At 45.8% G+C, this 144,179-nt stretch overlaps 1 protein-coding gene and 1 pseudogene across 1 annotated transcript; one reads left to right on the forward strand and one right to left on the reverse strand.

Annotated features, from left to right (window-relative positions):
- Window positions 1–17,142: 17,142 nt before the first annotated feature.
- Window positions 17,143–84,208, reverse strand: Siah3 (siah E3 ubiquitin protein ligase family member 3). Its single transcript, XM_052190938.1, has 2 exons — window positions 83,951–84,208; window positions 17,143–18,543 (listed from the first exon to the last, which is right to left on the reverse strand). Exons 1-2 carry the CDS (start codon window positions 84,083–84,085, stop codon window positions 17,866–17,868), a joined length of 813 nt encoding a protein of 270 aa, XP_052046898.1. The 5' UTR covers window positions 84,086–84,208; the 3' UTR covers window positions 17,143–17,865.
- A 59,036-nt stretch (window positions 84,209–143,244) lies between these two features.
- Window positions 143,245–144,179, forward strand: part of LOC127691295 (glyceraldehyde-3-phosphate dehydrogenase-like) — a 1,117-nt pseudogene continuing 182 nt past the window's right edge.

Consider the following 144,179-nt stretch of genomic DNA (forward strand, 5'->3'; position numbering starts at 1 on the left):
CTCCCTGAAGCGGCGTACTGTGGTTTCTCCTGGACTCTCTGGGCATTTACAATTCTATGATCCCAAATAAAAAGCTTTATAAAAAAAATCATATCATCTCAATTTCTTTTAACGACACTATAAAAAAAAATCTATTTGTTTCTCAAGAAATGTAAAAGGCACTTAGCCCAGAGTCCCTGGTGCTTTATCACTGTCTCTTGAATCAAGGCATTAGTTGGCCTTCCAGGAAGCTGGAGAGTTGTAACTGAGCCAGAGGGCGGCCTACAGTGGCGAAGCTCCTCTCGGGCAGAATCTTTAGGAAGGCTGTGGACAAATCCCAGCGTGTCCTTTTCTCCCCTGGCTCCAGATGAAAGACAATGTGGGTTTCACTTTTCAAGTCACCTGTGTGGCATCTGGATGTAAACCTACAGGCTGGAGCTGGGAGGCCAGGGTGTGGCTGGCGCTTCCCTCGCAGAGCCCCTAGGCAGCCTGCTCTCTCAGCCTGCCAGGGAAAATTCCAGCAGATGCCATTTGACTCCCCTGACCTGCTGTGCTTATTGGGTTTCCTCTCTCTCACTCACCCAATTGTTTAGGACAACCGAATCAAGCTGACATTTTGATAATAAACTCCAGACGGAGTCGAGTTTTCAAATTTGGTCTCTCTTTTCTGTAATGTAGTTTTCATTGATTCCGAGAGTCTCTGGAACACCGGTGTTTCTTTTACAAGCCCTGGGCAAGACGCAGACCTCCATGGGGGAGCATGCACAAGAATGGGCTGCCTTTGTACAGAGAAGGCTGGCTGTCTCCTGTTTTTGTTTTGTTTTTTTTTTCTCCATCCACTCAGGAAGCAGAAAGTGGGCTGGTGAATGGAGCTGTGTCAAATGGAAATGTTTGGTAATTTCAAAGCTACTAAACCAAAACCTATTTTCTGTAGCAACATAGTCCCGGGCATAATATTTTCTCTTTTTCCTTACTTTGTGTCTGTAGCTGTTTGCATTACTTGGACACTAGCAGAAAATAGGATTTCTCACCTACAGATGGAGAAGAGAAAAGAGGCCCGCCTAAACATTAGGTAGAAATTGCTTGTCAAGTTTGATCAATTCTGAGAAAATCCAAATCCCCTTTGAAGAGACACAGTTGATGCTGGAAGATTAGCTGGGGTCGTCCTTATGCAGTCATTGTGTGGCTAAATTGCCTGCATATGCAGCCTGTTTGCTAAATGCACCATACATTTGCATCTAAATGGCCCATAAATAATTTGATTCTGCTCCACAAAGTGCCACACAGAAATCCCTCCCCGCGTTGGGCGTGGGAGATGTGTCAGTTGGACTCTCCTCTGTCATCGCTTCCATGGTGCTATTATCTGACAAGGCACCGGGGAAAGAGTACAGGAATCTATTAGTGAGAGCCTGTCTCCATTATGAGCTGAGATTTGAGTGAGCTGGCAGAGAAATCTTTCATTACGTACAGCATTTGGCCTTCAGGTCTCAGGGCCAGACTGATAAAAGTAATAAGAAAAAAAAGCCGAGGCTAGTTCGGGGGGGGGGGGGGGGAGCCCATCCCCCACCCCACACAGCCATCGCGATCTCAGCAATATTGCTTTGCGTGTTGCCGAGCAGTGCGAGGTGTCAGTTATCAATGTCCTCGCTGCCTCCTGTGAGGACAGTGACCACCTGTTTCATCCATCCAACACTGGGGTGTATAGCCTGGGCTGACTGGGTACCCCTAAGAGTTTTTAGCTGCACACTGGGCTTGGCCCAGCGTTAAGATCAAACTGCAGTGAGAGGTGCTGGAGAAATGGCTTCGTGGTTAAGAGAACTTGCTGCTTTTCCAGAGGACCTGATTTTGGTTCCCAGCACTCAAGTCAGATGGTCCGTAACTCTAGTGGCAGGAGCCCGTGCGTGCGCATGCGCACACACGCATACAAATCAATTTTAAAAAGAAAAACAATTTCAATGACGGCAGGAAGCTAGTGTGTTACAGGTGGCAAGCCAAATCATCTTGGGTTATCTGTAGCCCTCAAAGTAGCCATTCACAACACAGCTCTATGGGACGGGACATCCTTGTGACTATTAGGTGAATCTTGCTGGGTGTCTAAACAGGTCGCTAGCCTCCTCTGACCCAAGGTAAGAAGGCAGGGATGACAGCCAGCACCTCTCTCTGGCTGCTCTTGCGTTACTGCAAAGCTGTGAGATTTTATGGCCTCCCTTTCATGAAATTTGCGGTCTTCCGTTCTTTTAAAGGTTCCAAGGGGATGGCACGGCTTGATTTAAGAAAGTTCAATATATTAAATCTAGTTTCACACAGAAGAAATATGGGAGGGCGGTTATTCACTTTGTGAAAGGGTTCGCAGCGGGATGCTTAGGGTGATAAATATTATATGTGGTACTTAGTGGGTGATTTAGTTCGTTGTTTCAGGAATATGTCTGTGGGCAAAATGCTCTGTACTTACTTAAAGGGTCTTGGTGCTTTTGTCTCCTGATTACCCAGCCTTTGCTGCCCAGCTCACAGGGACACAGAGACAGTGGAGCACCTGACAGGTGCTGCTAATCTCTTGCTTGGTTTCCGGAACACTGGAGTCTGTTCTTACTGTAGTTCCCTATTGGTTGCTTCTCTTCTCTTCTCTTCTCTTCTCTTCTCTTCTCTTCTCTTCTCTTCTCTCCTCTCCTCTCCTCTCCTCTCCTCTCCTCTCCTCTCCTCTCCTCTCCTCTCCTCTCCTCTCCCCTCCCCTCCCCTCCCCTCCCCTCGCCCCCCCCCTCCCCCTCCCCTCCCCTCCCCTCCCCTCCCCCTCCCCTCCCCTCCCCTCCCCTCCCTCCTCTCCCTTCCCCTTCCCTTCTTTCCTTCCCTCCCCTCCCCTTCCCTCCCCTCCCCTTCCCTCCCCTCCCCTCTCCTCCCCTCCCCTCTCCCTCTTCCCCTCCCCTTCCCTCCCCTCCCCCTCTCCTCCCCTCTCCTCCCCTCCCCTCTCCTCCCCTCCCCTCTCCTCCCCTCCCCCTCTCCTCCCCTTCCCTGTCCCCTCCTCTGTCCCCCTCCCCTGTCCCCTCCCCTCCCCTCTCGTCCACTCCCCTCTCCTCCCCTCTCCTCCCCTCTCTCCTCTTCTCCCCTCCCCTCTCCCTTCCCCTCCCCTTTCCTCTCCTCCTCCCCTCCTCCTCTCCTCTCTTCTCTCCTCTTTCTTTTTTATTAGTCATTTTATTCATTTACATCTCAAGTGATATCCCCTTTCCCAGTTACCCCTCCACAAACCGCCCATCCCATCTACCCTCTCCCCCTCCCTTTTGCCTCTGAGGGTGGTGCTCCTCCACCCACTCACCCACCCCTGCCTCACTGCTCTAGCATCCCTAAGCTGGGGCATCCACAGGACCAAGGGGCTCCCCTCCCACTGATGCCCGACAAGGCCATCCTCTGCTACATATGCGTCTGGAGCCATGGGTCCCTCCATGTGTACTCTTTGGTTGTTGGTTTAGTCTCTGGGAGCTCTGGGTGGTCTGGTTAGTTGATAAACAACTTCAGCAAAGTGGCTGGATACAAAATTAACTCTGATGAATCAGCAGCCTTCCACTACTCAAAGGATAAATGAGCTGATAAAGAAATTAGGGAAAAGTCACCCTTCACAATAGTCACAAATAATATAGAATAACTTGGCTAATATAAAATACCATGGTGTGACTCTAACCAAACAAGTGAAAGAGCTGTATGACAAGAACTTCAAGTCTCTGAAGGAAGAAATTGAAGAAGACCTCAGAAGATGGAAAGATCTCCCACGCTCATGGATTGGTAGGATTAACATGGTAGAAATGGCCATCTTACCTAAAGCAATCTACAGAGTCAATGCAGTCCACATCAAAATTCCAACTCAATGCTTCACAGAGATAGAAAGAACAATTCTCAAAATTCATGTGGAATAACAAAAAACCCAGGATAGTGAAAACTATTCTCAACAATAAAAACTTCTGCTTGTTTTTCTTATCACTGTAAACAACAACACACTTAACAGAAGGACTTGAGGGTAGGAGGGGGCGCTCCTCACTTCTGGCACACTAGGATGCAGAGGGCTCAGGCAGCAGATGTGGAAATAACCTTCAGGATGACTTCCTCTTCTGCCAAATACCACACACATACTAAAGGTTCTGTCACCTTCCATCTCAGCCTACTGGTTAGAACCTGAGTGTTCAAACAGGTTCACCAGTGGGGCCAAATTTCTTAGTCAGTTCAACACAGTGTGAACTGGCCCAAGCTGGCCAATTCAAACTCAGTTCCATCATGGTTTAACTTCCTGAGGTAAAGTTGGAAAGTGAAGCCTTACTTTTCCTAGTTTCCTTAGAAAGCTACTTGGAGAAAGAATAGAGGAGAGCAGAGAAGGCAGCAGCCAGAGTATTTCTGTTGGAAAGAATTGTACGGTGTAGCTGGGTGCTGTTTTGATTTGTTTTGTTTTGTTTTTAACTGTTTAGTCTCTGGGAGTGTATCTCTCTAGCCATGTAATATCCTGTAAATATTTTTTCTGCCTCCTCTTCCTCATATTCCTTCTGTTTCTAGACAGAGCCTGCTTATATAGACCAGGCTGGCCTTGAACTTGAAATCTTCCCCTCTAAGCCTCTTTTGTGCTACAATTACAGGCATGCGCCAATGTGCGTAGCCTTAATATTTTGTATGTGTTGATTCAGTCGGCTGAAGTGGATTTTGTTATTTGCAACCAGAAACCTTAACAGACCGATATGTCTTCCTTTTCTTGCCTGTCCTGGGGCACATCACAGAATAACTTGTCATTTATGAATCTTTATGCTCCTTCTGACAGGCCGCAGACTTTCTCTAAGCTCTGCTGATCCCACGCTCTCTGTGTGGGTTTCACCCCACTTGGCTAGCCAACTGTGAAGAGAGAATTTTCCATTGAGATTACAATTCCTTCCACTCACAGGACCTTCTCACAAAAGATGAAAGCTGTTAGATTATGGTTTCATTTGTCCAGAAAATTGGGATTTTACAGGGAAGGGTAGCATTAGTCATGTTTATCCTTTTCTGTACTTTTCGATGTGTTGATACCTGGGTATTACAGGCCTGGAGGATGCACTGTCCTCCCAGGATTAGAATAGCAGACAGATTACCTTTAGTATGCAACACAATTAATCCACAGCCCATATCCTGACCTCTTATTTATCTGGGACACTGTTTCCTCCCCTACATCACTCCAGGCTAGATCCCAACTCTAATGCCCAAGATCCACTTCTCTTCTACCTTACTCAAACTAGCCAACAGCAGACTTGATCAGACTCTTTCTCTGCCTCCACTGACCCTCCAGCGAAAGCAGCCCAGACTTCCCTCCATCCTTCTGCCTCCCGATTGACCCTGGTCTTTTCTGTATACTTTTTCTTTGTGTGGGTGGGGTGAGGGGTGAGGTGGGGGGGGAGAGTCCTTTCCCAGACTAAAAATGGAATAAGGTTTTCTTATAAATGCAATTGTGTCTATGTCTGAGATCTTATCACTACTGAGGAAAAGAAATCCTGTGCACATCTTAAAACACAAAGAATGAAGTTGCTAGGGCTTGCATGTGGTGTCGTTTTTCTGAAGATTTTGTCTCTTGCTGTAAACTGGATTTCCCATCACAGAGCCTTGGTGGCAGGGCTGTCTTCGGCCTCCGGGAATTCACTCCCAGGGCTGTCCATCACTGGATGCTCCTCCCTTTTGGGCAAAGTCTTTCAGGGTTAGGGACACCAACAGATTCAAGATTCCCATTGCCAACTCTGTGCATGCTGCCACACTGGCTGTTACGTGAGTACTGGTGACCCAGATCTTCCCATCCCCACTAGGAATATGTTTTTAGTGATGTGTATCTAAATACAACGACAGTGACTCATGCCCTCTGGACCAGATGAGTTTATAGTAGCAAAGAGAGCTGCTGGCTGCTCCCGAGGTACGCTCCCATTCTAGGAGATTCACATTTCCCGCCCTCTTTTCCTTCAAAAGGGAGGATGGGCATGTTTACTTGTGTCCGATGTAAAAGTAGAGTTGTCCTAATCTCTGGGTACTTTTCTTCATGCATATGTATTGTGTGTGCAAAGCAACACCCAGCTCCTGATGCATTATCCTATTAAATTGGACGCTCAGGGATCCTGCACCCGAATGTTCCCATTGCTGTAAATAACAGACCATTACATCTGGGTCCGTTTTCTGCTTATTTGCCGGTCTTTAGAGGCAGGCAAACAAGCCCAGCTGTGGCAATTGCTAATTGGGAACTGTTGATGGCATGCTCGTGCGTGCGTGCGTGTGTGTGTGTGTGTGTGTGTGTGTGCGCGCGCGCGCGCGCGCGTGTGCGTGTGCGTGTGCGTGCGTGTGTGTGTGTGTGTGTGTGTGTGTGTGTGTGTGTGTGTGTGCTGTATACCAGGATCAACCTTGATGAATGCTTGAATTTGTTTGCCTCAAGTACACTGAGAAATTCCTGAGGGTAGAACCCACACCTTCTCTTCTCTTCTGATCCTCCTGTTTGCTACAATAGACCATCTTTTCCTGCTCAAACATTCTTCCTGTTCCCCAGACATTCCCCTTATTGGATCAAGAAGACTGGGGAACACTTTCTACAGATAGCTTTCGTCTGCTTGAATGCTTCTGTTATCTGAAAATCTGGGATTTAAAGGCACAATGGGAGCTGGGGAGAAAAGTTGGTGTGTAAAAGTGCTTGTCTGTCGGGCAAGCCTGACTACCTTCACTGGGATCCCAGAACCCACATAAATACAGTAGTTCAAGCATTTGTAATCTCAGGGCACCTACAAGAAAGACGAGGGGACAGGAAAATCTCCAGAAGCTCACAGGTCAGCTAGCTTGGCTTATACACCAGAATAGACGCTGTAGTCTTTCAAGGTGGACAATGAGGACTGAGTTGAGCCCGTTGTCCTCTGACCTCCGCATGCACAGCATGTCATGAGTATGTCCACATCCACACCCACAAACAGGCACGGTCACACATCATATACATGTGTACATACATAAAACAAACAAACAAACAAAGGCGCATTGATCTTACTAAGGTGCAGAGACAAGCACAACCCAACCGTTTCAACCAGAAAACAGGCCCAGGACCTTAGATAAGAAATGAAATTAGCAAGGAGGACACAGATAGCAGTCTACTCTCATAACAAGGTGACTTGTCCTTTCAGCATTGAGAGTGAAATCCTGGGCCTTGTGCATGTTGGGTAAATAAATGTTCTACCACTGAACCACACCTCTAACGTTGAAAAAAATAGGTTTTTACTGGGCTACTTTTTGTGGACTCGTCTCTCCTACATTTGCCAGACCCCACAAATAGAAAACCCAAGAGACCCGGTCAAACTGCCATTTTAGGCAAATACTGAAATATAAACATGTTCTAAATGTTGCACGAGACACATTAAATCTGTTGTTTTACTTTTCTGAAATAGAAATTTAACAGTGCTTCCTCTATATTGTCGAGCAATGCTGTTCTCTACCTTTCTCTCCTAAAGCCCTTTCCCTAACTCAGCAGCACCTGCAGCCTGTCTTACACCTCCAGTGGGTGATGGTTCACATACTCTTCTTTTCTGAGAAGAAGCTACAGGGTCTAGAGTCAGCCTACTGGCCACCTCCACTGTATTTTCACTAAGATGTCACTGTCTGAGGGAATCCAGGTGATGAAGTAGGAAGTGACTGGGAAGTGTTATGAGGTCTTCGGTTTCTGACTTAACTATGCGTTATTTACTTTTTAAATCTGTCATTCCTAGAATTGTGTGGTACCTGAGGCAGAGTCTAAAAATGGACTTGAGGGAGACAATGGGAGTGCGACACCTGTGGCTGCGTCCCCAGACTGTGGCCGAATAGAAAGTCAATGAAAACTATGGTGGCTTGAGAAGAATAAGGGTCCTGGAGTGTGCTTGAAGCCTCTAGCAGCTGAGAGTCAGAAACTCTAGGAAAATTAACAACATTTGCTGTATGGTTACCTAGACAGAGGCAATATTTCTTTTATATAAAGATACTTTTTAAAATGTTTAAATAGCAGTGGGGTGGGCTCAAGGCTTCAGAGAATATGACCTTCAAGTATGGCCTTGCTCCTCGTGAGATCAGGACAAAGAAAGCAGACAGTTTTCATGCAGCTATGCTTGAAAAGCTGCACATCTGCTTCTTGTCCATGACATCCAGTTCCAGCCTGTCTAGAAGCCGGAACTGTCCTTGGTTCTTTTGTCGATACTATCTTGATCAGAGCCCAGAAACACCAAAATGCTGAAGGGTGCTGGTTCAAGCTCCGGTCTCTTGGTTTTGTCTTCCTTCTCCTTATAAATGGCACCTTGAATGAGCATTCACCTAGAAGCCGTGGGAGACCAGATGCCCTGGAACCTGTGTCCAAAACTCTAGTCCAGCCTTGTGGGCGGGACAGCTGGGCTGACCAACTCATAAACCCATACCTCAACCCGATGGGGCCTTGTTAGCCTACAGCAGGACCCCCCGCCCCCGCCCCCGCAGCCCTTTCTAGGGAACCTTCTGTTTTAAAGGCGTCCTGTCTGCTTCCTTTCTCTTGAGTACTCACCTGTAATAAAATTCCTTTCTGAAATTCACTCTTACTTTGTCCACAAAATTTATTCTGAGTCTGCAGGACAAAGGACCCAAAGTCAGTGGCCTGGGTGGCTTTGGTAGCCTTTGTACTCAATCCCACCCCCATCCAACTCCCATCACTTCTCTCCCAGACATAAACCTGATGATACTTCTGGGAACCTCACTTTTATTACCCTGAGACCACCCTAGCTTCCCTTACAACTCTGGTTGGTCTGTGATTGTACCTCATCTTCTGTGAGCCTCTCCTGTACCTGGCAGCCCCTCTATGATCTCATTTAACTTAACAACCCTTTAAAGATAATAGCTTCAGAGCCCACCAGCTTTCTTTATATGGCTAGTATAAAGACATTAGACCGACCCCACACCCGAGTATGTCTTGGTCTCTCACAGAGTAACTCTCCACCCATTAATTCTTATGCTTGAATCTATGTTAAATTTTTCTTTTAATAAAATCCAACTCTGGCTGCTGGGGAGATGGCTCAGTAAAATCCTTGTTATGCAAGGCTGACAGCAGAAGTGTGGGTCCCCAGCTGATGTTAAAATATGAGCACACTGGTAAGTATCTATAATCCCAGCACTGGCCATGTAGGGAGGCACAGTTGAGGGTAGAGACAGTAGGGTCCCAGGAGTTCACCAGTCAGCCAGCCTGAAATTCTTTCTGCAGTGAAGGGTCTACTTTTACCTGGGTGAGAATTTCAGATAAGAACTCCTCCCGTTATGGCAGGTGAGGCATGATCTGTGTCTGGTATCTACTATGGCTAATAAAAACCACAGGGAGAGAGTTAGGTGAGGTAGTGAAATCTGTACCCACGGATGGGCCTTCTATACCTTTAATCAAATGTACTTGGTTACTAACCAGTCAAAAATGGGTTTATGATTTAGGACGACTATCCAATCAGTGAGTTGCCTCCCCAAACAATCTTTTTAGACATCTATTAAAATGAGAATTCTTCCTCTGAGCTTATTTTCTGGAACATTCTTTGTGGTACCTGGTACCTGATGTGAGAATTAGAACCCCTAGTTTGCAGGGGTTGCATAAATCCAACTGAATGCTATTTCCTTTGACCTCAGTGTTAAAAATTGGAAATGTCCACCTCCTGAGTATTAATGGAAGTTGAATCGGTACCCAGGAAGAGGCACAGAGAATGGAAGAGTCAGTCACCTTCTAACTGGGTGGTAGCGGAAGCCTCTGACTTTGATGCTTAATGGATGCTTTTTCCCTCTGGCCCCTTTGTAGAGCAAATGGAGAACAGCTCATCTACCTCTAGGCTAACAGGATTTCCTTCTCTGCTGCCTCTAGGCCAAGCTCATGTGGGGTTTAGTTTTGAGCTATTGGGGAAGGAGATGGATAATTCACATCACCCAAGGAAAGCCTGGAACAGCAGCGAGTTCAGCCAGCCTGGGATTTGCAGGGTAAATGACTGTCTTCCTTAGGGATTGGCCAGGAAACTCCTGGTCAGAAATGGGACAGAGATTTATGTATAAATTCCCAACCCCAGCAGGCAGGGATTTAAAGGATAAACACCTTCAGCTCAGATGAAGATTTACACTGTTGTAGTCACTTCACAGGAAAGTGTTTCTGTGTGACGCTTGACACTGGGGACCCGTGTACACTCGCTGGTGTATCCACCCATCCTGGCGGCTCAGCCGCCACATCCCCATCAGCCCGCACAGCCTTTCCTGCTCCTCTGGGCCCCTCAACTTTCACTTGCCATCCCCAATGGCAAGAACAGAGACCTCTGTTTACACTGGATGACAGAGAACAGCTCCGGACTGTTTGGGGCTCCAATTATGTCTTGTTTCTCCATCTAAATGCTGCCTGGCCCACCTCCTGCCACCTCCTCCATGCCTGCCTCCTCTTACAGTCACAGCTCTCCTCTTCTGGGGACTTTAGCTGCTTTGGTTTCTTGTGCCTCATTTTTCTCACTGGACCCTGGCTTTGGATTTCAGAACTCACAGGGGAGAACATTAACAGTGTCCTGAGCGCCACTCTGGCCCCCTTGAATCAGAACTGTAGGTTCTGGGCCTTAGAAATCGAGTTCTCTGGGAAATCAATCCTTCAACAACCCCTAGATTCCAGGGTGCAGTTGGACATAGGCCTTCCTCCAATGGCTGAGTTTTGGAAAGGCTCCTCCCTTTCCCCCTTCAGTAGGGCACACACTCTCCCTGGTAATGAGCAACATTATTGTATGCCTTTGAGGATTTGGAGAGAGACAAAGCAAGTGCCTGGGCTACTGTGAGGTGTAAGATAGTCAGTGGTGTGGCTTGAAAGGTGCCCCAGCTCATGAATATTCATGTTAACCTCTGGTCACTTTTGATCTTTCATATCAATTCAATTCAAGGGTGTCTCTCCCCTCCCCCCCACCCCAAGCCTTTGTGAAAGCGGGAAACAGGTTCTGGAAATAAGGTGGCAAGAAGATTGAGGTTAAAATGAATTGACAGGCAATAGGATTAGAACCATGCTGAATTCTGATCTTGGGAGTGACTAACAGTGGCCTGGAATTAAAGAATTAAACCATGAAGACTTCTTTGACAAGCGATCTGATAGACCCAGAAGTAAATTTCAGAGACAGTGTTGTCAGGCAGAGGCAGGGGACAGCAGAGATAAGGGGCTCTGGGAAGCCAGGGCAGGGGTGAAAACCCATTTCTTTCTTTAGAATGCAGGGAGAGAGGCAGAGGTCCCGCTTCTCAGGGCAGTCAATGTAAGGTGCTGAAATAACTCCGGGGACACAGAGTTATCACAGTTGCTATTCACTGCTGGTAGCATTTTCTTCCTTCTATCCAATTATGACCTTAAATGGAGGCAAACACGAAGAGGGGAAGAAGATAACAAGACATAAGGCAACGGTGACCGCTAGTGAATCTCTGAGTGCTGAGGGGAACCAACCAACAGAAAGAACAAGCACCTTCCAAGGGGCTCAAAGAAGTGGTACCAAAGGGAGCTTAATGGCTCTTCCATAGCTCTGGGGAGGGGTGGGGAGAAGGTAGCACCCTGGTTTGCTACTGCTTCTTGTCTGTGACTTCCTAAGAAAACCTAGAAAAGTCTATGTGCATCGGTTAGAAGGTAGTGAAATTGCGCGTCGGTTAGAAGGGAGTGAAGTGTCTCTGGACAGCCATGCTCATCTTCATCGACTTCCCCCGACAAGGTTTTAAAAGGACAGGGGATGTTTCTGGAATCCTCGAAGTGAGATATTTTCACCTGACATTGGAAAGACAAACTCTAGCCCTCGTAGGTAACTGCTCTGCTCTGCACTTGCAGAATGTGGGTGCACAATGGATCTCCCCGGGGGTGTGGAGTTTCTTCAGCGGAGCATTGAAGGAAATCTTGAGAAAAGATCAGAAATTTGACAATCTGACTAGGAGACATCACTCTTGATGCTATTTAGATTTTAATCCAAGCCAGAGTTTAGGTTCCATCCGTGTCATTCCCTCCCCTTCTAGAAGCCAGGTCCAGGCTGCAGACACAGAGAGCCTTACTCAGAGGTACTGGTTTCTCTCTCTCTCTCTCTCTCTCTCTGTGTGTGTGTGTGTGTATGTGTGTGTGTGTGACGTGTGTGATGGAAGTACAGGTGTGCATGTGCACAAAAATGTATGTGGACAACAAAGGTTGGTGACAGGTATGTTTCTCTTCATTTTTTGATTCAGGGATCTCACTGTTTCAGAAAGACCATCTGACCTGCAAGCCCTGGGAATCCTCCTTTTTCTGCTCTCATTGCTGGAATTACAGGCACATACTGTATCACCTGCCTTTTATGTGAGTGCTGGGGACCCAAATTCTAGTACACACACACATACACCCCCCCACACCCCATACACACACACCACACACACATCTCACACACACACATACCACACATCACACACACACACCACACACACACATATATCTCACACACACACCACATACCACACATCACATATACACACACCACACACACACCACACACACACATCTCACACACACACACCACATACCACACATCACATATACACACACCACACACCACACATCTCACACACACACACACACACACATCTCACACACATCACACACACATACATCTCACACACATCACACACACACAGACCCCACATCACACACACACATACACTCACACACACACCACACACACATCTCTCTCACACACACATCACACATACACATCACACACACACATACACTCACACACACCACACACACACACACATCTTACACACACACCACACACACATCACATACACATACACACATCTTACACACACATCACATGTATATCTCACACACAAACCACACACACACCACATACACACACAGCACACACACACATCTCACATACACATCACACACACATACACACTCACACACACACACACACACCACACACACATCTCACACACATACATCTCACACACACACATCTCACACACACATACACTCACACACACATATACTCACACACACACACCACATACACACATCTCACACACACACACCTCACACCACACACACACACACACACACACACACACACACACACCCCAAGCACTTTCTTGACTGAGCCCTTCCCAGCTCCTTGATTCACTGCTCATCTCTGAGTACCTGCCTGCTTCCAGGCACAGGACTTACAGTTGACTTGTGACAGTAGGAACAATGGGCTATAGCTAACTCCCGTTGGTTGCATGCAGTAGATTAGGAGAGCAGGCAGGAAGTGCTGGCCTCCCGTCTTTCCTGTGACATCCCTCACCTATGGCTGTCTCTGCCCCTTGGCTTTATAACACATCAGGGTCTCACTTTCCTTCCTTGGCAACACGTTTTATGTGATATTCGAAACTACTACTTAATGTTCTTCTCATATGTCAGATGTTTCTAATCTCTGGTTTTGAAGTAAAACATTTTCTTCAGAGAACATTTTGACTTACAGGTAAAGAAGACAGAAGGTGGGAAGCCTGTGAGGGAAAAATGGATCAGGGATTCCAGTTTTATAGTGGGTTTATAGGTTTGGCTTTTAGGTTGGGGTTGTCAACAGGCTGGTTTTGTGGGTCATGGTTCTTTATGAAAGCCATCAGATAGGATTTTGCACAGCAGCATAAGTCAGGGTGGGGTGGAGGGCAGTTTTGAAGGGTGCTCTAGGCAAGAGACAGTCTTGGAAGCATCAAGGTCTCTTCCCCATGCTTTTCCTGAACAATTGACTGTGATGTGTGTGGTCCTTCCAAGTCCCCTCCCCACCCCAAGTGCATCAGCAGTGTTTCGACTGTGCTATGAATTCTAGTCACCATGCATGGCTTGAATTAACTTTCTGGAACTATTTTGGCTTATAGTATTTGCCAGTGGCTGTGGGGTGAATCCTTGCACCTTGTCACTGTAGAGTCACCCTGTGCTGAGTCACAGGTCGGCATCAGTGTAAGCCCATTCCTTGTAGATAGGAGACAAATGTCACCAAGAGCACAGGAAAGAAAGAATCAGGAAGTGATGACGCTTGAGTATTCTCCTTGTCTTAAATAGAATTTATTTAACTGTAAGATTATATATAAGTTAATTTTCAATAATGGTTGTAATAACTGACCTACAAAATTCTAAAAATGTAACAATCTGAATACAAGTCAGCTATTGGGCTAGAAGAACAGAAGTTAAAAGATACATTTAGTACTGAACTACTAAAGCAGGGTTTCCATGCTGTCCAGACTGAGTCCTTCGGAGACTCTGCACATGAGCTCATAGAAATGACATGTGTGGAGTTGGTTCAAAGCTTAGCGTGTGGAGCCAGTTTTACTGCTTGCTATCTGTTACATAGCTACAACACATACACAGAGCAGAAGCTTCATGTGATTCTTTTGAGGATTACATGGGATAATATGTTCCAAGTATGTATCCCCCTGGGTCATATGGAAAACTTCCAGTCAGTGGCAGCCATAGACCTACTGTGACAGCTATTCTGATCCATTTCTCAATGTTCCCAGTAGCTGCAGGAATATTAGATCTATCCCAGGGACAGGTTCTCGTGCATATTGACTGAACAATCTTCACTGTATTGCTAAACCTCCAGTAGTCATTCAGACTCAAGGGGAGGCATGTTTCCCTTTAAACACCTTCTGAACAAATGCCTCACAATTGTCGAATCAAAGTCAGACAACTCATTTTCTCTTAAGTGCTACTGTCTGTCTTGACTCTCTATTAAAACACAAATATTCTTCAGAGTACCATTGAGTGTCTTGGCAACCTGGGTCCAGAATCTAGGCTCAAGAGGACAGTGGGTGAAGGAGACAGAGGGACACCAGGCTACTGAGACCTCCATGCGCCTCTTCCCTCCCACCACCCTGGGACCAGCTTACTTCACAGTGCCAAGAAGCCACTAAACATGGATTCCACTCCAGCCTTCCCCTCCAGATTTCCCCCTATCATCTAGGGTGAAGACCCGGTTGATTCTCAAGTCTCCAATCCACTGCTGAAGCAAGACCCTGCTGAACATTGGGGGTTCATCTTCCTATGTTGAGAACACTAAGTCTGAGTTGGTGGAGCTGAGCTTTAGTTGTGGTATGATGTTTGACTGTGAGAAGGTCATGATGTGTCTCTGAACCTGTGTGTTGAGGAATCTGATGAGGATTTACTGAAGACTAAAGAAAAGAGTGGTTTGGTAGCAATGATACTTAAAAGCACACTTTTTTATTTCCAATTCACTAGTCTTAACTTCATTGTCTTTTGTTCTTCACTTATTAGCTTGAGAAAAGCCATCTTGGGAGCACCATAGTTGGAGGAAACGGACACATTTTCTAGCCTTTATTTTGGAGATGTCTAAGAACCACCTTTCACACATGTGCCTGGCATGACTTACCCATAATACAGTGTGCACTAACAACAGTCTGCAGTTGTTTCTAGTTTGGCTCAGTAGAGAGGCAACATTGCAGGGGTTCCGAGATCTGTAAGCACTGAGTGTCTTCTTGAGGTGTTGTGTGTTTGCTTAGTTGGGGCACCTATATATAATACTCCAAATGACCATCAGAAGCCAGCAGAGGAACTGTGGTTTCTGATGCCTTTAGATAGCTATGGAGGCTCAGGGTTGCAGGCCAGGAGCCACACAAACTGGTCTCTCCCAGGGCTGACCCACCAGACTTGCATCTGGGCCATCCATGGTTGGATGCTCAAGGCCTGGAGCTGCATGTGTAATAGCTCCCATAGCCCATCGCACACAAACCTTTCCTTGGTAACTCACGGCTTCATCTTTGTGCTCAGCTGTGAGCAGAGTTAGTTGTGCTTCTCCAGCCCTACATAGATGAAGCCCGGCCTCAGAGTCCCAGCAATGACTAGGAGACTGGCAAGAACTGTGTTTCTATGAATTAATGCTTTGGGTGTGGGTTGACAGCAATAATGGCTGGAAAATCACCCAGTGTGGGGGAAGGGTAGTATGTTTTTAGATGAATTAATTCTGGTAGAGAAAAGATTGCTGATGGCCAGCCAGGACAATCTGCTTGAAACTAAGCGTTCACTTGGAGGCTGGCCAGGCCCAGCTGGTGTGCCTGAGGTAAGGGAATGAGCTGGAGAAAGGCCCACACAGTCCCACGGAGAGCTGGGCTGGATTTGAAAGCCATGTTTTCCCTTAGCACCTGGCCAGTGACAGAGAGGAAGTTGCGGACACGTGGCCCCATGGCCCCGTTGGGAAGGCTTTAAGGTGTCCTAGTCAGAACAGAAAGATGGCAGAGTGAGGACTCCTACTTTCTTCCACTGTAGGAAGGCCTTCCCCCCAGACGCTGACAACAGACCAAGAGAAAGCAGCCTCTGGAGGGGTGGTGTGGGAGGGGGTGGGGTGAGGGTGGAGGGGAGTAGTGGGTGAGGTTGGGGGTTGGTGGGTGGTGGAGGTGTGGGGCTGGGTGGGGAGTGAAGGGTGAGGTGAGGTGAGTTCCTGCCGCTTTCGTCTGCAAATGCCAAGCATATTCCTAAGTAGCCATATTTACGTACTGAGCAGTGTGCTAGAGAGGAAAGGTGTCTGGAGGCCCCGAGTCTAAGTGCCAGGGCCAGGTCTCAGGTGGGAGGTCCTCCTTGCTTTTCTCTGGAGACCTTATATTTGATAATGGATCTTATTTATAAACTATCAAGAACAGAGTAGCTAGCTATCTGACTGGTACAAAAAAAAAGTGTTACTCTAATGAGGTGGGGGAGCTGATAGATTTATAATTTATACATTTAAAAGGTCTCACTGAGGCAGGAGCACCCTCTTGGAGGTTAGAAATTAATCTGATGCCTTCTTTCTGGCTGCTTTTCTCCCATGTGTCTTACTTATCCTGCCTCGGCAGAGGCAAAGCGCTTTTTAGAAAAGCACTGAGAACATTCAGGCTTTAATTTTAATTGCAAAGCTAAAGGGAAGGGCAGGATTCAGTAAGGAGGTCAGGAGAAGCTGAAAAAGAGAGAGAGAGAGAGAGAGAGAGAGAGAGAGAGAGAGAGAGAGAGAGAGAGAGAGAGAGAGAGAGAGAGAGAGAAGGAAGGAAGGAAGGAAGGAAGGAAGGAAGGAAGGAAGGAAGGAAGGAAGGAAGGAAGGAAAGAAAGAAAGAAAGAAAGAAAGAAAGAAAGAAAGAAAGAAAGAAAGAAAGAAAGAAAGAAAGAAAGAAAGAAAAAAGAGGGTTTTTAATCTGATCACTGTCTCCAGCCCAGGGTCAAGTGAGTGCTTCTGATACACAGGCTGCCCCTCCAGGTGGGCTCCATGGTCTGTGGAGACACTGTCTCAGGCTCCTGCAGATCACAGCGGTCTGGGTTTTCTCTCCAGATGTGCTGCCTCACCCATGACAAGTTAGGCTCTATCTGAAACAGCCCCGAGATGGACAGAAGGGTGAGTTTGGACGCCTAACTCTTTTGCTCCAGTGCTCACTCTGCTTCCTGGTACCAGTGGTACTTGCCCCCTTTGGAGGCAGTGAAGAAAGGGACTAGCACTGGGGAAAAATAACTCTTCTGGTAGACTCTTCTGAATGTCCTACAAAACCTTACCAACAACACAGGACAGATTTCACACCAAGATCTTGAATCACAGTTGTTTACATAATATAATGCCCATGGTAGACGAATACTAATACCTCAAATCACCTGAGACGAAAAAGAAAGAAAAGAAAAAAGATGGGTAATAAAAAAGTCCGGCTGTCTAGGGGTCCAAGGTGCACAGGATATCCGGGGTCCAAGGTGCACAGGATATCCGGAGTCCAAGGTGCACAGGATATCCGGGGTCCAAGGTGTACAGGATATCCGGAGTCCAAGGTGCACAGGATATCCGGGATCCAAGGTGTACAGGATATCCGGGGTCCAAGGTGTACAGGATATCCGGAGTCCAAGGTGCACAGGATATCTGGAGACTCGAGGTCTCACATCTCAGCAGCATCCCTGGCACTGACCTCCGACTCGGTCTCGGTGATGGCGATTCCAATGGCGAGGCTGCCGTTGTCAGAGAAGAGCTGGGCCAGTGAGGTGTTGAGAACCAGGCAGTCCCCATCAGTGATGATTGAGTCCACACACTCCAGGACAGATCTCGGGGTGGCCTCCCATTTGAGACGCCTGTGGTTTCTGTTGAGCTCCAGGCGATAGGTGAAGCAGTCGGCCTGGGTGGGGGTCCCAATCAGCATCATGGTAGCAAAGAACTGAGGGTGGCCTTCATGTCGTTCCTGTTTCCTGAGCACCAGCAGGAAGTGATGGCCGAGGCAGGAGTGCATGATGATCCAGTCGGCTGGCGCTGGGAGGTGCATGTCAGTGGCCAGGAAGACTATCTCCGCCCCCTGCAGGATGTCAATCCTGTGGATTTGCCGCAGGTGAGGAACCACCACCTCCAGGTGGCCTTCCCACTGGCAGGAGAACAGTGGGCAAATGCAGGATGTCACCTGAGCACTGTGCAGCCCCGGCTCCTGGTGGTGGAGGTGGCGGGGACGGGCATGCTGATACAGGTGGTTGTGGTGACAGTGGTGCCGATGGTGGTGGGGAAGGTGGTGCGGGTGGAAGCTACCTTGCTCTGCCGAGTTCTGAGTGATGGCCCGTCTACTAGACACATACTGGAAGGAAAGAGAAAAGTGTTAGCGGGGTGCGAGGCTTGTCTCTGGTGCGGAGTGTGGTCTCCTGTTAGAGTCATTAAAGGCAAGCAAGGATTGTTTGTTAGTTTTCTTCTTTTTCCTCTGTTTCTCTGTCTTTGTCTTTGTCTTTGTCTCTCTGTCTCTCTGTCTCTCTGTGTCTCTCTGTTTCTTTTTTCTCTCTCTGTCTGTCTCTGTCTCTCTCTCTGTCTCTCTCACTCTTTTTCTTGGGATTAAACCCCCCACTGCTATCTTCACACCCCTAAGCCAGCTCTCAAACAGGCTTTGACTGGTAACTCCAATACACAAAGCCACAACTGGTCATGAGGTACCCAGCCACAACCGAAACACCTACAACACAACTCTTGCACTTTGTGGAAGAGGGTGAAAGATCTTAAGAGCCAGAGGATCAGAATGTCTGCTGTGAAATTGTGTCTCCTAGAAGTGACAGAGAAATGACATGATACTGCAACAATGTGGCTGCCTAAACAAGACCCGAAGAACGACCCCCAATATGCTAATACGGAATGGGAAATCTCATGGGGCCCATCCCTAGACAAAGAAATGCAGGCAAGTAAGGAGTGCTGGAGCCGGAGAGATGACCTGCTACCCCGGCATTCCTTCCCTAGGGATGGACCCACTAATTGGTGATATGATACCAAGTGATCAGCTCTGAAATTGTGTATATAACACAACACTAAACAGATTCAGCAAGTAGTTATATATGCATAGATATATAATAGATATGATAGATGATAGATAGACAGATGTGATACTAACAAAGGAAGAGAAGCCATGTACTTGAGAGAGACAGACAGAGAGAGAAGAGAGGAGGTGGGAGAGTTGGGAAGGGGGAATGATGTACTTATACTTTAATTAAATATGTTAGAGTAGTACTGTAAGTGAGGAATGAGGAGAGATGGCTCAGTGGAGAAGCACTTGCTGTCAATCCTGATAACCTGACTTCCAGCCATAGGACCCCCATGGTAGAAGGAGGGAGCAAATTTTCTTAAGTTGTCCTCTGACCTTCCCACTTATACTGTGATGTAGCACACACACACACACAAGTTTGTGTGCAGTAGCTCAATAGGTAAAGTGCTGAACTTGGGTTTGATCTCCAGAACCCACATTCAAACAAGACAAAACAGTCCCTTGTGTTACAGGCACACACTCGTAGTCCCAGTACTGAGAAGAGGAAGACAGGCAGATGCCAGGGACTCCCCGGCCGGCGACTCCCAGATCACACGGTGTGTTCCAGGCCAATGCGAAGACCTATCTCAAGAAAAGGGGAAAAGACAACTGGGGGATGTGTCTGAGAAATAACATCGAGGCTGTCTTTTTGGCATTCACAAATGCACATATAGAGTATACATCTACGCACATATAAACACGTACCCACACATACACACATACTAAGAGACACAGGATATCGTGGGTGTCTTGGGAGGTAAGGGAATGGGATTCCGAATACTTAACTAGGAAAATTCAATATGTCTTTCTGACTCTTTAAAAAGATACCCAGGTAATAGGTACTGTGCCTCTCGAACAGCTCGCACTGGGACGGCCGTCCACCATAAGCAGCAGTACGCCCCCGACTCTCCCGTGTATTACTTTCTTGATGTTTGCTGCTGACAGTGGTAGACAGTGTAGACAGTGGTGATCCAGAGACGGTGTTCTTTTTGGATCATGGTCACTGTGTAGAAAAGGAAACCCTCTATGACAGCTGTTTGTCTTTCCACTGTTCCTGATCATGGTTACCATATAGAAAAGGAAGCCCTGTGTAAAAGCCGTTTGTCTTTCCATTGTTCCCAATCATGGTCACTATATAAAAAAGGAAGCCCTCTATAACAGCTGTTTTCTTTCCAAGTTCCCAGGGCTCATGCTACCTCAGTCAGTCTTCTAAGTCGTAAGTTAACATGTGGGACACAGGGGTGATTGTGTGTAGTCACAGCCTCTAGAGAGGAGACGCCACCTGGGACCCCCAACACTGTCCTGACAGACACATTTCTACCCTGTTCCTGCCTCTCCACTCTCTCTAGCCTCCTCCTCTCCAAGCTGCTTCCATCACGGGAACCCTCACTTTCTCTTCTTCATGTCAGTGTGTCCATAAATACTCTCAACATCAGACCATGGCAACTGTTCTGTCAGGCATTCTTAAACACGTATTGAGCACTTGCTGTGGGCAGACTACGAGCAATCAGACAGTGTCCCTCAGTATGTGTGTGGTACAGACATCAATTCAATTCTAACTAATTGCAGCTTTGACAAGATCTTCCTTGTGACCTAGGGACTGTGATTTGTACTTTTTATCAGAAGAAGTGGGCCTTACTAGCAACATGCCTGAGGGTACAGAACTGGTAAATGATGGCAGAGGATTCGTTTTTTACATCTCCTGACGCTGGACACAAGCGCACCCCTGCCCAGTTATGCACACCTTCTGTTCCCTCTCTCCTGCATCTCAAGTTCTTGTCCTTAAGCAGTTCGTAGGATCTGACTCACAGTGGTAGTGGGTCAGGCATAGGCCTTCATCAGAAGCAGTTTCCTGGGCTACTTTCTTGAGACAAAAGTCCCTTCGACTACTTTTGAGCAACTGTTCCCTTAGCTTGCTCCAGTTCACTCAGTTCAGAGGGCAGGGGGAAGTCTGTCTTTCACACTTGCTATGTTGACTCTCAGAGGAACTCTCTCCCAGCTCTCTGTGGCTAACTACAAAGCCTGGCTTCCCCTTCTATAGAGTATACATGAATACATATATACATATGAGTACACAGGGCATATACATACATAAGTCTAGACAAGCACTGATGTGCAATGCACACACTGCACATATGAACACATATACACACTACATGGCATGGCCTCTTAGCGGTGACTGTCACCAATGGGCAGGTGGGTATTGGAGGAGCTCTGCTTTCAAGTTATAAATTTCAGAAGCTGGTGTAGGACTTGAGCTCTAAGGAGTACTTCTCATAGCCCTTGCATGGTAAGCTACAGATAGCCTACTGATGTCTTCAGCAGAGAGGCCACAGGCTGAGTTCCAGAGTCCTACTACCAATGGGTCTGATTTACCCTTCAGAATTTATGTGGTGAAAGGAATAATCTACTAACATGTAGCCTCTACTAAGTATTAGGCACTATGGAAAGTAGATATTTTTAAAGTGATATTTTTCATTTTTTTCCACAGTAGAAAACAATTTCCTTCATGGATGTATAGTCTGCAGTCCTGCCAGGCAACCCAGATCTTCTGTCCTCCAGGCCCTTGGGCTCTCATGGAGAACCCTACAGTAGTACCTCCTGGAGAAGTCTCTGAGAAGTCTATTTTCCCACCTATTTTTTTTTAAAGGTTTTATTTATTTTATGTATGCAAGTATATTGTCTCTGTCCTCAGACACACCAGAAGAAGGTGTTATACCACCATTTAGATAGGGATGGAAACTTCAGCGACCTTTGGTGACCTTGAGTCTTGGTCTTCACTTGCTGCTCTGTCTTGAGGGATTAACAGCCACCGTGAAATCCCAGAGGCCTCACTCAGTCTTGCTGTTTGTTGGGTCTAGGCTGCCCCAGTGCTGGCCCAGGACAGCAGAGTGACACAAGAGTTCCATCTCTGAGCGTATTATCTTCCATGTACCTCACCCCAGTCCATGTTCTCTCGTCTCCATTCTGGGTAGTACGTGTGTGTTCCACTAGCTATTCTAATGTATGATGTAGAGGTGTTTGAAGCAGCGCTTCTCAGACTTCCTGATGCTGAGACCCTTTAATACAGTTCCTCAAGTTGTGGTGACCCCCAACTATAAAATTATTTTTGTTGCTACTTCTTAACTGTAACTTTGTTACTGTTATGAATTCTTATGTAAATATCTATGTTCTATGATGGCCTTAGGCAACCTCTGTGAAAGGATATTTGACCCCAAAAGGGGTTGAAAAACACTGCTTTAAAGTATTTGGGAGGAGGTAGATGAAAATATGAAAATACTAGGCTATTTATATAACAGATGCTCAAACCCATCATATAAAATAAAACTAAAATTCAAGGACTTTAGTATCCACAGGGGTGTTCTGGAAATAAGTCCCATGGGTACCAAAAGAGGACCACATGCAATGGAGCTCTAGAAGTTCACACTGGAGGGGTAGTTACTGTCATTAGTGTGAGGTGACATTACACTGAGTGAAGATAGAAAGTGGTTTCTTTAGCAAGAACAAAAGCTTTGTCAGCAAGAATAGAAGTATCAGAGGAGCCAGAGAGAGAGAGAGAGAGAGAGAGAGCGCACCGGGGGCTTTGTAAGAAGTGTTGAGCGCTTTCCCAGAAGCAGACCGATCTGTTGTAGAGAGTGTGTGCTGAGGTCACATCACCAAAGTCTTGTAAGGCAAGCTATGGCTGAAATGACCTCCATGCCGATCGGGAGTAGCAGGAGACTCAAGAGACTCAGTTGCTAGCTTTAAGGAACTCCTGTGGGTAGCAGGCATTTTTATGGCAAAGGGGCTAGCCTTCTCCAAACTGGCATTCAGAATGGGACCAGCAGAGTGTCCCTGCCCTGTCCCGCTATCAGACCCAACTGACCACCCTTCCCCCTCATTTCTCTGGTTCCTTGCTTTTGGTTTTATCTTCCACCATCACTAGCCATTTTCTTTGTAATTGCTTCACTCAGTGTCACGCGGTAGGCAGGGGCACCAGCAGAGGAGACTGAAGTGAACGACTATGCAAATAGAGAAGGGTGTTATGAACTCATGGAGACCTATACACACTGCACTCTGCGAAAGAACTAGAAATAAATGCAGCCTTAATTCCTCATTTCTCCCTGTTCCGTCTTTTGATGCAAAATATGTTTCATTTAAATGATCCCGGGTGAGGGAGGTCACAGGGCTGCTGGCACGGAAAAGGGATTCGTTTAATTGGCAAAATGCTAATCGTTTTTTGGAAAATGAATTCTAATCTTCCCATCTAATACAGTGGATGTGTGAGTAATTACTTTCCTTCACTAAACTGTTAATGCAACATTAGTGATTACGCTAATTAAAGCTAATGAACTCTTACCACTGATAAACCCTCAGTCAGTCAGCGGATGCCCTCCTTCCATTGGCTCTGTTCAACTTCCCCATTTGGAAGAGAGGTTTTGAATTAACCTTTAGAATAATGCACAAAATTGGGTTTAGAAATGTTAGGCGTTATAGACTGGGTATAATTCTATCCCTAACCATTAGTGAGGCTATTTCCACCGAGGGTGTAATTGAATTTTAAAACACATTTCTTAATTTGATCAGCCACACTCCTATGGTTGGTGGTAATGGCTGCCCTTCTGAATCCTGGCTTCAGAAGAGAAAACCTGTCCTTGGATTTATTGTCCACGACCCTTTCTGTAGCTCCTGCTCCCTGTGGTCAGAAGGATCACCCAACGGATTGCATTTCCTTTCCACTCGCCTCCAGGAAGTGGGCCATGCTACTTGAGGAGAAAGAGGATTCTGTGCCTGGCTTTAAATGATGCTCTGACGTTTCTTTGTTCATCCTGGCGACCCGAGGACTGAACCCTGGTGCAGGGGACAGATTCGATGCTGCCAACGCCTTTTATTCGAGAGTGGGAGAGCAAACAGGTTGAGTGGCATGACATTTGGGACACAGACTAGAGAATGGGGTGAATGTCAAGGCCTGACTCTGCGTCCACAGTCAGGTCGGCCAGGAAGTGAGAATGAATGTGCTTGTCGCTCTAGTGCTTCCACACTTTCTGTTTTTGGGAAGGGCAGTGAGGGGGAAAGCTGAATGCTGCTCATTTGGCTTTTCTGCTTCTCTTTTCCTCAAAACCTGCAGTAGCTGTGGGCATCACAAGCCTGGGAGTGGGATGGGGGGGGGCACTGGAGCTCTCCACAGACAGCAGAAGAGCTAAGCGAGATGAGGAGGCACACTGAGGCTTCGTCACTGAGACAGGCACCACAGTGTAGCACACCACTTTCCTCACTTCCTCAGATTCAGCCCTCAGCTGAATTTCAGACCATAGGTGGGTGACATGTTTCTGTGGGTGGGCGATGGACCATGCCTGCATTCTTCTTTAAAATATGTTCTCCTGGAGAACAGGATCTAAATGCATATACTAAGATCCGTGCTCAGGGGCTGTCAATGCCTGGTTCTGGAATTCACACCTCAGCATGATCAACTAACGTTTTATTGGGAAAGACCATACACCAGAGATAATGAGTACAATTGCCTCAATTGGTATCTGTATTTCTGATTCACACCAGATGCTGCTAATTAACACTTACCCACGGGTTCTCATTGGGGAAATTAGTGACTTGTCAATCAGTGTAACAGACGCTAAGAATGGACTCTGTGTGATGTGTGAGAATCAGATGAGGGAAGCCAGACAAATTCCTCATTTTGTGAATAGGTCCTGAAAGTTCCTTCTCTAAATATTTGGTACCCAGCCTCCGAGACGGGACTTTTGGTAGCTGGATACCTTTAAGAGTTCAGATTTTACTTCATTCTGTATTGTACTTCCAGCACTTTGGAGACTGAGGCAAAAAGATAAGCATGTGTTTGAAGTCAGCCTGGGCTGTAGTGGGAGTCCCTGCCTCAAAGGCTCAAGCTGCCTTTTCAATACTCATATTTATAGCCATAAACTAGTGCTGACCGAGGCTGACCAGCTTAGCGCTCTTGCTGTCTGTGGAGAGCTCCAGTGCCCCCCACCCCTGACCAGGGGGTCAGCCTCGGCCAGAGAAGCTTCTTAGAGCAGAGAGGAGTAGTTACTGCAGAGACTCGAGACTGGTCAAAGAGCCAACAGTAAGTGACCGTGGAGTGCTTTCCCCTAACCACGACATCTGCATTTCCCCCTCAGAAATACAGGGAACGCCTTATAGGGAGGAGGGAAAGTAAGCCAGAGGGTGGGGGTGGGCGGAAGTGACATGGGAACTGCTCTCACAAACTCACTGAACCTGTAGTTATATGTACAAGATTGGTCCAGCTCACATTTCGTCATGGGTGGGAGGAAGCCCTCCAGTTCACGGGCAGGAACTATTGTCAGTTAATTGTTGCTGGGGGAGAAGAAGTCACTTTCTTCAGTTGTGTAGCCACTGATGAGTGGCTCTTGTGCCAGGAAAAAAAAGAAAGAAAAGAAAAAAAGAATCAAAACCAAACGGCTGCCCATTTCATGGAAGCACCTCTAACTAAATGAGTGGGTCCCATGTAAAACAAAGCCATGGAGTGGGAGGGACCTTGTTGTAGAGAAGGTTGCAGAGCGACAGGGATGGGAGGGCAATGCAAAGAACTGAAATTCACTATAGACACGGGTGATGCTGAGAGAGAGAGAGAGAGAGAGAGAGAGAGAGAGAATCCCACTGCACCCCACTCCAGCCTCCCAACAAACATCAAGAACCCTTCCTGTATGCAGGTCCTCTCTATTGACTAAAATCCCAGAAGTTGGGTTTGGAGACAGTTGAGTCAGGATCTATCGACACTGTCTGTGGTAAGAGGGAAACAGGATGCCACTGTGGACAGAAGAAAACAACTGTGGCAGACAAATCTATTTCAAACCGAGACCCAAGAGTGACAGGTACCTTAAGAGGTGCACAGGGATGACCACGTGGACACTGTCTGTGCTCTCAGAGCCTCCCAGGCTGGCTCTCCTGCAAGGGAGAGCCCCGGTTATGTGAAGGAAGGGAAGAAAATGGGGTCGACACCATGAAAACCACAGCAAAAAAGCATCCTTGAGTCCCTAGCCCCGAGATCACAGGGCTCTCCTTGAGCTTCTAGGTCCTCCCTGTCCCTTGCCTGAGCAGAATTAGTTGGTTTACCTTTTTTTTTCCTCACTAGAACCCTTGTGGATGTGAGTACAGTGTGCAGCACACAGATGCTTGGTGCACCTTTGCAGCACAGATGCATTAGCAATAACCTCCTCTGGGCTATCACTGGCTCAGTCTTTTCCTTACACAGCTGTGCCAGCCACCGTCCCAGCCTGATGCCTGTCTGAGACAATCATCTACTCTGGGTAGGGATATTGTCTTGCCCTCTGCCCTGTGATTCGGTCATAAAGAAACTGAGCATCAGATAACTCTCTTCTTTATTCAGCGTGCACTGAAAGTCACTAGGTGATGGCCTTCTCTCCTCAGTTGGGCTGGAGTCGTTGATGACAGGGATTTTATTTAGTTTGCCTAGTGCTGTGTCTTGTGGTGGGTAAGACTCGCACTGTGCAGCTCCAGGTGGCTAACAGAGGATCAGTGAGCACACACGATTGCAATCAGAGAATGAAAGCATCAACTGAACCCTCCTCTTACACACATGCTCTGGTAGCTCTATCCTCCATCTTAGCTCCTCAGTTCCTGGGGAAACACGCGCGTGCGTGTGTGAGTGTGCGCGCGTGCATGTGCATGTGTGTAGTGTATGTGCATGTGTATATAAATGTGTGCATGTGTAAGTATGTGTATATGTGTATACATGCGTGTAAGTATACATGTGAATGCATGTGTGTGCCTTGAGTGTATGTGAATGTGTGTGTGCATGTGAATACATTTGTGTCTGTGTATATATGTGTGTATGCATGTATGTGCATGTGTGTATATGTATGTGTATACATGTATGCATGTACATGTGTGTGTCTGTGTGTGTGTGTGTGTGTGTCTTTCCATGAATTTACAGCTGTGAGTTCATCAGGATGGAGTCCTGGAAGCATCTCATCTTGAACCTCACAGGGATGGGACATAGATTCAAGATGAGAAGGGGGCAAACTCAGACCCATTTCTAGCTGCTAGGGTGGGAAGTAGAAGGGAAGCCTTGAAGAAGAAACTTCACAAGCCAGAGAGGCGTGTAGTTTGCTTTTATGTTTGAGAGTTGACTGGAAAGCATCAATCATTTGCTTTTCAATTGTAAGGGGCAAATAGATTGGCAAGTGCAGTCTGCTGGATTAATACAGGAAATCTGTCCATTCCCTGGATAGATTGAGACTGATTTTCTCTCATGCACCTTGACAGGATCATTGATGGTTGAAGAACCCCACACTCCTTACCTATTATCCATCACAGAGATAACTTCAGCACGAGCCAAGATTATTGTTGATCTCTATGTCTATCTCCCAGAAGAGGAGTAGCTGTGATTTGAATAAGAATGAGTCCCACAGGCTCATAGGTTTGAAAGCTTAGTCACAAGGGAGTGGCACTATTCAGAAGGATTTGAAGGATTAAGAAGTGTGGCCTTGTTTGAGGAGTGTGTCACTAGAAGTTAGCTTTGAGGCTTCAATATCCCATGCCAAGTCCAGAGTCTGTGTGTCTGTCTCTGTTTCTCTATCTCTGTCTCTCTCTGCCTGCAGATCAGCATGTAGCTTTCAACTACTGCATGCTGTCATGCTCCCCACTGTGATGGACTAAATTTCTGAAACTGTAATCAAGCCCCCAACTAAATGCTTTCTCTTATTAGAGCTGCCTCAGTCATGGCGTCTCTTCACAGCAATAGCACAGTGGCTAAGACAGAAGCTAAAGGGTTGTGTCTGCTCAGAGCCCTACAGTATATCCCATCCCATTCATATTTTTGTGCTCCATCCAGATAACTGGGATGCTGGAATCCCCTCCTTATGGCTGAGACAGATCCCTGCAGTCTATGCTATTCAGGGATCCAACAGCCAGAAGACAAATCCTTAGGCACAAGGTGTGGCCACTGGGTGGATATAAAGGGAAGGTGAGAAGACTTTGGATGTTGGACCTGGAATGTCCAATGGACTTTCTGTGAAGCTCCTCACAGTGTGGGATGGGCCAGATGTGGAAGAAAGGGGGCTGTTGTCTGGAACTGTGCTCAGAGTTTATTATGTAAAATATTATATAAACTATATTTGTAGAGTCTCATAGCTGGAGTTTTACTTTGAAATATTTTAGGTAGGAGTGTGTGTGTGTGTGTGTGTGTGTGTGTGTGCTTTCACTTGTAATTTTGCCCTGAGCCCTGCAGGTGTTCAGGACAGACCTGCAGTCAAAGCACATAGCTGGAAGAGAGCTTCTTTCTCTCCATTTATCTCTGGCTCTGATTTTTCATCTGTGAGACTTGGAGCATGCTAATGAGTCTTGTAGATGAAAGGATTTTTTTAGAAGCAACTTTTTTTTCTTTTATTTTTTTTTGCCGAGTTAAACTTTTACATTGCAGCTGGTAAGTGGAAGCTAGGCCTACGTGAGCAGTTTAAAGGTTAAAATTTAATTAACTAGAAGCATCCCCGTAGGGGATGGCGGAGGGAGATGTGTTGAGCCTCACCGGGAGAGCAAGCTCAGCAGATCTGGACAAACTCCAAACTATGGGCAGTAGTGTTGATCCATTAGCAACAGAGGAGGCTGCAGCTGACTGAGTGCCCTCACCATAGGGAGAAGGCAGGCTTCTAGAAACTGTTACATATGCAACTCTACATGGAAGGCAGGTGTGCTTACAGATTTTAAGTAGGCAGAGTGTGTCCTGGGTGGCAAACTGTCCCAAGGCTAGGAAGGCTTGTTTCTCAGTTCTTCAAAGAACTCATGACCCAGTGGGCATGAGCAGTGTACACCTTTAATCCCAGCATTCAGAAGGCAGAGGCAGGTGGATCTCTAAGTTTGAGGCCAGCCTGGTCTACAGTGAGTTCCAGGACACTTAGGGCTACATACACAGAGAAACCCTGTCTCAGAGAGAGGGAGGGAGGGAGGGAGGGAGGGAGGGAGGGAGGGAGGGAGGAGAGAGATCATGGCCCAGAACCCTGCAAATTCAACTTGTCCCAAGTCACCACCCAGCCTTCCCATCCTCTGCAGAGCACCCTTGGATCAGGCCCAGTATATTCATCCCTTGCTCTAGCAAGGTTAGGTCTGTCTGTCTGTTCCATGTTCATTGAAATATACAACGTACTTATTTATCCAACATCTTTCTTGACAGAGTCTAGAAAGGTGAGCCACATGTCTGTCTACAAGTGTATCTTAAACAGCATTACTTGGAAGTGGTAGCTGCCAGATAAATATGTGTGACATAGAAAATGAGCCTCCCTGTGACCCCCCCCCCCCCCCCCCCCGCCACACACACATGATTCCAATCACTCTTTACTCTCATAGACCACTGCCCAGATACAGATTATCTGCATTAACTCTCGGGACTACTACGATAGCTTCCTCACTAGATAAATGTGGTGGAAGGGGACCCTTAAAACATATGCCTACATGCTAATCCCCTGGAACGTGTGACACTATATCTCCATTTAGGAAAAGGAGCCTTTGTAGGTATGATTTAATTAAGTCTTGAGATGAGATTCTTCTGCTTATACAAATGATCCCCAAATCCAATGACAATTCCACTTCAAGGAGATGAAAGCAGGAGAAGTGGGTGATGGGAGATTCTCTTCAGGAATCATGAAACTTGATACAGCCATACTTGGTCAGTCAGACTGGATCAAAATGTCTAGAGGGTCTGATCCTGTGATTTAATTTTTTTCTTACACATTTAAACAGTCAAACTTTTCAGGGAAAGTCTCCATGGGATACTTCTCATCACAAAGCTTCAGGAACCGCTACATAGAAATTCCCCTGCTAAGCAGCAAAACACCCATAACCTTTACATTAAGAATGAGTTCTATAGGCTGATAAGCAGTGCTCAGGGATAAGGCCTAGGAGGAAGAATTTGTAATAAACCTGAGGATGGATTCTATTGATGGAAGATGCAGAGCACATGGGGAAATTTTTCTTGAAGATGTGTTCTATTCACTGAGAGACAGAGCCCAGAATTAGGACTTACACAGTCCTCAGAATTTTGGGGGAGATTTGGATGGAGACTGGCTCCTACTAGGACAGCAAAGGATCACCAGGTTCTTGGACTGCTTCGCTCCAGCTACTCAGGTGACCAGGTGCCATTCATTTTCTTCAGCTGAAGAAAATTAAAGCTGAATCTTCCATGGCACAGGGAAGAAAGCCATTGAAGATCCAGGTAGAGGTGGAGGGAGGCAGCCACAGCCCCTAGAAGGCTTAGGGTCATCAGAACTGAAAGAAGCAGATGGATTTTCCTCAGAGCATTCAGAGGGAGTATGGACTCAAGGAGACTTTAAGGCCAGACTTTTGTTCTCTGGACTGTGTGAGCATATACTTTAATGATGTATGCTCAAGATGCCACAATCTTTATGGTATCCTTATACAACTACTACCAGAGTCTTCCTGTGTCTGTTCTTGTCCTCAGACAGGCTGGAGCATTTCTTACTAAACAGTTTAATGATTTACCCTCAAACCTACAATGAAATTGCAACTTCCTCTCACGGTCATCAGCAATCCAACACACCATGCCCCAACTCAGCTATCTAGTTTCCTTTTCTCTCACATTTTACACATTCTGCTCAGATGCAGTGCCCTGTGCGGTCTACTGACCTTGCCAACCAGATACCAGCACAGGGCCTCTGCACTGCCCATGGCCTCTGACTGATAGACTGTCAGAAAGAGCCAGAGCTCACTCTTTCACTTCATCCACACTTCTGCTCCAGTGTAACTTTTGTTCTGGATAAGGTTGTCATCTCTTCAGCAAATGTGAATGTCTCACCCTACATTGCTACAATTTGTAGTATTGCTTAACAAAACTATAAAATCAAGATGCATATCAAAGGAATATGTAAAAAGTATAAGTCATAGAATTGTATCTGTGTACACTCTGTCTTCCTAATGTCAGTATACATTTCTTGGGGTTGGGAATTTCATTGTGGACTGTTGTATCTCCCTATCACATTATTTGGTACCTAAAACAGCTCAATAATTTTTGTGATTCTGCTAAACAAATGCCACTGCACCCTTTGAGACAGGTCAGGGGGCCCAGTCTTTCCTATGGGTATTTGGCTGAGGTTAAGCAGTGTTGAGCACTGTTCACGATGTTAATTTCATGTTAGATCTTCCTTATGACACATTCTGCTGCTTTAAATGAGCAAAATAAATAAATACATAAATAAATAAGGAATGGACTAGTTAACTGCTCATTCAGCTCTGAGAGATACCCCATGCCTGCCTGACTTGAGCAGGGAGTTGTCAACGAGCCTTTCTTGGCCTGGCAGCTTTGGATTCTCGATGGTCACTTTGGAGAAAGTGACCTGCTGGAAGAACCACAACCATGCTTTCAGATTTCAGCTGCTGAAATCATGATACCATAGGCTTCAGGAAGCCTTGCTCCCATAACAACCACTTCAGGCAACTTGCACACCTATGGGTGACTCCAATCCAAGCAAAGCAACTCTTGACAAACTCTAGAAGACCCTATCCTCACTCTAGCTGAGAGACGGAGCCTCCAGAGGTATTCAGCAAGAAGCCTGGTGATTGGTGTGATGAAAGGCTTTTGATTGGTCCATAAGTTCAATACATGAAAGGCTGTGATTGGTAGAATTGTGCACACCATGCCCCTTCACTAGCTGTACAAGCAGGCTATTTCTCAGTCTTGTTGAGTTAGCCTGAGAAGATTCTTTCCTGTACCCTTGTACCTAGACTGTCACAGTGGGCCATAATAAAAGCTTCATGAATCATCATTGGTCTGCTTGTGGTTTTTATCATTGACAAAATAGGATCATCTAGTTGCCTACTGTCTTAGGGTTTCACTGCTCTGAACAGACACTATGACCAAGGCAACTCTTATAAGGACAACATGTTATTGGGGCTGGCTTACAGGTTCAGAGGTTCAGTTCATTATCATCAAGGCAGGAGCATGGCAGCATCCAAGCAGGCATGGTACAGGTGGAGCTGAGAGTTCTACATCTTCATTTGAAGGATGCTAGTAGACTACAGGTTTCCAGGCAGCTAGGATGAGGGTCTTAAAGCCCACACTCCCAGTGACACGCCAACTCTAACAGGCCCACGCCTTCTAATCCACTCCCTGGACCAAGCATATACAAACCATCACACTCACAAAACAAAACAAAACCCTAGGGTTTCTATCCTTGGCAGTGACATCCATAGTAAAGGAATGGTTAACCAAATTCCAGAAAAAGTTCATTAAGAAATGCTAAGAGATAGCAATCCATTCCAGAGAGCTACCAAGTGCTGACCAAAGCTCAGAGTCTTAACATTGGAAAGAGACTGAAGATTTTAAAAAGTATCAGAGGACGGAATTTACAGGACACACAACTGTGAAGGGCAGCAGAAGTCTTGGGGAAGCAAGAGACGGCAGAGCCATGGAAAGTACTGAAGATTAAAGGGTGTGAGAAATCCCAGGCTATGAGAGGAGCTAAGGAGAGAGCTACCAAGGTTTAAGAAACCACAGGTCCCTATGCGTAAATCTTGGAAACTGTAGTGCTAGTCCCTGGCTGCTGGTGTTCTAAGGCCAGAGCAAGAAACCTCTACCTGAGCACATAGAACAAGAAGCCTCAGAAGACTGGGAGCCACAGCGTCTAATACTAAGGCTCAGTGGGCGATGATCTTCAGCTTGCGAATCTCTGGAGCTCAGGGCTGTCAGCACTAGGGCAGCTTCCCCTTTGACCATCTCTGCATTCTTTCTGTCTGAACAAATAAAGCTACAGCGACTGTTTATAATAGCTTGAACCTGCTGTCTTCAACCCTCTCCTCCAAAGACAAAATCAAACCTCAGCCCATCTCTGACCTGGTGGGTTTCTCCCAGGGGATGGCCGTAGGGATCCTGGAGCTTTGCATCTGTAGGGCTATTATCCAGTCACTTGTATCCTTGTTCCTGGGCATGTCTACACACTGCTGCTTTGTAGGATCGGATTAAAGGGAAGCGGAAGCAGTCCTAGCTGAAGGACACAGGACTTCAAAGCTCAAGCAGCACTTCAAGCGACAGACAGATCACTAAGATATTACATTAGACCTGACTGCGCCTACCTCCTCGTTTGTCTCCAGATCTCCTGCCCTGGATAAACCCATGCTTACAAGCATACATCCTTAAAGCCTTCTGGGCCCCAACAGCAAGACTGAGGGAAAATTGGGGGCTCCTCCTCCAGTCTTCCTGGGATCTCTGCTCAGAATTCTGTCTTACCTAAGGATTTGACTCTTGCCTGGATACATGAAACTGAAGATGATGCAACTATCAGAAGACATGGTGTCTACACTGGAGCATGGATGAAGCTCAGAGGCTCTTCCCAGGACACTGGTCAACCCACAGCCCATGCTACCAACCAGAATCACACAAAGCTTGAACAAAGGGCCATGCTATTTCGTGCACACACACACACACACACACATTCTGTCCCCAAATGCAGGCTTAAGTTCAAATAACCACTTTAGGCTTTCATAAGAATTTATCCTTAAAATGGGATATGCGCCATGCTATCAAGAGTAGATGTGAAATCAGGGATGTAGAATAGAAAGAAAATTGATTTTTGAAGTCACACTAATATGGGTATGAATCCTGGACTCTTTAATTAACCTCTTCATGCTTCTGATTCCTGATTTACAAAGTAGGAATTATAAGCTCTCGCAGAGTGTGGGAAAGGACTGAATGAGCTTCAGAGAATGGTTGTGTTATACTAGAGACCAAAGTAAGAAAAGTGCAGCCTGGTTGACCGTGGTACAGCTAATGACATGCCCTTTCCATACTTTCTAGAATTAAACCTAAAGTAGATGAGATGATTAATCATGAACGCTCTTCCTAAATATCCTTTAAAGACCCTTGATAATTTCAGCTGGGATTAATATTATCATCAGCTGAAGTCTTTCACTGAGTATGTCTACCTGGCCATTAGACAGTGACTACTGGCTACAATGCACAGAGCAAGCCTAGCAGAGTACCTGTAATGTAATTTATAATTCACAAACGAATGTGGCCTCCACCACCACCTCACCCCACCTCACCACCACCCCCTTACCACCGCTACCATCACCACCACCACCACTATCACCCTCACCACCACCCGCTTACCACCGCTACCATCACCACCACCACCACCACCATCACCCTCACTACCACCATTGCCATGGTCATTATTATCATTGTCAAGCATTTGTTTAAGGTAAGGCTGTTTTGTGAGTTCAGACAATCCTATGTATACATCTATTTCCTCCCATGAGCCTCCTCAGCTATCTCTTTCTTCCTTGAGTGTCTCTCCTTCAGGATTCTTGAACAGAAGAAATGGGGAAGGGGTGTGGGTGGCTATTGTCTCCAGGTCACTTTTAAATGGCACTGTCTAACCTTTCACCTTTCCTGTTTGTTTGGCTCCTCTGTTGGAGGTTCTGTTTGCCTGTGATGCGAATACCTAGCTAGGGGGTGGGAAGAAGGGCCTGAGAGTCACACTTGGATCAGAACAATGGAGACCAAGAGCCTGTAGGTCAGTTCTAGAGAGCCACAGATTCAAAGCCCTTCCTGCAGGAATACAGAACTTGTCTTGTGGTCCTAGAGCCAGAAAGTTCCTTCTCAAGACTAGCCTAAAGGGCTCTGCTCAGGAAATAAATATCTCACTGCACAAGTGGCCCCCTCACCCTCAACACAAGGAACAGTGCATCCTCAAAGAGCTGCTGAGAGCATCGAGTATCCTCAGAAGTGAGGTGGGGCAGGTGTTTTATTAAGTCTAGATCTTTGCCAGATGCTAGGTGCATATTTAATAAAAACTAGACTTCGGGGAGGTATGAAGGGAGAAGGGGAAATTGCTGCCCTCTGGGCTTGGGAGCTTAGCCATCCATCCAGTCCCAAATAACTCATTCATCTGCTGTTCATCTTTGAGTTATTACAGTTGCGGTGTGTCTCTAAGGGACAAGTTTATTAGTGTTTAAGATAATTAGTTGGTGCGACTTCAAGGCAATTCAAATTGTCCCCGTGTAGGTATTTCTTCCCAGAATCCACCATGGTTCCATTTCTGCCTTGGTCTATTTTGCTCTTCCCATTGGAGAGTGTTTATTTTCTATGCAGTTTCTAGACTCCAAAAAGGCCTGGTCTCTTAGAGATTAAGCCCTCAGCCTCTAGTTCAGCTTTCTCAGGGCTCAAGTTCTTTGTCTTATATAACATCCTGCACCTGAGTTCCTAGGATCACCCAGGACAGCTGGCTTACCTCCTGTCTTAGTCAGGGTTTCTATTCCTACACAAACATCATGACCAAGAAACAAGTTGGTGAGGAAAGGGTTTATTCAGCTTATACTTCCACACTGCTGTTCATCACCAAAGGAGTCAGGACTGGAACTCAAGCAGGTCAGGAAGCAGGAGCTGATGCAGAGGCCATGGAGGGATGTTTCTTACTGGCTTGTTTACCTTGGCTTGCTCAGCCTGCTTTCTTATATAGAATCCAGGACTACCAGCCCAGAGATGGTACCGCCCACAAGGGGCCCTCCCCCCTTAATCACTAATTGAGAAAATGCCCCACAGCTGGATCTCATGGAGGCACTTCCCCAACTGAAGCTCCTTTCTCTGTGAGAACTCCAACCTGTGTCAAGTTGACACAGTACACCTCCTTTCTCTCCGCTCCATGCCTGGGGGCTAAGTGGAGGACACACCTACAGCTCACCCCATCCCAAAGCTCACATATGTGTAAATCATTTATAACATTGCTAGCACTTTCACAAGCACCAGAAAGCCCCATTCACTAACTACTCTGTTGGCTAGACCTACGGTTCTCAACCCTGTGCAGTGAGCCCACAGATCACTTATACAACTTGTTAAAATGCAAACTTGGCCTCTGAGGAAAAGCTGGAGCTAGAAGGGCAGTTGAAAGGGTCACTCATTCCCTTGGTCACACTTGGGAGTCTCTTCCCACCTCACAAAAGCACCCAAAATCCTTGTAGGGACCAAGGAGAAGGTTCTAAATGACTTTAGCTGGTTGCCCTCTCCTCTTGAATTCTTTAACAACCTCTAAGTCCCACTAGGATCCATTGTCCTTTTACAGTAGAGGTAATGGAGCTGTGCTCCTGGTTAGATAGTTGCCTGATTAGAAGTCAACCAGAGCCCTGCAGCCAGCTGGTGAAGCGGGAATTCACAGGGGGACTGGGAAAGCAGGGCTTTTTTTTTTTTTTCCTGGAGGGAATTCTTATCTACAGAATGGGAAGTTCCTTAATCTTATTTCTTCTCACAGTATTTAAATTCCTATGTTAGTAAAGAACTTAGCTTTAATTAATAAATTATCCATTTTTATAGCTGCTCATAATTTTCTACTGTTTAGCTTAATGAGATTTTCATGTGTGGAGTTCCAGAGTAGCTTCTCTCACCATTCTGTGTCTCTCTGTGTGTCTCTGTCTTTCTCTGTCTCTTTGTCTCTCTTTCTGTCTCTCTGTCTCTGTCTCTCTGTCTCTCTCTGTCTCTCTCTGTCTCTGTCTGTTTTTAAGTAAAAAGACACAAATACATGTGTTTTTCTCCGGGGCCTACTGTTTTTCATACCCCTCTGTATAATAAATCCCTTCCTCCCTTCCTCCCTTCCTTCTTCTCTCCCTCTATCCTTCCATCCATCATCCATCCCTTCCTCTCTCTGTCCATCCATCCCTCTGTCCATCCATCCCTCCATCCCATTCATCCATCCCTGTGCATTTGTGTTGAGGTTTGTGAAGTGCTGGGATACAACAGTGAACAAAGCAGGAGTGTGTGTCCCCTCTTCTCTAAAGGTTACTTTTCTCAAAGGGAAGGAAAATATTTTCACTTGAAAGAGAAAGGTCAGAGGTTATCTTGGTCAGGTTCAGGCAGAGGTTGCTCTAATAATTTAGTAGAAGGCTGTTGTCTTAATTAGAGTTTCTGTTGCTGTGAAGAGGCACCATGAGCACACCAACTCCTATAAAGAAAAACATTTAATTGGTGCTGTTGAGAAGTTTAGTTCATTATTAGCACGGCAGGCAGACCTTGAGCTGGAGAGGTGGCTGAGAGAGAGAGAGAGAGAGAGAGAGAGAGAGAGAGAGTCTAAGTCTGGCTTCAGCTCACTTCAACTTCCACCCGCAGTGACCCACGTCCTCCAACAAAGCCACACCTAGTCCAACAAGGCTACACCTCCTAACAGTGCCATTGCCTATGAGCCTTTGAGGGGCATTTTCATTCAAATCACCACAGATGTGATGACTGGTTTTAAGGTCTACTTGTCACAAATTAGATGACCTGAGAAGGGACCCTTAGTAGAGAACTGCTCTGCCTGCCTTAACTGATGTGGGGAAGACCCACCCCAAATGTGGTTGGCACCTTCTGCTAGCAGCCCAATGATGAAAGCACCTGACTGAAGGAAGATTGTCTTTTTTGGCTTGGCCTTCCTTCTTGCTGTTAAGTTGATGTAGCCCGTTGCTGCTGCTTTCTTCTCTGGAGTTAGAGACAGTGTTTTCAGGCTTCTCTGTTGACTGAGACTGGCCGCTCTCCCAGGAATCTTCTAGGGTCTTGGCACACGATTGGGACTGCTGAGGTGGGCCCAGCCTTGTGCTCTGAGCCACCACGGATTGTTGGCGTCTCGGTGTGAGACAGGTGTTGTCAGACTACTCACTCTGCCGAGGCACCAGCCTCAAGGACAGCACATGCTGGGTTCACAGCCTCTCAGGTACAGCGCAGCTGTTGCTGCTGTTTCTGCGTACGCTGACTTAATACATTTTAAAAATATATATTTATCCCATCAGTTCTGTTCTAGAGAACCCTGAGTAATCCAAAAGACTCTTACAACATGGTTCTAACATGCTAGATTCCTGTATTAGCCAGATAAAACTTAATCTCAGGTAAGAGTCCCAAGGTTAGATGTGAGAAGAAACAGAAAGCACATAGTTGTAGGATGCAAATCTTTTATTATTTCAGATTTAGCCGCTGCTGCCGTCATTTTCCTGGTCTTTGCTCCCTGCCGTTTAAAGCCTGTGCATAGGGCTGCACAAGGATGCAGGGTAAGAGAGACCTGCACCCAGGAGAGCATGCGGGGTATTTTTAATTGCTCTTTTCGCCTGCTGTTTAAGGATCTGATTCCTTTTGATTTGTTCCATGTGAGTTAGCACCGCTTTTCATAGACTCCCTTCGTGGGCCAAGAATACTTTCTCTTGAGGCTTCACGTGCTCGTAAGGGCTGCCAGGCTCGTTGTTTTTAAAGAACAGACATACGTGTTAAGGAAGGATGTACGAACTATTACAATCTACCACCTCAAAAACATTGTCTATGGAGTTCAGAGCTTAGAGATTCAAGAATTGACTGCAGTTTTATTCTGAAAAGAATACAACTTAACACGGTTTTTCTTTCTCATGTTTATATTAAAAGCTAATAAATTCTATTTTAGTTAAAAATAAAACAAAAAGCAACTTAATCTCAGCTACTCTCAGGCAGCCAACTGGATGTTGATTCTAGTCTTGGACTCTTTACTTCAAATGTCTAAAAGAGGCAGCTGCTCATACTTCAGCCAATCAAATAATTTATGTGCTTCCTTTTACATTATCTTACAACAATTTCCCAGAAGCCATTTCACCCACTTTGATCAGAGGTTTCCTGTTAGCATTCTGTCTAAGCTCCGCCCCACAGTTACCTGGCAACAGTCAGGTGTGCCTGACTCACTATAAAAGGGGCTGCCTGCCCCCTCCTACTCTTGCTTTCTCTCCCACTCTTCCCATTCCCTTCCCCGCTTCCTCTCCACATGCTCATGACCGGCCTCTCCTCCTCCTCTTCCTCCTCTTCTTCTCTTCTCTTCTCTTCTCTTCTCTTCTCTTCTCTTCTCTTCCTTCCCTTCCCTTCCCTTCTTCCCTTCCTTTCTTTTCTCTTCTCTCTCCCTCCCTCCCCCCTCTCTCTCTGCTTTTTTCTGCCTCTACTACCCTCTTTAATCCCCTCCCCAGTATGGGCCCGCCAAGGCACCCCCTTTACCCCATACTTGACTACACCTCCATAGAACATATCCCCCCTTTATCTTTTTATAAACATATAATTTACTATCTATTCAAATAAACCTTTTTCAAACCTTCCATGCATCAAAAGAATATGTTTTAACCTGTCTCAAGTGTAAACAGCCCCAACTTTTCTGCCTTCTCAACCCAGTGGTAGAGGGAGTTGAGAAAGGGAGAAGGAAGAACCCTGCTCAGTGGGTGAAAGGGGGGTGGGATTTCTTTAAGGCATCTTGAAAACAGTTTATCTACACATAAATTGTGTTCCAAAGAAGGTTTGCAAGAACCTTGTCTTTCTCCCTATCTTTGCCCCAATTCCATGGCTACTTCTAAAATTCCCCCATGATACTAGAGACGGTTTCTTACAAAAGTCAAGCTGATAATGGAACCCAAGCTGTCCCCAGGAAACAAAGAAATGGCAGGTCTCTGAGGCCAGCCTGTGGCAAGCAGCCAGAATGAACCCAAGCCTCTCTAGTGTCTCACCGAAGCTAGAACTCTTCATGCTTGGCACTTGATCGTCACCACTCACTGCACACTAACCCCCGACTAAGCTTTGTCACCAAGTCCTTATGGGAGGGTCCCGGAATGAAGCTTAGACTTTCCTGTGTGCTGTAAGAAAGGGAGCTAAGGTACAGTGAGCAGACTCAGTGGTGACTGATGACGTAGTGGACAGGGACTCTGTGAGGAGGACAGTAGACATGTGGACCTAGCTCCTCCTCCTCAGCTTTGAGGGTGAAGGGGAAACCCCTTTCTCCTTTAAACTTCAGTTTCTATACTGTCCTAAAGTGCTGTGCCAACCTCTCAGCCTCTCTCCCATCACACCTGGGAGGCGGGGGCTGTTCCTACCGGTAGCCTACAGACAGGGACACTCTGACAGAGTGGAGAAGGTGGGGTCTGCCTGCACTAGGGCAGCCCTGTCCTCCTTACCCAGCTCCCACTCTGCCATCCCTACACAGGTGATGTGCAGCTCACGCTTCATTTCCCTCCAAGCTGAGTTCCCTTCTTATCCTGCTTAGCTCAGTAGCTGGCGGAGGAGCCAGGGACCTCGCTCTGATCCTAACGTTAAGTGCAGAGCAAGACTGATGAGGAAGACAAATCTTCTGCAGGGGAAGGAAGTGTGCGCCATTCCAAAGTCCAGCTGGGGTGATTCCCATCTCCTCTAGATGGGTCGTGTCACCAAAGTCCAGCTGGGGTGATTCCCATCTCCTCTAGATGGGTCGTGTCACCAAAGTCCAGCTGGGGTGATTCCCATCTCCTCTAGATGGGTCGTGTCACCAAAGTCCAGCTGGGGTGATTCCCATCTCCTCTAGATGTGTCGTGTCAAAGGTCTTCTTACCTACCTCGGATCACAGTGGGCTGGGGGGGGGGGGAGATCGTTTTTTTTGTTTGTTTGTTTGTTTGTTTGTTTTACTGTTTACTGATTTGGAGATAATGAGTTCCCATCAACATTTTTTTTTAACAACTTCTGCATTTGCACAAAGACAAGAATAGCATCCTCTCACAATGCCACCATGTTAACTGGAGTATTATTAACATTCTGCTAGGCACACCTCTGGCTGTTAAAAGGTGTCCTTTACCATAAATGCCCAGATAGTTCATGTATATTCTTGGAAACCACTTTTTCAATTTGATGATCATGAAATAATGTATCAAAATGTAAATAAAACGCTCCATTTTAAGGGCTTCCTTGGCTTTGGAGAACCCAAGGATAATTCACATGGGTGGGATATAATTGGCTTATTTGTATGTTGTTGAGAGATATGGGATTGCTCTATGTAACCTATCATCTATTTGTTCGTTCATTAAAACAGGAAGTAGGATTTTTCATTCGGACCCTCAAAGAAGACAAGATCTTCTCCCAGAGTGGCTGTGTGAACTTCCATTTGTCTCAATCTCGTTGACCTCTCCTGCTCCGTTCTCTCTTCTCCACATGGTCCCCAATGTTGCTGCCTTTGTTGTTAGAAGAAGTCAGGCTTTATAAGTCGACCCTCCCCCACTTTCAATCCTGTCTTGTTTTGCCTCTGGGTTTAACAGTGGCATAAAACTAATTTATAGCTCTTGCCAGTAAGAACACAAATTTTCATCTTAGCCTGTCAGGAGGAAGGAATCTCTAGTTCAAATGAGTAATCGTTGACCCATGCTACTTATTAGAGATTGCAGTGGGGTCACCCCGTTTATTGTTTTAACACAAGAAATTAAGGGTCCTGGCAAGGGCTTCCATGGGAACTGAATTTGGTAATGAGATAGGGCATCTTTGTCTCTGTGGGTGACCTCTCCTGAGGCTGTGTTCATAGCAGACAGTGGGATAAAGATTTCCTTCCACAATTATTCCATGGGAAGGGCAGACTGCCAGCATCCACTTCTAACCTTTAGGTTCCCTCAGGACACTGGGGAAGTGACTCTGAACCTACAGATAGGCATAACTCCTTTATGCCTGTGGAGTGCCTAGAATGTACTAGAAGTGTTGAGTGGGACATGGTCATAGATGTTCAGGGAAGGCTTGTGTAAGAGGTAACAATAAAATGAGCCTCAGATAATAGGTAAGTCTGGGCTGTGGATGGGGAGCAACTGTCAAAGGATGGTGTCTTAGGGTTTCATTGCTGTGAAGAGACACCATGACCACAACAACTCTTATAAAGGCAAACATTTAATTGGGGCTGGCTTACAGGTTCAGTGGTTTAGTCTATTATCATCATGGCTGGAAGCATAGCAGTATGGGCCTGGCTTGCACATTTGAAACCTCAACAAGGCCATACCTACTCCAACAAGGCTGTATGTCCTAGTACTTTCCAATAGTGTCATTCCCTGACGGGTCGGGGTGCATTTTCATTCAAATAGCACAGATGGGGAACATCTTGAGAATAGGGAGAACTTGGCTCTTTTCCGTAATTGATTCCAACAAAACACAGACAAACAGGCAGATTAAGGTCATTCCCCAGTTTGCCATGTCATTATGTTTTAAGAGTTCCATCATGAGGCAGAAGAAACTTTCTGAGTCCGGAGTACATCTGATATATCCAACCTAGTATAGGCCTTCTTCTGATGTGGAGTATCGTATGGTTTCCTCTTATGATCAGGGTTGACTAGGAGTTATAGTTTGTTGCTGCCCCCAAAGAATATCATGTAGCCAACCCAGAAAGACCACAATTACAACTCATAGCACATGTTCTACCCAAGGCGCATTACTCTCGACACACTAGTGAAGTTGAAAGACCATAAATTTAGGACCATCTGCACAGAGTACTTTGAAAGCCAGAGGAGAGCAGGGAGGGTGGGAAGAGGTCTCTTTACACTTTTAGTTGATCCATATATGAGTGGACATATGTCCTTTAAAAACAGATTTACTTATTTTATTTCATGCATATGTATATCTTACCTGCACACATATTATATATGTGCATCACTTGCATGCCTGGTGCTATGGATCCCCTGGAACTGATGTTACAGACAGTTGTGAGCTGCCATGTAGGTGCTGGGAATCGAGCCCAGGTCCTCTGAAGAAACAGCCAGTGCTCTTAACCACTGAACCATCTCTCTAGCCTCAACATATGCTTTTCTAATGTTGGTGACTAAAAATAATGGGAATGTATGTGTTCAGCTTTTTTATGGAGCTGTGTACATCCTTTTGATCTCACGATAAAGAACTATTACCTTGGGATATCATCTCAGAATCATAAAGTGTTTTCACACTTGGTGTCTCTGTAATCTCTTAGGTGAGGTCAAGGGCATTGGTTCCTGTGATGTTTAAGCTTCAGGTCAACTTGACTGGCTTTACAACCACCATGGAAACATGGTGTATGTGTCTGTGGTTGTCTGTCCAAAAAGGTTGAACCAAAGAAGGAAAACCTACTCTGAACATGAGTGGCCCCACCCCATGGACTTGCATCTCTGAATAAAAAGGAGAAGAGTAGAATGTCCAGCATCCATCTCTTCCTGACCCCTGAATGTGGATAAGCTGTGGCCAGGTGCTTCATTCCCGTTGCCGTGACTTCCTCACCATGTTGGCCTGAACTCTCAAACTGAACCGAAATAAACCCTTTCTTGCTCTTTTGTGTTATTCTTGTCAAGTGTTGTGTGACAGAGACAAGAAAAGTTACTAGTACAGTTGCTCAGGTGATGGCCATTGCTACCTGATAGTCTCTTTGTCCCAGGTGTTGGTCTAGGACAGTTGACAAAGACACAAAAAGGCAGTGAGGTAAGTTTTTGTGGAGATGCTGTCTGTTCACATGCCTTATCCATGACACAAGTAGCTGGAGAAGAAAACTTCTTTTCTAGAAACTATGATGTTTCTCAAGAGAATTATTGCAATGTACATATTCAATTAAGTGGTGATTTTTTTTCTCAGTCATTGAGTGCACATGATAAAGGTTGAGGTACTATGGAGCAAGGCAGGGAATGAACACTGCTGGATTAGTCTTTTTTTCTGGACAAAAACGTTCCATTGGCTGTCACCAAGAGCCACAAGAGCGCATTCCTTGGGTCAAGCAGCTGGCAATGCTGTATTTTGAACCATAGAAGCCTTGGTGTGATCTACGAGAGTCCCCAGTTGGTTCCAGATCTGCCTTGTGTGTGTTGCTATCTCAGCATGCAGGAGGAAGTTCAAGACAGGAAATAGGCAGTGGTAGTGCATGCCTTTAATCTGAGCACTCAGGTGGCAGAGGCAGGCAGATCTCTGTGAGTTCAAGGCCAGCCTGGTCTACAGAGTCATTACGAAGACAGCCAGGGCTACACAGAGGAACCCTGTCTCAAAAACTAAAACCAAACCAAACTAAACCAAACCAACCCAAAAAAGACAGCAGAACATGGGTCAATACTGAAGCATCCATGGACAAAAGGGCTATGGGTTGCCCTCCGCAAATTGATGGTAAGACCCTGTTGCTGAAGAGAACACATACGCGACTCACAGGACACAGAGAAATTAAGCTGGTGCCCACTTAAAACCTTCACTTCTATGGACTAGTATCCATGGTACCGAAAGGTACTCACACTCTACCAAGGGGGAAAGGAAAACACTAGCCCAGCTACAAACTCTTTACCCTAGCATGATGACCTGCCTGCAAGATGTGCTAGCACAGTGTGGCACAAAGCCTGCTGGAGTAAGGGAGATGGAACCCATCCCTGTCACTCTTGGTGCCATTGAGAACCTGACACCACACAGCCCAGTGACCTAGGGGAAAAACCAAATACTGCAGTTCTGCTAAAGGATCATAGCCATCAAATGACTTCTAATGACCTTCTGCTGTACTCAATAGTCCGCGTCTTCCTCAGCCATTGTCAGAGAAGTTTCCTCCTGCAGCAGACGGGAACTAATACAGATCCATGACTGGATGAGGAGCATAGACTAAGAGACCTTGGAATACTCGGCCCTAAATGGGATGTCTCTATCCAATCCCTCCCTCAGGGCTCAGGAAACTCTATAGAAAGACGGTGGGAAGATAATAAGAGCCAGAGGGAATGGAGAACGTGAAGAAACAAGGCCTTCTAAGCACAAGAAAACCAATCAAACACATGAGAGCTCACAGAGACCAGCAGCATGAGCAGGGCGTGCACGGGTCTGCGTCCCATGGGGTCCCAGTCCCCCATCCCTAACCCAGAGACTAGCTCCAACTGATGACCACTCACAAATGAAAAGCTGGTTCTCTCCAACAGAGGCTGCAAACCACTCATGAGGCAGGCTCAATGCCCAGCAGGAGATGGCTAACACAAAAACAAACCCATTGGTGTCTTTGGAGCATCGTTGATGGATATTTTGTAGGATCATTTCTTTTTTAACTTTACATCCCCTTTGCATGTATAGCATGGCTTCTCAGTTTGTGTTTTTGTGGTATTTCTGTGTGTGTAAATCTGTATGTATCTGTGTCTATGTGTGTTTTTCATGCCATTTCTTTGACTCTTCTTGTTCTGTTTGTTTGTTTTGTCCTATTCTGGTTTCTTTGTTTTGGTTTTACCTGACCATTATTCTTTAGAAACATATTTGTTTTCTAACTACAGAAAGGAGTATGGATTTGGACAGGAGGGGGAGATGAGGAAACTCTGGGAGGAGCTGAGGATGGAGAAGCCATAATCAGAATATAGTGTATGAAAATAATCTATTTTCAATAAAAAGAAGAATAGATAAATACATTTCCTAAGAAGTAAGCTGCTGGGAACTCTGACAAATAGAATGCTTTTGCATATTATATTTTAAAAATAGAACCACTTTATATTTTATATGAGTTCATCATAATTTGTAAGCAAATGTTTATATATCAATATTATCACCATTATTATTACTTGCTACAATGTGACTATACTTTAGAACCGTCATGATAGGTGAAAGAACTCGGTTACAAAAGTCTACACCGGGCATGATTTGCATTTGGATAAATGAGAGGAACAAGAAAGGATGTCTACCAAACCCATCCACATTTGTCTACAATGGATCCGTCCATGTGCATAGCCATTGCTAAAATGAAATTACATAAACTCAAAGTTACCCAAATTATATTTAAAACGCAGGGACAAAGTACATTAAACTTATTTGTAATTGTCTTACAAGTCTGTCTCATATCTCTATCTGATGGCAGTCCTGCTACGTAATGTCCAGCATTGCTTCCTAACTTCATGCCCCACAATGTGTCATTGGCTATTTGAAATTAGTCATCGTAGGAAGCACTCTGTGTGTTCAGATGAAGCGGCGTTGAATAGCACAAATGATGGAGGACAGGAGGAGATGTTTCCGTATCTAAAGCCGTCATCTGATTTAGCACAGAAGTTGTTCTTGTCATTCAGGAGTGGGTGAGAGGCTGGTGTGTATCTTTGCTGCTTCATTTTTATTTTGTTAACATACAGGAAAATGTCAGCCAACGGTGACATAGAAGCTACACACAGGACATGGTACACTTCCTTCCTACACTAGACAGTCATTAGTCTGAGACTGTTACGTGATGGTTAGATCACAGCCAAAATTGGGTATGAAAACAAGAATTTGATAAAACCAGTGACAGCTCTTGTGTGATTTTATGGAAGTTGAAATGAAGAGAATCAGGAGAGATGCTTCAGGCAGTGAGATGCTTGCTGCACAAGCGTGAGGATCTGAGTTCAAATACTCAGCACCCACATATGAGGCCAGGAGCAGTGGCATATGCCTGTAATCCCAGCTGTGGGGAGGTGGATATGGGGGGATCCTTGGGGCTCACTAGATAGCAGTCTAGCCAAACTGTTGAGCTCTAGTCAGTAAGAGGCCCTGTCTCAAAAATAAGGTGGAAAGCAGTTAAGAAGACAGAATAGCAACCTATGGCCTCCGCATGCATGCACACACAAAAACATATACACGTATCACACACAGACATAAAGTAAAATAAAGATTATCAGGCATTTCATTATTATTTGTACATTGTGTTATAATTGCTATGTTCTCAAATTGTATAATAAGTGTGCACATGGACATAGAGATGCATGCACACACACACATGCACACACACAGATTTGCATGCTAATGTAAATACAGGCATAGACATATGTGTGTGTGTGATGTTTTGTGCAGGAATGGGAACCCTGACTACGACATTACCTTTACGGCACATCTCCAACTCTGAGTGTGCTCAGAATTTATTCCCATTTAGCATCCGGAGGCTGAGTTCAGCAAATAGGCTGTGAAGCTGAGGCCTCCAGCGGTGTGTGCCCCACTTGGGGAGGCAATTGTTACAGTCCTGTTGTAACAATATTGATGATCCCTGCCTGGTCTCCACTCATAAAAGGAGCTGATGTGGGTCAATGCATCCTGAAGTGGATATAAATCCTGAGGCTGCTAACCTGACCTCTGACCTTTCAGCAACTGCTGCCTTCAGGTAACTGGCTGAGCTGCTGAGGGGAAGTGGGGGTGTTGGGGGGCCCCACTGAACCAAGACCTTTTAATAGACTTCATAATTATTGTCCCACGCTTCAGGTTACACTGGGAATTTGTAGATTGTGAGTTGGAAACCATTACAAGGATGCTTTGCAGTGTTGACAGACTCTCAGACTCAGAATCTCTGGATATCTTAACAGAGGCCCCAGATAAATCATGTGTGCCCACTAGAGATTGTACTTGGTGGAAAATTGTCAGGCACGGCCCCTGTTCTTGCCCCGAGTCTTTTGTTTTGCTACTTTGGATGAGGGGATCAATGGTTTAGGTCATCTACCTCTAGATTGGACAGGACTCAAGTGAGGGAACGCTGAGCTGACAAGTTCCCAGGCTACTTTCCAAAGAAGGCTCTGTCTCCATCATATAAAGACATCTACAACAAATTTCCTTTTAAAAAGCAAGCCAAGAGGTTTGGGAGCTAGCTCAGACAGCTAGCTAGTGCTTGCGTGCTCACGTAGACTTGAGTTTACATCCCCAGGTTCCATCTGAGACAGCCAGGCATGACAGAGAGCACCAAAAGTTCAGTGAGGCAGAGACAGGTAGATCCTGGGGGCCTGGGCCAGCCAGCCTAGCCTACTTATTGAGCCCCAAGCCAGGGAGAGACTTGTCTCAAAAAATAAGGTGAAAGGGAGACTGAGGAAAGTCTCCTGATGTTAACCTCTGCCCTCTACCTGCACCTGAACATGTGGTTGAATGGTTTGAATAGTTTGTGGGGTATGAATAGACCCCCAAACACACACACACACACACACACACACACACACACACACACACACACACAGCAATGCATTACTCTGGATGGGAATTATAGGCAGTGTGGTTCTCAAATATTTTTACATGTGTTTACAAAGCATGCACACTACTTTTATGGTTGGAAAAAAAATAAGCATTATTTCAAATATAATGCCATTGAAGGGGGACACCTGAAACAAACACACCACAACCCAAAGATGGTAAGGCCTGTCACTCAGCCTTGACATGTGGGCCCGCATCCTGTGCTGCGCCACCCAGCAGAAGGTGCAGGCCACTGAGCAAAGTGGAGCTCAGATAACAGCCACCACTGCTAACATTCTAGATCTAGGGCCTTGTACCCCCAAGTCCCCCCCAAAAGAGACACCGGGATCCTCAGATGCTCAATCCAACTCCGGCTGCCAAAGGAAATGTGAGAGGCTAGATCAGCACTGTCCCTCATTCGCTGACTCTGGTCATTGGGTGAAGGGATGAATGAACCGCTCCTTAGCGCAGGTGCCCGAGTGAGGAATTGCCCACACCAGGCGCTCGCATATATCTCGGCTCTCACATGTGTTGTGTGCTGATATAGCACCGCTGCAGTCCACTTTTCATGCTTAAAACCTGAGAGGTATTTTTCATGCTCTGCCACCAGCAGCTGGTGCTGAGTGGCTCAGACCAGGTGGGGGGGGAGGGGAGGGGTGCAGGGAGGGGGCAGTGATGTGGCCTGGGATAAATGCTTATTGTCCTCTGGAAATAGGAAAATTCTGTGACAGGGTCCAGCAAGAACCAGAAATTTAGGCCAGTGCATTTGTGGAGAGCTAGTCAGTTTCTCCACACTGGGCACAGCGTACTGCTGTATGGGTATGTCTGTCAATAATCTAACAAACGATTAACTTGAGTAAATTTGACTGCCAGAGGTTGGCTTTATTGTCACTGCTAGTTAGTTACACACACTTCTGGGGCTGAGAAGATGCAGTTCATTTGCTTGGTTGGTTGCCACCATGGACCTGTTAGTTAAATCAGTACGCATACTGCCTACGGAGGCCTAGGCTGGACATTCTGGAAAGCAAGCCCAGAGTCGAAGCAAAATCAAGCACACAAGGTGAGGTTTGCACACCCCTACCCAATGGTTGGCTTCTCAGGGCATGCCTGAGAGATGTTCTGATGTGCCCGAGAGAGGCAGAACAATGCGGAAGCTGTGAGAATGGGCCTCGAGTCCCAGCGCCGTCGTTCCTGTGCTGTGTGGGCCAGGAATACTTACTTAACCTCTCTGACTTTTATCTGTGAAGTGTGAACAAAAACAACAACAAAAAAAAAAACAGATTTGTCTGTTTCTGTCACAGTATCTCAGTAACTGAAAGATTCCTATTTAAAAATAAGCATACGCCCTGGGGCATAGTAAAGTGAAGGGTGGTGCTGGTGCTGGTGCCAGTGCTGGCTATTGTCATGGTTCATCTGTGAATTCCGAAATGCAGAAGTGTGAGGAGATAAAATGCAGAGCGCTCTGGCTGTGGTGGCAGCAATGGATGTTTCTTGAGGGAAATGAACGCCTTCAGTGTGACTAGATTCTAACAGCTCTAGAGTTAGGTGTTGTTGTTAGGGAATGTGTTAGTCAGCACCTTCAATGACCTCGGAGTGAAACTCTTTGGGTGACACTCCCGCTGTCAGGGAAGCGCTCTGAGGGCAGAGTAGGCAGGTGTGACCACTCGCCTAGCCACTCAGCTAGCTCTTTTCCTCAGTGTCCTGGCTAGGTTGCTGGAGTCTATCCTATCGCTCTGGGCTCTTTTCTCCTTGTGAGCACTTTCCTCTGCTGATCTAGGGGCGGAGAACATTTGGAGCTGGGTTCTTGAATGCAAGGCAGCCCCATCTTCAGGGATCCAGAGGACTGCACTCGCCCAAGTCTGAGTATATGAATTAGACACGAGGACTAACTGAAGATGAACAACCCATGAGCCCCAGGCTGTGTGACCAAGAGACTTGGCCTGAGGGTTGACAGTGCAGGGCCAGGCTTTGTAGTGCTCTGGGGACTCCCTCTCACAGCTCCTCATTTCATCCTCGCCCAGATCCCAGGAGCAAGAACAGACAAGACCCCGAGCTGATTTTGCAAATTACACAAACTGACTTAAGGTCCCACAGCCCAGGACACGGCAGGCAGTGGACAGAGGGGACCCACTGTGGTTTTACAGATTTTCAAAAGAAATTAAAAACAATGCTTGCTTAAGAACTTTCTCCAAATGACTCCTGGAGCAGTAGGAAAGGCTTCGCGCTAACCTTCACATGTGTGTAGGCGCAGCATATGACTAATATCACAAAGATTATGATGATCGGTATCATCACCCAGTTAGTAAGCCCAGGATAGAGCTTTCTTAATGCCACATTCTCCTGGGATATATGTGGGTGCCTGTATACCCCTGAGGAATTGAGTGTATGCATATATGCATGTGTAATAGAGACACTCTTTTTTAAAAAGACTTATTATTATACTTAAGTACACTGTAGCTGTCTTCAGACACACCAGAAGAGGGCATCAGATCTCATCACAGATGGTTGTGAGCCACCATGTGGTTGCTGGGATTTGAACTCAGGACCTTCAGAAGAGCAGTCAGTGCTCTTAATTGCTGAGCCATCTCTCCAGTCCCGATAGAGACACTCTTATTTCAAAATATCTTTAACAACTACGAGGACACGGTCTGTGGTCCGAGCACAGGAGTTCTCAGTGAAACCGAAGTCTTGAAGATGATCTACGCAGGATTGGGTGTGGCAAGGCAGGTTTAGGCACATACGAGGAAGGTTTAGGTGTCTTCTCAAGCTCATGTGCAAGCATCAGATGTAGCTTCTGAACACAGGCTGGGCTAGAAACCGGAGGCTACGTCTCTTCCCAGAAATGGGAAGGGAGTCAGTGGTATCAGAGCCTACTAGACCTTCTAGGTTCCTACCTGGATATAAGGCAGTGAGGAGGCACCTTCACTAGGTACCCTAACCCTAACCCTAACCCTAACCCTAACCCTAACCCTAACCCTAACCCTAGCCCTAACCCTAACCCTAACCCTATCAACACAGGAAGGAGACTGTGGCAAGCCCAGGGGAACATGTGCACCCACCTCAGGACTAAATCCCAGCAGTGGCTGTCCATATTTCTCTCATAGTGACACTCACAGAGTAGAAATGGGGGAAAGGCTGACATCAGAGCAGGCAGCCTGCTGGCTTCAGTGGTGCAGAAAGCAAGAGGAAAAGCCCAAGGCTTGGTGCCAGAGGGACCCACAGAATGTTGTCTCTAGGGTCCTGAGTGGTGTCCCTGGTCCAGTTGCCCAGGGCACCTTGTGACCACAGTCTTCCTGCCTAGCCTCTGTGTCAGTCAGTCTAGACTGCCCCAACACAACACTGCAGAGACCCACAGAGGCCAAGCTGAACAAAGAAGGCATAAAAACAGACAGTGATTCCACTCAGATCTGGTGGCTAAAGTGCAAGATCAAGCCTGGGGCCAGTGGGTGGCCTGGGTAACCCCCCTGGTTTGCAGACAGCACATTTGAACTCTTCTCCTGTTCATAAGGGAGGAGGGAGGAGAAGGAAGGCAGTGATGGGGACACAGACAGAAGCCAAGTGGGGAGAGTGGGGGTGGGGTTAGAAGAGAGATATAGGAGGCACGAAGCTCTCTGCACCCTTTCTCTTCTTACAGGGAAATATGATCAAGAGAGATCCCTCTTCATAGCCTTACCAAAGCCTAATTATCTCTGCAAAGTCCCATATCAGCAGGGGCTAGGGTTTCAGTAAATGACTTTGAAGGCATGCGGGTACTTGGTCCACAGCACTGATGCGGCTGTTCAAGGATGTTTTAGGCACATACTCCACAACCAAGCTACAGTGCAGGTGTACTGACCAGTAAACAGGTAATTATGGAGAAGTGCAGGGGATAGGTGCTGGGGGCCGGGCGGGGATGACAGCCCTATCCCAGGGTATCAGAGCAGTGACGGAGAGGACCAGTAAGACCCACAGAGGCCAAGGCAACCAGAGAGGGCAGCGTGCAGACACCGCTGCAGCACGTGCAGCTCGGTCACCTTGGTTCTCACTATCTCTGGTTTTCATCCTTTTCTCACAATACTACACTGCTCAGATCTTTCTAGAATACCTTCAGAGATCCAGCATAAATGAAAAAAAAATAGTATGGTGTATTCTGGCTGGTGAGGCCTGTTGTATACGCCTAGGAAAAATAATGAGTAACTTTATGCATCAACTTGATGAGGTCACAGTAGCAGATATTTGGCAAAGTATTAGCCTAATTGGTTCTGTGAAAGTAGTGCTTGGCTGAAGTGTGTATTTAAGCCAGCGGATTTACAACAAAGCCAGCATAGGTGGGCCTCCTCCAGCCAGTTGAGGCCTTCAAAAGAAAGCAGACTGATGAGATCCTGCAAAGAGGAAATTCTGCCTCCAGTTTATCTCCCGACTCAAACTTTAGCATCATCTCTAGCTGCCTACCCTGAATACTTACTTGCCAGATGTCTTAGCTGCACGGGCTAATGCCTTAGGCCAACCTCTCTCTAACTGCGTGTGTCTGTGGTGTGTGCACATCTGCACTTATGTGACTTAGTCCATTCCAGCTGCTACAATTGAGTACCTTAAACTGAGGAATTCATAAACAGCGGTGATTCTCCCGCACAGTTCTGCAGGCTAGCTAGTCCAAGATCAAGTCTTGTCAAGCTAACACCCTTCAGTGTTTTATTTATTCTTAGACATTTTTATATATTTGTGAGAGGCATTTTGGTCAAATCCATCGACCACACCTCTGTCCGTCACTCCTAGAGCTCTGCCACATCCTTCTCGAGTTCATGTTCTAACTTTCTGGCTAACAGCCCCTTGATCTGGTTGGTGCTTGTCATATATGTATAGCTGTGGAGCCGTCTACTGGGGATCCCACTTCATAATTCTACTACCATTGTGTAGAATAGGCTTCGATCTATGAATCAGGAGGGGACAGCAACACCAATATATCCATGTTACATACACGTAACACCACACATCTATACAGTTATACAGTAGTTCTGCATCTTCAAAATTAACTGCCTACAGGTGGAGCTTGTATGTAGGCCTATGATGGTCTTTCATGAACCCGAGTGTGAGTTTTCCCACCATTATTCAATACAATAGTAACAACCATTTAAAAGGCTTTAACATTATCTTTTACAAATGATTCAGAGGCCACAAATATTGTTAAGAATGTATATAGGATATGTGTTGTATAGTTGTAGGACAGAAGAGCACCTATGGATTTGGGTACACACAGGGTTTATAGTCAATGCCCTATACTGAGGGATGACTGTCTGTCTGTCTGTCTGTACCTGCTCACTGTCTGTTCCCTGGAGAACCCTAGCTATTCCTGCAACAGCCCAAGGACCTTAGGTTGTTTAAATTTGAAATTGTTACATCTTGATCCTGGGGGGAAACCAGTTTCCTTGGCATTTCCTGAAGATTCCAGGTATTCACAGCATGATCTGAGAATTTGTGGTAGGACACCCCTGAATTCTTGCCTCTGTCTAGACTACAGTCTAGACAAGTTGATGAACTTCCCGGGGTTGTTTTCTTTGTATGTGACACAGCTAACAAAAGCTAGGTTGACATCACACTAGGAAGGCTCATACAGTATGATGATAACATGTATGACCTGTGTCATGTTTTCCAGGAGCCAAGCCCCACAAGAAACATATTACACATATCTTCTCATTTGTTCTCACAACAGAGGCAAGAGTTAGGAGTTGACATCAGCCCCATTTTAGAGACGAGGAAACTGAGGCTCAGAGACCCTCAATTGCCTGGCCTGGGTTCTCTCCCATAGGCAACTGGGTGCATGATGGGAACCTCATAGTCTAGGTTGGGCCCTTCTGCTTCACACATCTGCTGGACTTAGATGGACACCAGGAAGAGCTCATACCACTGTCTAACTGACATTTCTGCTTTGTGCCACTGTGTCACCCAGCCTCAGAGGACTTTCCTACCCAGAGGCCTTGCTTTTGCTAGGATTTCCACCTTAGATGCCAATGGCTGGACCACAGTGGAGACACTGATGAGAGCCCTACCCAGTAATATGTGGTAATAGCTCAGCTCAAGAGAAACAGGCATGACAGCCACTTATTTCCACGAACATCTGCACTGGGAAGGAATGTGCATCTATTTTAAGGTCTTGCTATAAATTAAGGCAGCTGTGTTATAAAAGGCAAAGGAAGGGCATTCACAGGAATGTGAGTGTCAACATGACCCTCGCAACAGCAGCCTGTCCAGGACTCTGTAATTACACATCCCCCAGTAGAGTGTATCTGCCTCGCTCTGCTTACCTGGATCTGCGTCCCCCACCGAGGCTGCTCAGGCCTCTCTACACTTGGGTAGCTTGTAACTGCTTCTAAGCTACTCTGGGACAGTCAGGCCAGCGCGACGGCTCAGATCGTGTCAACCGCCTGAGAAGAATGCTGTAACGAACATTGCTTACAAGGAATGCCAATTAGTGGTCACAATGACAACTCGCAGAGATCTACTGAGTGTCTCAGAGACGGAACTCTGCACTGAATAGGAATTTGTACTAAGTTGCCAGACTCGCCAAGTCCTTGGCTTCCAGGACCCTAAGATAGTGAAGCTTTACTGTCCACGGGACCTAAGGTTTGGTCACCTGAAGAATAACACAACACGCCAGTCAGCAGAGGTCCAGCAATACTGTGATAGATCTGAGAAGTCGCTATACAGTGCCTAGGGCCATAGTAGCTATGCCAGGACCATAGTGCAACCTATTACTTACATGTTAGTGTCGATGCTGCTGTAAACACATCTACTATGCCATCGGTTGTATGAAAATACAGCACATGAAAACTGTGGGCAGCATGTAATTCTTGGCAATAATAACAAATGATGATAGAACAGTTTATCCCTTTATTATGTTTTATCACTATTTAGAGTGTTTCCTTTCCACGTAGAAACAGTTTATTGTAAATAGTGTTGGGTTCCATTGAAAGAGCCCCATATACATCACTTGCAGGGTCTCATGAATGCACCAAGAGGCTACTTTGCATGCATGTCCTACTTTGTCTAGGTCTGAATAAGTGCATGCTATGACGGGTCAGAGATGGAACATATCTCTGTTGCTAAGCATACTTAGCTGTCCTAATAGCTTAGTAGCAACATGTGGATGATACCTTGTATAGTGGTTTGAATGGGATTAGCCCCCAAAGGCTCATGCATTGGAATGTTTAGTTTCCAGTTAGTGGAACTGTTTGGGGGAGGATTAGGAGATGTGGTCTTTTTGGAGGGGGTGTATCCCCGAGGGGGTGGGCTTTGAGGTTCCAAAAGCCCATACCAGTATAAGGCCCAGTGTCTCTCTCTGCTTGCAACCTGCTGATCAGGTGTGAGCTTTCAGTTACTGTTCTAGCACCACGCTTTTCTGTTTGCTGCCACTCTCCCTGCCTTGAAGATTATGGACTAACCCTCTGAAACTGTAAACAAGCCTCCAATTAAATGCTTTCTTCTATAAGTTGCCTTGATCACAGTCTCTCTTCATAGCAATAGAACGATAATTAGGACACCTTGTTTCTCCAATTACACCATCAACCTCTGAAGGGTTTGGGACATATTGCCTTCAGACAAATGCAGTGCCTGACACACAGTATGCAATCAGTAAATGTTGGTGTTGTGGGAATAGCCATTTTCACAGTGGACAACCTGGGCTAGGAACATCCTCAGTCAGTAAAGTGCTTGTCTTGCAAATACAGGGAACTGAGTTAGATTCATAGAATCTGTGTAAAAACCTGGACTAGTGTGGTGGTACATGCTTATAATCCCAGAACTGGGGAGGCAGAGACAAGCAAATCTCTGGGTCTCATTGGACAGCAAGTCTAGCCAACTTGGCCAATTACAGGCTACTGAGAAACCCTTTACCAAACAAACAAACAAAAAGTGTATAGAGTGTGACTGAAGAAAAGCACCAGACCTCTGCACGCGAACGAGCTCACACACACACACACACACATACACACACACACACACACAGCCCTACCATAGAGAATCATAACCATTGTCCTAATTAACTTCAACAAAGATTCTAATTATGAGAGAGTGCTATGCAAATAACTCTGTGACCCTCTTAATTATAACATCGCGGAGATATGTCCTACCCCCAGGAAATAGCTGTTCTCAATCACTGGGTTGCTAATCAATGAGGCTGGGACAGAACAGCACTCATGAACTTCCAAGCTCCACAGTAGGGGGGAGAGAATTGGGATCATTGGAGAGTCTTCTCCCTGGGCTAAACTGATGCCTGAGACCTCAGCACCACCCCTCATAGACCAGGGATGAGGGCCTGGGTGCCAGCCAGGGGTGACTTGTCAGGACGTTCACACCTCTGTGTTTTTAGTCCACACTACCTGGCTATGCTCTCGTGGCTTGTGTCCCTGCTGTAAGTGACAAATGGATTCCTGGTGTCTCAGAGGAAGGTGGTCTATGCTCTCCAGGACCCGCTCAGAAAGGATGCTTTCTTGAGACATGGAGTCTTGACTCTGACCCGTACAGTATTCCACTGCCTTAACTCTGAAGACAGGCAGGCTTTCTGAGGGTGATCTGGGGCTGTTCCTCTGTTCTGATACAGTCTTCCTGGAGGTGACAGGTTTCGGCCCAGAGTGCAGGCAGCTTCTTCCCATTTGAGGAGAGACTAAGATGAGAGCTGATTCAGGGCGAAACAAGCTGCATTTGAAGATGGGTTTCCTAACAGAAGCTGAGTTCTGAATGACCAAGGGCAATCAACTTTAACAAATACAATAAGGAAAGATTGGGGAAAAAATAGTATCAATAATGGTTGCCCATGGGAAATAGGATTATGGGTGATTTTAATTTCTGATATTTTTAATTTCCTAATTTTTAAAATGAATGCATACAAATATATAAACATTATATAGCCATAAATACAGAAAAAAAAAGTCATTCCTTCAAGAATATGTTCCTAGAGCATGGATGGCAGGTGCTTGAAGCTGCTATCTTCCACTCCCATGAGCTCCAGCCCCAGCTTTAAATGCCACTTTGTAGGAGTCTCTTGATTTCCTTTATTAAGGAGTAAGTGAGGTTCAGAGGCTACGAGGGTTCCTCTAGAGCAGTGCTTCGTAACCTCCTAATGCTGCAACCCTTTAACACGGTTCCTCATGCTGTCGTGACTCCCAGTCATTATTTTCCTGCTACTTCATAGTTGTAATTTTGCTCCTGTTATGAATTGTAAGGTAAAATATCTGATATGCAGAATATCTGTCAAGCAACCCTTTGGGGGTTGTAACTCACAGGTTGAGAACCAATGCCCTAGAGAAAGTCAGACACTTAGAGATTCCCTAACCTTACGTCAACACAATTCTCCTCCTTCAACTGAGCCCATTCCTGCTCAAGAGAGTAAGATTAAAGCTCTAAGGTGTTATGTGAGCCTCGGTAGAAGGTAGTATCCTGTGCTACAGCAGCCTGGGCTTGCTCAAACCAAATAATTACAATTCACATTCACAGGATGCTTGAGAGTGGTAGAATCTCAGCTCTCCAGCTGTACAAAGGTCCAGGGCTTGAACCAAAGCCCTTGCCTGGTCCATGTTACCATGCTGACTTAATTAGCCAGTGGCTGGTCTCCTGCATCAGCAGCTTCAGGATGCAGCCGGTAACGAGAGCTGTCTAGTCCACTGTCTCACTAATCCCCAGGCTCAGTACAGGTCTGCCCTATTTTCCTAGGCAGGTCTTTTTATAGCAGCTACTTTAAAACCTTAAACCTCATTCTGCCTCTGGAGTTTCTCCAATTTTTCTTTTCTTTCACGAAACCTACAATTGATAGACCCTTCAGCTTTAAAACTCTGAATAGAAACTCTTAGCCCCTGAGAGCCCAATGCACTCTCATTCCCGGAGCGTTTGGAACATTTTTGGTCTCAGCGTTCTTTTTCAAAGACACCGAAGGAGCCTTCTTGCCTCTTCGGTACTGGGAATATCTTGCCTTCTTTTTTCATGCAGTCAGGGTTGGGCAGGGATCGGGAAAACGTTTTTCTGGTACTTTAGTCTAGTAGACTCTGTATGGGGATTGAAGCCTCGCCTGGAAGTTGTGGTCTTGGGTAGCTCCTGCCTCTTCAGTAGCATTGGGAATGTATCTTTAATAGTCTCCATAGTGGTCCCAACAAAACTCAAATCTATGCCTTCCTCTGGTTCACGTTCATAAGACTGTACCCTAGGGACAGTTTTTACATCACATTATACATGCCAGGCACATCTGACTTACAGAGCTTTCGATGAGTGTCAGTGTGGGCTTTAAACTCGCAGAGCAGAAATTGGCACAACTGGCTTTTGAAGTCAGTTCCTCTAGCTTCCCGTAGTTCTGTAATCCCTTTGCTTGTCCACAGTGCCATATCCAGGTCTCAAAAGGTGTTGGTTGTGTTCCCTGTGTCAAAGAGTTGATGGAAGGGTGTCGTGGGCTGAGGCGGGGCACTCAGCTGCCTGCTGCTGCTGTCAATAAAGCGTTGCTACTGGTAACAGGGAGACCAGAGAGTGGCGGAAGTGCTGTGGGGCACGCTCTCCTCCCTGTCACCAGTCTCCCCTTGCTCTCCTATTCTTTAGACACTCGCTGGCTCTGGAGTCGAACTCAGCTGATGAAAGCAGAATTCCTATAGGATGGGGTCCCAGTTTCAGTATTTTTGCCTCTGTTTGCAGCTTCCTACATGAGGGTAATCATGTTCTGGCAGATTGAATAACCACTGTTTGAAAGGAGACCATGTGCTAAATGTCTTTGAAGTCCCCAGCCGCACACCACCCGGTACACAAAGCCCTGGAGTATACTTAGAAAACTGTGTGCCAGAATTGGAAAACCAAGGCAAAACTCTGATTCCACATTTAGTAGAGAAAGGACCCTATTCTCTTGGAGCCTCCGATTCCCCATTTGTGGCCAAATAAAATAAATAACAAACCAGTCCGTACTCTACTGTCTTCGGGCCTGTGCTGAGATGCGGGAGAGCAAGGTGGTATGCTAATGCGCTCACACTAGAGGATGCTGACACCAAGTCAGGGAGGGCGGCATGACAGCATTATAGGGCTTAATACATATTTATTGATCCTCGGGAGCTCTTACCTACCCATCTTTTCCTCACCCTTAAATATGAGACCAGGGGAAATAAATAAGAAATATAATTGTGCCTCACACCTCAGGGCTCCCCAGGCACCTCACATTAATAGGTCTCTTCAGCTTTCCTCTAAGTGCTAATAATTCCTGGGTGTTGTGATGGTAGCACTTTCTCCCCGAGATGAATTGGCCCAGGCTAAGAGCCAGGCTCCTTCCCAAATCTCATTACAATCAGCCTTGATGGCAGCCAGGCTTCGGAATGTAACACAATTAGAGCTTTTAAATCATTATCTCAACTCTGGGAGCATGATGCTAATAAAAGAGATGTGAATGATGGAGGCAGGGATGGATGTGTGGTCCTGACGCCCGCCCGTGCCGTGCCTCACAGCCCTCACAGGAAGCGGAGAAGGACGGACTGATCCCGTGGCACCATGAGCAGAGCTCCTGCCCAGCCTGGCAGAGAACTCAGTGTCACAGTGCAAGGTGCAACATCAAGCTGGTCCTCGTAACACTTCAGACGTGTTCATCCTCTGGAAGCGGCCCTCTCCCAGCCCCCTCTCTGCTGAAGAAACAGAACAGTGGTGCCTTTACACAGCATCTTTGTTAGCAAGGAGCTAACCAGGACACAGCGTGTCCTATCCTGCCGTTCTTTCTCCTCTTGCTGCCCCTTCAGCTCCAGAGGGTTCCTTCACCCATCCATTCATTCCACAGCATCTGGATGCATTTGTAATAGGTAAGGTACCGGGAGGACAGCACTCAAAGAAGGCTTGGCAATTTCCTCCCTCCCTCCTTAGCTACTGCACTAACAGTGTTTGCCACCCGTTTTGTGACGCGGGTCCTTGCCGTATTCCCTCTGGGTATTGTGGCAGTCTACAGTTGCTTCACCTCTGGGCCCCCTTCGCTGCCAACACAATCCTCTCTCATGGAGTTCCCACAGTGTAGGCGTGGATGGCTGTCTCTCTCCTGCTCCCTGGCCTGCTGGACTATCCTGCTTTTCTTCAAACACAGGTCCTACAGCAGTGGAGAACACTCTTCTTCCTTCAGGTCTCCAGCATGAGGCCCCTGCTTTTGATCCCTGGTTGCTTCTTGGCCTCTGCCTCAAGGTGTTTCCCTCTAGGCCTTCCATGGCAACTTCCAATAGTCTCGCTCACATCACGTTTGCTTTCTCTTCTTTTCCATGCGTCCACATACATGCATGTGTGTTCTTCACAGGGGAGGCCCATCCTTTCTTGGTGACTCGCCCACCATTTTTTCTTTGAGGCAGGATTTCTCAGTCAACCCCCAACCCAGACTTGTGATTCATCTACTCTCATTTCCTTTCTAGGGATACCTGGATGATCCAGCCTAGAGAAGTGCGTCTTAATACTTCGTAAAACATTTACCCAATTCCCTTGTCTATTATCTTACATTTTAAATTTTCCTTTCTGAATGAGATTATAAACTGTGAGAGTTGCTTATCGCACACACTACCATACTCCTAAAGCTTAGAAGGCTGGGCCCACATATTGTTATTATTTGGATGGGTGAACGGGTGAGTAAATGTATGGACAGAAGGTGGGTAGACGGATGGGTGGGTGGGTAGACGGATGGGTGGGTGGGTAGATGGATGAGTGAGGAATGAATGGACGAGTGAATAGATGAATAACCGGATGGATGGATATGTAGGTCAGTGGATATAGGACTGCTGGGTATTCGAACTCATGCTTCCAGAGCAAGCGCTCCTACCCTCTAATCCGTCTCCTCAGTGCAACCCCCAGCCCCAGATTCACCTTTGCAAGAAAATAATTCTTTTGTTTGGTTAAGATGCCATTGCTTGTCCTGTTAGTTACCAATGATCTTATAACTAGGTGGTATGGAGCTACAAAGTCATTTCCAGTCAAGACCTAGAGATGGCCCAGCAGTTCACAGTTCTCTGAGGGATTTGGAGATTTCTAGATAACCTAGCCACCCTCAGTCCAGGTGTCTTGCTACAGGGTAGACTCCTGAATCTCGTAGGCTTTCAGAGACCCTTAAACTCCTGCCTACATTGTGTTCTGATTAACTCAGAAAGAAAGACTCAGCCTCCTCTGACTCTCTGCTGCCCCTATCAGCCAGCATTCCTGACCAGCATTGGTCTTCCCACCTTTAAGCTTCTGCATTATTTGTAGTTCCTGCGCAGTGGGCAGGCTCTGTGGACATCCAACTGGTGCATCCCAGGCCTGGGTCTACAACTGTCCTCCCTTGACTTGATGTGAGAGTCCTCTTTGTCACCAAGAAGCCCCTGCCTCCCACCAATGGCATGACCAGGTCAGCTTCCACTTGGAGGCTCTAGCTCTGGGCCATGTCTTAGCCTTGCTGAACTGCATGCTCTCTCGTATAAAGTGAGAATGATTTCTTTGCTGAGTTGTTCTGAGAACCAAATGAGATACCATAAGTATGGCCTGCCACAGACTCGGAACGTCTTCCTCCTCTTCCTCCTCTCTTGCTCCCTGCCAAACTCACACAGTGGATACGTTGCGTACATGCCCAGCTCTGTGGCAGAAGTTCCTGATTCAAAACCTCTTTTAGAAAAATGCCAATCAAGCTCTTTGAGAGCCGAGGCTATCTCCTTTTCTTCCCATGATACCTGAATTGGTCAGAGAGAAGATAGCAGCAATGATGTAACAGAACAGCGGAGACTCTGGGGACAGAAAGAGCGATCTTTCTCTTTTCATTTAGAAAGACTGCTCCTTAAACAAAAACCTGCCTTTTTCTACTTGAAAGAGTTTCAGTATGTGAGGGCCTACAGAGTGAACTTAATAGCAGTGGACAGGGACCCGCCACCACCACCCAAACACCAACAACTCCTGTCATCTCTGAAGTGCCACGAGGGAGACACGTTGGTCTAACCTACTTTGCAATCAAGTAAATGGACGTTTTCAAAGATCGGTCACCAACTCGAGGGCTGCTTGCTGGTAAGCAAGCCTGAGCTAAGAGACTCCAAAAGTCACCTGCACGTGAAGTGCACAACGGCAGCACCCACCTGCTCCAGAAACTGGTACTCAGGCCCAGAGGTTGAACACTGATTACCTTCTAGAAGGGTCTGTCATACTGCATCTTAGCCCAGACCTCTCCCCCTACCACACACACACTGACATCTCTCCTCAGCAATTACTTTCAGTTAAATTTGGCTTCCTTCTTTCTCTGTCTGCACTGCTGCCCCTCACAGAAGACCCAGTAGCTGACCTGTGCTGTGGCTCTATTCCTTTGTCTACTGCTAACATCTGCAGGACCCATAGAGCATTTATCTAAATATTTTGGTGTTAATAAACTAGGCCAACAGACTGTTAAATTAAACCAATAAATAAATAATCATTTTCCCCCTCAAGCTTTGTGGATAGGGCACTGTAACATGGTAGAGGACCATGGATTGAGACCGTGTACATTCCATATGTTGTCATTTGGTCTAGGCTCCGCCCCACAGTTACCTGGCAACAGCCAGGGGTGCCTGGCTCACTATAAAAGGGGCTGTTTGCCCCCTCCTCTCTCTCTCTTGCTCTGTTCCCTTGCTCTTGCTCCTCCTTTCTCCCCAGTCCCTTCCCCCCTCAGTCCACGTGCTCATGGCCGGCCTCTCCTCCTCCTCCTCCTCCCCTTCTCTCTCTCTCTCTTTCTCTCCTCCCATCTCCCTCTCCCTCCCTCCATCCCTCTCTCTCTCTCTCCCTTTCTCTCCTCCCATTTCCCTCTCCCTCTTTCTCTCTCTCTGCCTTTCTCTGTCTCTACTCCCCCAACTCCTTTCCCAATGCCTAGAATAAACTCTATTCTATATTGTTCCACCATATGACTTCTCCCTTGGGGGAAGGGATGCCTCAGCCTTACTGTACCTCCACCAAACATAGTCCTTCTCTCTTTATCTTTTATAAACCACAGCACCATACATAATGTTCTAGAATGTAGCAAGGGAAAAATAGGACAAGACTGACAACTGCCCCAATTCCTGGCTCTTTTCTACATGTGATGTGCACGCCACCTCAGGCCTGTCCATCTGAGTTCTGTCCCATCTCTGTGAAAGCAAGTCTTGCCCACCAGGCAGAGGGCCATGCTGGCGGCTGCCATACTTTGTGCGTGGAGTGGGAGGATCACACAGATGATGAGTTCTAGACACTCAGAAAGAGGATGAGGTAAAAGAGCCAGGCAGGACCAGTCACTTATGGCTATAGATTCCCCACACCCAAAGTGCAGCAAAGCCCTCTAGAGCTTGGGGCTCAGAGAATCATCCTAGACCTCATGCAAGAGTGGCTCTACACACATGAGGCCATCCATCTCAGTCAGGAGGGAGTTCTCTCAACAACGACAACAACAACAATAGCAACAACAATTTACTTCAGTGAGTGCTGGCCATACATCCACCACGCAATGGGCCATGTATGGAGACGAACTCATTGAGCAGCAGCTACTCAGAGCCTCCACTTCGGAGAGAGCAGAAGCTTAGCTGTCCTGTACCATGGTAGACATAGAGCCAAGATTCTCAGGGAGAGAGTCTGGCATGAGGTGCCGTACAGGCAGTGCTGGGATTAGAACTCACTAAAGAAGCAGGGAAGGCTATTTTGTGGGGAGAACAGAATGAGTCCTGAAGGCTGTTGGGCATAGTGAGCTCTGTGTCCCCGGGCGCAGGGTGAGTGGACTGTGAGACAGTGAACCCAAGAGGCTAGCATGTGCCAGGGATATGACTCCCTTCGAGGAGGACATGGGGTTTGTGGCAGCATAGGCCAGGCAGGAAATGATATTTGTAGATAGATGGTGCTGGGACCATACAGAAACAACAAGATTGAAGAGAAGATAATTGAGGAAGTGCTAGACGTGGTAGTTTACCCTGTGAACTCAGAGGTTGGATGGGGAGTGAAATGAGGATACAGAGTTCAATGTCGGCCTAGGCACATGAGACTGTCTAAAAAAGCTGTGTGTGTGTGTGTGTGTGTGTGTGTGTGTAAGGGTCAACAAAGGTCTCATTATTAACTGATTAAATAAATATACATGGAGCCCTTGGAATGTGCCAGGCACAGTTCTAGACTAGAGATGCTGCCGTGGGAAAGGCAGAAACAGTCCCTGCTCTCTCTGGGCTTCCATTCTAATGAGAAGGCAGGGACATTGGAGGCATAAATAACACAAATCAAAGATGGCAGACGGAAGTACTCTGGATGATCGGTGGTAGAAGGGAGTGGACAGAGGAGACATGATCAAAGACGACAGAGAAGCTCATCATTTGTTTGTGTGTTTCTGCCACCGGCATGTATTTACCGAGGTCCAGCCTAGGAAAGTGTTTTTGCCATGGAAAGATGATGCAAATGTTAGTCTTGCTGGATGGCGTTTCTGTCTCACAGTAGACTCAGACACTGCTTAAATACAGTCACGCACCACACTGGAACATATACATCAATAATAGATGTGTAAGGCACAGGTTCTATTAGATTATAATGGAGCTGAATGATATTTATGGGTTAGTATTCTTACTGTACATTTTCTAGGTATAGATGGGTCTAAGTAGGCAAAGAGCAGTGTGATATAAGCCTGTATCATTTAGTACATCAGCACGCTGTACAGACTTGTATCCTAAGAGCAATGAACTGTACCAGGTATGCAAACCTAGACTGTGTTATACAAATTTGTTAAATATTCCGTATGATAGTCACATGATTATGGGACCTATTCCAGACTACATCGGCATCATTGAGTGAATCATGTGTGGGACTCACACACCATTAAGTTGCACCCCTCCAAAGGAAGATGTTTGACAGAGTACAGCCAAGGGGCCTAACCTAGACTGGTATCTCGCAAAGGCTGCTTAGGGGGTGGGGAGCTCAAGAGAATTCCTAGGGCCATAGTGGAAGAAGTCAAGGAGAATGAACCCTACTAAGTGACTGGAGGGTGAAGGGCAGTGAGCTGGTGACTGAAGTCACCGGCAAGCAAGAGTCCTGTCATGTCAAGCTTGGCTCAGGGACCATGCTTTGGTTGTTGTTTCTTTTCTCTTGCCATTCACTCTGCAGACTCCGCCCATCCCCTGCACTTGTGATGTGCCATGCATTTGTATGCATGTTCTGCACACGTGTGGGCATATGTGCGTGTGGATGTCTGTGCACTTGTGTGTGAGCGCATGGGGGAAGCCAGAGGTCTATGACAGAAACTATCCTCAATTACTCATCGCCTAATTAGTTGAGGAAGGGTCACGTAAACCTAGAGCTTGCCGATATGGCTAGCAAGGCAAGCTTGATCTGGAGATCCCCTGTCACTACGCCCATCTGGTACTTAGCTGGGCTGTGGGGATCTGATCTCTCATCTTCATACTTGAATGGCAAGCAAGTTAATCACAGAGTCGTCTCTCTGGCCGTTGTTGTTGTCTCTTAAATAGAGTGCATGTTTTTATTTTGGTAAATGCATCTGGCATAACATTTAGCATCTTCACTGCTTTCGAGTGTATAATTCAGTGGAGCTGAGTTCACAATATGCAGCCATCATTACAGTTCCCAAAGGACATTACTCTAGACAGGAGCCATGGCCACCAGCAGTAACACCCACCCCTTGTTCCCCTTGCCCTCGTTACTTATTCCCTAGATTTGCTTATTTTATATAAATCATACAAATGGAAATCGTTTGTTACTTTGTTTCTAGCATATTTCACAAAGCATAAGGTTTAAATCTTTCAGATCCAGAGTACATCAGAGTTCCATTTTTATGGCTAAATACTGTTCTACTATATATATTACTACATTTTTATTGATTGGTTGATCTATTGATGGGCATAGAGGTTATTTCCACCTTTTAGCCATTGTGGGTAATGTTGTGATTAATATTCACACATAAGTGTCTACTTCAGTTTCTATTTTTAATTTTTAGAAGTATATAGCTGGAAGCAGGATTCTAGGTCATATGGTAATTCTGTGTTTTTGAGGGGGAAGAGACTCCACTTCGCTTTTTATAGCATCGGGGTCATTTACATTCCTTCCAACAATACACCATGGTTCCAAGTTCTCAGGGTTCTTGGCATCTCTTGTCATTCTCCGGTACCCTCAGTGTGTCAGATCTACCTCCTCTCAAAACCTCCGATCACCCAAGTGCTCAGTCTCTGTTGAGCCCTCAGCTTCCTCTGGTCGGTGGGAAGAATACAAGAGACCCCTCTGGAATTCCTATCACCAATGATGGAAAGAATCAAAAACAGGACACTGGGTAAGAAACGGGTCAGCCTCATGGGACCAGAGGCTTCAGTCTATGTTGCCTGGCTCATGGGGCTCTTAGGCAAGGCATGAAATTATGTGGGGACCACACAGTGGCTGAGAGCCATTTATCTCATGTTGGATAGGAAAAAGGGAGAGGCAATGGAGGGAGATAGACCAAAGACAAAAGAGGTTCTTCAAGAGCATGCCCCCAGTGACTAGCTTTCTCAACTAGGCCCCATTTCCCAAGAGATTAATTCAGTGACAAAGCCCTAGAGGCCTGTTCGATGGCTTCACATCTAATGCTACTCTGGGGATCAAGCATTCAAACGTTGATCCTCCAAGAACATTTCATATCCAAAGTGCCGTAGCTGGAAGAGAGGTGAAGAACTCGGGACTTTACCATTAGATGACTGTTTCAGGGACGGACTTCCAAGGACTCTTTCAACCTCCCATTATAGCTCTACTCCTCATAGCAGAATAAATCAAAATATACTCAAGGCAACAACATCACGGAGAACAAATACACTGCTCCATTATCTTTGCCCCACCTCTCCTCCATCCTGTGATCTGCAACACTTTTAGGTCCCTGGAGCGAGGCAAAACCTAAGCTCCGTCTTCTCAGGCTCCCTTACAGCAGGCCAAGTCCCTCCCGGGGCTCTCAGTGTATGATCCAGCTGGTCCGAGCAAACCAGGTCTGTCTCTGTCTGTCTCTGTTGCTGTCTCTCTCTGTCTTTCTGTCTTCCTCTTCCTTCATCCGTCTGTCTGTCTCTTTTTCTGTCTTCATCTCTCTGTCTGTCTTTAACTCCCTCCCTCTCTGTTTTTCTGTCTGTCTGACTTTTCATACGTCTATCTGTCTGTCTCTCTCATCTGTCTGTCTCTTTCTCTGTCTCTCTTCACCTCTCTGTCTCTGACTCTCTCCCTCTCTATTCATCTCTGTCTGTCTCTTCATATCTGTCTATCTGCCTCTCTCATCTGTCAGTCTATCTCACCTGTCTGCCTGCCTGCCTGCCTGCCTGCCTGTCTGTCTGTCTGTTTGTCTCTGAGACTGAGTCTCTGACTGAAACTGCTCAGTGATTTCCTAGGCTAACAGGCCATCAAGCTCTGTACCCCAACCCCTGCCCTGAGGTTCTCTAGTTCCTCCCCTCCCCACCCCCTGCCCCATAGCCTGAATCACAGGCACTCGTTGCTGTGCATGGCTTTTTATGACAGGTCTGGTGGCCGAACTCAGGTCCTTGAGCAAGCAGTACCCCCTGAGCCACCTCCTGCAACTCCAATTATTCTTCACAGTGCCCAGAGTTCTAGAAGAAGCCACAGACAGACACACAAGCAGGCTGGTCGGAGTGCTGTTTGGAATGAATCTATGTAAATAAGAGGACCAGAAGTGGGTGATGTATGAATCTTTTTCCCCTCCGCACACTTCCTAGTGATCCGGAGTGCTGAGCAACTTTCCAGACATGGCCTCATTTGCGACCCACAATCCACCACGGGAGTTGGCAAGGTGAGTGCTGCCATCCGGATGCATTTTGCAGACAGGAAGGTGATTGGTGAAGGTCAGGGCCTTAGGAGAGCAGGGAGGGTCTGACTCCAGGCCCTGAGTGGGCTCCTCTCCCAGCAAGCAGATGACTCATTTTGGCCTTGTTGGCTCAAAGCTGCCCAGGGCCTCTGGTAAGAACTCAGCCAGGCTTGCAGCAATCGATCAAGAGTTTTCCTGAGGCAGCTGCACGAGCTGTTCTCTAGTCTTCACAGGCTGTTCCTCCCCCCCCCCCCCCCCGCCCAAAAAATAAAAAAATAAAAATAAAAAAAAAGCTTTCTCATTTTTTTGACCAATCGGTGCTCAGGTCAACCACCCATCCCCCCCACCTCGCACAAAAACTTGTCTCCACTTCTGTCCCATTCAGCCTGTCAAAGCCCATTTCCCTCATGATATTCAAATTGGAAACCTTTCGGTTCTCATTAGTTTGGGCTGCAGCACTCATTACTACCCAAACAATTAATCCCTGAATGCCAATTTCTTACCAGAATTATCCTGGACTCAACAGCTTAATTTCTTAGCAATGAGGCTGAAGCAATTAGTCTCGGCTTTTGTAAGCAAACCTGCTGTGCTTGGCACTTTGTGTTCATCGTCGCCGGCTACTCTGCTCTGTGTCACTGCGAAGGCTGGCACCAGCAGTTGGAAGTGGCTTTACCATTCATCCACCCCTGGCCTTGAACCTACCACTCACCGCCCTGTTTTCACTTCATAGCGTGCTCCAGGAGACAAGCTCACTTTGAGCTGCTGCTATCTTAATTACCTGCTCTGGTGAATTTTACCCTTCTTTTTCTTGGGGCAGGGGATAGGGAGAGACTAAGGTGGGGTGGGTAATCTGAGGATGACCTTGATTTTGTGATTCTTTTGTCTCCACCTCCCAAGTCTGGGATTACAGGTCTATATAAGGCTATGCCTCATTGTATTTTTGTGGTGCTGGGAATCGAACCCAGGGATTTGCACATAGTAGGCAAGTATTCTACCTGCTGAGGCACATCCCAAGTCCCTTGATAACCTGCTCATATCTGCCACCTCTTGTCTTCTTGTAGCCACAAACTTCTGTTTATTAACATTTTTTTCCATTTGCTAAGAACCCACCATGCGATAGTCATTTTGTTTACATTACAGCCTTGGGCTATGGGCCCTTGGAGAATTCATCATCTGATAGGGACACAGCCGCAGGAATGAAGGCACAGAGCAAAACCTGAGCACTGAGCTTCGAAGCTCTCCCGGGACCCAAGAGGAAGCATTGTCTGATTCTCCTCTGGGACAGGGTGATCAGGAAAGCTTTTGCTGGAGAAGGCAGGACTGGATCTTGGAAAGTCCAGTGTTGGTGACTAATCTCTGGCTATGGCCCTGCCTTTTGCCACTAGACATTCCCAGTTGTCTGAGACAGTCGCTGGTACCCACTCTGCAGACATCACATTCTGTTCATATGGGCACACCCACAAGACCTCAGAGAGTAGGGTGCCACATCGGCCATCTTGATTATATGATAGGTTAGTGGTAACTGTGCAGACTCCTGCGCCAGCTCCAGACTCGGGGAAGAGCAGGTTCCGGATCCTACTGAGCTGTGCGCATTGTGAAGTTTGTCCAATGTGAAGACAGACACCTCCACATGGACCTGTCCCTGGCCTACTACAACCATGCCTGTCTCTAATTTTCCAAGCTCCATGGAGGGGAATAATCTTCCTAGTTTCTGTGTTTTCCTCTGGGTGTTCTTAGGGAGATTGCGGAGGAATACACAAAGAAACTGATCTTATTAATTCTTAACGAAATAAGTCAGACATGGTGGCACACACCTGTAATCCCAGTACTTGGGAGGCAGAGTCAGGAGGATAGCTGTAAGTTTGAGGCAAGTCTGGGATACATAGAGAGTTCTAGCTCAGCTAGGAATACATGGTGATATATCTGACATATGTTTATGTAATGTACATAACAAACAAATAAAACTCAAAGAATCTAATAGACACATCTGATGATAATGGGTTAATTTAACAGACATTTCTGCACTGAAAACTTGTTGCTTCCTTAGGGATATGGTTTACTTCCTTTCATAATTTGAAACTTTCACTCCCAGAAATTCTTCTTGAGGTTACTAATTGAATAAAGGAAGATGTTTCCTTGATGATTCTTTATTTGACTTGAATGTGAAAGAGAATTTTTCATAAGCATGCCTACACTCCTATGGACTAGGAGCAGTGATATATAATCACCTCATCTGCCTTCACTACCCTCATATTACATGTCTCACTACAATGAAGAAACTAAAACTCAGGGTGAGTAATTAATTTGCCACAGTTAGGAATGTCAGAACTAAACCTGAAGACACATTTGAATCCAAGGTATATGTTCTAGTTTAATTTCTGTCTCTGTGATAAAAATACCCTGACCAAAAGCAACTTAAAGGGGGGAGGAGCTTACAATTGCAGTTTATAGTCCAGTGGAGAATTCAAGGTAGGAACCTCTAAACAACTAGCATATCACATCCACACTGAAGAGTGGAAAGAAATTAATGCATGTAAACTCGCTTGGTTGTGCTCCACTCTTGTACAGTTCAGGACACCCGCATAGAGAATGGTGCCACCCATAGTGGGCTGGGCCTTCCCACATCCGTTATTACAATTAAGATAATCCCCAAAGTATGTCCATAGGACAAACCAATGTAGAAAATTCCTCACTGAGACTTTCTTCCCAAGTGATTCTAGATTGTGTCAAGTTGACAATTTCAGCTAACCATCACAGTGTTTGATCTTTCCAACTCACACGTGGATTTTTTTCTACTAAATCTCTGTCACCTTTAATAAAATGGGTTAAGCTGTACAACCAGCCTACTTGACCTTTCTATTCATTCTCATTTTCCACATCATTCCACCATTCCGTGTCAATTACCTCAAACTTTAAACGTTGATTGGTTTTTGGGTTTTTGAGACTAGCTCTCATGTAAAGGTCAGGGCGGCTTCCAACTCACTATGAGTTTTGGGTCCCTATCTCTGTCTCACAAGCAGGATGTGAGGTATGCCCCACCACATCTAGCTTTCAATTTTCTTTTAAATGGTGGCAACATCTAAAGTCAGTCCAACAGCAAATCTCCAGCTCTGGACAGCAAGGTTACCTTGGAGGGACACAAAGAACAAGTGTCACCCCTGTCATTTGACAGATGGAGAGACCAACGCTGAGTGCTCAGACCCCTCTGGGAAGCAAGGAGGAGAGCTGGCTAGGCATACTAGGTAGACTTTCTTTACCAGGTATACTCAGAAACTAGGGAAATGCTTTTACTAAATTGGCTTGTGGGCAAGGCTGTGGGGCATTTTCTTCATTAATGTAGGATGGCTCAGTCCATGCGAGTGGTGCTACCATTGGACAGGTGCTTCTGGGTTTTATAAGAAAGCAGGCTGAGCAAGCTATGAGGAGCAAGCCAGTAAGCAGCGCCCTCCACAGCCCTCCACAGTTCCTGCCTCAGGTTCCTGCCTTAAGTGACTGCTCTGACTTCCCTTAATGATGAACGTAAAATGAAATAAAATTTATCTCGCCAAGTTGCTTTTGGTCATGTTGTTTTATCATGGCAATCAAAACCCTACATAAGACATGAGGCATGAAGTTGGGGATTTTACTCTGGGAATTTTTTTAAATCTCCATGCAACTGTTTTATAACAAATGTAAATTATTCTGCAGGTCCATTTGCCTAAGAGCATTTCATTCCAGACAACTGTGTCTTAGCCAATTGCAACGGATTGCACTGAAACACTTTATTAAGATGCTTAAATACTTGAATAAACACTAAAAATAATGTATAACCCCCACATGTTTGGGTACAAACACCATGAAAAGTGTACTGATTGATTGTAAGAGTTCACCTTGAGAAACATAATAAATTTTAAATTTATCATTATTATTATTAATTACTATTAGTGTGTATATGTGTTTATGTGTTCAGGCATGTTCAATTAACAGCTTATATGTGGGTCAGATGACAGCTCTTCAAGAGCCAGCTCTCTCCTTCCTCCTGTTGAAGCATGGTCTCTCTCATTGTTTCCGCTACCTATATACTCCAGGTGAAGGTGAGTTCTGGGTTTCACATGCCTCTGTCTCCCACATGGAGTGCTGGGATTGCAGATGCTTGCCACAGCATTTGGCATTTCAAGGGATCTGAGAATTGAACTCAGGTCATCAATCTTGTCTGAAAGATGCCTTAACCTAATGAAGCATCTCACCAGTCAATAAACATAGAAATTTAACCAGCGAATCAAATTTTGGAAGGTTAGATATTCACCTCTATAGAACCATCCTAATATCTGTAAGCAACAGGTTGATGGCAATTTTGAAACAACGATGTGGCTCAAATTCTATTCCTCTCCTAAGATGTTTGCTCATGTGAAGGTCTTTCCCTTGGTGATGTCTGCTTTCCAATGTCAATTTGGGCTAAGTAGCCTATATATTAACAACTTTACAACTTTTAAGCTTTCAAATAACAAGCTTTATCATCTAGATGGTTTCCCTTTATAAGACTTTTGAGAATATCATTCACATTAACAAAAGCTTTCTGTTGGAAGAAAATGAACCTCTCACTGGGATGTGTTTTATATATATGTGTGTGTGTGTATGTGCATATGTATATACATATATGTATATAAATGTATGTGTTTACTCATACACACACACACACATATATATATATGAAATCTCCATTGTGCCTTCTATTTAGTTTCTTATAAACTGGACACAAAGGATGCTTTTCTGCAGGTACCTAAGAGGTGCCTTGATAAAAGAGGTCCCTCATAGAAATACACAGGGAAGCAAATATTACTTAAAATTATGTAATAAAACACACTTTATAATAGGCCTATGTGATACAGATTTCCAATCACCATAATTTATTTTCTGACTGAAAGGTAAAATTCATTGATTTTTGACATTTTTCAGAAGTTTTGGTGAGATAGTCATTGTTTCTATTTCACTAGAGCCAACTCTGACATCACTGTGTAAACACTGTCAACAGTAAGTAGTTACTTTAAATTATGTATTTTCCTAGGCAAAACAAGAGAGGGACTTCTTATCTTCCTCCCTTTTCCATGCAAATGCATGTTATGTGTGACAGACTGGGAGCCGGGGAGGAGGGATCTTTGAAATAGACTTCCAAAGGACGGGATGAGCCAGGATGGCTAGTTATGAGCACAACTCTCTTCTGTCACTCCTGGGTGCTATTTCCTTAGGGAGATGCTAATGCAGGGCTTTCTGTAGAGTAGTATTTCTACCATATCCCTAAGGAGCATCCAGGAATCCAAATGCAGTAATGTAGCCCCACCTTTGATATAGTGCTTCAGAATGTTGGTAGTGGGAGGCAGTAATCGGCAATTTGAAAAGATTCCCCCAAGTGACTGTTACCTTAAGGCTAGTACACCATTAGGGAGGGACATCACTGCTTCTGGGTCCTGGATCTATTCATGTCCAAACATTTTTTCATTATTATACATATCATATTCTTTGTTTTCAACATACATGAACATGCTACTTTTCTATTTCTATGCTAAGATACCATGACATAGGCAACTTATAAGTGTGTTCCTTATGTAACTATAGAAAAGTAAAGACTCCTTTGTGGTTCCCAGTTTATAATTAACTGGAAGGCACAATGGAGATCTTGTGAATATAGATGTGTGTAAAACATACCCCAGTGAGAGGTTCCAGTAGAGAACCGCCACCAGCCATTACCTTCATTTTCTTCTAACAGAAAGCTTTTGTTAATGTGAATAATATTCTCAAAAGTCTTCTAAAGGGAACCCATCTAGCTGATAAAGCTTTTTATTTGAAAGCTTAAAAGTTGTAAAGTTGTTAACATATAGGCTACTTAACACAAGTTGACATTGGAAAGCAGACATCACCAAGGGAAAGACCTTCACATGAGCAAACATCTTAGGAGAGGAATAGAATTTGAGCCACATCATCGTTTAAAAATTGCCATCAGCCTGTTTCTTGCAGGTATTAGGATGGTTACACAGAGGCCTTCTGAATCTGATTTGCTGGCTATATTGCTGTACTCATTGGGCTGGTGAGATGGTTCATTAGGTTAAGGCATTTTCCAGACAAGATTGATGACTGGAGTTTGATCTTCAGATCCCTCAAAAAGCCAAATGCAATGGTGAGCACCTGTAGTCCCAGCTCTCCTGTGGCCACATGGGAGACAGAGACTGGAAAATAACCCAGAAGCTCACCTGTCAGCAAACTGGAGTACACAGGTAGTAGAACAGTGAGAGACCCTGCCTCAACACAATTCTATAAATGAATATGCATGCTAGATACTGTTGTCAAATTGGTATTTGCACATATCTCACCATTCAGAGTGAAAATGGAGAACACCTTGAGGTTCGGGATATGGCTATGCTGAGGAAAGATCCTTCCAGCCTCTAGTTTATCTGTGATGCCTAGCTTTGCTTGTCAACTTGACAACTTTGAATGACTTGAGATGGGAGTCCCTGTTAGGAAATGCCTACATGTGCTTGGCGTATCTCTAGGGGCTGTCTGAGATGCATTGCTATTGTGGGCAAGACCATTCCCTAGACAGGTGTTCCTGAGCTATAGAAATGGAGGGACTGAGCTCGGAGCAAGCGAACGAGCGAGCGAGTGAGCACTCATGGACATTTGCTCTTTCTCTGTTCTTGGATGAAAGGTGATGAGCTGCTCCCACTGAGTTCCTGCCTCGACCCCCATCCCCAGGACGATGGACCTGGAATCATAAACCAAACAAGCTCTTTCAACCTTAAGTTGTTCTTTGTCAAAGTGTTTTATCACAGCACTGGATAATGCTGTGATAAATGATACAGGAACCATCTCCCAATTATAAAATAATTACATCGATGCTCTTAACCTTCCTTACTGTTCTGGTATTTAAAAACTGAGATGGCTAATGTTTATATAAATACAGATCACTCAGTAGTGATGTTTCAATCACTAATGCTAAAAACAATTTTGCTAATTTAAAACTTATTAGGACTCTAATATAGATATTTAAAATGTCATATGAGAATTTGCTGATTCTTTTATTTTTATTGATATGTTTATATTTGTCTTTTGAGCTAGGATTTTACTCTGCAGCTCAGACTAGCCTCAAAGCCACTATGTAGCCTTAAACTCATGGTAATTCTCCTGTCTCGACTTTCTAAGTGGTGGGATTACAGGCATGAGCCATCAAACCTAGCAATTAACTAGTATTTGAGAAAATAAGTATTTTTTCTTCAAGAGGTCTTTTGGAAAAGGTGCACTGAATGTCACTTCCAGACATAGTTATGTTCATAACTTGTGATTATTTTTAAATTGTCTGTTGAGAGGGACTCAAATCGTTCCCAGCCCAAAAGCCCAGTGACTGGCTTCTTCTCCCTCCCACTCGCGTGTGTTCATTCCTAACTATCATTTCTCTGCAAAATTTCCACCGAGTCTCTCAGAAATCAATACCATGTAAGTTTTCTGAAAGGCTCGGCAATTTGCTTGAGTCTGAATGATTACAGCACTCTGCAGATCTGCGCCTGCTGGTGTGAGGGCCTTGTCTAGCAGTCTTGGGAAAGAGGGGCTGTTGTCAGGAAAGCAGAGGTGAGCTCTGAGATCCTTGCTATTTTTTTTAATGAAGTCTCTGATGGGGCTCACCCTGTGAGAGATACCATGTTTACACAATCCTTGTCCCGTTGGCTAACCACATCTGTGTATTAGTCAGAGACTCCAAGGAGAGCAGCGGAATAGCAGGTGATAGGGTTTTCCTTTCAACTTCAATACTCTATTGTTTTAGAAATAATTTGTGGTGTGCCCTGATGCAGAGAAGGCTGAAATATAGGTGTTGTAGACACATCCTAGTCTTAACACTCAGTTTCATGTATCAGAGACTCCACGCAATCCCCTTCTTTAATTGAGTTCAGAAAATGCAGACCTGTGCCACCTAGAATCATCCTTGTGAATCCATGTTCCTGTAATTTTACATGTACATATCTGATTCTTCTGTTTGGTGGGAGAATAGGAATTTGGTACCGATTTTCTGAGCTCTCTTAAAAAGAATATCAACAAAATATGCACAAACCCTTTGGTTGATTGTCTTTAAAGGGTTACAAGCATTCCCCCTCCCCCATCTTTTTTTCTGTTCAAGGCAGTTTCAGGAAACTATGTGGCATGGCCCTTGGTACTTAGTATGTGCTCAACAAATGTAGTTTATTTTTTTAAAAAAAATCCACAATTTGAAATCTATACACACAGGCTTCCCCCACCACAGAACCCGAGATAAGGACTCTGATGCAATAGCTGACTTGGGGGTGGCTGCAGCAAACAGGAAGGGAGCAAAGTTAATGCGAACTGCAGGTGTCCAGCCCCACCTGCAGCCTTGAGAAATACAGAGAATGCCTCCCAGGACTGCCCAGCAGAGGCGAGGGCATCAGACCCATATTTATATACATGAGGATGAACGAAACAAGCTCTCCCCTCGATATTTTACAGCGAGGGAGAGTGTGCCTTCAATATTAGTCTTCAGCAAGTTGCCTGGGTTGGGAGCTGTGACACAGCACCATGTCAAGAAATGTCAAAAGGCACAGGGTTTTAATGAGAGAGAGAGAGAGAGAGAGAGAGAGAGAGAGAGAGAGAGCGAGCTTACTCACCGAGACCGCATCCTTATCGGGCCAGCTCGTTAACCTCTTTCCGCTTTGATATTATATAGGGTGTAGTGTGATAATAATGCACCCCTTCCTGGAGACAGTTAAATGCTCAGTTCTGCACTAAACAGTTTTAGGACACTGCCAGCCTTCAGTAAATGGTAGTTATTTGTGACTGTTGTCATCGTGGCTTATTAACCTGAGTTTGTCCAAGGCAATGGAAAGAGTTGAAAGAGTTTCAGGATATGGCCTGGCTTGGCCTGGAATATGCCACCTGAATACCAAATTTATGGCAAAGGAACCTGAGTTTCTGAGGAGCTACTGGCCTGGGACTCTTTGGCACATCTTGGCCAAGTCCTTCGAGGAACCGTGATGTCTGAGTACCAAGCCAGGAGGTGGCCAAGTTGGGTTAGCTGGTTTGCCTGCTGTAAAACCTATCTTGTACTGTTTTGGGTTCTGTGTCTGTGGGACCTTCTAGATAAGATAACCTTGTCTTTCGTCTATAAATATAGCTTTTGATGACTCCCCCTTCCACATACACATTGTACTCTCTCCTGCTTAGTTGGGGGTGGGGTTGGGGGAGGCCTGCTGCTCCCATTTTACAACTCTCTCCCTGCTGGAATCCTGATGCCATGAGCTAGTGGAGAAAACCGAGCATCAAGGAGCACATTCCTCATCATGGATTCGTGATTTAACAATAATACATCAAAGGGCCCAGGAATTATATTAAGAGATTTACTATCTCTTGAAAGTATAACTGACATTCCCAGTTAGACCATAATTCTAAATTATCTATGCTCCCCCCCCCCCCCCAAAAAAAAGAAACTATTCTGCTAAAACCATGGGTCTGGTTTCTGACAGTGCTTTCATCCTGGGCTCACAGCCAAAGTGAAAATGTAGCCGCTGGTGACAGAACTATCTATCCCGCTATTTGGCTATCTGGAGGATGACTGCTTGGCTTTGGTGACTTCCCATGAACCCTTGCAGGTGCCTGAGTCAGGTATCTGCATCAGCATTTTAGATATAAGAAACGGTTGTGGCTTTGATGCCCCGTGGTGGCCAACTGACAGCATCCTGAGAGCAAAGTTCCTCTAAGAGGATGTTCAACACTGCTGGTGGCTCACATTACAGCGACACCTTCCTGCACCAAGGTGCCCGTTCCCTCAGGTAAATGCCTCAGGCAGGGTCTGAACAACAAGCAGGAGTGTGAGACCTGTCCCTGCTGCAGCTCCATCAGCTGTGACCTTGGACTGAATGCTTGATTTTTTTTTTAAAAGAATTATTTATTTATTTTATATATGTGATTACACTGTAGACACACACCAGAAGAGGGCATCAGATCCCATTACAGATGGTTATGAGCCACCATGCAGTTGCTGGGAATTGAACTCAGGACCTCTGGAAGGAAGAACAATCAGTGTTCTTAACCGCTGAGCCATCTCTCCAGCCCCTAGATGCTTGATCTTTGAGCCTCATGGTTTAGACTTGAATTGGAACACTGCTCTAAACCCCTTCCCTCGAAGAGCATGCTTTGAAACGCTGACCTTCAATTGCCTTAGCTTTACGATATAACTTCCTGTCTGTGAGGGAACATCATGACTGCGGCAACATAGAAGGAGAGTTTTATTTGAGTCTTACTGTTCCACAGGGTTAGAGTCCATGTCGGTGGAGCAGAGGTAGCAGGCGGTAGGAACAGAAGCTGAGAGCTCACATCTGGAGCCTCAAACAGGAGGCACAGAGGGCACTGGACATGGCTCGAGTCTTTTGAAACTTCATAGTCTACCCCAGTGACATACCTCCTCCCGCAAGACCATACCCCCTAATTCTCCCCAAATAGCCAACTGAGGCCCAAGTATTCAAATGCCTGAGAATTTTGGAGGGCATCTCTTTCAAACTACCATACTTTCTAACATCACATTTGAGGAGTTTGTGTACCGATCCAAGTTAAACACAAGGACTGAGTCATGTTTACACTGTGCCAAGGGTTTTCAGAATGTGCACCCCTGCCCAGCCTGGGGTGAGCTATGGTAATACCGTTAATTTGTGAGACAAGCATTTCTGATTCGCTCAACAGTAACGACAACAGGCATGATCACCAGTAGTAATGGTATGGAGGTGGGCCATACTGCTTTTCCTCCACACCCCCATTTTACAAATGAAAATAAACAAGGCTCATAAAGGCCAAAGATATCTATCACTCAAATGCAGAGGTCCCTGACCCCAAAAACAACCACCAGTATTAGAGGAGCTGGAAAAGTGCTAGAAATGATAATTACTACGATTTGATCATGGCGCACTGTGTAACCAGTTGAATTATCATCCTGGACCCAAGACATGTCTATAAACTTTGCACATCTGTTTAGAACTGGGAAGAGAGATACTCCAGAAAGCAGCACTGGATCCCAACCCGCTCTTGGATCCCAACCACGCCATGGCCATGACCAGCTCAAATACCATGCTCCTCCCTTCCCAGTTGTGCCACAGCGGCAGCCATAGGAAACTAGCACAAACTAGCAAAACCAGCATGGGAAGCCCCTCTGTGGTCCCAGTTTCCTTGGCTGCATTCGAACTGTAGCTTCCCTGCTTTGACAAGCTCTCTGCCATTCCTTGAGCTACAGAACCCATGCAGGGGGGGAGGGGCACATCTCCACTCCGCAGGTGGACATCTTGTCTGTGACACTGCATATCTGAACAGGACACTGCATTACTTAGGGCAAGATGACTTTTTAAGTACAAAACACCAGCTCAGACAGTTGCTCCTAACTCGGAAGAAGCGCTCAAGTATCTCTGACTGGTCTGTGGATTTCAGAGGGACTTTAAGCTATCAGTTGTCTCATTTCTCCAGACAGTCCTTATAGGTAGAGAGAGCCTAGTTAGGAGAATTTTACAAATTGGACTTGAGGCTGCTGGGTAAATGCAGACCGGAGGGAATCTGCTTACCTCTGTCCAGCTTCCAGCGCCAGCCTGTTCTGCAAGACAATCACTAGCACACAGCTAACTAAATCACTGCCCTGGGCCCGGGGCCTCCTGTTACAAGGCCCAGGAGCCTCATCTGCAATCACCATTAACCAGAAAAGCTGTGTGGCTGTTTGGTGCCCAGAGTGTCCTAGACTATTTGCAGAAACCAAGGGGCTAAAGAACCTTTGGTTTAAAAATGGGAGAGGGTGGACCTTAACCTGCCTTCCCCGCCTCCCTCCCTCCCCCCAACTTCTCAGGTCAGTCACAGCAGTGAAAGAGCTCCAAACTGGGCTGGAAGAGAACCTGGGGAAATGTCAAAGACACTGAGAACAGGGGCCCTCTGATGTGGCTGTGCAGGGAAGAGCTGGGTAACCCACATCCGCACACCGGCTCTTGTTGCAAAGCTTGGAACTGCTTTCAAGCGGGCATTCATGCTGAACTCTCCAAAGGCTGCCTCTCAATCCCCAAAACCACTCCGGTCTTCTGCTCTCTCCCCCATGCCCTGCTGTGCTGTGTCCTGGTGAGTTAAGCAAAACCCCAGGGCAGTTGAGGATTTCCAAAGACCACCCCACACCGCAGAGGCAGAAGCCATGTTGGACTCTGCCAGTCTCACACCTCCCCTTTCCCCTTTTTTCTCCCTTCTCTTTTCTCTCCTCCCCCTCCTTACTCAATCTCCCTCCCCCTCTAATCTCCTCTTCCTCAATCTCCTCCCCCCTCCTCCCTTTCCCACCTCTTCTTTCATACATTCCCTTCACTAACACAGCACTCACATTCATCCACACAAGCTGCTCTCGGAATGAAAGGCACAGAGATGCTGCAAGGAACGGACCTGGAACAACTCCAGTTTCAGACTTTGCATCTGCCAGGCACTTAAATTAAAACCACCACTGCGGGGTGTGTGTGTGTGTGTGTGTGTGTGTGTGTGTGTGGTGTTCTGTTTGTAAATCTAAGATTAATGAGTTCTGAGGAAAATGGCAGGGATCTAGCTGAATGGAGGCAGAGAAGTGGGGTAGTAGTGTTCTTTGGCCCAATGCAGAGGAGGACACTGGGTGGCGCATCAGACAGGGCCTTTCTTTCGGAAGTTTGCCAGAAAGCGTTTTTTGCTAGCATTGCTCTTTAAAAACTCATTTATGCAAGCTGTGGCTAAGAGAAGGGAGTCACCCAGTCACCTCAGCTCACTGTGGCCTGGGGAAGGACTGAGGGCTGGGATCAGAGGGTCCTAGAGACCCCTGGCTGCAGGAACTGGCTGGGACACTCTGCCAAGGATGTGTCTGCAGGCAGGGCAGGGCTGCTTCTGGTGGGTAAGCCAAAGGGAGATGAACCAGGAAAGGAAAGCTGCTTCGTGTGGGGAGGGGCAGCAGGTACAAGGAGTGTGCTCAAGAAGCAGCCTGGGGAAGGGCAGAGTCTGGAGATGGCTAGCCTGAAAGCTGGTTACCTGGAGGAGCACTAGCCTGAAAGCTGGTTATTTGGAGGAGCACGGTCCATGGGATAGAAAGTAAATTTGAGCACCACATGTAAATGTGTTACAAGTTCAGGCAGACACAGACAGACCTAGGGGGATCCAGGGAGTGAGTGTGCCTTACCCATTTCTAGGCAGGCATTTAAAACGCAGTGTTCCCGGTCAACCGGTCAGCCGTACACTCTGTAGGGCCCTTTAGAATGAATATATGGTCCTGATGGCTTTAGCCACAGTAGCTGCAGTCCCTGGAAGGCTCTGCTTTCCATTTACAAGGAAAGGGATCAGCTCGAAGGACTGGTGTGTTAGTGAGACTGCTAATGGAGGTGACCTGTAGAAGCTACACAGTGCTCTCCGCTCCCAGCTAGTGAATTGTAACTCGGCCCCTGCTCCCCCACTGTCTTTAGATGCTGCTGGAATTCTCAGGGAAGAGCAGAGCTGTTTCCTCTGTAGCTCCAGGCAGCCCAAGAAAGCAAGGCTGTGTTCCATAGCCTCAGTCACCACTTCAGGTCCCAGCCTGTCTTAAAGTGCGGGGGAAGCACCACAGATCAATAGCTATTCTGGGTTATCATTGCCACGGCTTTTTTTTTTCCTCTAAAAAAAGGAATCCCCTCCCCCAACAGATTACAGCGTATTATAGCAAAGACTGTGTGTGTGTGTGTGTGTGTGTGTGTGTGTGGTCTATTTATGGATGTGAACATTTAGGGAGAGAACTCTTCTGAGTTTGTATGCACTTTTTAGCTTAATCAGCAGGCCAACAGTGCTTTTATTTTAAAAGTCTGATGCAGTCTGCTAGCTTCAGGTTGAAAGTGGCTCGGCTGACCTTCTGTCACCTGGGTGCTGGATAAGCTGGAGCTGATGGAGACCCCACAGAGCAGTTTGGCTGCTGGGTGCATCCCTCTGCCAGCAGTGGCCCTCCAAGTCCTGTGTTTGAGACCCAAACACTATGACACACAGCACACCACGGTTACTAACAGTGAGGCTCTAATGAGCTAAGTTCCTAAGGGGTTTGAATGGGAAAGCCAAATAAGTAAACACACAGGCACACACAGACACAGACACACACACACACACACACAAACTAAGCCATGAAAAATTACTCCTTAAAAGCACATGACATGTTTTAATGTTCCTGATTACAGGAGCCTAAGTTATCTTGAAGCTTTAAAGTGACACTCTCTGAAAAGCCTATAAACTACATGCAAGGTGTGAGTGTATGGTGTATGTGTGTTTGTGTTTCTATGTGTGTGCATGTATGTGCATGTGTCTGTGTATGTGTGTGTGTGTTTAGAGGAAAGACGGTTACAAACACATTTATTCATTCCTCCAACCCCACACTATCTCTTGGCAGCTTCAGAAAGCCATGGAGAAGGCAGGACAGATATTTCTAGGTTTATCTTCAAGATGGGGAAGGGAAGGCTGAGAAAGGTTGAGTCATTCAGTCCCAGTTGTCCAAGGTAACTCAAAGCCTTTTACCCCAACCCTGGGCCCCTGCACTGGGGCACCCAGACTTGTGGTCAAGAAGCAGTCATCACTACAGAACATACACAGATGGTTTCCCCTCGCTGCCCAGCAAGACCTGAGCACCCCCCTTCCCCATCCTCAGGCGCAGTCAGTGAACCACGTAAATTCAAACTTTAGAGCCGCTATGTGGCATAATTTTAAAAGGTATTAAAATGCAAAACAGGAGTAAACAATATTTCTTGCCGCAGGGAAGTAACTAATGTGAGCTGACAAAATAATGGGATTGGAGTAAGGTCCCCGGAGTGGCCACGGAGTGGAATTCGAGAGTATTTTTAATATGGTTACTGTATACTTGCTCTGCCAAGGATGACTGGATGAGAATTTTCATTTATAAAACCAAGCCATAAAAAAAAATACAGAAGAGGAAAGAGTTGAATGAACGTAAGACATGAACGCCTTGGCGAGGTTTGTCACAGCCTGTGTACCACAGAAAGCCAGTTGGGGTCTCAGTATAGTCCACACCCCTCCATCACCTTGCTCCTGGAATCTGACCTCAGAGGCTCCAGACAGCTGTCGGTTTAAAGACTTCCAGGAACGGACATGGAGAATGCTTACAAACACCGGTCTGCAGCAAGAGGGCTGAACACCATCCATCCAATCACGAGAGTTTATCATACAACCTAGATATCAAACCCACCACGAGCATCGCTCCACACTGCCCGACCACGGTGGTCAGAGTCACAGCCTCAGTCTCCAGGAGTCAGTCCCACGCTCCGTTGCAGACATAGCCCCTCCCCCTGCCCCTCAGTGCCCCAGTACAGTGAAGGCGGGCAAGTTGCAATCTAATGAGTCCTGCCTTTCAGTTGATTTTCAGACAATTCCACCTTTTGGGGAGTTTAGCTGTGCTGTCCCAGCATGCCCTTTCCCCGTTCCTCAGCTTCTCCACATCCCTGATGTCTCTTCATTAATTTCCTCATCTGCACCGTGACATGTCGAGGTCCTTCTAGCCCTGCATTTTGGCTTAGAACATTGACATGAAGGGATGAACACAGAGAAAGCAGCACCAAATGAGCAGGTGAGGGCAGCCGCTGGTTGCTCGGCAGCCAGTCAGTCAGCCGCCTGCAGGCTCCAGGCAGCCGCTGCTGCAGCTCCTAGCCGGGTTTCATTATTACACAATTGAAGCGAAGCCCTCTGAGTGCTGTCCTTAGAGGAGGCTCACATCTCCTTGGAAGGAGGGAAAGGAGCTAAACTCCTCCCAGCAACACACAGTCTCTCTCTCTCTCTCTCTCTCTCTCTCTCTCTCTCTCTCTCTCTCATTCACACACACACACACACACACCACACACACACTTTGACACAGTTTGAGGACAAGGGCAAACTCTTGCAGAAACGGCTACTTCTGCATGGCCAAATCCTTGGGCCAGACAGCAATTTGGGTAACTTTTCAGATTTTTTTTCTACTTGGCATTGGCCCACAAATGCTTGGGAGGGGGGTAAGGACATCTCTACCCTTCTCTTTCCTTCGCCTTCCCTTCTGCCCCTCCCCCTGCTCCCTCTGCCCCCACCCCCAGCCCCCTCGGAGGACCGTGTGAGGAAGACACTATGTGCCTGCTCTTCTCTTGCTTGCCAGTCCAGAAAACCCCACACAGTCACGGTAACAGCTCCAAGCTATCCAGAGAGCGAATGAGGCAAGTATCCCCTAAGCCCGGGATCCTAGCGGCAGCAAACTGTCTGCATGAGCTCCCTGATAGAAGTCTCCCGAGAAAAGGCTAGAGCCCTTGTGGAGATGGCAGAAAGCAGGAGAGGAAGTGACTCACCTTTAGGTTGTGCGTGGGGTTGACCACACAGACAAGTTGCCCAGCAGCGGAGAAAACCCGTTTAGCTTTGTAGTGCTGAAACCGGAGGTGAATGAGATCCAACACAGCCCCAAAGCACTGTGTAAAGAAAAGCATCACAACTTTTGGGGGGTTGTTGGCACAGGAAGGCAGCGGAGGAGGAGGCTGTGAGTCCTTGGGCTCTGGAACGGAGCACACAGCCTCCGAGACACTCCGCTCCAGCCCGGCTTAGCGCGCCTTCATATTCATCATCAAAATAAGACGGTTAGAATCTTGCAGCAGCGAGGCAGCCAATCAAAAGGACAGAAATGTTATCCTTGAGGTTCAGAGACAGCCAATAACAAATACCTCCCCGACTGAAACTCCCTGATGAATTGAGCCTGGCGGAGAATGTATTATTGAACATTACCATAGATCAGCACATTGCATTTATCTTGTGATTACAGCCAACCATACATAATGCTGGGGAGATAGGCTGACAAAATTGATTGCTTAATGTGTCTCCATTTATTAATTGACTTAATTTAACATGAGAGCCTTTCTTAGTGCCCTGAACAAAACCCCCATCCAAAAAAGAAAAAAAAAACCTGTAAAACATTTACACCTCCAAACAGGAACGCTTTGTGCGCCAACAGGCAGATGGGGTCGGCAGCTTGTGGCTCTATGCACGGAACTGGTGAGAGAAAATCAAATACTACAAGACACCGATTCAAGATAAGAATTTGGCAGCCGCAGAAATGTGTATCTTTCAGTCTTAGGCTCTGATGCTCTGCAATTTGGATGGTAGCCCCTTGATAAATCTAACTCACCGTTCTTTATGCAAAAAAAAAAAAAAAAAAAAAAAACAAACCCGGAATTGAGGAGGGACATGCATATATTATATATATTTCAAAATACAGTAATCACTGAACTCTCTTTTATTAAAGCATAAAAACGCACAGAGCACGCTTCTAAAAATAATGAAATTCCTGAAGCAGGAACACACACACACAGGGAAAAACCTACACGGGGAAGAAAGTGGCTTCTACATCAGCAGAGTAATTACAGATGCAGAGGACCTGTGCCTGTCACTCATTTGCATATCCGTGGGCAGCAAATTGCTAATTAACCAGTAGATTGTTGGAGACATTAAAATACAGATTAGGAATACACACAGCACAGCACTTGTTTGTCTCAATGGCAGCAGCAGCAGCAGCAGCAGCAGCAGCGCATTGTGCTGGAGCTGGCAGAGACCAGTCCAGTCACTAGCTGCCACAGAGCACCCCGTGCCCAAGGTGGGCTGAGAGGCCACCCCTTGGCTACTGAGCAGTACCTGGAAGGCTTTGGGCTTGCTGGGGATAAGTTCCATGGTTTATTTAGTCTCCGCCACAAAAGCCCAAGAACTGGGAGTATTGAGTTTTAGTTCTTTGGCTTGTTTCTACACTGAGGGGTCAGATGGACTGAGCTGAGGCCATTGGTCTGAGGCTGTGACTCCTTCCTGGACCCTCACTGCACTTCCTCAGGATAGCTACCAACACTGCCAGCCAGCACAAAATGATAAACTTGCTTGAAGCATCGTGAGACTAAAAAACAAAACAAAACAAAAACAAAAATAAAACACACACACACAAAACCTCTACCACACTGTTGACAGTATGAACTCTGTACATGACGACATTAGTCTTGATGACAAAAAGCTAGATGTCTTGGGGCCTACACTGCCATAGATACAAACTCTGACTCCAAGACACCCGAGTCAGTGACCTGGTCAGACACTTAGGATAGAACACAGTAAAGAACAGCAGAAAAGAAGGCGCCCAGGTTTAGAAAAGCAAAGCAGACAGACCCTGGGTTGATTATAACTTGATTTTTTAAAAGCCAAATCAAATCTAGAACAGTGGTTGCCAACCTTCCTAATGCTTCCTTTAACACAGTTTTTCATGTCATGGTGACCCCCGCCCCAAACTATAAAGTTATTTTGTTGCTACTTCATAACTATAATTTTGCTACTGTTATAAATTGTAATGTAAATATCTGTGTTTTCCAACGGTCTTAGGCAACCCCAATGAAAAAAGGTCCTTTGCCCCCCCCAAAGGGTCATGCATGACCTACAGGTTGAAAACTGGTGATCTAAAGGAACACATGGAATAGCAGATGAAATGGAATAGTAATGTTTACATTCGAACAATAAATGCACCTGCAATTATGACAGTGCTTGAACCAAGTAAACACAAATCAGTGCAAAAACACAAGGTGCGCATTCCTAGACCCATATCCTGGGTCCTAGTTTGGCTTCTATTGCTGGGGTGAACATATGATCAAATGTAACTTGAGGGAGAAGAGCTTATTTGACTTATACTTCCTGGTCATAGTCCATTACTGAGAGAGATCAGGGCAGGAACTCAAGGCAGGAGCCTGGAGGCAGGAACTGAAGCAGGGGCCATGGCAAACACTGCTTCCGGCTTGCTTTCTCTGAGACTTGCTCAGGATGCTTTGTTACATAACCCATGCAGCCTGCCCAGTGGCAGCACCACCCACAGTGGGCTGAGCCCTGCCAAATCAATCATTAATGAAGAAAATGCGCCACAGTTATGGTTCCCTCCTCCCAGATAATACTAGTCTCAGTTCAACTGGCAAAAATCTAACCAGTACAGGGTGTTTGGAAATACATAGTTTATAGTCAGGTTTTATAAATAACTGTTCTTAATCTACAAAATTTTAAGCCACCTTCAGAAGTTTATATTATTTGTAATAAATAATTACTTTATTAATTTCTTAACATTTACTTACTTAATATTTAGTTACTTAGTTACTTTATTAATTTCCTGCAATTAAGTAGGATAACATGCCATGTTATTATGTTTTTATTGTTTTTAAAGGTGGTTTTGTTTTGTGGGGTTCGTGTGTGTGTGTGTGTGTGTATGTGTGTGTATGTATGTGTGTGTATGTGTATGTGTGTGTGTATGTGTGTGTATGTGTATGTGTGTGTGTGTGTGTGTGTGTGTGTGTGTGTGTGTGTGTATGCGTGCCTTGTTGTGTGTAGAAGTCAGAGGATAACTTGCAGGTTTGCAGGTGTCAATTTTCTCCCTCCAGTATGCAGGTTTCAGGGGGATCGAACTCAGGTTTCAGGCTTTGGTACTGAGCCTCTTCACTGCCCCCTTTTTGGTTTTATGAAGTGGGATCTCATAGAGCCAAAGCTGGTTTCAAATCAATATGGCCAGGAATGACCTCCCTCTGCATCCTGAGTACTGGGATCACAGGTGTGCACTACTGTGCCCAGATATATATATAAATCAACTTGAGCATATATTCCCATGCACTCATTCAGCATGATTCAGAGGGTCTAAACGTTTACATTCTTGGTTGAATGGAACTATTATTTTATTAACATTTATCTATTTATTTATTCTTTGCTTTTTCCTTTCTGTACTAGAAGTAAATTCATTGATAGTGGGGATTTTTGCCATTATTTATTCAGAGGTGAATTTTAAATAAAACGGCTGTAAGCAAGATAAAGACACCATCATGCAGGATGAAGGCCAGATGAGTGCTTTGAGCTATAAAAGGAAAAAAAAAAGAATATTCCTTTTAATTTGATTAAAGACTATTTTAGAGCAATTTTTGATTCCTGACAAAGTTGAAGGGACGGCATGAGAAATTCCCTGCACCTGTGCCCTCACGATTGGCTAACTCTGACTCCACCAACACCCCCACCAGAGAGCAAAAGTGCCTTTGTCACAACTATAAAACCCTGCTCACACATACACACAGGGCATATCGCTGACATTAAGATTCATAGCATGTGGAGTATATCAGGATTCTGCACACATGTATAGTGACAGATCTGTCACTGTACAGTCATCAAAGAGTCACTCAGCTCTAAACACCCACGTCCCTTTGCCCATTCTTCTTCCTCCTTCCCAGGTTCCCCACACCACTGACCCGTTTACTGTCACTATCACCCTTTCCAGTCTGTCCTACCACTAGAACCATAGACTATGTAGCCTTTGCAGAATGCCTTATTTCATTGAATAATACACATTAAGATCTCTCTGTGTCTTCTCGTGACTTGCTAACTCATTTATTTTCAGTGATGAATAGTGTTCCTTCTTCAGGACATACCACAATGTATTTGTTCACCAACTGGGAAGAAGTTTTAAGGAAGATTCCAAGCAATTATGGATTAAGATGCTTAGGCATCTGTCTTAGTTCCTTTCTGCTGATGTGATAAAATACCATGACCAAAAGGAATGTAAGGAAGAAAGCCTTTAATGCCTTTATTGTAATGTATTTGTTTGTTTGTTTGGGGGAGGGGGCCTGCACACACATGCCACATTGTGCACGTTGAGGTCAGAGGACAACCTGAGGGAGTTAGTTCTCTCCTTCTATTATGTGAGTCTGGGGAATTGAACTCAGGTCGTTAGGTTTGGCAGCAAGTACCCACTGAGCCATCTTGTCAGACCAAGGATGAAAGGCTTTATTTTAGCCTTCAGTTCCCGAGGGATGGATGGCGTCCTCACAGCAGGGAAGTCATAACATGGAAGGGTAGCAGGACTGGAAACTGGCTGATCACATCCTATTCATACACAAAAGCAGAGAGAAAGAGCTCTAATTCCACACCACCCATCATCCCTGGTGACAGTCCTCCCCCAGCCAGGCTCCGCCATGATGCTGACACTTCTTTAGTGCCATGGTAACAATGCAGCATTTTGCATTACCTTGGATCAGTAGGGAGACAGAACAAGACTCCTACATTCTTACTTAACATGACTGGGGTCAAATTCCTTGATCTCTCTGATGTCTTCTAGAAATGAAGTTCATTGTGTCATTCAAAAATCAAACAAGATAACAGAGGCGAAATGACCGTGACCCACAGTGAGAACTTCCCAGCCCTGTCCTGTTCTCTCCAAAAGACATTTGTGCAAACTAATACAACACTCTGGGAAGGACATGCAACACAAAAACACAGTGGAAAACAATTTTGAAAACTGTTTGCTATTATCTACTAAAGACAATATAGATGGATAGATAGATAGATACATACATACATACATACATAGAAAGATACATAGAAAGATAGATGATTAATAGAGAGATAGACAGACAGATAGATAGATAGATAGATAGATAGATACATAGATACATAGATACATAGATACATAGATACATAGATACATAGATAGATACATAGATAAGAAGATAGAGACCCAGAAGTCTACTCCAGTATCTTCGGAGATGCTAACCTGGATTGCCCAAAAGATATATAAAAGGACAAAAAATGTATAAAAGATGTATAGCAACACATTGAAATAGTTGAAAACTGCAAAACATCCTGTCTACCAACAATAAAAAGAATATTTTACACAATTCCTCTCTAGTCAAATACTGCAAAGAAAATGAAAATACAATAAAATATTAGTGCATAGATGACAGAAATAACAAGAAAGGATCTCTGTGGTGGTTTGAATATGCTTGGTCCAGGAGTGGCACTATTAGGAAGTGTGGCCTTGTTTGGAGGAAGTGTGTCCCTGTAGGGGTAGGCAATACGATCCTCCTTCTAACCACGTGGGAGCCAGCCTTCTCCTGGCTGCCTTCAGATGAAGATGTAGAACTCTTAGTCCCTCCTTCACCATGCCTGTCTGGATGCTGCCAGGTTCCCACCTGAACCTCTGAACCTGTATGCCAGCCCCAATTAAATGCTGTCCTTATAAGAGTTACCTTGGTCATGGTGTCTGTTCACATCAGTAAAACCCTAACTTAGACAATCTTACAAATATGATTCCGGGACAGAAAAATCAGACAGAAAGGAAAGGAATATATTACATATATACATATACATCATACACATACGCATATTCATATTCATCGTATACAAATACACATATACATACATATACACACAAAGTATATATATATAATATTTATATATACATTTATACCAACTTCAACCCCAATTATAGGGGTTTTGGGCAGTGAGTTGGCTGAGCTGTTGAAGGCACTTGATACCAAGGCTGACATCTGGAGTTTAGTCCCTACAGTCCACGTGGTGAAAGGAGAGGACCAACTGCCTTGAGGTCACGCCTCCAGTGACTTACTTCCTCTAAGTTGGCCTGATACCTTAAAGTTTCCAGCATTTTCCAAAGCAGAACCACCAGCTGGGGAGCAAGTTGACAACGTACAGACCTATGGGAGAAATTCCACACTCAAACCATAATAGCGTCCACCCCAGCAAGCCAGTGCAATAAACTAGTTTGCTAGTTTTCATTTCTCAGGAAGTTATCAGACTACGGTCAGTGCGCTTCTGTATGAAAGATTTACAATACCGATTATGTTAAAGTAGCACATCTGAGTGCACTATTGAATTTTGGCAAAACGGCATAAATCATAAAGATGTTTAAGATCTACTGAAGTAATCACAGAGGTAAATACTTGATTATGTGAAATACTGAATTCTACAGGTCCAACTGACAACTTGGTCCCTGACAATTTGAATGAAAAAGAAAAACAAAATAGTGGCGATGTATTTGTAATACTTATGGAGAGATATTTACATTCTTAATAAAGAGCTCAGCACACACTTGAAAGGCCACAGGTAAGTAGAAACAAGAGAGCGCAGATAATGGAGGATAGGGGAAGAAACAAGAAGGTGATGAGCGGAAAGCTAAGTTAGTGGACGGCAGAGCATGAGGGACCAGCCACCATCTTATGCTTTCTTGGAAACACCATTTTCGCAGCTGCCACAGATGAGAGCCATGGTATGGGAGGGTCCAGAACACAGATGTACATACTGAATAGATATCACACTTTTAGAAAAATATTTCTCTCTGTGTGTATGCGTATGTGTGAGTTTATGCCATATATGAGCAGGTGCCCAAAGAGTCCAGAACTGGTATCCAAGCCCCTGCAGCTGGAGTTACAGGTGCTTGCAAGCCGCCTCACATGGATTGGATGCTGGGATCTTAACTCAGGTCCTCTGGAAGGAAGAACAGCAAGAACTCTTAGCTGTTATCACTCTAGTCCTGTGTATAGTTTTTTAAACCTTAATTATCTATCAGTAAAGTGATTTTGAAAAAAATAAGTTAATAAAACGAAAAATGTTAAGAAGAATGGAATCAAAGAAATGCAAATTAAAATAAGATAGTATCTTTATCAAGCTGGTATCTTGTAAACAAGCCACAACACGGAATAGTCCATAGCTATGTGAGTCTGGAAAAAAATAGACAGGGATATATACATAAAGCCAACCACTGCAGCAGTATTTCTAATAGTTAAAGATTTAAATAGTCATAAAGAAGCAGTGAGTAACTGGGAACCCCAAGGTTATCCCTACTTAGAGGACTGGTTAGACAAACTCTCTACATAACCGTTGACCATCCGACAGACGAGACCATAATCTATACTGTATGTCAAACAATGAAACCAGTCCTGTTTCTGTTCAAGTGTGAAGAAATAAATGGGAAGTCGTGTGCACCTTAGCTGCCTTAGTTTGACTCTGACACCCTGAAATTTATTTCACGTGAATTTTGAGCATAGCAATTTGTCTATAAATCGTCATTACGAAATTCTCTAAAAATACAAAAGTATGAGCATTCTAACTACTTTAGCAATTAATTGTTCTGTTGGTGGCAGTATTTAAATCAATATAAAATACATCTCCACATTCAGGACGTGAGACCGTCGTCCCTTCCCTGACAGTGTGAGCTGGCCTCGATGGCTTGCTCCTAATAAGCAGCATGCTGTGGTGGTGTGTGGCACCTGACCCTTCCCTGAGAGGCTTCAGAAGTGCTACCGCTCAGGGCCCCTGCTCATCTTTGATTTCCCATTCTGGATGGAATCCAGCTCCATACCGATTATCCCACGCCTTATGTATTGAGTGTGCATGGGAGCAGGAAGTGAAATCCTTCTCCTTAAGATCAAGGGCCTTCAAAAGGTGAGGAACTGGAGCTTAGAAAGCTGCAAGTGGGATCAGTGTAAGCTGTGGCCGTGAAATAAAAGGAAATATCCTTCACGTTCCCCCTTCAGTAGGTCAGGACTTTCTCCGTTGACTCTTGGAGGACTGGGTGGCAGAAACAACACTATGTGGTTTCTGAGACCGCACGGTTAGAGACGTTGCTACTCTCCCTCCCTCTCCAGCATCTCTTACTTTGGAGAACTCGTATATAAGGACCCTCTAGCAGCCATGAGAAGACCCCTGGAGGTTTCAGTCACATAGAATGAGCTTGCCAACCAACCACATGAGTAGGTCCTGTGGGATGCCACCATGCTAGCCCAAGTCAAGACTTCAGATGATGAAACCTTAGACGACATTTCACTTGCCATCTCATGGGACACTCTGACCAGAACAGATGTGCTCACCTCTAGAACCTGTGATGTAATTAGTGTTTACCCTCACCTTTAAGCCTCTAGGTTTTGAAGTTATCCCATGTGTGTATCGTAGATGAGGGCAAATGGTAATTGTGTTGGTGCCATTGGTGTAAACCGATGGTGCCGTGGGTGTGAGGCTGACCAGGTTAGATTTGAAGTGTAATGACAGGTGCTGTGTTTATGTTGAGGAAGACGGAAAGTGGAGACATAAAAGGAGCAGATGGAAGAGAAGAAAAAGGAGATGAGAGGGGGAGGGGGAGGAAGAGGGAGGGGGAGGAAGGAGAGGAGGGAGGGGGAGGAAGGAGAGGAGGGAGGAAGCACAGTGGGGAGGAGGAAAGAGGAGATTTATTTAGCTCTGTGTACTGAGAAGACCTCAGGAAAGAAGTACCATGGGGGGAGGGGGGCTGGTTTCTCAACCATCGTCCCATTTGAAACAAGAAACCAATAGATTAGAGAGCTCTTAAGCAATGGAGAGGTGTAAGGTGGGCTTGGTTCATCTCATCATCCCAGTAAGTAAGGCAGAAGGAAAGGGAAAAGGAAAGGAAAGGAAAGGAAAGGAAAGGAAAGGAAAGGAAAGGAAAGGAAAGGAAAGGAAAGGAAAGGAAAGGAAAGGAAGGGAAGGGAAGGGAGGGGAGGGGAGGGGGAGGGGAGGGGGAGGGGGAGGGGAGGGGAGGGGAGGGGAGAGGAGAAAAAGGAAAGGAAAGGAAAGGAAAGGAAAGGAAAGGAAAGGAAAGGAAAGGAAAGGAAAGGAAAGGAAAGGAAAGGAAAGGAAAGAACACAATGCCATGGCCTTGTTAGAGACTCGGAAGCCAACACAAAGAGGTCCCTGCTGGACAGGGGCCACAGGTGCACCACTGAAGATCCTAACTGCACTGGGGTCAATGTGTCATGTGTATTTAAATCCCTGCACTCACAGTGACACTAGGAACTAATTAGATCCCTTTAGATTATGTTTGGCACATAAATTTATTTTAGTAACTGGCAAATAATAGAATTAAAAACAAAGCATGTATCTTACCTTTTGTGTGTAATTATAAGATCGCCATTCTGCTCAAAAGGAAAAATAAAAATATGAGTGACTCCGCTCTGGGACCACAGACTCCAGCTTCTCTGAGGGGCACTGTTGTCTGGATGATACCCACCTTGTAATGAGTTTTTACAGTCAGAACGAGAGGGAGTAGCTAGGCTTGCTCAGGAGGCTGGCTACAGAGAAGCTGGCAGTTTCTTCTGCAGGATTCCAGTGTTATCTTTAAGGAGACAGCGTGGATCTTATACAAAATTCCCATGTCATCTTTGTCATATTTGCAGAATGGCGGAAGTTTATCTAAAACATTAACTTAGATACACAAGTTGATAGTAAATGGCTTTTATTGATAGGCTCTAAAAGCAACTCAAGAAAATTTTGGCTCTTTTGTTTATTTTTCTTCAGACAGGGTCTTGTTCTGTTGTTCAGGTTGATCTAAAACTCACTATGTAGCCTAAATTGTCCTTGAACTCAGGGCTATCCTTCTGTCTCAGCTTCCTTAGTGCTGGAATTACAGGCAACAGGCATAGGCCATAAGGCCCAGCACAATTTTGGCTGCTTTTCCACAAACTTCCATCTCTCCACAAACACATGTTCTAGTCAGCCATGGCTAAGCTGTCTACAGGTTCTTGAATACACATGTAGCTTCTTCCCAGAATTTTGGTTTACACCTGCAGGAAGATGCTTCCATAAAAGCACATGCCTAGAGGAGAATACTTGGAGAAGTAAAAACATGAGGAAATCAGTAACTTGAGAACAGTGACTTCTTATCGAGGGAATAGGTGAATGCTATGTCCACTGATGATGGCTGCCTTCGTGGGACAGAAGCAGCCAGGGTGGACAGATGGCGGTCACAGAAATCCTCCAGCTTCAACGACCGTGTTTTAGAAAAATGGAAGACAGGAGAGCACGACATTACGATTACTAGAAAATTCCAGCTTTTAGGAAAGGAAAGGGTAGGCAGGTAATGAGTAAGAATGAATGAGTGAGTGAATGGATTAATGAGTGAATGAATGAGTAAATGAATGAGTGAATGAATGAGTGAGTAAATGAATGAGTGAGTGAATGAATGAATGAATGAGTGAATGAATGAGTGAGTGAATGAATGAATGGAGTGAATGAATGAATGGATGAATGAATGAATGAATGAGAATGCATTCTGTAATGACTAGGAAAGAAATCAGAAAGAGAAGGGAGAGGTCATAATCAGGTGGCTGGGGAAGGTGACACACAGAAAGGAGAAAACACACACGGGCAAGTAACCTGCTTTAAATGACAGGAAAACGCCCACACATGTTTCATGAGGAAAATCAGGATTGAGAAATAAAGTTATAAGACAAATTCATTTTATTTGAAAAGAAATTTATAATACAAAAAGACTAACACATACACTGACTGTTCTGGGTAAGTGAATTGCTGGCACTCAAAAACACCGGTTTGTTCTGCCGTGAGTGGCTCAGTCCTGGAGCCTGTGCTCCCCATGTCTAAGGCCCTAGTTTTAATTCCTGTGTGCTGGGTGGTTTTGTGTGTCAACTTGACACAAGCTAGAGTCATCAGAGAGGAAGGAACCTCGGTTGAGGAACCGCCTCCATGAGACGCAGCTGTAAGGCATTTTCTCAATCAGCGATCAATGGTGGGTGGGGCCATCCCTGGGCTGGTGGTCCTGGGTTCTATAAGAGAGCAGGCTGAGCAAGCCAGGGGAAGCAAGTCGGTAAGCAGCACCCTCCACGACATCTGCATCAGCTCCTGCCTCCAGGTTCCTGCTCAGTTTGAGTTTGTGTCCTGGCTCCCTTCAATAATGAACAACAAAACGTAAGTGTAAGCCAAACCAACCCTTTCCTCTACAACATGGTTTCGATCATGGTGTTCTGTGGCAGCAACAGAAACCCTAAGACATCTTGACACTATTAAAAGCAAACAAACTAATATATCAGTTAACGAAATAGAATAGTTTTGTTTGGTTTCCAAATCTGCTTTAAGAATCAAATATTTGCAATCACTACACCATGCATCCTGTGGAATGGGAGAAATAAATGAAATTCGGCTTTTAAGAAGTGAAAAAGAAATCTTATCAATAACTAGACCCTCTTTCCCTCCCTCCCACGCCCTTTCCTCCTCTTTCAACATGATCACCCTATGTATCCATTCACTGATCTGTTTTCACAGGGGAACTGACCAATCCCCCTGGATTATAACATGACATTGAGTCTATCTGCCTAATTATAGCCATATATTTTGAGAAGGGGGTTATGAGCGAAAATCGGAAGCAATGCGGTGAATCAGAGCTGGCCTTGGGGCTGAATGCTCTCCTGGTGTTACTCAGGCACCGTGGCTCAGCCGGGAGGTCTGACGTTTCCTAGATGACAAACAGGAAAAGGAAGCCAGCAGCCTCCACACAGCCCAGGTTGGGTACAGCTGGTGCAAACGCAACAAGTTTCGTCCGTCGTGTTGCCTAGGCAACAGCAGCTGCTTTGAGCCTCACCGAGTAGGAGGGGAGAGGAAGCCCTGGAGATAAAGAGGCAGGGCAACTCTGTAAATCTTTCCTAGGATCAGGAGAAAGAAGATTGTAAAATAGAGACTCTTTCCAGGAGAGCTCACTGTCGCAGCACCGGAAGTGTCGCTGGTAAAAGGCACAGGGTGTTTTTCTCACTATAATTTGCCTAGAACCAAACGGAGAGCCAAGCGCCTCTTGCCGCAGTATTATTTTCCCTTCGGAGTTTCCAAACAGTGGCGGACAGGCTTTTTTTTAACAGCCTTGTCCCCTTGAGTGTTAACCACAGAGACGGTTTGCTTTGGCATCAATTCTTGTAGTTGGATTGGCGCTTATTGTGTTTTCACTGTGTCTGGACTTGAGCTGAAAGAGAGGGGCGGGGTAGCTTTGCTCCCTCCCCCCTCCTCTTCCTCTCCTCCTAGTCCTTCTCCCCTTCTTTTCTTCCTCCTTTACCTCCCCTTCCTACCCCCTCCTCCTCTTCTCCCTCCTCTTCCTTCTCATCCTCATTTCTTTTCTCTCTTCTTCCTCTCTTCTTCCCTTTGACTCCCACATCCACATCTTTTCCTTGGTAGAGGCTGAAGGCAGGAACTGGAAGGAAAAAAGAACAGATTCCGAGAGTGCTCTCTTCAGAGAGTGCTCTCAAGATGTGTCAGTGCTGAGAACAGGGGAGCAGGCTTCCCTGGGAAAGACAGGCCTGAGCAGGGCCTGCTGAGAGAGCAGAGGGGCTGAGTCAGGGTGCCCCAGGGGGCAAGAGCCTACCCTGAACGTGACAGGTCCCCCGGACCCTCAGAGATGCAGTGGAAGAGAGGATAGGACAGCCACCCACCCGGATAGGTCCATACTCATCCTCCAGCTGGGGGCAATGAAAGCTGTGACTCACAGGCTCAAGGAAGCCTTTGCTCTTGAAACCTCATCTACATCACAGTCTACTCCGAATTACAAAGAACTTAGATCCCTGCTTGTTCAACCAAGACAGAATCATTTTATGAAATCCTTCTACCGACAGGATGAGGCTGAGAGTCAGGCAGGTCAGAGGAGCCTGGATCTGAAGCCAGGTTTGCTGTTCAATGTTGCCTCATGTGAGTCACACTTGGAAGGCCAGAGGCAGGGAGGCCAGCCTCCGGGGACCTCAGCTCCTTGCTCTGTGAACAGCGCTCCCCCACCACCAGCTTTCCGGTGTTGGGGTGTGGCACCTGGGACTGTACTTTGTCATTGTCATTTTCATCTGAGGATCCTTGAAAACTAGGAGTGGGGCTTGAGTAGCTGTGCTTGCTGCTGGGATTTAAAGGTAAAGTAGTAAGGGACCAGAAACTTGCATTCAAGTTGCTAATGGGCCTGTGTGAGTCAGAGGGAAGGAGGGAGGGAGGGAGAGAGAGAAAATGAGAGAGACAGAGATACAGAAAGAGACAGAGAGACATAGAAAGAGAGAAACAAAGAAACAGAGATGGAGAGAGAGACAAAGGCAGAACTAGAGGCAGAGAGAGAGATACACAGAGACACACAGAAAGGGACAGAGAGAGACAGAGAAGCAGAAAGAAGAGAAAGAAAAGAAGGAGGAGAGAAGAGAGAGATGCCATGGGCTTTGTAAAGAAAGTTTTGCTCTTTTAGAGCCTTCAGTTGGTTACAGGAAACCTACTCCATGCGTAGATTCATTGTGTGCCTGTGCATGTCCACGTGGAGACCGGAGATCAATGCCGCAGACGTTCCTCCATTGCTCTCCACTGTGGGTTTTTGAGGCAGGGTCTCTCCCTGAACCCACAGCTCACTGATGAGTTGGCCTAGTGGCCACTGTGCAGGGGCTTAAAAAGAGAGGATTGGGGGGTTAGAGAAATGTGGCACCAGAACCAATAAATCAAACCTTTGTATTACTGGGACTATTGATGCTGGTTAGCTGGAGCTAAGAAATTAGCGGTGATTAAGAAGAAACCAGCATCACTGAGGTGAAATCTTCTGGGAAGTGTTATTTGAGAGCACAGAGGCTGTGTTCCAGAGATAGCCACAGTTGTATTTTGTGCTGTGGCTGGACTTGGTACTGTGTAAGAGTCACCCAGATGGTACTGGTTTTGAAGGCATGAAGGGGTCATGAAGAGCAGCTGAGGCTCTTGGCACAGTGAGAGGCCACGGAAGGCCATTGGTGAAGGTGCAGCCTCAGTTGCAATTGATGGCCCAGGACTTGAAGGGGTCATGCATAGGAGCAGAGGCTTGTCACCATGAAGAGAGCCTATGAGAGGCTATTGGTGAGGCCTAATTACAGCAGAAGTCAGCAGTGTTTTGGAGATGCCAGTACCATGAGATGACCACCAAGAACAGCAGCAGCAGTGGAGTACAGGCAGCTGGAGCCTAGAAGACAATCTGTGTGCTACAAAGGGCAGAGCTAGAGAAGTAACCCAAGCCCTTGGAGGAGCCCAGAAGACTGTGAGTTGGATCCCAGACATTGAACCATTGAAGTTTGAGTTTTGCTTTTGGTCATGATTGTGCCCTGATATGTTTCCCTCTTGAAGGAAGAAAGCATTTTAGTGGAGCCCACAGTTAAGAGACTTTGAATTTTTAAAAGACTTTGAATTTTAAAGATATTTGACATTTTAGAGTGATTGAACCTTTAATATGTAAAGACTGTGGGACTTTTAAAATAATTTAGATCTTGGGGATGAATAAGAAAGTAAGGGTTGAGGCTTAATAGTGATGTGTTTGTGTGTCAAGTTGACAAGGGGTCAATTGTACTGGCTGGTTTTGTGTGTCAACTTGACACAGGCTGGAGTTATCACAGAGAAAGGAGCTTCAGTTGGGGAAGTGCCTCCATGAGATCCAGCTGTGGGGCATTTTCTCAATTAGTAATCAAGGGGGAAGGGCCCCTTGTGGGTGGTGCCATCCCTGGGCTGGTATTCTTGGGTTCTATAAGAAAGCAGGCTGAGCAAGCCAGGGGAAACAAGCCAGTAAGGAACATCCCTCTATGGCTTCTGTATCAGCTCCTGCTTCCTGACTTCCTTTTGTGATGGACAGCAATGCAGAACTGTAAGCTGAATAAACCCTTTCCTCCCCAACTTGCTTCTTGGTCATGATGTTTGTGCAGGAATAGAAAACCTGACTAAGACAAAATCCATTAACTCAAATTCTTAAGTGCCCTCCTACAGTGGTCTTGCTGAGGAACACGGTTGGTGCAGGAGAGGTCCATGAAGACTTGGAAGTTGAAACAAAGGAAGAATGTGAAAAATATGCAAAGTTAGGAAATGTGTGATATATGAGATTCCTGGTGCACCTGATCATGAAGCAATATGGGTCTTTTTAGAATTTGAGAGAGTTGACTCGGTAGTTAAAGCTGTTGTTGATCTGAATGAGAGGTATTTTGATGGATGCGTGGTTAAAGCATGTTTCTACAATTTGGATAAATTCAGGGTCTTGGATCTAGCAGGAAAAGTTTGATTGTAACATAAAGTCACCTCCTTGATCCTTCCATGAGCAGACTGAGCAATGACACAGGTGTCACCTCCGTGGCCGTCAGACACTGAAACTCTTGAATCCCTTTTTTATTTTGTGTTTTTTTTAAATATAGTATAAAATTCCTAAAAAACAAAAAAAAAAAAAAAAGCAAATGAAGCAAAAGACACCAAACACCATCATTATCAAAAGGCATTTCTATCACAGACCAGGTTAATGTGTATGTATGTATGTATGTATGTAGATTATAAATATCTATATATACATATGTAGATATATTTGGATTATATATGTCTCTACACATGTATGCATATATAGACACATAATCTATATATACTATATATGCATAATAATCTACATACATACATCTATGTATACATCTTACATATTATGTGAAAGAGAAAATATTTAAAGGCAGCCTGGATTTGGGGCACTCTGCCTGTGCCACACAAGGACAACTTCTGCTATGGTCACTGTAGGAGTGTATTAGAGTCAGTTAACACTTAGCTCTGGAAGAGATCTGAAAGACAAAACTTTGCCAGGTTATCTCGCTTTCTCAGAAGAGTGATGCTATATGGATTCAAGGTTTGGCTGCTTTTAAAACAGAAAGAAAGGAAGAACTGAGTGGATATCTCTGAGGACACCTGGCTCTTTTCTCTTGAGCAGGATCTGACTAGGTCTTGACAGCCCATCCCAGTTATTCCTTCAAGCCCTGGCTGCCTGCCCACCTCCTTTTGTATGATGCCCCCAAGCTGTGCTTAGCTCTTTCTGCCATGGACTGCAGAAATAAAGGAGAGTATCAAGGCTCAGAAGTCAAGGACAAAGGTGGTACCCATTGCGGGTGTAAGCAGAGGCACCCTGCGACTCTGATCATTTCCCCAGGACAGGCTGGAAACGTGTAGGAAAGACCTCCAGCTCCACCGAGCAAAGGACAATCCAGTGTGCAAAGTGAAAGGCAGTTGTCTTAAGAACAGCGCTTGTTCTCATCAGAAATAACAGAGCAGAGCTGGGCCTGGTGCACATGCTCGCAGCTTTTAGCTGAAGCAGCGTGTTCTCAAGGCAAGCCTGGGTCCCAAACAGATAAGAAGGGGTGTGTGTGTGTGTGTGTGTGTGTGATATATGTATATGTATATATAGAGAGGAGGGGAGAGAGGAGAGGGGGAAAGAGAGATGCTATTTATCATATGTCTAAAAATAAAAGGGCAAGTGCTTTTCTTAGATACTGGTATTGGCTGCCCTGTGAGCTTCCCACCTCCGATCAGAAGGGCTTTGTTGACAGTTTTGGAAGCCTGTGTACCCAGAAGGGGAACTGTTCTTGGCATTACCTGCCTTTTTTTTACCCTCTACTGTTTGTTTGTGGGGTTTTTTCCCCCATCAACATTGATATTAACCTCCCAGATAGATTTTTCTCTCTCAGGTAAAAACCAAAGGCCTTTGCAGACAGCCACCACGGATGTCTCTCCTTAAGGAGTCTTTGTAGTAAAACGAAGGAGCTGTTAATTTCATCAGAGACCTGGATACCCTCAGTATCACAAGGACAGCATTTCCCTAAGGTCTGTTAACTCAGTGTCATCAAGAAAATTCTAAGGCTAATAACAAAAACCAGAACTCTGGAACATAAACAAAAATTGTACCGAAAAAGACCTGTTTCTTTTCTTCCTCTCGGCTGCCCCTGAAGACTGGTGTTTCCAGTGCACAGTACAGCGGGGCCTGAAATGATGCTATTTCTTGACGATGCTGGCAGAGTTCACCTTGAGTGCTCAGAGTGCAGAAAACAGCCAGCACTTTACAGGCTGGACACTATGGAAATATCAGCGGATAATCGCATTACCCTGTTCTTTCGGACTGCCGAGAGGCAATCAGAGACTGACTCTTCTGACCGCAGGAATCCTCAAAATGGCCTGAGTTTTAGATCCTGAGACACAAAGCAAGAAAGGAACAAAGGAGGGCAAAAGTCACCGTGTTTCTTAAACACCAACAAACAGAGAGGCAGGAAGGCCTGGCACAATGCCTCACACCTGCCAGGCCCAAGGGCATCAAGGGTGGTTGTCTGGAATCCCAGAGGCAGCTTCTCCCGATTCTCCGGTAGCAATGAAGAAGGGTGCTGATTTCAATTAGGTCACACCCTACTTGAGTTTCCCTAAGAAGTTTGCGCTCCATTGCACGCTCCAGTCAGCTCTCCCTGTGCACAGACACCCATTGCTTCTTCTTCACTGGAGAAGTTCACCTTCCTCCATCTCTCTGATTAAAACAGAGCCTCACACACTGCCCAGATCTCTGACAGAACCTGCAAGGCATCATAAAGAGGAAAAAGGCTTCAAGGAATGAGTTACATATGGTAAGGAGTCATGTGCTCTGTGGAGCTCCTCGGGTCCTGTCCATTATGTTAATTCTTCTAATTTAATAACCTAATTCCCCTCCCCCATCATAGGCTTTTTCCTTCCTCCTGGTGAAGACGCTGATTGATGCTAGAGTCGGAATCCATCCAATTTTGTGATGGTCTAAGCACTCCAGGCAATTGGCTGGCGGCTGCCAGTGGCTGTCCCAAACCCACATTAAAAACAACCCCTACCTCTTGGCCTGAGGAGTCTGGTGGTGTGTGCTAGCTGTGCACCGAGGAGTTTCTTTGCATGTGGCCGCTTGTCCTGGACACATTCTAAGGTCACAAAAATCCATAGAGGGTTATCCTAATATTTCATCTTAGGTTTGTCTCAGGCAGCCTTTGTGCTGCAGTTCGTTGGCATTGCTCTCCCAGACATGCTGCCCAAACACGGTGCTTATTTATTTATTACTCAATTATTAAAGTTATCGGCTGTGCCCTGGCTTATTACCCTCTGGGTGAATTTACAAGCAGAAAAGCCGCTATGGCTTTTTTGTTTTTTATTTATTTATTTTTTTAAATGAGGAAATGTGTGCACTCTGTGATGCACTGTTGTTTACTAAAGCTTTTATGACATACTTATCTTCTCAAAAGCTATTTCTATCTCTAGAGACTTCCTAAAAATCACACGTGGGCCCTCTGTGTAGAATGGCCGAAAATAGGAGTTACCGGAAGTCAGGTGTCTTCGGGAATACAGGGGTCAGGGTGGGGGTGGGGAGGATCGTCCAGCCGAACTCAGGAGGAGTGGAGTCTGACCCAGGGGTGGCATGGGAATAGCAAGAGCAAGAACGAGCTGGAGGAATCCTCCTTACTCTGCCCCCTAGAGCTCGGTGACAGATGAACTGTTCTTAGCCTTCCCTGTGAGTGCCAGTCCTCAGGATTCCATGGCAAGCACTTGCCCAACCGAATCTTCACCCCAGCTCTGTCCCTTACTGGTCCCTCTCTCATTGCCCCTCCCACTGCTCTTTCCAGCCATTTGAGTCAGATGCATCCTGCCAGACAATCTGCGGTCACTTACTGGGCAGGCTTCACAGAGGAAAAGCTTACGTTCTTAGACCACAGGGATGATGTGGGGGGCAAATCTCTTTAGAGAACAGGGAGGGCTGCCTGCCACACTGGACAACCTTTCTTAGGCAGCAGAAACGGGGTGCTCACGGGAGTGCCTTTTAGTCCAAGACAATGTTCTGAATAGGTTGTGATCTATTAGTGGGCTCTGAAATCAGTTGGCTGGTGTGTGTGTGTGTGTGTATGTGTGTGTGTGTGTGATAGAATCAAATAGAAAAGAGTAACATATCAGCGTGCACTTTATGTTGTAAAGGTCAGCTTCTTGATGGCATTTTTTTCTACTATATTCACATACACACAGATATATGAGTTTGTGTATTGAGGTGAGACATAAAACACATTTCTGTTTATTTTCTGGCATTTGCTTTTATTGTAAAATATATTAAATTCCTAGCTGTATGTGTATGATTGATGTATTTTGGAGATGAAGGAAGCAGAAATTCGGGTTCCCACCATTTCAGTTCAGAATTAGAATATAGTCAATGCCCAGGATTCCAGTTCTGGGTCCTTTTCAGATTTCTCTTCCCTCCCTGTAAAGACATGGCCATTCTGATTTTTTTTTTTAAAAAAAGATTTATTTGTTTCTATTTTGAGTATGAATGATTAGCCTGCGTGTAGGCAGGCTGGATGTGTGTGCCTAGTGCCTGTGATGCCCAGAATCGGGTCTCTGGAACTGGAGTGATGGACAGTTGTAAGCAGTCATGTGGGGGCTGGGAACTGAACCCAGGTCCTCTGCAAGAGCAACAAGTGCTCTTAACCACCGAGCCAGCTCCCCAACCCTGACACTAATGTTTATAGTTATAATCCACATTATCTCTCTAATCTACTGCCCATGCATGCATGACATAGCTGCACAGGTGTCCTGAATTTGAATTCTGTGTAACTTAGTCTGATCACTTACACACAGCATTGTGTTTGTGAGTTTAACCCCTTCCTGTAACTGCTCAGAGGCCTATGGGCCGCTCCATTAATGACAGGCAAGACCCTTGTTCCAGATTGGAGGCTGACAACCTGCTGTCCCGTTTCCTTGCCATGTCTGGTGTTTCTCTGTATACACAAGACAGAGCTGTTGGAGGTTTGGCTCCCGCATGGACATGCTGATGTGGAAAAGTCTAACCTTTGGTCTACCTTCCTTCCACCAGCTTACATAGTTCGGTAAAAACATATGCAATGGTTTGTCTTAATTGTTAATTCAGATTTAAAATCAACCTAGGAGACACATTCCTGTGTTTGTGAAAACATTTCCAGAGAGAATTGACAGCGAAAGACTGACCCTCAGACTGAGTCACAGCTCCCAGGCAGCAGGCAGGGATGGAGAGACCCACGGAAAGGCAGCATGAGCTGCCTCTCTGGCTTCTTCCTGAGTCACTACATCTGTCACTGCTGCCACCATCCTCCCCTGACACCGGATCCCAGCTTCTTTGGCCTTCCACATGGGCTGAATATATCTACAGCTCTTAGGAGGACTCCAGAGCTCTGCATTGGAACAGGAAGCACCCAATTTTGAGGACCTAGCAGCTCCTGGGGTCTCAGCTTCTCAGTATACAGATGATCACTGTACTTACCAGCCCTACTGTGTGGCCCATCCTTTGTACCACATTCAGTCTATCAGTTCTGTCCTTCCAGAGCGTCTGCCTAATATAGTGCATTTCTTATAAAGAGTTGTGGGTTTTAAAAAGAGAAAGAAAAAGAGAGAGAGAAAGAGGCCACATTTGTGCTTCTCATTGGCTCTTTGTATGAAGAGAGCTGGAGCAGAAGGAAGGATGCTTGCTAGTCTCATTTGGAGAACAGTTTTTACCCATCATGCATCACATTTAGACCTTTACATTGTCATAATGCTTACAGGCCGTCAGAGCCCATGGAATAACCAATATACTCAGACAGAGCAGTCATTTACCAGCAGGACCCTTGATGTCCATAGCATTGCTGGAGGCAGAAGACTCACAGTGGTTAGCAGAGTTAATTAGTCACAATTAAGATCATTTATAAGGCCAGTGGACCAAAACAAAAGACACCAAAGATAGAGAAATGCTTTCTCCAGAGAAACAGGATTAGCCTCCCCTTATCAGATGGTGCTGATCCCAAAGAGGACTCACAATGAGTCGACATCAAGAGCGGCTCTCCCGGGGCTGTCCCTTGAGCCCCCCACTCCCACTCCCTGCCTTCCGCTGCTCCTCAGCAGTCCTACAGAGCATGGCTGAGGAGATGCACATGGCACCATCCCCTGTAGCATCACAGTCTCTGAAGGTCGCTGTCACGGTGATGTGGTTAATCTGTTTCCTCAACTGAAAATAGGGGTGGTAAGAGTTTTCCATCAGGGCTGTGAGACAATTGCTAAGTACACATCGGCCGACGTTCCAACTGTGTGGTAATATGACACACAGCTGCACTTGGCTTGTTTTGTGTTCAGTTTTTAGTTTCTAGGTTGGCCACGCAAGCTGGCCTTGAACTCTTTATATAGTCAAGGATGAGCTTGAACTTCTCCGATCTTCCACTTTCAGAGTGCTGGGGTTATAGGTGCGTGCGATCAGACCTGGGTTTTGGTTGTTGTTGTTGGTGGTGGTTGGTTGGTTGGTTGTTGGTTGGTTGTTGGTTGGTTTTGTTTTGTGATACTGAAGATTGAGCCTAGACCTTTGTGTGTGCTACACAACTGCACAAGGCTCTTGGTTTAATTTCCAGCACCAAGACAAACCAACCAAACAACAAAAATCCAGCAGGGACTAGGACGTGGCACCATGGCAGAGCATTTGCCTAGCATTTAAAAGCCCCGGGTTCAACCCCTGCACCACCCCAAACCAACCAAACACAAAGCAATGATTTAGGCCAGAGAAGTGGCTCAGAGGGTAAAGGGTCTTGCTTCACAGGCCTGACGATCTAAGTTCAGTTCCTGAAACCGCAAGGGGAGAGATAGTTCCACCAAACTGCCCTCTGCCTTCCACATTCCTGCTATGGCACACAGACATACGGACACACACACACACACACACACACACACACACGAATAGAATAATTGTTACGATAATAGTCGTAATAAAAATGCATTTTAAAAAGTGGAGACATTAAGGAATAGGCTGGCTGAGGACTCAGTTCATACTGCATACACAGACACCTTAATCTGCAATATTAGCTTCTTGGACTAAGTATTGGGATCGTGCCATTTAAGCGGGTGCCCTGCTTCCCCTGTGGAGGCTGGTCTCCTCTACTTAGAGTCTGTTGACTGCAGGGGCCAGTGACATCCATTCCCCAGGGGTGTCTGAGTGAAGAGCGCACCACTGTGCCTCACCCACCAGCAAGCCACCCTTCAGCAGCACTTGCTGTGACATTCTCTCCATATTCCCCTCCCCCCCTGCTCCCCACCCCCCACCCCCCACCACCCCCCCCACCCCCGACTTCAGGCCAGATTTTGCCAATGAATGTGCTCCAGGATTCAGAGCTTGGAGAAAGGAACTGCAAATGGAAGAAAACAACAACAAGTCAATCTCCCTTCCTTATGCTTTAGAGCAGTGGTTCTCCATGGGTGTGTTGTGACCCGTTTGGGGGGGGGTCATCTAAGACCATCAGAAAACACAGATACTTATATTATGATTCATAACACTAGCAAAATCTCAGTTATAAAGTAGCGATATAAAGATAATGTTTTGGTTGGGGGTCTTCACAAAATGAGGAACTGTATTAAAGGGTCACAGCATTAGGAAGGCTAGAACCACTGGTGTAAATGGTGGGCTTGCTTGCCAAAGCATATGAGAATCAAGGTGCTTTTATCCAGTCTAGTAGTGATAACAAGGGCTCTTGCTTATAGATTTGTGATATTCTGCCCTGCGTGAAGTAGCTTCTTTTCCTTTCTATAATAACCCAATGAGGTACATTTTTATCCTGTTCGTTTTTGAGAAGAGGAAACTATGCACAGAGAGGGAAATTAATTTCCCCCGAGTCACACAGCTACAAAGAGGCAAAGCTTGGCAGAACTCCTAGTCCGCTATGTTGCCTGCTCTCAGGAGGGGGTATGTTCCGAACAGGAGAGAGCATAACTATTTAGAAAACAGACAAAGTCCAAATCCTGCAGTCTCAGTCACCACCAAACCATTTGCATTCCAGTGGAGCCTGTCCCTGATCTCTGCAGGAGAAACACTCCTAAAGATACAGCCATATCCTTAGCTTATGGGTGGCTGCTCACGCTAGCAGGGTGCCCAGCTCAGGAGGGAAAGCCCCTCTGCCCCGCCCCTCTTGTGGCATCACCGCCCCGCCCCCTGCTGCCACCCCAGCTTAGCCTCACTTCTTTTTGTTTTTTTTTTTATTCGATGTATTCTTTATTTACATTTCAAATGATTTCCCATTTTCTGGGTCCCCACTCTCTGCAAGTCCCATAAGCCCTCTTCCCTCCCCCTGTTCCTCCATCAACTCCTTCCCACTTCCCTGTTCTGGTAGTCCCCTATACTGCCGCACTGAGTCTTTCCAGAACCAGGGGCCACTCCTCTGTTCTTTTTGGACATCATTTAATATGTGGATTATTTCTTGGGTATTCCAAGTTTCTAGGTTATTATCCACTTATCAGTGAGTGCATACCATGACTGATCTTTTGAGACTGGGTTACCTCACTTAGTATGATGTTTTCCAGCTCCATCCATTTGTCTATGAATTTCATGAATTTATTGTTTCTAATGGCTGAATAGTACTCCATTGTGTAAATATACCACATTTTTTTGTATCCATTCCTCTGTTGAGGGACACCTGGGTTGTTTCCAGCTCCTGGCTACTACAAATAGGGCTGCTATGAATAGTGGAACATGTGTCCTTATTACATGCCAGGGAATCCTCTGGATATATGCCCAGGAGTGGTATAGCAGGGTCCTCCGGAAGTGCCATACCCAGTTTTCTGAGGAACCGCCAGACTGATTTCCAAAGTGGCTGTACCATCTTACAATCCCACCAGCAGTGGAGGAGTGTTCCTCTTTCTCCACATCCTCAGCAGCACCTGCTGTCTCCTGAGTTTTTGACCTTAGCCATTCTGACTGGTATGAGGTGAAATCTCAGGGTTGTTTTGATTTGCATTTCCCTAATGATTAATGATGTTGAACATTTCTTAAGGTGTTTCTCAGCCCTCCGAAGTTCTTCATGTGAAAAATCTTTGTTTAGTTTGGTACCCCACTTTTTAATGGGGTTATTTGGTTCTCTAGGTTCTACCTTCTTGAGTTCTCTGTATATATTAGATATTAGCCCTCTGTCAGATTTAGGGTTGGTGAAGATCCTTTCCCAATCTGTTGGTTGACGTTTTGTCCTTTTGACAGTGTCCTTTGCCTTACAGAAACTTTGTAGTTTTATGAGGTCCCATTTGTCAATTCTTGATCTTAGAGCATAAGCTATTGGTGTTCTATTCAGGAACTTTTCCCCTGTGCCCATGTCTTCAAGGGTCTTCCCCAGTTTCTTTTCTATTAGTTTCAGTGTGTCAGGTTTTATGTGGAGGTCCTTGATTCATTTGGAGTTAGTTGAGCTTAGTACAAGGAGATAAGAATGGATTGATTCACATTCTTCTGCATGCTGACCTCCAATTGAACCAGCACCATTTGTTGAAAAGATTTTTTTTCCACTGGATGCTTTCAGCTCCTTTGTCGAAGATCAAGTGACCATAGGTGTGGGGGTTCATTTCTGGGTCTTCAATCCTATTCCATTGATCCGCTTGCCTGATAATGTACCAATACCATGCAGTTTTTATCACTATTGCTCTATAGTAAAGTTTGAGGTCTGGGATACTGAATCCCCCTGAAGTTCTTTTACTTTTGAGAATAGTTTTAGCTATCCTGGGTTTTTTGTTATTCCAGATGAATTTGAGCATTGCTCTTTCTAGCTCTATGAAGAACTGGGTTGGTATTTTGATGGGGATTGCATTGAATCTGTAGATTGCCTTTGGCAATATGGCCATTTTAACTATATTAATCCTGCCAGTCCATGAGCATGGAAGATTTTTCCATTTTCTGAGATCTTCTTTGATTTCCTTCTTCAGAGATCTGAAGTTCTTGTCATATAGGTCTTTCACTTGTTTGGTTAGAGTCACCCCCAAGATACTTTATGCTGTTTGTGGCTATTGTGAAGGGGGTCATTTCCCTAACTTCTTTCTCAGTCTGCTTATCCTTTGAGTATATAAAGGCTACTGATTTCCTCACTTCTTTACTGGTTGCTTTAGAGGCACTAGGCTCCAAGGTTGCCTGTCCCAGTGACACCCGAACCCGAAAGTCTCCCCACGGGTGCTGTGGTGTTCCCTCCTCTGAGGTGGCTGAAGGGAGCTGTAGCGTCATGGACACAGAACGTTCTGGCACCCAGCGGCTACGCTTGAGCCTGAAGGAACCTCCAGAAGTTACTTGGAGCCATTCCCACTGTGGGAGATGGACACAAAGATAAGGCACATGGGTAAGCGTCACTCTCAGGGAGCTCCAGAAAGAACCCCCCCCAAAGGGGTGCTGGGACTCGGTAGCAGAGACAGGCTCCTGAGTGCTTTGCAGTGATGGCGAAGGCGTCTGAAGCCCCATTCCTTGGTAGACAAGCACCCCCACCCCTCTGGCACACAGTGTCCTGGCCTCACTCACGGTCCCCCCGATACCCGTACCCCCGAGGATTCTAGAAGCTACTTGGTGGTGGCTGGCCAACCTCATGACGAGAGCTCCCTGGAAGGCCATCTATTTCTGCTCCATCAGTCTTAGGATAAACATCATTTTCCTGTGTGTAGAGCTGGACTGAAATGCCCACGTGTAATATATCAAGGGTGCTTTACCGAAACTATACATTGGTGCATGTGTGCCACACACACGCACAACACACATGCGTGCACACGGACATACTTTATGTTCATTTTATTCTATTTATTTTAGATATTTTTGAAATATGATCTCATGTATCCCAGGCTGGCCTTGAACTCACTGTATAATGAAAGATGGCCACCCTCTGATCTTCCTACTTCTACCTCCTAAGTGCTGGAGTTACAGTTGTGTGCCAACTCCCTGAGTGTTCGTGCCATGCCGGGGATCAGATGTAGGACTGTGTGGCCGCTAGGCAAGCACTCTTGTATCTGAGCTGCACCACAGCCGCTCTTAGCGATTTCGATTTAGGGAAAACAAAAACTCAGTCCCTGTAGTAAAAGACTCATTAAAGAATAAAGCATTTCCTTTTTACGTATGAATATGATATGAGTGTTCTGAAAACCCCATTGACAGCAATGGTTTCCTGATGTCTCTCTAGAATCCCTGCTACATAGGACAAACACCTTCTTCTAACAGAAAATGTGTCCCCAGAACTTGGTGTCTGAGGGGCCCAGGAAGTGAGAAGAGACCTTCAAGGATGGTTTAGCCCAGAGAGGATCCAATGCCAGAGCCACAGCTGTCCAATGACTGATTCCATGGAGGTTATAGGCCTTCTGGGTAGAGCATAGAAATGTTAGTGAGCAAATAAGATCCCTGGGATTCAGAGGCAGCCCGGAGCCTTGCTGCTGTGCGTGAAGATCACCAGCTCCCGGCCTCTGGGAAAGAGGCTTGAGCTCTGTGGGCTGTAATCTCTTCCCATGCCCTCCCTGCTTTTCAAAATGTCTGAAGCCTTTTTACAGAGTATGAATCAAGCTTGTCCTTGCTGTTACTAATGAGAAACTTAAATGGATCCCCTTGTTACTCAAAAGCAATCTTTGTGTCCCAGATTATTATCATGGCTTCATGTGATATATACAGTGCCTGGGAAACACTCTGACATTCTTTAAAAAGGACACAGTATGAAATTTACCACTTTAACTAGTTCCAGGGCATTGACTGCCACCAACTCTACTGTTGAGCCACCTATCAACTATCTATGATCTACTTGTCTTCTACCTATTCATTTATCTATTTATCTATCTATCATTATCTGCCTATCTGTCTGTCTGTCTATCTATCCAGACAGAGACTCATTATGTAACCCAAGCTAGCCTCAAACACTCCAGTGCAGGAATGACAGGTGTAAACTGAAGTTTTAAGAAAAACGACAAAAAAACCAACAACAACCACAACAACAACAAACATCACTGTGTCAAAGATTCTATAAGAGTTACAATATTGTAGACCAGGGCAAAATTATTTCAGCCCCTTTCAGTCCCTTAGCTAGCCACCCATTGCTACCCTTAGGCCTCACCTAACATCCTTGTGACTATCAATATCTCCAAAGTATATTCTTCACAGAGTGTTGGCTTAAGCAATTCAGAAGCTAAGAGAGACATCAGATTGCCTCTGAAACCTATTAACAGAGTGGTCCCTGCTTTGCTACAAACCATCCACCTGTGGCCTCACCACACCCACCTGTGCTCCTTACCACACCCACCTGTGGCCTCACCACACCTACCTGTGGCCTCACCACACCCACCTGTGCTCCTTACCACACCCACCTGTGGCCTCACCACACCCACCTGTGCTCCTCACCACACCCACCTGTGGCCTCACCACACCTACCTGTGGCCTCACCACACCCACCTGTGCCTCCTTACCACACCCACCTGTGGCCTCTCCGCACCCACCTGTGCTCCTCACTGTCATATTTGGTAAAGGGTTTGATTTATGACTTCTTTGTTCTATAACTAGTTAACACTTTTCACATAACTACTTCCACAGTAGAACATGGTATCTGGGGCAACATGCATGTGTGTCTCGACACCATGGTCATTTCTGTTTGGTTCCAGGAAAACTACCTCTTATTCACTTTGAGATGAGAGATTGCTTCAGGTTAATGTGAGCACTTATGTGCCACCACGGCCATGCTGTTGTTCTTTGTGGCCCTTTGTCGACTCTCTCCTACTCCTGCCCCGAGCAGTCTATATTTACACAAGTGGTCACAGCAAGATTCGGGAGACTGACAGTCTGCTCATTCCATTCCAACTCCGTTGGGATATCATGCTTATCCTGCAGACATCTCTCCTTCACTTGACATAGTTACTTCATGTTCTTATATCATCCAAATCCACAAATACAGAGGCATGACCTGTTTTTCCATAGTTTATAATCGCTGTTGTTATAGGACGGGGGGGGGGGGGGGGGGGGGAGGGGGGAGTGGGAGTGGGAGACGCGGTCTTTCCACTGTCGTCCAGGCTGACGTTAAATTGTTGATCCACTTGTCCCAGCATCCCGGGTGTTAGGATCAGAGCTCTACAGTAACTGCTCTTCTTTTCACAAAGACAGCAACCATGGAAGATTCTAAGAGGGAGAAGACCCAACACACGTGAGCGACGTGCGGATGTGATCTGTGATCCGCTCAGCAGCAGCCCCAGGAGAAGCGGCTGGTCTTCATCTAACATACAAGGGCCTCGTGGCTGGGAGGGATTAAGAGACAAAGTCACAGAGCTAAGAATGAATTCCACGTTCAAATGTGTGTGAAAGCCATCACCGTGTATCCTGTGAAAGCATAGGAACTTGGGAAGACCAGGAAACCGCCATGAGATAGGTGAGACTTAAGAGAGCTGACCCTCCTGACCAGGGGGACTGGAGCCATTAACCCTGCTCTGCGCAGCACTTCCAGGGCCTTTGGCTGGCTGGGCTGCCTTCCTAGAGACTGTTCCAGTGGCTTTAGGCCAGTGGTTCTCAACCTGTGAGTCACAGCCCCGTTGGGGCCTGAATGATCCTTTCACAGGGGTCCAATATCAGAGATCCTGCATATCAGCTACTTACATTACGATTCACAACAGTGGCAAAATTACAGGTATGAAGTAACAACAAAGATAAGTTTATGGTTGGGGGTCACCATGGCATGAGGAACTCTATTAAGGGGTTGTAGTATTGGGAAAGTCAAGAACTATTTTGGCCCTGCTCACTGACTTGGGAGGCTGAGTTACACACACTGAGGAGGTCCTCAGCCTCAGGCAGTATTTCTTGATGTCTCTCTCAAACTAGCATGTCCACTCTTTCTCAAGACAGATTTTTCTTAACCAACTACCTCCAAATAGTACAATGTGTCTCTGCCTATTTAAAAATGCCCTCCGGAGTTACCATGGTAACCTCTGACCACAGCTGGTAAGATCAAATACTTAAGAGAGACCTCCAGATTGGTGTGGAGCCTCTGGCTCTAGTCAGTTTTTGCTTTCTGTCCTTATCTTCAGGAACCATGAGGAAAACTCAAAAGTGACAAGGACATCAGAAGCAGGTCCCCAGCCTCAGGTGCAGGTTTGGAGCTTCTTTCTCAGGCTCTGCTTGTTTTCCTGTGTCCTTCCGGCTTCGGGGCTCAAGGTCAGACACTTGAAAGCAGATTTACTTTTTCTCAGACAAACCTGGACGTGCAAGCTAGCGGAGGCATAGCCGGCTCAATAAAGCCAGATAAGAAAAGATAGAGGCATTTGAAGGCTTGAAAGGAGGAATTTGGTTCTGATAAAGGCTAAGACAATTTAAGAAAACTCAGTGGCCAGTTTGTTTGTTTCCCCTGGGAATGGTGCAGAAGTATCAATGACCAAAAGATTTGAGTTGAATAACGTGACATAGCAGTGTCTTAAAGTTACATCAACTCCTTGAGAACCTGGCCAGTGGTTTGATCGGTACTGTGATCCGTCTCCAAGTGGCAAACAATATGCCTTGTGTTGGAAGATGTGCTTGCTTGGGTGTGTGTGCTCTGGGTCATGGCTATGATCAGCAGAGGTCTATGAATGCTGCTGTAGCTCTGAGATTTCCCAGCACCTTCTGTCTGGACTTGATCACGTGGCTTTCTTGAGGTCTGCAGTCAGCTTGGGAAGGAACAGGGTAGAAAAGCAGGAAATCCTTATTTGGCTGGAAAAGAAAAAATGTCCCCACCCCAGAGCCTGGCAAAAGCCTCCAGAAGGCTGAGCACCAAGAATCCCAACATAATTAATATTTGTTTAAGTTCTTGCTCTCTTTCCAGCTGTTAACCTGCAGTTCTCAGGGAATCTCACTAGAAAATGCCTTTGCCGAAAAAGGGTGTGTCCTGAATGCTTTGTGTAACCCTGGTTGTTATCTTGTGAGATTGTGATTCCACCCAAGTCATCTATGGAGTCATTTATAACTTTATTTCATTTTTTTAAAGGGGAAAAAATAAAAACAAAACCATCTTTATCAGCTCTAAGAGATGTAACTGAGAACCATCATTTAGCGAAGGCTAGGGACTCTCAGCGCAGAAGCAGTGCTCAGTTACACCCCGAAGGGGGCGCTCTTCCTTGCAGGGGACCTTCATTTGTATTTTAAATAAATTCTACCTGATCAACACCGCTCACTCTGAAATTCCATTCTTTATCGAAGAATCCAGAGTCACCAGTGTCAAGGTCCCAAAGGATTAACAGGAGTCCTTGGGCTGCTGTGGGTGGCAAGATTGGGCCTCTATCCTTCTCCTGACAAGAGGATTCTAGAAAAAATCCATTAGCCTCCTTTGTCTGTTTTGTCCAGACATTACAACCTGACCCCAGAGCAAGAACAATTCAGACTTAGCACCAAGGGATGCAGAAAGCGACAGCTAAGGCAGTCCATGTCCAGAAACCACTCAGATAGAGGCAGCCGGCTAGATGTTTCAGCTTCCTGGGGTTGCTATAGTGAAGCACCACACACTGGATGGTTCAGAGAAATAAAAAATAACTCTCAAGTCTAGAAGTCTAAAGTCCTAGTCTCAATATGGCCAGCTCCATCCAGAAGCATTGAGGAGTACCCTTCCCAGGGGTACCCGTCGTGTCTGGCCTGATGGCTCTCGGAATTGTGTTCAGATATGTTCTCTTCCGTCTGTTTTCACATGGTGTCTTCACTGTGGGCATCTGTCTTTGCCTCTTCTCAGAAGGATATCAGCCATGTTGGACTAGGGGCTACCGAGATACAGGATAAGCTCATCTTAACTTGGTTACAATGCGAAGATCCCACTTCCACATTAGGGTGGGCAGAGAAAGAGGGGTTGGGTGTGGAGTTTAATGTACCTTTTGAGGGACATAATTGAAACTCTAAAGCAGTTTCTGTCCTATTGGGAAAGTGGGCAAGGACAGATTTAGAAAAGGATTTTGTTTTGTAGAGAAAACAAGCAAGAAGGAAAGACAGATGCAGCAAACGACTCTTCGGAGAGGGAATCGATGCTTTCCTCTAATAGCAGAAAGGAAGTCATCTTGTGTGACATTTGTGTGTGTGAGGTCCACATCTGGATGGGTAAGTAGGTGTCTCAGTATTGCCTTAATTAATAAAATTCACAGCACCAGTCGTGTGTCTTAGATTGGCCATCTGTAGTGAGCATCATGAGGCTTTAGGGGTGGGGCTTTGTATCCGCCATCCCAAGTGACTGAGATCAGGCTCAAGTGCCCGCAGTCTGTAGCCCTATGGTGGTTTCTGGTTTTACATTTTTCCTTTTGTCTCCTTACAGATTCCTCCAGAAACAGATCCTGATGTGCAGCATTTGAATGCAAATGGCTTCTTTGTGACATGATCCCCAGAGGTACTAGGAAGTCAGTGAGGAAAGAAAAAAGAAGAGAAAAATAGCCAGCCAAGAGGGCAGCTGTGAGCTGTGGGCAGTTGAGGACCCATCTCCCTGGGCTTCCGGGAGGCTATGCAGAATGGACCACCCATCTGGGTGGGGTCAGATCTCCACCCAGACAGGTTTGTATGCTTCTCCTGCCCTTGCTGAGGGCTGACCACTTTTGCACCCTGCACCAGGAGGCTGAGCTTAGTCCAGAAGTTGAGTCACAAGTGAAGACAGAAACTTTCTGTACAGGAGAATCACCAGTGCTGTCCTGGACAAACAGCATCTGCCACACCGTCAGAGAGATGAGGCTTGCTTTCCTTTTGTTGAGGATAACAGGGATGTATTATGAATGGCCTCAATTCTTTTTCTAACACTGCCAGATAATTGTTTGATCAATTTCGAGGGAAAAGACATTTTACTTCAGAATAATTTTCCTCTAGGATTGCCTAACTTTATGGCACCATAAATACTGTAAATGGATCATCATCTTATTTTAGGCTTAAGTAACTTTGTCCCTCTGCCCTCATTCTTTCTTTCTTCCTAGGCATTTCTCAGTCTTATGCCTAACCTTCCCCTAATCCACAGTCATCCTGGAAAATTCCCACTCAGTTTTTGAGACCAGAGCATATCTCCTCATCAACTATGACCCCCACCCAACGATGCAGTACGTGGTCATGGACACACACATGTGTGATGAGTGGATAAGCCAATAGGATCATGGCAGTGGCAATCCAGTCACGGGTCTGTGATTCGTTATGCTTCTAGAGTCATGAATCATAAGCATCTTGAAAACAGACCACTTGGATATCAGTAAAATGGCCATGGTATGACCAGTTTTCTTCCTGTAGTGTCATTTTTCTCTGAGATGCCACCTGTCACACTTTCCCCAGGCCTGTCAGTATCTAGCTCATATCGCCTGTTTGACTGCAAGGTAGCTCAGTGCTTCCTTCTGAAGAGCCAACTCAACACCCATCATCCCTCCCTACCCTTCCTCCTTCCCCCCTCCCTCTCTCCCTTCCCATCTTCCTGTCTTTCTTACTTTATTTTTTTTTTTTTTATGGTTTTGTAGCTGCCAGGCAGATTGACAATAGGAGAGAGAAATATAAGGACAAATGATATGACACTGCCGTTAGTCCTCCAATTCACAATGTGAGCAGCAGTTGCCCACCATGTGCCCCAATGCCGCCATACTCCACATAAGTACCCACGGCCAAGAACCTATGGGCTGAACCCTCTGAAACCATGAGCCAAAACAAGTGATCGCTCCCTTAGGCTGTTTCTGTGACGTATATTGGTCATGGCACTGAAAAATTAGCTAACCCGAGGCACAGAAAATTAAACAATTTGCCCAAAGCCCATAGACAGCAAGCAATGGAACCAGGATTTGAAACAAGCCTTCTTGATTTGCTCTGAGGCATAAGCTTGAAATAGGATGAAATCTTCAATGAAATGTTCATGTCAAATTGAAAAAATGCTAAGGATCAGCAGTATAAGGTATTGCACACCACAGAGCACTGCTTTCCCATGGTCACAGTAGCTGGGAGTCACAAGACGGTTGTCTTGTGACTGTCAACACGTTTTCTTCTTATTTAAAATGTTAAAATGTGAGACCCGAGTTTAAAACTCAGGAGTCTTCACCTAAGACACAAATTGCTCCCTTTTCTTGACAAGCACACTGGGCCTGCATTCCTCAACGTCTCCCACTTGCTGGTCACACTCCATCACTCATACCAGCATCCTGCCACCCAGAAGCACCTGCAGCCTTGACCACTACCGGAAGCTGCATCCTCAGCCCGCAGGCGAGGCAGTCGAGGTGTTTGATGAAGAAGGAGAAAACAGCATGCAGAGTTGAGTTACACACTGCAGCGTGGAGGCCGGGAGTTGGCATCTTAAATATTCATCATTCTCTAGTAATGAAATGCTGTGTTTACAGAGGGCTGTGCCTCACAGAAGAGCCAGCTTTGAGCAAACACCATTCTGGAATGCTCTCTGCAGAGACTCCGGGAAGCAGGAAGACCTTTGGAACTGCCCCCTCCACTGGTAAGAGAAAGAGGCATAGAGGGTCAGCAGCCTGTCCCTGAGGGCTCAGAGTAACCAATGTGACACAATGTGAGTCAAGAACACGTTGGAAGGCACACGGGCAGTGCGGCCTATGGCTGCGAGCTTCTGCTCACACGCTTAATTCTTACTCCATGACAGCAGGGGAGATGGAGGTGGAGGAGGCTGACTTTCAGAGACCCAGGAGGATGGATGCCCCCTTGGTCACTTTCTGCACATCCACCTTCCTCTTGAGCTGAGGACAAGAGGCTTTTATAGCTCTACATCCATCCACCTTGTGCCTAGCAACTAGGTTGGTGCTGAGACCACCTGCCTTATCTAGTGATTTTGTTTCCTGTTCTCGCTTAGCTGCCCCCTCCCCACTGAGCTGTCCTCTCCTTGAGAGGACAAAGCTTGCTTGTTAGGGGGCAACCTTGTTTCCCTGATGGAGTGGCTTCAACCAGAATCACACTCCTGACCCTGCCCGACCCTTGCTGGTTTCTTCTCTGTACCTAAGTCATGGTTTATCTAATTCAAGCTGACCCTGACAGAGGATCCAGGGCTGCCTTTCCTCCCTCAAATCTGCCTGTCTGTCCATCAGCCTGTGTATACCTCCATGCCTTCACCCTCCTAGAAAGCAGCCTAACCTGCTCAGCCCTTTAGAGATGGCTACAGTGGTCCAGCTCTGCAGTAATGGGTTGGACAGCTGTGTGAGGTAACCGGAGACTGAGTGTCTAAAGTACATCCTTCTATCAGTTTCTATCAATAATCAAACTTGCCATTTTAAGCTCCACTTCTCAGATTTCTCAATATACTTCTTCATTGGTTTTATGCTTAAAGAGTGGACAATGGAGTCTCGTTCATTTCCTCTCTGGGATCCTCCCAGACTCTCTGTTTCTATGCTGGTGATTAATTCAGAGTCGGGTATACAGTAGGTGCTCACACTGGGGTAGAATTAATCAGAGATTTCCAGGGTGGGAAGCTCCTCTATTGTCCTCTGCTGGAGGCAAACTGCAAAGGGCAACCTTAGCCCTGTGGGTCAATGCCCTCTCCAGGTGGAGTAGAAAGGACATTGCAATGTGAACAGGAAATGTTGACCATAGTCTCTGTCTGAATTTGGCCCCCAGCCAGGGAGAGTCTAGACCCTACAGAAGGGATGTTGTTCTAAAACCTACAGAAGGGAGGCAGCCCCACTGGAGGAAGCAGGCCACTACAGGTGGGCCTTCGAATGTCCATTCCTGATTCTGGTTCTAGCCCAAGCTCTTTGCTTCCTGCCTACCTCCATGTGGACAAGTAGCTGACTGGCATTCGGCTGTGCTTGCCCTGCCATGATGGACCCTTTGAAATTATGAACCAAAATAAACCAGTTCTCCCTTTAGTCTCTTAACTGGGCATTTTTCCAGTTGATAGCCCATGTCTGATAGGCTAAGAGTCTCTTATCTTCGATAAGGTTCTATGTGAAATAGTTATTCTAGTAACGTCCAAGGGCAACAATCTCTAAGGATCTTTATACTGAAAGGACAAAAACAATGCAGTTTTATGGAGTTTAATTACTTTGTCTTTCATTAATTAATTTACTTACTTTATATCCCAGTCATAGCTTCTTCTCCCTTCTCTCCCTGTCCCTCCCTCTCATCTCCCTTTCCACTGTGCCCCCTTTCTTTCTCCTCAGAGAAGGAGAGTCCTCCCATGGACATCAACCCACCTTGCCATATCAAGTTGTAGTAGGACTGGGTGCATCTTCTCCTATTGAGGCTAGGCAAGGCATCCCAGTTAGGGCAAAGGGATCCAAAGACATGTGACAGAGTCAGGGACAGCCCCTGCTCTTTTGTTAAAGGTCCCACACGAGGAGCAAGCTGTACATCTGCTGCATGTGTGTAGGGGGACTAGGTCTCTGCATGCATGTTCTCTGGTTGATGGTTTTGTCTCCGTGGAACTCTATGTGCCCAGGTTAGTCGACGGTAGGTTTTCTTGTGGTATCCTTGACCTCTTTGACTCCTTCAATCCTTCCTCCCACTCTTCCACAAGACTTCCCAAGCTCCGCCTAATGTTTGGTTGTAGGTCTCTGCATCTGTCTTCCTCCATCGCTGGGTGAAGCCCCTCAGATGACTGCTATGCTAGGATCCTGTCTGAGAGTATAACAGAATATTATTAGCAGTGTCAGGGCTGGGCTCTCTCTCATGGCATGGGACTCAAGTTGGGGCAGTCATTGGTTGGCCATTGCCTCACTTTCTGCCCTCTTTATCCCTGCAGTTCTTATAGGCAGGACAAAGTGTGGGTCGAAGGTTTTGTGGCTGGGTTGATATCCCCATCCCTCTGGAGTTAAATTCTTATTTTCAAGATTGGAAAGAACTTTGTGGGAGTTTTACATTTTTATTTTATTTTATATTTATTTTATTTCTCTGTATGTATGAACATACATGCCATGGTTTGTGTGCAGGGGTCAGATGACAACTTGTGGAAGTTGGTGCTCTCTTGATATCATGAAGGACCCAGGCTTGGTGGCAGGCCCCTTTCCCTGAGCCATCTCACCGGTCTCAAGTTTACATTTTTGTTTGACACACACTTGGGTGTGAGATAAAAGACGGTGCGGTACTGGGCACAGGGATGGACTTCCAAGACTCCCTTTTGGACAAGAGTGTTGGGAAAAGAGATAAGAAAAATTCTGGCTGTAAGGAGCTGAGGAACCTCACGGCAGATGTCAGCTGATAGTCAGATCTCAGGTATAATTTTTTTCTGCCCCCAGAGAGATGATAATTGAGGCTGTACAACTTATACAACTTACTACAAGCTCTGGGGAACGATAAAGTAAAAGTGATGGTTTTTGAAAGCATAAAAATGAAATTAATAAGGGGAACACAATCTATATCTTTAGACATCTCCCCGTGGGGCAGAGGAGCAGAAAGTGAGACACAAATAATGAGAAATTAACAATCAGTTGACAAAATAAGTGTCCAGTAATAACTGCATCTCTGTTGTCATGGTGCTGAGGCAGAATTAACTTCTTGATTTAAATTTTCCAGGCCACACCAACGACATTTTCCTTCCCTCCCGCACTAGCGCCTCCCTGCCCTTGTCCCTTTCCCTGTATATTGTGAACTGATTTTGGAAAAGGGGAGTCAGGGAGGCATGCAGGGAGAGGCTTACCTGGCATCAGGGCTGTGACAGCGAGGTATCGGGATGTAGCAGCTCCACTTGTTGGATGAAGCCCCACATAGACAGAATATCCACGGGCTCCTTTAGGATAGGTGCATTCGTTGGGTCCCTGTCTCTATCAATCCACCTCACTATGCAGGCAGGAAAGGCCTTTTCCAACTCAGTCCCAGCTGTGAACACTGGCTTGCCCCTTGTCCTGTTTGATGGTTGGCCACTGGCCCCATTTTTTAAACCTCTATTGGCTACGAAATTGTTGTCAAAATTAAACGAATACTACATACTGCGACCTATAAACATTTCATTGTTTTGCTATGGGCTTGAAAATTTCATCCCTTTTCACCTATCAAAGAATTTGGAATGGAGAATTCAGGCTGTTCCAGGCAAGACAGCAGCATAAACTGTTTCCCAGAGTTCCTGCTGTTCCGTGAAGCAGGACTCCTCTAGGATGGTGTACTGGCTGGTTTTATGTGTTGTTTGTTAACACAAACTGAAGTTACCGCAAAGAAGGGAGCCTCCCTTGAGCAAAATGCCATGAGATCCAGCTGTGGGTCATTTTCTCAATTAATGATCAAGTGGGGAGGACCCATTGTAGGTAGTGCCATCCCTGGGCTGGTGGTCTTGGGTTCTATAAGAAAGCAAGTTGAGCAAGCCAGGGGAAGCAAGCCAGTAAGTAACATCCCTCCACGGCCTCTGCTTCCTGACCTGCTTGAGTTCCAGTCATGACTTCCTTTGGTGATCAACAGCAATGTGGAAAGTGTAAGCGGAATAAATTCCTTCTTCCCCAACTTGCTTCTTGGTCATGATGTTTTGCACAGAAATAAAAACGCTAAGACAGATGATGGCTACCGGCATCCCTGATATGGAAATGATATCTTGACATAAAAATCACACAGCACTTCCTCCAGTTGTGCTGATTTCTGTTCCAGGCATGAGTTAATTCCCCCTCAACCTGCAGCATTTGCACAGGTAGGGATTGAGGCACAAAGAGACAACTCAACAGGTTTTATGTCACATACTTAGTAAGTTTCACCAGACTTAGTAAGTCTGGCCCTGCAAGTGTGTGTTGTCCTGTCTTTGCTCTCTGTGCCTTCCCTCCCTTGCCCCCACTTCTTTCTTGCCAGGTGAAGAGAAAAGTTTAGCAGACCAGAAGAGGAGCCTGTGCAAAGGTTGAAGACCTTTGGGGTGACCTTCCTGGGTCACATCCTTTACCCAGAGCAGTGATCTTGACAAGAGGTAGAACTACTCTAATAAGTCCTAGCATCTCATGTGAAGTTATAGATGGCACTGTTGATGGGCCTGTTGGAGAGAGTGAGTGAGCCATTTTGGGACATGCTTCCAGGCGTGCCTGCCATGTCTTAAATGCTGTTCACACATTCGCTGTGGCACTCATCCATTCAACCAGAAAATTCTTGAAAAGAGGAAGAGAGGAAGACACAGGAGAGGAATTGAAGTGGGGTAAACAGAATGTGATCGTTAGCACCAGACAGTGCTCTGGTCACCTCTCTTCTCAGAGACACAGAGAGGGAGTCACTTGACTCTGCTAACAGGACAGACAGTCCATCTGTAATCACCACGTAGCAAGGGGTGCTGTGCAGAGGGCTGCTTGGGTAAAACTGGAAGGAACATTAGCCACTTTCAAAGGCCACAATGACAGCAAGCATCAGAAGCCATTTTGTCTCAGGTGAACATCACCGCATCTCTGGAGATTTTGTTACAGGTATCCAAGCCCAAGCCTCAAATGCCTTAAAAACAAGAATCCAGGCTTGACTGTGACTCCCCAAAGGGGAGGACTCTGTGAAAGGTACTCATGAGGGATGAGGGTGATCAATGACTTCCGAAGATAGGGCTTCAGCTGCTAATTTGATGATTAAATCCTTTCCCTCCTCCTCATTATTCTTCTTCCTGTCCCCCTCTGTCTGGTCTTCCTCCCTCCTTGTGTATGCTTTTAGGTTTTAATTCCAATTTGCCTTAGGTTATTTCAGTGCAGTAAGAGAGGCCACACACTGAGTAACTTCTAAGCTACAGGAGTATTCTGCTCATAGCTGGAGGTGGAGGCTGGTGCAGATCCCACCTCTAGTCAGAGCTCATTCCTTGAGGGTCCTCCTGTGTGTTCTCCTATGGCAGAGACGACCAGCAGGGTATTTCTGTACAGTTGCATCTCTATTCACGACAGAACCTCATGACCTGGTCACCTCCCATCATCACACTGGAGATCTTATGTCAACTGAGGGATTCTGGAGGGACTTGTACATTCAGACCATGGTGCCCATAAAGCTGGGCATCCTAGCAGTTAGTTCATTCCTTTCCATGCTCATCCACAGTCTAAGCACGCTGAGCTGGTCCTCTTTACCTCCACCAAAGAGCCAGTCCCAACATCCATCCCAACACAGAGAAAGCAGATCATCATACCTACTGCCAGAACTCTCCAGGGATGAGGAAGACTTCCTTCCTCTCCACTTTAGATTCTTCTGTCCTGGGCCTCTTCTCTAAGATGCCTTCCAAGTGCAGAGCCTTTACATTAAGTCAGCTTGGTGCCGCTCTGACCCTGAGACTAAGCGATGGAACCACGATCCTGGAGATGGCCAGGAATGCCCTTGAGTGGGGAGGTGAGATGCTGTGTCCCTGGGACCAGCCTCCAAACAATCCCCTCATTTTTATCCTTTTGACACAGGATTTGACACACTACTTGCTTAGGCTGGCCTTGAACCCATCCTGCAGTCCAGACAGAGCCTTGATCTTATAATCCTCCTGACTCAGTCTTCTGAGTAGCTGGAACTGCAGGTCTGAGCCACCAAGCTAGCTCATGGAAGGTTTTCCTTTTTCTTTTTTAAGTATGAGATTCATTTATTCAACATATATTTACAAAATCTCTATTATGGCAACAATCTGTTTATGCATATGTAATACCTGTGTAACGCATTTCACACGTTACCCAATGTATGTAGACTGTAGGGTATACTGCTGATGTAACAGACAATGTATAGAGGTTTGATGCCAGCCTATATAATATACAGGATATATGCTATATTGTAGCCTATATCTATAACATTCAGGATGTAGATATGTATTTCTATATAGAGAGATGTATAACATTAGCATCTAGCATTGCCTATAACATTTGGCGTGTAGAGTCTAGCAGCATCGCCTGGCATAAAGTGTACTCTCAACGAAAGCTCAGCAAATGAGAAAAAGCAGCTTGTGGCAGTGACTCAGCTTATTTAACTCATTATAGCTTAGGCTAAAGAGGGTCCTGATTAAGGCAGTGGTCCCTGTGGCCGGCACTAATGTAGTCCATAAGGCAGAAGGGACGGTTTTGAGAACAAGACCAGGATCCCCTACTTTGCCTGCTGAGCCTAGAGCCAGATCCCACCCCAGAGCTCAGGCTGGCCTTTGGTGGAAGGTTTGTGAGAGAAACAATGGTCAAAGCCAATCCTTAGAGGAATTTTACATATTGTTTAAGTTAGGCCTGGTGATGCAGCTCAGTGGTAGTAGACTGCTTGCCTAGTGTAATCCAAGCCTTGGATTTATTTCTCTCCAAAATGAAGGGTGAGGGTGGGGTACACCCTCACACAGCAATGAGAAACTTTCCAGATCACCCATGTGAAGAGATTTTCACTTTCCCCATCTTGAGGCACCTCAGCCTGCAGTCTTCCCTATGACCTGGCCGCACTAGCTTTTTCCTGGCTGACAAATTCCTATTCTCCTGCCTTTCCGCCTCTGTAAAACATTGCCAAATGGATTGGATTTAAATTCTAGGTAATAAAAACATAGAGTAAGGCAAAATAAATGGGAACGCTTTAAGTAACGTGCTCCGTCATCTCATAAAAGCCTCTTAAATTGATTACCTCAGAGCGCATGGTGTAGACTCCAGAAAGACTGTATCTGGTGTGGGGACTCTGGCAGACCCCCAAGGCGAGCCGGCCTGCAGTTGCTGCAGTCATAACTCTTCCTCATGCTTTGTGTGTGGAGTGCAGGGCTTTGCATGATGGGTTTTCCTTCCTCCACAAGGGCATTTTCTTAAAGTCAAAGCCACATTATTAAAAGCAAGTCCAGTCTGCTCTGTCCGGAATCATTGGACCAGTAGATATCTTGGCTGCAAAAATTCCTAAGGTTGTTTTTCAATGATTAAAAACAAACAAACAAAAAAAACCCCAGGAGAATAAAGAGTCACCCCAGTGTTGGGAAAGACCTGTTTTTGCACAAGCCTGGTAGCCTTTTGGTGGAGCTGGTTGGGCATAGGACTGATGGGCAACGATTCAGAGCCCTCTTCCTGGAACTCAGAGGGAAATGGAGACCCTGCTATGTGTCTAGAGCGCTCCTGAGAAGGCAAAGGTTTGTTTTCCATCTTCTGGAATCTTCTCTTCTCCATCTTTTCCTGTTCTTGGTGGCTGCTCTTGGCTTAGGGATAGACTGAATGGAACCAGGAGGTGGAGTCAGGAGTTCTACAAAGTTGAAGGACCACGTGAATGATTTGAAAGTGGGAACATTTGGTCAGGCCTATAGAAGTGGGAGATCTTTTAAGCTGGATGTTAGATGGCTGAAGAAGGTAGCAATCCCAGTGATGTGTTTTCCAGTGAATGATTTCCCTGGTTGCTTAAGACTTTGTGACTTTCCCAAGCTGGTCATAGTCAGAATTAATAAACAAACAGAAAGGCCTGTCTTAAATGTAGATGGCACCATCCCAAAGGCTGAGGTTCCAGACTAAAATAAAACAGGAAAAGGTAGAATGAATATAGCCATTCATCATATCCTGCTTTGTCACTGTGAACACATGACCCATTGGCCTTCTGCTCTTCCTGGTAGCACACCTTCCCCACCATGATGGGATGTTCCCTTAGAACTGTGTAGCAGAACATGTTTCCTCCCTTGAATTAGTACAGCTGGAAATAATCATGCAGTGAGAATTAAGCCAGTTTTAGAAACACAAATTTCACATATGTAGTGGTTTGAATGAAAATGGCCCCATAGGCTCACAGGCATTGGCGTTAACAGGAGGCGTGGCCTTATTGGAAAAGTGTGTCTCTGTGGGCAGTCTTTGAGGTCCCAGAAGCTCAAGCCAGGCCTAAAGCATCTCATTCTCTTCCTTTGACCTGCTGATCTGGATGTAGAACTCACAGATCCTTCAGCACCATGTCTGCCTGGATGCTGCCATGTTTCCCACCATGATGATCATGGACTAAACCTCTGGACTGTAGGCCAACCCCAATTAAATATTTTCCTTTATAAGAACTGCCAAGGTCATGGTGTCTCTGCACAACAATAGAAATCTTAAGACAATGTGCTGCCTCTCATTTGTGGGTCCATCTTCTGGAATCTTCTCTTCTCCATCTTTTCCTGTTCTTGGTGGCTGCTCTTGGCTTAGGGATAGACTGAATGGAACCAGGAGGTGGAGTCAGGAGTTCTACAAAGTTGAAGGACCACGTGAATGATCTGAAAGTGGGAACATTTGGTCAGGCCTGGGAGCCATCATTCATGGCCTATAGAAGTAGATCTTTTAAGCTGGATGTTAGATGGCTGAAGAAGGTAGCAAGCCCAGTGATGTGGCCTTTACATATACACAAATCAAACATTACAGATGACAGAGTGGAAGTGAAACTGTCTTAGAAAGAAAGTAGACTCATGCAAAGGGGAGGAGAGTGGGGTAGGAGGGAGACATGCTCAAAGTACATTAGATACGTGCATGAGAAGGGCCTTATACAATTCTGTACACTAAAATTAAAGTGATAAATTATGGTGTGGCTGGGGAAGTTCTGCCCCTTTAGTTTGCACGAATGGACACATTTGGAAAGTGACTGATAAATCCTGCCTGTGTGACTCACAGAGCCACTTTGAGCTCTTGTTTCAACCACAGTGGGTCCCGAGACTGCATTTTACATGACTGTGAGTATCCCCTGCTGGACCTCCTTGCCTTGGCCTTAGTAAGACCACTACCCTGGTCTTACTCATCTCAAATATAAATGTGATTCCATTATGTCCTCTTTAAAACTCTCAAGGTTTCCCCACAGATCTCAGGTGAAAATACGAATGGTTTGGCAGATGAGTAATGCCGGTATCACTTGGCCCCTGGCTGCCACCTGGTCACACATCAGTGCTCTTTTTATTTCCTCATGCTATCCCAGCTGTGCAGAGCTGGAGAGTCCCTGAAGTGACCTACAGATCTGTCTAACGACCTCTCCGAGAACGGTAACAGACCCCTATCCATCATTCAAGTCCCCGTTTATCCCATGACACCAAACTCTTTAACATCTGTCTTCATAGCGTCTTCCCACCAACACAGTTTCTTGTTCACACCTCTTTCCCAGCACCTATCAGAGAGTATCTGACTATTGTTCTTCAACAGGGTAGTTGTTACATAACAAAGTCACAGGGAAGATTTTTTCAAGACCCCGCTCTTAGTCTGTGCCCTTGAGAATTCTAATGAGGCAGGTCTGGGCGGGGCTGCGACTCTTACATGTTAGTGGTGGGAATGGGGTGGAGGCGTTGATCAAGAACTTTCATGTTGAACTAGACCCTGTCCACTTCTTACCACTTGGCCTCAACAGAGTGTCATTTGGTAGACTCCTGGCTGATGTGGGAAGGAAGAAGAGAGAAAGGAGCAAAAGGATGGAGGGGAAGGAGGAAGGAGGAAGGCAAGAGGGGGAGATGGAAGATGGGAGGGCCGGGGAGGAATGAAAGCAGGAATAAGATGGTGTGGGTGTTCAAGGCTTGCTGGAAGGATCTCAGCCTCAGTTTCCCATGTCAACTGGGTGGACAGTGCTTCTCCTGTCATGCCATGATGTCACCGACCACACACTCTTGGTATGGAAGGGTGAATTTTAGGCTCACTGGACCCTGGCTACGTATGGAGCCTGGTCCTGAAGACAGGGATGGACCAGGCAGCTGCCACCCTGTGCCCTGCTTCCCATGCCCACAATTGCACCACTAAAGTAGCAGGCGAGAGCGATGCAGTAACGGACAACTCCTCATGAAAAAGATGTTTTCCAGGAAGCGTGAGTGACTGTTTCCTGTTTCTGGAGACGGTCTCAGGAAGCTCATTTCACTTCATATTTTTTATCCAAACTATAGAGTCAATCCAGAAAACGTGACTGAGAAAAATGGAGACTTCTCCCAGAACCACCCGCGCTGTTGCTAAGAACAGTTATTAAACAGCTCAAACATATCTTTGAAGTCAAACGCTTACCTAGATCTCAGAAGTGTACTTCAGTGACATGCCTGACATGTGCAGCCTAAGAAACAAGCAACTGTAAGAGGCACAGGTTAGAGATGTCATGCGACTGAGGTTGAACAACGTCAGGAAGAGATCAGAGTGACAAAGCAGGTCTGTCTGAGAACAACTGGTCAGCAGAGAGGTGGGTTACATGCTGTGGTTGAATTTTACTAACGGACACTCTGAAGGGCAGCAGGAGTGGCATTCCCCCTCACACTGCACTTATCATTTGATATATTATTTATGTCTTAAAGATTTACTTTGCTTTTAATTAAGTGTACATGTGTATGTCTTTGTGTGGCTATGCGCATGTATTGATGCAGATGCCCACAGACTCCAAAAGAGGGCCCTGTATCCTCTGGCCCTTGAGCCCCTCGATGTGGGTGCTGAGAACCAAAGCTGAGCCCTCTCAACAAGCACAAGCACCTGTTCCTACTGAGCAGCCTCTCCAGTCTCCTTTTGTACTCAGGTTGGTTGTTAACTTTTCTTTTAACTTGGGAAGGGGAGAAAGTCAAGAAACTAGACTGAGCAGAGCCTGGAGACATTAATTAGGGTAATCCACCCAAGTGTGATCTTTCTATGCCTAAACAAGGAAGGTATCATCAGAGGTCAAATAAAGTCAGTCGTGAAACCCTGGAGGAGCTAGTAACAGCTTAGCATTCTAATTCCCTTTACCAAAGGTACATTCCGAAATGGCCTCACGATGCTTAGAGCCCATGCCTGTTAGGCTGTGAAATGCAGAATATCATTAAATGGGTTGTGTAAAATGCAAGCCTCCCAGCTGTGCGGGCTGGCGATGGAGGTCCCAGTAGGTCCCAGTTGGATTCCTGCCGGAGCTCATTACCATTCCAGTTCAACGTGGGCACTGCTTTTCTGATTCTTGGGTTCTTTTTTTTTCCTTCCCCAAATGGCTGCATGTTGTTTTTAAGTAGCTTCTCTGATTATCTTCTGAGCATTGCGATGGCCTCTTCAAAAGGGAACAGCTGTGCAAGGCAAACACATAAGCAGAAAGTATGGTAATTTGGGGGGGTAAATTAGGGCAGTTTCATATGTTCTTGTGACTATAAAACAGTATAGCCAAGTTTCAGTAAACTGCGCTATGTTATCTGGAAGGCAGGAGAGGGTGAGAAACCTAAGGTCATGTGTTCATGGAGTGTTAGGCTAGGGGAGCATGGGAAGCCCCCAGGTGAGGGAAAATGGAGACAGACAAAAGACAGGTGGAGAGGTGGACAAGCACAAGAAGTGAAGAGGAAAGAGATTGCGTGTTGTTTCTACCCCCTACCTAAGAGGAGTCCAGAAGACAGTAACAGTTGCCGAGGTCCCTCCTCTGATAACCTTGTGACATGACAGAGTGATCCTGTGAAGCGACCCATTGACAGCCTTTGCTCTACTAACAGGAACATAATAAAGATATTGCTTCTATCAGTTTTCATTATCTTTAAAGACTTTTTAAACATTCCTTTTTATTTCTGTGCATGTGTGTGTCTGTGTATAAGTATGTGAAGATGGGTGTGGTTGCCCATAGAAGCCAAAAGGAAGAGTAGGGAGTTGTCTGGAGCTGGATTTAGAGGTGGTTGTGAGCTGCCTGACAATGGGCTTGGTGGGGGCAAAACTCTGCTCCTCTACAAGAGAAGCAAACACTCTTTACCCCGCATCATTGAAATAAAAGAAAATAAAATGTGATCCCTTAAAAAACAGTGTATTGCATACTTGAGATTTATGACAAAAAGAGGGGAAGGTGGGTTTGGGGGTACTTATTTGGTTGCCTAGTTTCTACTTTTAAGATGGAGGTTTTGGGTCATGTTTAGGCAAGGAGCAAAATGAGGAGAGCATAGACAGACCTCTCTCCCATCCCTGCCCCAACATAGCCTTACACTTGATGTTTCCTCTAAGAGACACCACCCTTCTGGAAAAATGTTTACATCCCAGACCCATCCAGTGACAATAGCATTTTTGTGCACCATTATTTTGGTTACTTTACTGTTGCTATGATAAAATACCTGGACAAAACCAAGTTTAGGGGAAAAGGGTTTGTTCTGGCTACTGTTCAAGGAAACAATGTACCTTCGCAGGGAAGTCCAGACAACAGGAGCCTGAAACAGTTGTCTGGTTGGGATGTGTCCATATCAGGAAGCAGAGAATGAACAGGAAGTCAGGCTGGGCTATACAACCTTCAGGTCCACACTCCAGTAACTTACTTCCTCTAGCAAGACTCCATACCCTAAAGGGTCCACAACTTTTCCAAATAGTGACACCAAGTAAAGACCAGGCAATCTGGTGAGGGAGCCTGTGGGGGGCATTTCACATTTAAATCATAACCATACAAAGATATGAGATCCAATCTGGGTGATTGTTATGGTTTGAATCTAAAATGTGGTTCTACTTTGATGGTTGTGGAGCATTAACAGAGTCTGCTTGATTGGTGGAAGCAGATTAGGAGAAGGGGGCTTTAAAGATTAGCCCCATCTCTGGTTCCAGCCATTGCTCTCTGTATGCTGTTCACTATGGTGTGAAATACTCTCTTCCCTGGTCTGTCGCCATGGAAACACCTTCAGCTGTAAGTTCCCTGCAGGTTGATCCTGTCCCTCTGCAGTATCTTCCCTGCTAGGTGGCTGAAATCTCTCTGAAACCAGGAGCCAAGATAAAGCCTTCCTCTCTTAAATTGCTTCTGCCTTATATTTTGTCATGACAACAAGTAGGTGACACAATGATCAGCCTTTCTGAGAAAACAGGTACTGTTTTGCCTTTAAAAAAAACCATGAAAATCTAAACTGAGATGAAGACAGTTTCTCAAATGCATCCTCCTGGGACTGAATTGTACCATAGACCAGAGCTCAGAGGCCCCATCAGCAACAGTTGATGGAGATGCTAGTCTCATTCATTCCTGCTGCAGAATTCTTCATGTCTACCAACTCTACCCCACACATCCCAGAGAGGTCCCAACAGGGATAATAGGGTTTCTTTCCTTAGAGGGTCTCTAGCAGGTTACTAGACCCTCAGAACAATGAGACCTCAGAAAGGAAGGAAGGCATTTTGGGCTGCAGGAGCCGAGTGTGCAGAGGTGGAGGTGGGCTGCATTAAGAAGGCTTCACCTCATTCTGCAGTAATCGCATTTGGCTGGTCTCTATTCAGACTCAGGCCACGATGTGCTTTTCCAATTGTAATGATCGTATAGGTCCCCAGGGGATGTTGTTAAACTGAGGTCCTGATGCAGGAAGTCTTTAAGCCCATACATTTGCAATAAGCTCCCAGGAGATGCAGGAGCCACTGGTTGTCACATCATCATTGGACCATGAGGCTGGATGGAGCTGCGGCCACTTCTGGTGGCTCACATTCCTGTCCTTAAGTAGCCATCCTGTATGTTCGAGGAAGTTTTCCATAAATATGTTGCCTACGTAAACTGTAAAAAGACACATAGCATAGGAGATGTCAGACAGCACTAATGAATAGCTGGGCGATGGTGACTGACTGACTTAATGGCTCCCTTTCAGAGGCAGGGCCTCATTACAGTTACGTTCGTTTGCACTTTACTGTAATAACATTTACACCATACAGAATTAATTTAGTCTTAAATGGGGATGTCGTTAGTGTCCCTGAAAGATTTCTTGTCCTGGAATTTTTAATGAATTCATCATGAATTTGAATTTGTTCTATCTATAGCCTCAGGGCTGCTCCCATGCTTAGAAAATGACCCATCTAGTCTAATTTGATGGGTGCCCGGAATGGGCCATCTGCTCAAAAATAATTCTTGCTCTGATTCCAGAAAATTCACCATCAGGGTTTAACTTAATAAATCAACAAATAATTTGATGGATAATTAAAGTCAGTAAATATTTACGAAATACTTGTGACTTGCAAAGGATTGAAGATTGCAAAAGATAGATGGCACAGTTCCTGCCTGCAAGGACTTTCAGCAGGCTTTGAGGATGAGAAAAAAATCCATATTCATATGCATAGACAACACAGGCTTCCCCAGTGTCTCTTACAATCTCTAGGCAGTTTCACCAGGAAGGGAATAAAATGATGTCCGCATGCTTGTAGGCCTTTGGAGTGTGACAGGGGAAGATTCTCACTGTGTGTTGACTGAATCCCTTCCAGTGAACTCTCTCCCTCTGAGCCTGTTTCATTTATCTAGGAAATTATTAATATCCTCCTGCTCTTCCTCCTCCCCACATAGCTCTGAAACCTACGGAAATAACATTGCAAAAGCACTTCAGACACAACATCATGTCTGCAGCAGACTGACAACAAGGGTCAACTCCCACTTCCTTGAGTAGAAAAATCTGGGAGCATCACTCCCAGCCTCAACAGACCCCTAAGGGACTGTTTCCAGCATCAGGTCAGATGAGGCAGGCTATATGACAAACTGAACCGTGGCCCTTTCTTTTCTTAATTCTGTAGGTCACCCAGAGATGTAAATATTAGCAATCTATTCAGGCAGGTCAAAGGTCAGGGCAGGACTCCAGGGGACACGCTGTAAACAAATGAGGGGGTCAGGGATTCTCCTGGAAAGGAACCCTGGAGTCTGGAGGAGGCAGATCAGTCATTTCCAGAGGGGAAAACAGCAAAACCACAGAGAGGAAGCCCAAGGCAGAGGAGAGGGAGCAGTTGAAGTGTGTGATTGCTGACAGTGCTTTGTCCTTTCTTACCAAGAGGCAACAACCCAAGGACACCAGCTGAGGATGGAAATGGAGTCGGAGCCTTTGATGGGGATGAAGGGTGTCTGAGCTCTAAGCCCTGGGAAATCAACGCCTTTGTTTGTTTGTTGTCTTGGTGACAGAAATTGGACCTAGGTCTGAAGTGTGCTAGGCAAGCTCTACCCCTGAGCTCTAATTCCCCATTACTCCTAACTTTTCTGATTTGGGGTTATTAGCCCTATGTTTCCTGGGCTAGCCTTGAACTTCACTCCGTTAGCCTAGGCAAGCCTTGATCTTGTTACCTTTCCATCTCAGCCTTGTGTGTGGCAGGGGTTACCAGCCACCAACCAGATGAGTACATCAATTCTTCCGGTAGAAGAGGAACTAGGAGAAAGTGTGGAGGGAGCATCATTCTTCCAGGCTCAGCCAGACCCACACTAGAGTCACAGGAAAAGTGTCTAGGCGTGTAGCCAATCATGTTCTGTGTCCGTGTGTCTCACATGACAGTCCGTGAAAGGGAGAAGAGGCCAGAGCTAATAGTTGGAATACGTTCTCCTGAGCAGGCAGGGAAGGTCCTAGCCCTTCTGAGTATGCAGGACCAGCAGAGGAGGCACCTCACCCTGCCTGGAGAGCCAGGGCCACCTGGCTGGGTTCTGCACCTGAGCGGGGCTGGGTCATTTGAGCTTACTTCTAGCTTTGGTCTCTCCCTCCACAGTGCCTGGGAACACACAAATAGAAGAGTCTCTGTTCCTTCTAAAACCCGGATCTCCTGTGCTGCTGAGAGGGTTTCCTGCGTCCCTTGAGTTCCTTGTCAAATTTTCATTTTTCTGCCTTGAGTCTTGGGCTTCACCGTCCATACTGTATTCTCTGCCTAAAAGCATGTATTGACTGGGTCTCTAAAATTAACCCTAAACCAAGCCTTCCTGGGCTGGCCATGCCTTCTCCTCAACCCCTCACTATTAAACTTCTTGACAGTCAATCTCTGGGGGTTAGGAGCCCTTGCTGCTCTTGCAGAGGTTCCAAGTTCGGCTCCCAGCACCCACGTCAAGCATCTCACAATCTTCTGTAACTCTAGTTCCAGGGGATCTGATACCCTCCCTGGCACCTGGTGTGATAAGCATACATACACTCAGGAGCACACACAGGTTCCCTTAGAGTATTGTTTTTAAGACAGCCTTCATTCCTCATTTCTTCTCTCTCACCACCAGCTCATTCCATTTTAAAAGCAAGGTGTTTAGAGTCTGTCATGGTGGAAGGCACTTGCAATCCCAGCAACTCTGTCATGACAGGGGATGCTTGTGGTTCCAGCATCAGAGAGGCTGAGGCAGGAAGACCAAGGGTTCTAAACCAGTCTGGACTAGACAGTGAGATCCCATGCCAAAAAGAAAAACAAAAGATAGCATTAAAATGTTTCTATTTGCTTGGGTATAGGCTCAATTAAGATTGCTACAGAAATTTGAAGAACACAGAAAAATATTTTAAAATTACCCACAAGCCCACATTGAAGAGATAACCACTAACTACTCACCTTAGCAGGCTTCTCTCTGAGCCTCTTTATCCACGGGGTTAGAGGACTGCATGGTATATAGGAGGATATATGCATAGACAGACACACAAGCAGTTAGAGTCATCCTAATTTTTGATTTTACAAGTTAGGCTTATTCAGAATATAGTTTCATACTTCAAAATTTGGCTTAAAATAATATTTTAATCCTAGGCATTTAAATGTCCTCGATCATGTTAATGGTTAAATAGCATTTCATATTTGATATACTGTATTGAATATTGACATCTTTCCCCCACAACTATAGTATTATAAACAGCTTTCTGTCAAAATCTTTGTCTGTAGTTGTATAGAAAAGATATGAATGCTCAGAAATGATATCCTGGGCTAAAGACCTGTGTGCTTTTAAAGATCTTGACCCACGGTTTATACATTTCTTTATACTCTTGTCCCCAGATATCCTTGGAAGTATCGGCTGGGGGAGTATCTGAAGGGGGCTTAAAAAGAGAGGATGGGGGTTAAGGGAATGTGGAATGGCGGTGTGGGGGAAGGGGGTGCCCAGGCCGGCCCATGTTCAAGCACCTCTTCCCCCTGAGGGACCACACACACACATAGGCATGGTATAGAATAGAGTTTATTCAGGGTAGAGGTTGGGAGTTAGAGGGGTAGAGAGAGAGAGAGAGAGAGAGAGAGAGAGAGAGAGAGTAGAGAGTAGTGGAGGCCGGCCATGACTATGTGGAGAGAGGGGGGAGGGGAGGAGAGCCCAAAGGGCAGAGAGAATGGGATGAGAGAGAGGGGGGAGGGGCAAGTAGCCCCTTTTATAGTGGGCCAGGTCTATGGGGTGGGGCATACCTGGCTGTTGCCAGGTAAGTGTGGGGTGGAGCTTAGACAGAATACTAACAGTATCTCAGTCAACAGAATGCTGTTTGCCTGCCAAGCATGGATCCCCAAGTTTCCTTTCCAGCATCACACAAACTGGGCATGGTGGCACATACCCATAGTCCCAACACCCAGAGGTAAAGCCGGGAAAATCAGAAGTTCAAGGTCATCCTCAGATACACAGGGAGTTTGGGGCCAGTCTGGAATACGAGAGGTCATAATTAATTAATTAATTAGAAAAATTAAAAGTGTACCCTTGGGAAATTGGTTCCACAAACCTCCAACCCCCAAACACCACAGATACCCGAGTGCCCTATGTAAAATGCCACTGTGGCTGCTAACCTGTACTACCATCTTGATTGAGTGTGAGATCAACTACCATTAAGTAAGGCAATCTAATAAGCCCCCCTTTGTGATATATATTCACCCTCTCCATTCTGTTCTTTTAGAGCCCTGATTAACACAGGCAGCATTTCATATATAATGTAGGCAAATCCCTACCTGTAAAGTCACCAGTACACTACCTATACCACCTAACATGGTGCAATGCTAGGCAAATAGTTATCGCAATGCATTGTTTAGTAAGTTGCAGCAGGAAAAAAGGGTCTGTACATGTTCAGTGCGTACCCAATTTATTGCCAAATGTCACAGTTGAGTCTGCAAATGTGGGACCCGCACAAGTCTGACCCAGCAGAGTCTGTGAGACATGGTTTAAGATGCACTTCACTAACACTGGCTGTGCCTGGTCTCTCTCACCTGAGCTACTCAGCCCAGCTTTGCTCTTTTTTTTTTAACTCTGCCGGAATCAGAATCCTCCCTCTTTCCATCTTCAGTCTCCTAATTCTTAAGCCCCAAAGCCCCCAGTTAGTGCCTCCTCGTCTCTGCAGTATCCTTAGTATCTCCACTTCATGTTCTGAGTCTTCACAGCTCTGCTTCCGCACTGAACTCTGATCATTTCTCTCTCCTACACTGGTTCCTCACTGACTCCCTGGGCCCTTGTTCTTTACTGAATATGTAAATGGGTCATGAAGAAGAAACACTACCTTGGGCAGTGCCACCCCTGGGTCCGTGAGCCTGGGTTGTATACAAAAGCAAACTGAGAAAGCCATGGGGGGAGTGAGCCAGGAAGCAGGGTTTCTTCTTCATGGTCTCTGCTTCAATTCCTGCCTCCAGGTCCTGCCATGACTTCCCTCAATGATAAACTGTGTGACCTGAAAGTCATAGATGAATGAACCCTCTCTTCCCCTGTGCTGGTTTTGGTTAATAGTCCATCACAACAACAGAGAGCAAACTAAAGTAACCACCTACAAAAACAATGGCATCCATTGGAGAGAGACAGACACATAGACAAACACACACACACACACACAGAGAGAGAGAGAGAGACAGACAGACAGACAGACACACACACACACACACACACACACACACACACGAGAGAGAGGGGGGGGATATTAATTTGGAGATTTGGAGATGGGGTCCACTTTGGAGAGTGAAGTAGGCTCAGCCAAGAGAAGGAAGAGGCAGTGGACACGCCTTTCTGGTGCTCTAGAGCTGGACCTGTCTGACCTGTTCATCCTGGTGGAATGCACACCCTTGCAAAGCCATACCCTGGTCCTGGTCCTGGTCCTGGTCCTGGTCCTGGTCCTGGCCCTGGTCCTGGTCCTGGTCCTGGTCCTGGTCCTGCCCACTAGCTCCCTCTGGGCTAAGTCATTTTCTCTGGCCCAAATCTTTCTGGTTTTCCTGTCACTGCAACAGAGGCAGTAAGGCCACTGACAGTACTTTCCTGTGGCATGTCTAGTGACCTTACCTTCTTGCCCCAACACCAGGATGGGTCAAATTCTGGTCCAGGACCATGTCTCATTTTCCTCTGTTCAGTTGTAATTCATAGAAATAAAAATAACAAAACTGTATCTACCATCCCTGGCAATTCTGCTGAGTCCATGGCAGGCTCCTATTAGAACATCACAACAGCAGCATAGATGTTATCTGGAGCTGGAGGAGGCCAGGCTCGCTCTTTCTCTCTCCCTGACCCACCGAGCACAGCATTTTTACATCAGAAGACACCATTATTAAGAAATCATCATTGTCATCCTTAGAATACCCAACAGCCTTCAATGTCTTAATGGAAAGAAAATTATCAGTATGATCACAGTTCAAAGACCTCAGCTCCCTTATGGGATATTAACTCTTTGATGTCCATCATGGGCTTGTGGAGACAGCAGAGACCTACCTACTGTTTGGTAGTTAAATGTGGTTTCCCTGTGAGGATGAAGGGAATTGGAGTATAGCACTTAGCTGGTGAAGTGTGACTGTTTGTTTCTATGGGGAAAATTTTATATTGCGGGGGGGGGGGGGGGGGAGGGGGGCTTTAAGGTTTGTGGAATTACTCCCCTGTAAACATGAGAGCTGTATATCTAAACATGAGAGATATTTATGCTTCAGTCACGTTGTTCTACAGACAGTTCTGGATGCTGGATGAGTCCTGACGTCAGCAGACAAAGTGCCTGCCCCTCACATCTTTTTAGCAGGGATAGGATGCAAAAGTGGACAAATTTTAAGTGTTGTGTACATTTGTGTGTGTGTGTACATGAGTTATGTGTGTGTGTGTGCGTGTATGTGTGTGTTAGTACATTTGTGTGTGTGTACATGAGTTATGTGTGTGTATGTATGTGTGTGTTAGTACATTTGTGTGTGTGTGTACATGAGTTATGTGTGTATGTATGTGTGTGTTAGTACATTTGTGTGTGTACATGAGTTATGTGTGTGTATGTATGTGTGTGTTAGTACATTTGTGTGAGTTGTGTGTGTGTGTGTGTGTGTGTGTGTGTGTGTTATGTGAGCAGAACCCAGGAGAGGACTTCAGATATCCTGCTAGAGCTCTCCCCCTTAATCCTCTGCAAGAGAGCCTCTCATGGTCTTGAAGTGAGGCTGGCACTCAGCAGGCCCAGTCATCCTGTCTCTGTCTCCCACAGCCCTGGGGTTGTAGGCAGACTTATCCATGCCCAGGTTTTTGTGTGGGTTCTGGAGATCCCAACATAGGCCCTAATGTAGATCTAATGCACTATTAACCTGTGAATAAATGTTACAGTTATAAATTAGTAACGTTTACAGCAGATGTTGTGATTCACTCCTGTGACCCAAGTCCAGGAGAGCCTTCCTGGGCTACATATTGAGTTCCAGGCCAGCCCAGTTGGTAGAGTGAAATTGTCTCAAAATATTAAAAAATAAACTATTTGAGCCACCCAAAGGTAGAAATACAAAAAATTTTATAAGTAATTTGGTTTGTTTCATATCAAAAGTTTATAATCTGAGTAAAATTCCGTGACAAATGCTCCAACATTCTAAATTTCAGCATGCCTTCAATACACATATAATATCTCATTAACAATTGTAGTCATTTTTGTTTACCTTCTTGCTTTCTGCTAAAGGTTAAGGCATTGTACACATATAAATACTGATTTCTCTACTAGCTTTTTAGTATTATATAATGGTTTATTAATTTTTCGAGAATTTCATATATATACTCAGTGCATTTTGACCATGTTTACCCTCACTACTCCCCTTTAACCTTCCTTTCTACCTTTCTCCCTCCCTCCTTCCTTCTTTCTTCTATCCCTTCTTCCCTCCTCTCTTTCCCTCTTTCCTTCCCTCTCTTTCTTCCATCTCTTCTTCCTTCCCTCTTCCTTTTTCTTTCTTTCTTTCTTTCTTTCTTTCTTTCTTTCTTTCTTTCTTTCTTTCTTTCTCTTTCTTTCTTTCTCTTTCTTTCTTTCTTCCTTCCTTCCTTTCTTTCTTTCTATTTCTTTCCTTACTTCCTTCCTTTCTTCCTTCTTTTTATAATTGACCTATTCTAGTTTGCTGCCCATGCACTCATGATTGCGGAGTCCATCACCAACCAGAGATGCTCAACCTTCTAGAGACCATAACCTTAAAGAGAGCTGACTCTCCTTATCCCAGATGATACTGATTCTCAACAGCTCCTTGAGTAGGGGTAGGAACACATGAGCTCCCTCCTCCTCCATGCTGGAATGTTTACTGGCTTGGTCTTGTAGAGTTTGTGCAGACAACCATAGCTACTGAGAGTTGATGAGATTCTGTTACGTCCAGAAGACACCCTTTCACTCCTAGTCCCCCCAATGCTTGGTTTTTACGATCTCCATCTCCTTCAAGATGTTCCCTAAGCCTTGTGAGGAGAGAGTCCCATTCATGACTGAGAACTGCACAGATACTTGTTTTCTACACTTGGATCAGCTGCAAATGTCTGTACAAAGGAACTTCAGTGAGGCCTGAGAGGAGCACTAATCTATGGAAATAGAGATATAAATTTAGGGGGTAGTTTGATACTGAGTGTACCACTGTGGTCCATCAGCTCGCGAACCACGGCTTCTTGAGCAGATTTGCAGTACTAGGCATACATTTCCTCCTGTAAGGCAGGCCTTAAATTCAATCAGAAGGCTACTGCTGAAACATTTGTACTACAATTATACCCGTGGACATCTCTTGTCATGCTATTCCATGTAGCTTGTAAGATTCATGGCTGGGTAAGATTGTGTGTGTGTGTGTGTATGTGCACGCACGCACATACACACACACACACACACACACACACACACATACACACGGGGTAGGCGGACAGAGAGGAGCCTGGATAGCACCTTTTAATACTATGGAAGCTAGAGAGCAGGGAGGAAACTTCCTGGTCAGTACCAAGTTGGTTTCTACAAATCCTGTGACCAAAGTGCATGGTGTCTTCAATAACAGAGTCTTACTATCAAGTTCTGGTGGGCAAACAATAGAATGATAACAGTTTGTGCCCTAATAATTTTTAAAGGCTGTGGAAGACAGATGAAGCAGTGACAAGAACTCTTTGAGATGTTAATTAAGAGGTTCCTTAAAACAGATTGGATTGTTGGTTGGAACAGGAAGAACCATTCCAGAGCAGCAGGAACACACCAGGCTCTTAGGTAGCCTCCCAACCCTGCCCAGGACTAACTGCTACATCCAGGAGAGACACCAGAGCATGTTGAAGGAAAAAACAGCTGGAGTCTTCTACTTCAGCAGAGTCTGGGGTGGGCAAAAGAATGAAGTATATAAAGTTTTTGCCAAATCCTCTGAGGTAACCCCTGCCAAACTCTCAGAGGTCCAATCAGAAAAGAACCATCTGGAACCTACTGTCATTCTGGTGCTTAATATGAGCAGAGGGGAAGACGGTCAGCCACACAACCCAGAAAACAGAAGCAGATGTCCAAGAGGAGGCTCACAATAACTGACAAAAAGATGGTCTGAAAAGAGGCAGCTTGCAGATCTGGAGTCTTGATTTCAGCTCTGGCTGTGGACAGTGTGCTCAAGACAAGCTCACTCTTGTCTTGAGTTGTGGAAAGCCTCGCTGCTTTTGTAATGAGTGCTTTGTCTTGTCTCCAGTGTTTGTTGGTTGATTGGTTTTGAAGTGACTGTCTTCTGTGGGTTGCCTTTCTAGGAGTCACCAAGATTGACTTCATGGGCCACACTTTTCCTATTTCTAGGGAACAATAAAAAAGAGGACCCCGGAGAGCAGAGCCCTCAAGGAGAGGTACATGGCTTCAAGGTTCCTGGCCATAGAACGGATCGAGCTCTGGGGAGTTGAGACTCCAGATGATACCATCATACTCTGATGCTCGTGAGATGGAGACAACACACCCAAGTTGGTAGTCCTGATCTTAGCTAAGTGGCCAGTCACATGCTAACCTAGTGCCAGCCAGGAGTTAACAATGTGTTTGGGCTGCTTTACTTATGGGTGGGGACAGTCCCAGACACTCCACTCTCCCAGTGCCTCAATGGCAGCTTTTCATTTACCCCTCCAATACAGAGTCCTCTGATGATGGACATGTGCCAGGCTTAGTGGACATATTAGTGAAGAAGAGACAAAATTCCAGCCCTTCAGGGGCTTCTAGATAGCAGCACATCCAGACTCCAAGGAGCTGTACATACACAGGACACTCCACCAACTGAGAAGAAGCTATTCTAGGAACCCTAGATTCCATACAGGCCTCCCAACTACCTGGATTTTCTCCTTTTGCTTGGCTCCAGATTTCAAATCCCTTTCCCTCATTTTTCCCATCATAACTGCAAGCAGCAATGGCTGGTACCACCAGTACTGCAAGGATGGGGAAATTTCATCACTGTGTAAACTGATGTCACATGCCTGAACCCAAGCTGTCCATTAATTGAATTCTGTAACTATATATAAAATAGAATTAGTTCAACAGAGGGCCTGAAAGAGTCATTTAATTTTTATATATAAGGTTAAAAACCAAGCAGCAGAAAATATTTCTCACTCACAGAACCTCGCTGTTTTGTTCAGAACATATTTTACTCCATGCTGATGGAGTTTACCTTAGCATCTGGACTGAGGTGGACAGATGTTCCATTTCAAGTAAAAGGCCATAAAAATGTGAAACAGCTCATTCCTTGTTTTCCCATTGTTTATAGGGTGATGTGATAATATTTTGAATATGTTTGATTGAATACATTAGTAAGCTCTATCAGCAAAATTAAGTTCACTTTTTTAATGTGGTACATGAAAATGTAAAATTACAACTATGGCTCTAATTGCATTTCTATTGAACAGTGTTGGTCTCACACCTACCCCATGATGGGAGTCAGAGATCTTCCAGAATCTATACCATTCAGGACTGGTTTAGACCAGTGAGCTGGACCAGCAGCTAAAAATGTGTGTCACTAAATTCTGACACCTGAGTTCAATCTCCTGAACCCACAGTGGAAGCAAAGATTTAACCCCTGAAAGCTGTCCTTGGCTCTCTATATGTGTACAGTGTCGTGTTGACATGTTCACACTCGTGCATGCATTCGTGTGTGTACACACACACACACTCACACACACTCATCATTAGGGAGAAAGGGAACAGAGAGAGAGAAAAGAAAGAAAAGAGGAGAAAGGAGATCGATTTCACCATCTTTAAAGGGGGACAACAACAGAACTAATTTCAAAAGGTCATTGTGTAGATAATGCATGAAGAATTAAGTTGAGTTCCCAATCTTCCTCATGAACTGAGTGAGTTACATGTTAAATGTAGCATTAACAGAACAGTGGAGGAAGGCAGATCTAACAGAGGAAAATCTACCCACACCGTCACAGAGGGGCTCACAGGCAACCTCAGCCCTGTAAGATCAACTGTATGGCTGCTCTGCTCTGGAGCTGTACTCCGAAGGCCCATTTCTTAACAGCTTAGGCCTCGGTGTGGCTATAGTGGGAGGCCATACAGAGCTAAGAAGCAGTGCCTACTGAGAAGTCCTCTCTCTCTCTCTCTACTTTCTGGTTTGTTTCTTTATATGTTCCTCCCATGAGGCATTGTGCTGCCACAGGCAGTAGGGTTGACCAAGCATGGCTGGAAACTCTGAAACCGTGTGCTCTTTCTCTCAGCGCTGTTACAGCGGGAAGCTCACCTAACAGAGGCCTTAGACCAGCTTTCCTTTCCTAGCATCACATAGATGAGTCCTGTGGGGGCATCTTCTGTCATGCCTGTGATCAACACTGTCAATATGGCAGGTCCTTGAATTGTTAAACGTGGTCCTAGCCTGGTTTGGGAACTCTCTGGTCCTTGGCCTCTTATTCAAAGGATTGGAATGAGGACTCACCTATCTACAAAATGGCAAGGATACTTTATTCAAAGCAGTGTGATATAGCAGGTCAGGTACATCATCAAGAGTCACCACAGGCCCTGTGAGTGGGGACACCCAAGGGCTCCTGATTATCATTTGTGGCTTCCTTTTATGTGATTCGATTGAACGGGGAGAATGAGTAGATTAAGCTATATGACCTCTTTTCTACTGTATATGTCTTTTCCCATGATGCACCTGATTTTAATCATATGCATGCCCAAATACGTATAGGCATAATATAGTAAATAGGACATCTCTCTAAAAGTTCACTAGGAGAATAAAGTTTGCTTTGTTGCTCAGCCACCTATAACCAGTCTAGCCTGGATCCCACTCTCAAGGATTTGACAAAATCTGAGCTTGATAAGGGAATAGAAATTTGCTCTATTGTTGAGGGGGGGGAGGGAGGGAAGGAGAAGGAGAGGGAGAGAGATATGTTTATGCAGTTTGACGGGGTTGGGGTTGCTAAGTGCATTGTTTGGAGTGGGGTTGTGTATACATGATGTGTAGGCAAGGGTCTGAGGCTGCCAAAAGCATTATTAGAAGAGGAATGTGCGTTTAGTCCAAGCCAAGTGGAGTCCCAGGAAGCTAACCTGTTCCCTATGCTTGTATTTCTCAGAATCACAAGGCTCCAGTAAAGCGCACTTGCAAGGGGTATTTTAGATTAGGTTTAACCTCTGAGCTAGCCTGTGAGCAATTATCTTGATTAGGTTTATTGGGGTGGGGGGTTGGGAGGCTCACTATACCATAGCCTAAGGGCTAGGTAGAATAACAATGCAAAAAGGAGCTAAGCTCAAGCAGCCACCACTCTTTTTCTTGACTGTGGATACAATGTGACCAGCTGCCTCTCCATCGAGATGGACTATACCTGCACACTGTGACCCCCCCAAAGAAACCCTAACTTATTTATTTTTGTTGCATTTTCATGTCTTCTCATCAGAGCAAGAGAAAAATTAAGACAGCCCCTCTGACTCTCTGCTCCTCCCTGTTCCAGAGACAGCTGCATCTTGTGCAGTGCCAGCCTCCTCCTGTAGACAAAATGGTGAAGGTCGGCATGAACAGATTTGGCTATATTGGGTGCCTGGTTACTAGGGCTGCCTTTTGCTCTGCATCTGGCAAAGTGGAGATTGTTGCCATCAATGACCCCTTCATTGACCTCAACTACAGGGTCTACATGTTCCAGTATGACTCCACCCATGGCAAGTTCAATGGCACAGTCAAGGCTGAGAATGGGAAGCTTGTCATCAACGGGAAGCCCATCATCATCTTCCAGGAGTGAGATCCAGCTAACATCAAATGCAGTGATGCTGGTACTGAGTATGTTGTGAAGTCTTCTGGCATCTTCACCACCATGGAGAAGGCTGGGGCCCAGTTGAAGAGTGGGGCCAAAAGGGTCATCATTTCTGCCCCTTCTGCTGATGCCCCCATGTTTGTGATGGGTGTGAACCACAAGAAATAGGACAACTCACTCAAGATTATCAGCAATGCATCCTGCACCACCAACTGCTCAGCCCCCCTGGCCAAGGTCATCCATGACAACTTTGGCGTCGTGGAAGGGCTCATGACCACTGTCCATGCCATCACTGCTACTCAGAAGACTGTGGGTGGCTCCTCTGGGAAGCTGTGGAGAGATGGCCGTGGGGCTGCCCAGAACATCATCCCTGCATTCACTGGTGTTGCCAAGGCTGTGGGCAAGGTCATCCCAGAGCTGAATGGGAAGCTCACTGGCATGGCTATCTGTGTTCCTACCTGCAATGTATCTGTTGTGGATCTGAAGTGCTGTCTGGAGAAACCCACCAAGTCTAATGACATCAAGAAGGTGGTGAAGCAGGCATCTAAGGGCCCACTGAAGGGCATCCTGGGTTACACTGAGGACCAGGTTGTCTCCTGCGACTTCAACAGCAACCCCCACTCTTCCACCTTTGACGCTGGGGCTGGCATTGCTCTCAATGACAACTTTGTAAAGCT

This window comes from Apodemus sylvaticus, chromosome 8 (genome assembly GCF_947179515.1).
Source record: "Apodemus sylvaticus chromosome 8, mApoSyl1.1, whole genome shotgun sequence".
Lineage (NCBI taxonomy): Eukaryota > Metazoa > Chordata > Mammalia > Rodentia > Muridae > Apodemus > Apodemus sylvaticus.

Bases quoted from the DNA above. Each gene is read 5' to 3' on its own strand.
- Siah3 (XM_052190938.1), bottom strand. From the start codon at position 84,085: ATGCTTTTCTTTACACAGTGCTTTGGGGCTGTGTTGGATCTCATTCAC. The intron at 18,544-83,950 runs GTGAGTCACTTC...CTTTCCTTCCAG, and splicing joins ACCCCACGCACAACCTAAAG to TATGTGTCTAGTAGACGGGC.